General features: G+C 41.5%; 2 protein-coding genes and 2 pseudogenes across 2 annotated transcripts; 2 read left to right on the top strand and 2 right to left on the bottom strand.

Moving 5' to 3' along the window:
- The first annotated feature begins 14,122 nt into the window (after nucleotides 1-14,122).
- Nucleotides 14,123-78,389, top strand: KIF11 (kinesin family member 11). Its single transcript, XM_010381324.2, has 22 exons — nucleotides 14,123-14,515; nucleotides 24,460-24,592; nucleotides 24,814-24,911; nucleotides 25,352-25,430; nucleotides 27,277-27,462; nucleotides 27,598-27,722; nucleotides 31,569-31,659; nucleotides 31,905-32,147; nucleotides 35,425-35,520; nucleotides 40,992-41,080; nucleotides 48,904-48,991; nucleotides 50,586-50,774; nucleotides 52,020-52,227; nucleotides 53,212-53,384; nucleotides 56,358-56,483; nucleotides 56,561-56,719; nucleotides 59,561-59,667; nucleotides 66,263-66,542; nucleotides 69,359-69,581; nucleotides 72,827-72,978; nucleotides 73,401-73,517; nucleotides 76,645-78,389. Exons 1-22 carry the CDS (start codon nucleotides 14,439-14,441, stop codon nucleotides 76,774-76,776), a joined length of 3,171 nt encoding a protein of 1,056 aa, XP_010379626.1. The 5' UTR covers nucleotides 14,123-14,438; the 3' UTR covers nucleotides 76,777-78,389.
- LOC104676501 lies at nucleotides 71,412-71,954 on the bottom strand (annotated as a pseudogene).
- A 14,151-nt stretch (nucleotides 78,390-92,540) lies between the features above and the next one.
- Nucleotides 92,541-94,055, bottom strand: LOC104676503 (annotated as a pseudogene).
- A 17,903-nt stretch (nucleotides 94,056-111,958) lies between these two features.
- On the top strand, nucleotides 111,959-117,701 carry HHEX (hematopoietically expressed homeobox). Its single transcript, XM_030941276.1, has 4 exons — nucleotides 111,959-112,417; nucleotides 114,422-114,600; nucleotides 114,757-114,807; nucleotides 116,598-117,701. Exons 1-4 carry the CDS (start codon nucleotides 112,057-112,059, stop codon nucleotides 116,817-116,819), a joined length of 813 nt encoding a protein of 270 aa, XP_030797136.1. The 5' UTR covers nucleotides 111,959-112,056; the 3' UTR covers nucleotides 116,820-117,701.
- Nucleotides 117,702-135,725: the final 18,024 nt, after the last annotated feature.

Raw genomic sequence — 135,725 nt, 5'->3', positions numbered from 1 at the left:
GGCGGGCATGGTGGTGCATGCCTGTGGTCCCAGCTACTCTGGATGTTGAGGTGGGAGGATGGCTTGAGCCCAGGAGGTGGAGGTTGCAGTGAGCCAAAATGATGCCACTGTATTCTAGCCTGGACAAGACAGCCAGACACTGTGTCAAACAATAATTCTTACAAGACCTTAAACATTTTTCATAAACATCATTTTTATTTGTATTATTTTTTAAGGCTCTTGAGCAACACCAATTCTTTAATGAACAGCTGAGGAACACTGATTTTAGCCATCTATTTTTCTCAAAAGAAAAATGTCTTGGCCGGGCGCGGTGGCTCAAGCCTGTAATCCCAGCACTTTGGGAGGCCGAGACGGGCGGATCACGAGGTCAGGAGATCGAGACCATCCTGGCTAACACAGTGAAACCCCGTCTCTACTAAAAAATACAAAAAACTAGCCGGGCGCGGTGACGGGCGCCTGTAGTCCCAGCAACTCGGGAGGCTGAGGCAGGAGAATGGCTTAAACCCAGGAGGCGGAGCTTGCAGTGAGCTGAGATCCGGCCACAGCACTCCAGCCTGGGCGGCAGAGCGAGACTCCGTCTCAAAAAAAAAAAAAAAAAAAAAAACATTTTAAAAAATTTAAAAACAATTTAAAAAACATTTTAAAAAATTCATGTTGCTTTTAGGTATTTTATTACCATAGTATCATACTTAAAACTAATATACATTTTAAAACTTTTTATTTTTTAATTGAGACAGAGTCTGACTTTGTCACCCAGGCTGGAGTGCAATGGCGTGGTCTTGGCTCACTGCAACCTCTACCTCCTGGGTTCAAGCGATTCTCCTACCTCAGCCTCCTGAGTAGCTAGGATTATAGGCACCCGCCAAAACGCTCAGCTAATTTTTGTATTTTTAGTAGGGACGGGGTTTCACCATGTTGGCCAGGCTGGTCTCAAACTCCTGACTTCAGGTGATCCACCTACCTCAGCCTCCCAAAGTGCTGGGATTACAGGCGTGAGCCACCGTACCCAGCCTTTTTTATCTTTTTAAGATGGGGTCTCCCTCTGTTGCCCAGGCTGGAGTGCAGTGGAGTGATCTTGGCTCACTGCAACCTCCACCTCCTGGGTTCAAGCGATTCTCCTGCCTCAGCCTCCCAGGTAGCTGGAACTACAGGCATAAGCCACCATGCCCTGCTGATTTTTTTGTATTTTTTAGTTGAGATGGGGATTTCACCATGTTGGCCAAGCTGGTCTCAAACCCCTGACCTCAAGTGATCTGCCCACCTTGGCCTCCCAAAGTGCTAGGATTACAGGCATGAACCACCGCACCTGGCCTTATTTTACGTTGTCTTAATTTACTCATTTATCTCCCTCACTAACATGTAAATACCACAAGCATGGAAACCTGGTTGCTTGTTTCTCTGGTGTATCCTCAACATTGAAAGCAAGCCCTGGGCCCATAAATATTTGTTGAATGGATAAATCAAGAGTTGTCTTCACTGTGTGTAGAAAATATGAATTATAGATACTGCTCATAAAGTAACTCAAATTTACCTTTAAGTGCTAGCAAAGATGAGTCATTTAGGAAAACTTTTAACAAACAAATTTATAATTAATCACTTATCTATAAAACATTTTAAAAAATTCATGTTGCTTTTAGGTATTTTATTACCATAGTATCATACTTAAAACTAATATACATTTTAAAACTTTTTATTGGGAGGGGCACGGTGGCTCACGCCTATAATCCCAGCACTTGGGGAGGCTGAGGTGGGTGGCTCATCTAAGGTCAGGAGTTCGAGACCAGCCTGGCCAATGTGATGAAACCCTGACTCTACTTAAAATACAAAAAATTAGCCGGGTACAGTGGCAGGCATCTGTAGTCCCAGCTACCCGGGAGGCTGAGGCAAGAGTATTGCTTGAACCCTGGAGGCAGAGGTTGCAGTGAACCAAGATCACGCCATTGTACTCCAGCCTGGGCAACAAGAGCAAAACTCCGTCTCATTAAAAAGAAAAAAAAGAAAGCTGGGCACAGTGGCTCATACCTGTAATCCCAACACTTTGGGAGGCCGAGGTAGGTGGATCACCTGAAGTTGAGAGTTGGAGACCAGCCTGACCAACATGGAGAAACCCCGTCTCTACTAATACAAAATTAGCCACGCGTGGTGGTGCATGCCTGTAATCCCAGCTACTCAGGAGGCTGAGGCAGGAGAATTGCTTAAACCTGGGAAGTGCAGATCGCAGTGAGCTGAGATCGCACCATTGCACTCCAGCCTGGGCAACAAAAGCAAAACTGTGTCTCAAAAAAAAAAAAGAAAAAAGAGAAAACTTTGTATTATGGAACAAGTAATCAAACATATACAAAAGAAAAGAAAATCATATTACTCTTCCAGGGAAAATATGATTTTAGAATTCTATAGCCCAACAATGTCAACATAGATTCTGTGATTTAGGATAAAAACATTTTGAAAAATACAGTTTTAGAATTCCACAGCCAAACAATGTCAATAATAAATACCGTAGGCATCCATTCATTATTCAGCTTTCATAATTACCAGTTCAGGGCCAATATTGTTCTATCTTTTCCTCCACCTCCCTCAACCTCCACTAAATTATTCTGAACCAAATACCGGGCATTATATTATTAATATTTCATCTCAGTATTTCAGTATATGTCTCAAAGGACTTAAAGAAAATCCACAGGCACGAACATACCTAAAACATTAACAATTATTTAATATCATCAAATATCTAGTCAGTGTTCCTACTTTCCTGAGTGTTCCCACTTTCCTGATTGCCTCAAATGTTTCTTTTTCACAATGGGTTTGTTCAAATCAGGATCCAAACAAGAACAAAGCACTTCATTCGATTAATATGTTTCTTTTTTTTGTTTTGTATCTTTTGAAGATTATCTTTTTTTGAAGAGTTTATTGAAGTATTGCAAACAGAAAAGTAAACAAGTGATAAGTATACAGCTCAGTGAATTTTCAGAAACTGAACACATCCCTGTAAACACCCAGAAACTCTGCCTTATTCTCCCTTTCAGTCACTGTCACCCCAAGGGTAACCACTAACCTAACTTCCAACACAATAAATTAGTTTTGCCTGGTTTACAGTTTAATGTAAATGCACTCATACAGTATATACTCTTTTGGGTCTGGCTTTCTTTCACTATCTGGTGAGATTTAGCCACACTTTTTAGAATAATTTTTGTTTGTTGACTTTCTTTTCTTTTCTTTTTTTTGTTTTTTTTGAGACAGAGTCTTGTTCTGTTGCCCAGGCTGAAGTGCAGTATCATGATCTCAGCTCACTGCAACCTCTGCCTTTCAGGTTCAAGTGATTCTCCTGCCTCAGCCTCCCAAGTAGCTGGGATTACAGGGGCCCACCACCACGCCCTGCTAATTTTTTTTTTTTTTTTTTAGTAGAAACCAGGTTTCACAATGTTGGTCAGGCTGGTCTTGGATTCCTGACCTCAGATGATCCTCCTGCCTCGGCCTCCCAAAGTGCTGGGATTACAGACATGAGCCACCATGCCGGCCTGTTTGATCTTTTTGTTTGTTTTTGAGATGAAGTCTCACTCTGTCACCAGGCTGGAGTGCAGTGGTGCAATCTTGGCTCACTGCAACCTCCAATTCCTTGGTTCAAGCAATTCTCCTGTCTCAGCCTCCTGAGTAACTGGGATTACAGGCATGCGCCACCATGCCCAGCTAATTTTTTGTGTTTTTAGTAGAGACGGGGTTTTCACTGTGTTAGCCAGGATGGTCTCGATCTACTGACCTCAGGTGATCCACCTGCGTTGGCTTCCCAAAGTGCTGGGATTATAGGCGTAAGCCACCGCGCCCGGCCCATAGCTTATCAGTTCTAAATCTTTTTTAATCCACAGGTTTATCCCTCTTATTTTTTATTTATTTATTTAATTTATTTATTTTTGTTTGTTTGTTTTTTTGAGATGGAGTCCTGCTCTGTCATCCAGGCTAGAGTGCAGTGGCAGGATGTCAGCTCACTGCAACCTCCGCCTCCCGGGTTCAAGAGATTCTCCTGCCTCAGCCTCTTGAGTAACTGGGATTGCAGGTGCATGCCACCATGCCTGGCTAATTTTCGTATTTTTAGTAGAGATGGGGTTTCACCATATTGGTCAGGCTGGTCTCGATCTCCTGACCTCAAGTGATCCACCTGCCTCAGCCTCCCAAAGTACTGGGCTTACAGGCGTGAGCCACCGCACCTGGCCAATTTTTGTATTTTTTTACTAGAGATGGGGTTTCGCCATATTGGTCAAGCTAGTCTTAAACTCCTGACAGGTGATCCACTCACCTTGGCCTGCCAAAGTGCTAGAATTACAGGCGTGAGCCACTGTGCCTGGCCTCCTCTCCCTCCTCTTTTTTATTTTGCAATTTATTTCTCAAAGGAGTTGAGTCATTTGTCCTGCAGTGTTCCCAACATTCTAAATTTTGCTGACTGTATTTTTATTTTTATTTTTTTTGAGACGGAGTTTCGCTCTTGTTGCCCAGGCTGGAGTGCAATGGAGTGACCTCGGCTCACTATAACCTCCGCCTCCTGGGTTCAAGCGATTCTCCTGCCTCAGTCTCCTGAGTAGATGGGATTACAGGCGTGCACCACCATGCTTGGCTAATTTTTTTGTATTTTTTAGTAGAGATGGGGTTTCACCACGTTGCCCAGGCTGGTCTCAAACTCCTGACCTCAAGGGATTCACCCACCTCAGCCTCCCAAAGTGCTGGGATTCCAGGCATAAGCCAGCGCGCCTGGCCTGCTGACTGTATTCTTACAATGTGACTTAACATGTTTCTTTCCTATATTTCCTGTAAATGGTAGTTACATTCACAAGATTTGATCAGATTCAGCAAATATGCATTTGACAAGCGTTTACTAAACACTGTATTTGCTACTAGGTGGGATACAAAATGACTAAGATATCACTCCTAATCTATTGTTTATTATTAATATGAAAGGTTAAGGCTGGGCGTGATGGCTCATGCCTATAATCCCAGCACTTTGGGAGGCCCAGGCAGGTGGATCACTTAAGGTCAGGAGTTGGAGACCAGACTGGCCAACGTGGAGAAACCCCGTCTCTACTAAAAATACAAAATTAGCCAGGTGTGGTGGTGCATGCCTGTAATCCCAGCTACTTGGAAGGCTGAGGCAGGAGAATCGCTTGAACCTAGGAGGTGGAGGTTGCAGTGAGCTGAGATTGCACCATTGCACTCCAGCCTGGGCAACAAGAGCAAAACTCTGTCTCAAAAAAAAAAAAAAAAACAACTAAAAATACAAAAAGTAGCCGGGTTTGGTGGTGCGCACCTGTAGTCCTAACTACTTGGGACACTGAGGCAGGAGACTCCTTCGAATCTGGGAGGCAGAGGTTACAGTGAGCTGAGATGGTGCCACTGAACCCCAGCCTGGGTGACACAGTGAGAACCTGTCTGCCTGTTTTGTTTGTTTGTTTGTTTTGTTTTTGTTTTTTTCTTCTAAGATGGAGTTTTGCTCTTGTTGCCCAGGCTGGAGTGATATGCCATGATCTTGGCTCATCGCAACTTCCGCCTCCTGGGTTCAAGCCGCTCTCCTGCCTCAGCCTTCCAAGTAACTGGGATTACAGGCATGTGCCACCATGCCCAGTTAATTTTGTATTTTTAGTAGAGACAGGGTTTCTCCATGTTGGTCAGGCTGGTCTTGAACTCCCAACCTCAGGTGATCTGCCCACCTCGGCCTCACAAAGTGCTGGGATTACAGGTGTGAGCCACTGTGCCTGGCAGGGCAGGACTTTTTAAATTCATTTTTGTGACTATCACAGGGTATGCACCTAAGCTCAGTAAACATTTGTTGAGCAATTAAAACTAACTAAAGGTGTGGTTTTTTTGTTTGTTTTTGTTTTTTTTTTTTTGAGACGAGTCTCGCTCTTTACCCCAGGCTGGAGTGCAGTGGCACGATCTCAGCTCACTGCAAGTTCCGCCTCCCGGGTTCATGCCATTCTCCTGCCTCAGCCTCCCGAGTAGCTGGGACTACAGGCACCCGCCACCACACTCGGCTAATTTTTTTTGTACTTTTAGGAGAGACAGGGTTTCACTGTGTTAGCCAGGATGGTCTCGATCTCCTGACCTCATGATCCACCTGCCTTGGCCTCCCAAAGTGCTGGGATTACAGGCATGAGCCACTGTTCCCGGCCCCTGTTTTTTTTTTTTTTAAGAAGATCTTGCTCTGTCACCCAGGCTGGAATGCACTGGTTTGATCATGACTCACTGCAACCTCACCTCCCAGGCTCAAGTGATCCCCCCAGCTCAGCCTCCCAAGTAGCTGGGACCACAGGTAAGTGCCACCATGGCTGAGACTATTTTCATTTCTTGTAGAGATGAGGTCTGGACAGTCTTGGAAGAATTCTTATGTTAAATAGAAATTCAGGATGCAAAATTCTATATTCAGGCTGAGCATAGTGGCTAGCCCTTGTAATCCCAGCACTTAGGGAGGTAGAGGCAGAATGATTGCTTGAGTCCAGGAGTTCAAGACCTGTCTGGGCAACATAGTGAGACCCTGTTCTCCACAAAAAGGGGGGAAAAAGACAAAAAAAACCCTATATATTCAATTATGATCTCAATTATTGAAAATACATGAATAGGCAACTGGAAAGAAATACATCAAAATATTAATGGTAGTAATTGCTGGGTGGTAGAAATCTACTATATATAGGAGTTCCAGAAAGAGAGAACAGACATGACAAATGAAATATTCAGTGAATAATTCAAAAACATTTCCCAGACTGAAGATAACAACTTGCCAGACTGAAAAGCTCAGCCCAATTAAGGAAAGTAGATGCAGACATTGGCTGGGCACGCTGGTAACGCCTGTAATCCCAGCACTTTGGAAAACCGAGGTGGGCGGATCATGAGGTCAGGAGATCGAGACCATCCTGGTTAACACGGTGAAACTCTGTCTCTACTAAAAATACAAAAAATTAGCCGGGCGTGGTGGCAAGCGCCTATAGTCCCAGCTACTTGGGAAGCTCAGGCAGGAGAATAGTGTGAACCCAGGAGGCGGAGCTTGCAATGAGCTGAGATTGCGCCACTGCACTCCAGCCTGGGTGACAGTGCGAGACTCCGTGTCAAAAAAAAAAAAAAAGTAGATGCACACTAAGGCACATCATTGCAAGATCCCCTCCCCTCCCCTCCCCTCCCCTTCCCTTCCCTTCCCTTCCCTTCTTTTGGTGGAGTCTTGCTCTGTCACCCAGGCTGGAGTGCAGTGGTGCAATCTTGGCTCACTGTAACCTCCACCTTCCAGGTTCAAGCGATTGTCATGCCTCAGCCTCCCAAGTAGCTGGGATTACAGACATGTGTCACCATGCCCGGCTAATATTTATATTTTTAGTAGAGACAGGGTTTCACCATGTTGACCAGGCTGGTCTCAAACTCCCAACTTCAGGCGATCCGCCTGCCTCGGGCTCCCAAAGTGCTGGGATTACAGGCATGAGTCACCGCGCCCGGCCTCATTGCAAAATTTCTAGTCACTAGAATGAAATTCTCAGCTATGAACAGACACAATAACCTGAATATAGATTATTGATTTAACCAGAAATTGTAATATTAGGTATATGGAGAAGGAAATGCAGAGAGAATGGTAAAGTTTGAGAACTAAACCTCACCTACCATAAGATGTCAATAAATAATATCTAAAATTGATTAATCAAAAGATAATGGTATAGGTCTGGCACAGGGGTGGCTCAGGCCCATAATCCTAGCACTTTGGAAGGCTGAGGCGGAGGATTGCTTGAGTCCAGCAGCTGGAGACCAGCCTGAGTAACAAAGCAATACCCTATGTCTATGAAAAAATTTAAAAATTAGTGGGTGTGGTGGTGTGCGCCTGTAGTCCCAGCTACTAATGAGGCTGAGGCAGGAAGATCACTTCAACTGATGCAGCTGAGGCTATTCAGGAGGTGGAAGTTGATTGCTGGAACCCAGGAGGTCAAGGGCCAGGTGTGGTGGCTCATGCCTGTAATTCCAGCACTTTGGGAGGCTGAGGTGGGGGAATCACTTGAGCCCAGGAGTTCAAGACCAACCTGCACAACAAAGTGAGACCCTGTCTCTACAAAAAATAGAAAAAAATTGGCTGGGTGTAGTGGCATGTGCCTGTGGTCCCAGCTACTCAGGAGGCTGAGGCAATAGGATTGCTTCAACTGGAGCGGTTGAGGCTGCAGTGATACCTGATAGAGCCACTGCACTCTAGCCTGGGCAACAGAGTGAGACCCTGTCTCAAAAATAAAGAAATAAACCAATACAAATAACAGTATATACAAATTCCTTATGAAAATAGAAATATGTAAATGCCAGCACAAACAGCCAAAGTGGTTGGTTGTTTCTGGGGTAAAGGTCTAGAGGCATTGGGGTGGGATAAGGCAGATAAAATACCTTTTTTTTTGTTACAAGCCTTTTAGAACTATAAAACATTTCCACGTTTTCTCTTTTCTTTCTTTTTTTTTTTGAGACAAAGTCATACTCTGTCACTCAGGCTGCAGTGCAGTGGCATGCTCTCGGCTCACTGCAACCTCTGCCTCACAGGTTCAGGCAATTCTCCTGCCTGGTATTACAGGTATGAGCTGCCATGCCCAACCTCCTCTTAAAATAGTTTATTCGAGAAGTACATATACTCCTGAAAGAGAAGTGCCGGAGCAAACACATGGGCAACGATGTTGCATTGTTAGAATTCAGTTTAACTAGACTTAAATTATTATTATTATTATTATTATTATTATTGAGACAGAATCTCACTCTGTCACCAGACTGATGTGTAGTGGCATGATCTCAGCTCACTGCAACCTCTGCCTCCCAAGTTCAAGTGATTCTTCTGCCTCAGTCTCCTGAGTAGCTGGGACCACTGGCACACGCCACCATGCTATTTTTTTTTTTTTTTTTGTATCATTAGTAGAGATGGGGTTTCGCCATGTTGGCCAGGATGGTCTCGAACTCCTGACCTGGTGATCTGCCCATCTTGGCCTCCCAAAGTGCTGGAATTACAGGTGTGAGCCACCACGCCTGGCCCCAACTAATTTGTTTGTTTGTTTTGAGATGGAGCCTCGCTCTGTTGCCCAGGCGGGAGTGCAATGGCGTGATCTCGGCTCACTGCAACCTCCACCCCCAGGGTTCAAGCAATTCTCCTGTCTCAGCCTCTCAAGTAGCTGGCTATCTCTATTTGACGTAGCCCTGAGGGCAAGTACAATAATTCACCCTGTATATTCATTGCCAGGCCCACAGTAAGCACTTCAAAAACAGTATGATAAAAGTGGATACGGCCAGGCATGGTGGCTCATGCCTGTAATCTCAGCACTTTGGGAGGCCGAGGCAGGCAGATCATGAGGTCAGGAGTTCGAGTCCATCCTGGTCAACATAGCAAAACCTTGTCTCTACTAAAAATACAAAAATTAGCTGGGTGTGGTGGCACGCACCTGTAATCCCAGCTGCTCGGAGGCCGACGCATGAGAATCGCTTGAACCAGGGAGGCAGAGGGTGCAGTGAGCCAAGATTGCGCCACTGCACTCCAGCCTGGTGACAGAGTGGGGCTCCGTCTCAAAAAAAAAAAAAAAAAAAAAAAAAAAGAAGGAGACATGCACACTTAGCAAATGAAAAAAATTCAGGGGGAAAGACAGTAGTTAAGAACCTGGCAGTTGGAATGGGAAAGAATTCTAAGTTCCTTCCCCAGTAGTTAACCTTACACTATGATTGAAGTGTAAGTATAGTCATATGCTGTATGACTACAGACAAACTTATTTGGCTAGTTTACTGATAAAACAGTGGAAAGTAATAGTTCCTGCTTCAGAAGGTTGTTCTGAAGATGAGATGATGCACACAAAGCCGTTGGCATGGAATCTGACTCACAGTAAACCCTAGATAAATAGTAGCTGTATCTATTATCAAATGGAGACTCTTGAATTTCTTGCGTCAACCCATGTGACTATTAATGTATATATTGTTTGAATATTTACTAAAGAGAAAGGAAAGATGGCCCAGGGTAGCTCATGCCTATAATCCCAGCACTTTGGGAGGCTGAGGTGGGAGGATTACTTGAGACCAGGAGTGGAAGACCAGCCTGGGCAACATAGGGAGACCCCCATATCTACCAAAGGAAAAAAAAATTAGCTAGATCTAGTGGCTTGTGCCTATAGTCCCAGCTACTCAGGAGGCTGAGATAGGAGGATCCCTTGAGCCCAGGAGGTCCAGGCTTCAGTGAGCCGTGATGGTGTATTGTACTTCAGCCCTGGTGATAGAGCAAGATCCTGACTCAGAAAAACCAAAACAAAATGAAAGAAAAGGAGTTTTTTTTTTTTTTTTTTTTTTTTTGAGACAGAGTCTAGCTCTGTCACCCAGGCTGGAGTTCAGTGGTGCCATCTCGGCTCACTGCAACCTCTGCCTCCTGGGTTGAAGCGATTCTTCTGCCTCAGCCTCCCGAGGAGCTGGGACTACAGGTGCCCACCACCACGCCCAGCTAATGTTTTTTGTATTTTTAGTAGAGACAGGATTTTACCATATTTATTGGCCAAGCTGGTCTTGAATTCCTGACCTCATGATCTGCCCACCTCGGCCTCCCAGAGTGCTGGGATTAAAGGCATGAGCCACCGTGCCCAGCCAAAAGGGAGAAATTAAGATTTTTTTTTCCTATTATATCCCAGGCACTTTGTGTATGTTATTTTAATCCTCACAATAATAGTAATTATTATTATCTCCATTTTACAGATGAGGAAACCAAGGCTGATAGAGGTTAAGTAATTTCCTTCAGGTACTCAATATATATTTATTGAGTAAAGCCTTACTTTGGTGTAAGGCTTTGTTCAAGACACTGGGAAAATAATACTGAACAAAAAGACAGGGTCCCTAATGAAACTTACATTCTATCCAGGGAGACACACAATATATTGACAATGTAATATATTGTCAATACACACAATATATTGACTGTAGTGTTATGAAGAAAATAGGCAGGGTTCTGAGATAGAAAGTTATAAGAGGAAGGCCAGGTGCAGTGGCTCACATCTGTAATCCGAGCACTTTGGGAGGCCGAGGAGGGTAGATTACTTGAGGTCAGGAGTTCGAGACTAGCCTGGCCAACATGGTGAAACCCAGTCTCTACTAAAAATATTTAAAAAATTAGCCGGGCATGGTGGGGCGCCTGTAATCCCACCTGTTCAGGAGGCTGAGGCTCAAGAATTGCTTGAATCCAGGAGGCGGAGGTTGCAGTGAGCCAAGATCCTGCCACTGCACTTCAACATGAGGGACAGAGTGAGACTCCATCTCAAAAAAAAAAAAAAAAAGAAAATTATGAACAATGTGCTTTAGATAGGGTGGTCAGGATAGATGTTTTTAAAAGAGAAAGTTCAACTGAGAGCTGAAGAATGAGAATGGGTAAGCCATGCAAAGAGCCAAACACAGTTTAGGGCAGAGGGTACCTCAGGTACAAGGACCTGGCCACAGGAAAAAGCTAGGAGCTCTGAAGCATGGTAATGAGATTTTTGGAAAGTGCCTTTAGTTGATTGTATGGACAAGGGCCAGATCATGAGGACCCTACAGGGCATGGTAATGAGTTTGGATTTCATTCCAAATACAAATGAGAAGGTAGTGTAAGATTAAAAAGCAGATGAAGAGCATGGTCTTATTTTCTTATTTCTTAAAAGACACTTCCCTTGCTGAGTAAACGTAATGGAGGGTTCGAGGGGAGGAGAAAAGGGCAGAAGAGAATCTTGTTAAGGAGGTAGATGACAGTTGTTCAGGGAAAAGATAAGAGCCTTGGACAAAAAAAACAAAAAAAAAGAGCCTTGGACTACGGGGTGATCCATCGCAGGGGAGATAAAATCAACAGGACTCCACTACAAATGGAGGAATCAAAGGTTCTGGTTAGCTCCAGTATCCAGATGAGAAAGATTAAGGTGGAGATAAGATAGGGTTCCGCTGGGCATAGATCCCAGTTTGAAATGCCAGAGAGCCACCTAAGAGGAGATATCAGTAGACAGCTGGCTACTCAAAATAGAGATGACGAGCAGAAGGAGCTATAGATGCAGATATTTCCTTGGGGCGGGGGGCTGGAGGGGTGGGACGCATGTAGGGGATTAGCAAGTGGAGGAACATAAAAAGGACATCAGAGCTTTCCACTACACCGGGGTGTTACTTAATAGACTAACAAGACATTTAGGTTCTCATGGGTTGTGTGGGCCAGAAGCGCAGTTCCAGGAACCGACTACAACATAGTGTGGGATATGATGTTTCTCTTCAAATAACTCGATGAATATTTTATTCTTTAATTCATAGTACCCTCCCCTTTTTCCCCTTTTTTTCCATTTTGCCTTTGTTAAATGCCCAGGCACACCACAATACCAGCTCACATTCCTTTCCTCATTTGAAAAGAGAACTTTCTAGCTCATTAGACACCCCTTCCCCTTTCCTCTTCGCCCACCTTATCTAAAAAAAATCAAATGTTTAGCCAAACGGGATTAGTTTAGATTATACGACCCGACCCCAGCCAATGGGAAAAATATACAGGGGCAGGACTTGGGTCAAAAATAAAGACTCTCCTGCCCCTTTGCTCAGGTGTGCTCTCGTGGCGACTGGCCAAAAAAGCACCCCTTTGCGCAAAAATAAAATTGCTTTGCTAAAAATCCTTTGTTCAAGTGTTCAATTTCCTTAAGATTTTAAACGTTATTCATAACAATAGGCTCCTGTTACAGTATTTCCTGATGCGGCGTCCCACACCTACAGCGGTCAAGTCACGCCAGGCACTGCCAAGACGCCGAAAATTTCGCCTGCACCAGGCCAGAGGTGACTGAGGGCGCGCAGGCCCCAGCGAGCACTGCATGCTGGGATTCGTAGGCCGGGGCGGCGGACGTTTGCGCAGCTTCCTTGAGATGCGACCGCCCGCTGCGCCGCGCGGAAACCGGGAGCGCAGCGCGCCGGCGGCCTGCGTCAGTCGGTCAGTGCAGTCGTTCTAAAATCAAGGCGGACCCTGCTTTCTTGCCTGGAGTCGCTCTAAGATGATGACCAAAGGATAAATTCAGAGTCCTCCAAATGGCATCCAGTGTCCATTTATCACGATTTGGAACCTGTAGTAGCCTTGTCTCAACACTTCCTAATTATTATTATTATTATTATTATTTATTTATTTATTTTTGAAAAAGGGCATTGCTCTGTCGCCTAGGCTGTAGTAATCCAGCGGCATAATCCCGCCTCACTGCAGACTCGATCTCCCCTGTTCAGCGATCCTTCTGCCTCAGCCTCCTGAGTAGCTGGGACCAACAGGCACGCACCACCACGCCAGGCTATTTTTTCCCCCCATTTATTGTTGAGACGCATCGGGGAGCGGGGGCGGAGGGGGGGGTCTCCCTGTGTCGCCCAGGCTGGTCTCAAACTCCTGGCCTCAAGCTATCCTCCTACCTCGGCCCGTTAAAGTGTTGGGATTACAGGCGTGAGCCACCGGGCCCCGACATTAATTATTCTTCAAGACTATTCTGGGCCGGGCGCGGTGGCTCACGCCTGTAATCCTAGCACTTTGGGAGGCCAAGGCGGGCGGATCCTCTAAGGTCAGGAGTTCGAGACCAGCCTAGCTAATACGGTGAACCCACATCTCTACTGAAAATACAAATATTAGCCGGGCGTGGTGGAACATACCTGTAATCCCAGCAACTCGGGGGCTGAAGCAGGAGAATCGCTTGAACCGGGAGGCGCAATGAGCCGAGATCCAGCCCGGGTGACAAGAGCGAGACCCCGTCTCAAAAAAAAAAAAAAAAGACTATCCTGGTCTCTGCCTCCGGGATGGCGGCTCGCTTTGGACCTCTCTTCTGTGGTTCTATTGCCCTCTCTTACAATTCACTAATAATTATAATCATGGCGAGTGCTTACCATATATTCCGATCTATTTCCACGAGCTCATTAATTCTCACCCTAACCCTCTGAGATGGTTACTATTATTTCCTCTCTGCAGATGAGGGAATTTGGGGCTAGGGACGTTATGTAAGTTGAGCCACGCTACGCTAAAAGTTCCACGCTCAGTTCCATTCTCAGCTCTGGACTACGAAGTTCCGGAGCAAGGGGACAGCCCAGCTCTTTACGTTCCCGCAGGCCACGCTCCGAGGGCGGGGCTCCGGTGAGGACACTGCATCCCATGGTGCCTTGCGCGCCAGCGCAGTCATTGGTCCGGCTACTCGGCCCCTTTTTCAAATTGAGGCGCCGAGTCGTTGCTCGGTTTCTGGGGCTTGGGGTGGAGACGAGATTGGTGATTCGGCGGCTCCGGCTGGCGCGGGATAAACGCCACGGCCAGAGTACTGGGTAGAGAGCGGGGACGCCGAGCTGCGTGCATCGGTCCTCCAGGCCACGCCAGCGCCCGGGAGGGACCAGGGAGACTCCGGCCCCCGTCGGCCGCCAAGCCCCTCCGCGCCTCACAGCGCCCAAGTCCGCGGCCAGGCCTTGATTTTTTGGCGGGGACAGTCATGGCGTCGCAGCCAAATTCGTCTGCGAAGAAGAAAGAGGAGAAGGGGAAGAACATCCAGGTGGTGGTGAGATGCAGGTAGGGAGAGGGCTGACAGGATTCCGAGCGCCGGGGCTTCGCTGCTGGGCCCGCTAGTGCGCGGTCCAGGGAGAGGGATTTTATTTGCATTTCCTGAGGGTCCCAGTTTCTTGGTTCTCCGCGTTCTGTTCAATAAAAATGACACCCGGTTGCTGTGTGTGTCTGATTTTTAGCAGAAAATAGCATGTTTGCTTTGATCACTGTTCCATACTGAAAAGTGCGTTATTTTTAAACTATAGTCAATAAGGACTTAGGTGTCACTTATATATGCTACTTCATGTAGTTTGTCAGTCTGGAAGTAAGACTGAATACCTGTTTTGCAGATGGTTTAGCGTTGGTATTATCGCCTCTAAAAAGCAATCAATCACTGTTGTCTTTATTCTAGATGCAATATTTTCTGCATCCCTACTAAATAAGTAAACATCTGTCTTTAAACATTAAAAATTAAGTTATAAATTGAGTTTATGTTTTTTAAAAGATCAAGACAAGCTAAGCTAGTGTAAATTTCTGATTGTGCTACAGTTTTCCCTTTCATCTGCCTGTTTGTTCACAGACCAAATTAAATGGATATTTCGAGATAAGAGGATGTGGAGGGGTGTTCGGCCCTCCCCTGACTCGTTTCCAAATAACTTCCCTATTTTAAAATGAGCTAGAAACTGCTGTTTAGTTAGAATTGATGTATTCAACTTTTTAGCAGCTCTCCACAGTTTACTGAGTTTGTGTGTTGTGTGTGTCTGTTTTTGTGGCTGTTAACAGTTGCTGTTGCAACTTTTCTGTAAATCCCAAAGTATTCTAAAATTAAAAGGCTATTTTTCTGGAAGAATCTGTTTCAACAAACTTTCTTAGGCTATTGTTTACTCAGCCCTGGTAACTTGAATTGTAGATATCAAAGATGATGACTAGGTTTCTAAACGAGGTGCCAGAGAGGAAATTTTGTGGCAATCTTAAATCTAGACACTGACATTTACTAGTTGTTGCACTCTGGGGCTTCTGTTAGTAGTGGTTTTGAAAATTTTTATTTAAAAATACAGTGCATATAACAAGTGCAAATTTTAAAATTATTTTGGTTGTTTAATAAAACCAGGCAATATTACCTTTTCCGTATGCCTTTATTTGATTTCTTTTTTTAATGTTAATTGCAAAATACTTCAGACTTACAAAAGTTATTAAGAACAATGTAATAAACATTTGTATATTCATCACCCAGATTAAGAAACAAAACAATCATTGCTGGAGTCCCCCCTTTTCCCTCTCTATCCTTTTTTCTCCAGTCACAGTTAACCATTATCTTGAACTTGATGTTTATGATCCGCATACATTTCAAGCCTTGCCTTAGAGGAGATTTACTTTATCACCAATGAATATAATGGTTGTTTGCTTGTGTCTAATATTTACAATAATTTTTGTGTAAAGAGATTTTTTTTTCCATATTAGCCTTTTTCTTTCAAATAGCCTTCCTGGTGCAAGTCTGTTATTAAGCTTTAGTAAATAGGCAACTTATGAGCTGCAGGGTCCTCAGGGGTTGGTAAGCCTTTTCTGTAAAGGGCCCAGAGAAATAAATATTTATTTTATTTAAATACTTTAGACTTTGCAGGTCACATGTGGTTTGTTATTTCTTTTTGAGACATGGCCTTGCTCTCTCGCTCAGGTGGTAGTGCAGTGGTGCAATCTCTGCTCGCTGCAACCTCCACTCCCAGATTCAAGCGGTTTTCCCACTTCAGCCTCTCAGGTAGCTGGGATTACAGGCACACACCGCCATTCCTTGCTAATTTTTGTATTTTTAGTAGAGATGGGGTTTCACCATGTTGGCCAGGCTGGTCTCAAACTCCTGACCTCAGGGAATCCACCTGCCTCAGCCTCCTAAAGTGCTGGGATTATAGGCGTGAGCTACTGCACCCCTCCACATGTGGTTTCTGTCACATTATTTTCTGATCCCTTTTTTTTTTTTTAAAGAACACTTTAAAACTGTAAAAATCATTCTTACATCTGGCAGGGCAAGGGCCAGGTTTGACCCACAGGTTAAAGTTTACAGATCCCTACATAATGCACTACTAGCTATCTTTCTTATGCCCCTGCTATTCTCTCCCCCATTTTTTTCCCAATTTAAAGTCATTTTCAAATACACATATATAAAATTTAACATCTTAACCACTTTTAAGTGTACCGTTCAGTGATATTAAATACATAACATTCTGCAACCATTACTACCATTCATCTCCATAACTCTTTTCATCATGAAAAACTGAAACTCTATACACATTAAATAATAACTCCCCATTTCCCTCTCCCATCAACCCGACACCTACCATTCTACTGTCTATGATTTTGACTACTCTAAATACTTCATAAAATGGAGTCATAATACAGTGTTTATCCTTTTGTGACTTGCTTATTCCACTTAGCATAATGTCCTCCAGGTTGGATCATGTTGTAGCAAACGTCAGGGGTTTCTTCATTTTTAAGGCTGAATAGTATTTATTATATGTATGTGTCACATTTTGCTTGTACCTTCATATGTCAGTGGACACTTGAGTTACTTCTTAATTTTAGCTATTATGAATAAAGTTGCTATGAATATGGGTTTTCAATTCTTTTGGGTATTTACCCGGAATTGTAATTGCTGGATCATATGATAATTCTATTTTAAATTTTTTGAGGAACTGACAAACTATTTTCCACAGTGGCTGGACCATTTACATTCCCACCAACAGTGCATAAGGGTTCCCATTTCTCCACATCCTCACCAACATTTATTTTCTGTTCTTTTTTTTTCAAGTAGCCATCCCATTAGGTGTGAGGTGGTATCTCATTGTAGTTTTGATTTGTAATGATGTTGAGCATCTTTTCATGTGTTTACTGGCCATTTTGTATATCTTTGGAGAAATGTCTGTTTACGTCCTTTGCCCATTTTTAAATTGGTTTGCTTTTTTGTTGTTGAGTTTTAGGAGTTTTCTATATATTTTGGGTATTTTCAGATATATGATGTGCAAAAAATTTTTCTCCGTTACGGTGGGTTGCCTTTTTACTCATTAATACTGTGGTCTTTTCCTTTCTTTTTCTTTTTGGAACCAGCACATGGGCTCTTTGCTGATTCTGTTTGGCCCCAGTGCAGCCCGTTCTGTGCTATGTGTCTGCAGTGCTGAAACCAGGCCTACCTTGCACCATATAGAAGTCCAGGCTGTAGATACCAATGCATGGGTCACATTTGATACCCAAATCTATGTGTTCCTGCGTCTCCAAACCAGTTTCCAGTATCCGAGAAGTTGTTCTTTCTTGATTCACACTCCTGCATCTTTAGACCTTTCTCCAGGGTTTCTTCTGCTTTGGCCCTTTGTGCAGTAGGTAGCAATCTTTTCATTTCTCCTGATGCCAAAGGATCTGACAATGTATTTGGCTTTGGAGAACACAGGGATCTGGCTTATGAGCTGCTTCAACACCTTGGCTGCCGGGGTCAGTCATCTCCAGTCTCCTCCATACAGATGTTGAGACAGAAAAGCGCTCTGTCACTCAGGCTGGAGTGCAGTGGCACAGTCTCGGCTCACTGTAACCTCTGCCTGCCAGGTTCAAGCAATTCTTATTCTTCAGCCTCCCAAGTAGCTGAGATTACAGGTGTGCACCATGCCTGGCTAATTTTTTGTATTTTTAGTAGAGATGGGGTTTCACCTTGTTGGCCAAGCTGGTCTTGAACTCCTGGCCTCAAGTGATCCACCCATTTTGGCCTCCCAAAGTAATGGGATTATGAGTGTGAGCCACTTTGCCTGGCCAGAGTTCTCTTTTTTTACCTTGATCCTGCACCGTGATGGAGAAAAGGAAGAGAAAACTTTTTTTTTTTCTCCGCTTGGGTTTTTTTTTATTTGTTTGTTTTTGTTTTTTGAGATGGAGTTTTACTCTTGTTGCCTAGGCTGGAGTGCATTGGTGCGATCTTGGCTCACTGCAACCTCTGCCTCCTGGGTTCAAGCAATTCTCCTGCCTCAGCCTCCCGAGTAGCTGGGATTACAGGCATGCGCCACCACGCCTGGCTAATTTTGTATTTTTAGTAGAGATGGGGTTTCACCATGTTGGTCAGGCTGGTCTTGAACTCCTGATCTTAGGTGATCTGCCCACCCTGGCCTCCCAAAGTGCTGGGATTACAGGTGTCAGCCACTGTGTCCGGGCTTTTTTTTTTTTTTTTTTTTAAATTCTCCCTTTAAATACAGTATCTTGCTTTATTGCCCAGACTGGTTGTGAACTCCTGGGCTCAACTAGTCCTCCTACCTCAGCCTTCCAGGTAGCTGGGATCATGGGGATACTGTCTTTTGATACACAAACATTTAAAATTTTTATGAAGTCCAGTTTGTCTTTTTGTTTTTGTTCCCTGTATCTTTGGTGTTATATCCAAGAAATCAGTGCCAAATCCATTGTTGTGAAGCTTCTGCCTTATGTTTTCTTCTAAGAGCTTTATATAGCTTTAGGTCTTACATACATTTTTGATCCATTTGGAGTTAATTTTTGTATATTGTGTTAGATAAGGGTCCAACCGCATTCTTTTGCATATGGATATTTAGTTTCCCAGCACCATTTGATGAAAAGATTGTCTTTTTCTGATTGAATGGTCTTGACAACCTTATTAAAAATCATTTGCCCTTATATAAGAGGGCTTATCTGTAAGTGCTATTCTGTTCCATTGGTCTATAAGTCTGTCTTTATGTCAGGACCACATGGTTTTGATTATTGCAGCTTTGTAGTAAGTTTTGAAATCAGTAAGTGTGAGTCCTCCAGCTTTGTTCTTTTTCAAGACTGTTTTGGCTATCTGGACTCCCTTGGGATTCCATATGAATTTGAGGATGGATTTTTCTATTTTTGTAAAACACGTCGTTGGGATTTTAATAGGGATTACATTGAATCTGTAGATCACTTTGGGTAGTATCTTAACAATATTAAGTCTTTCAGTTCATGAACAAGGGATGTGTTTCCATTTATTTATGCCCCTTAATATCTGTCAGCAGTTTTTTTTTTTTTTGAGACGGAGTTTCGCTCTTGTTGCCCAGGCTGGAGTGCAGTGGTGCAATCTCGGCTCATTGCAACCTCCACCTTCCTAGTTAAAGTGATTCTCCTGCCTCAGCCTCCTGAGTAGCTGGGATTACAGGTATGCGCCACCACGCCCAGCTAATTTTTGTATTTTTACTAGAGACGAGGTTTCACCATGTTGGTCAGGCAAGTCACGAACTCTTGACCTCAGGTGAACCATCGGCCTTGGCCTCGCAAAGTGCTGGGGGTGTGAGCCACTGCACCTGGCTGGCCTCAGCAGTGTTTTATAGTTTTCATTTTATAAGTCTTCTACTTGCTTGGTTAAATTAATTATTAATATTTTATTCTTTTTGATGCTATTTTAAATTGACCTGTTTTTGTAATTTCCTTTTTAGATTGTTCATTCTTAGTGTATAAAAGTGTAACTGGAGGCTGGGTGTGGTGGCTCTCACCTGTAATCCCAGCACTTTGGGAGGCCAAGGTGGGCGGATCATGAGATCAGGAGTTGAAGACCAGCCTGGCCAACATAGTGAAACCCTTTCTCTACTAAAAATGTAAAAATTAGCCAGGCATGGTGGCGCACGCCTGTAGTCCCAGCTACTTGGGAGGCTGAGGCAGGAGAATCGCTTGAACCTGGAAGGTGGAGGTTGTGGTGAGCCAAGATCCTGTCACTGTACTCCAGTCTGGGCAACAGATTGAGACTCTGTCTCAAAAAAAAAAAAAAAAAAGAAAGAAAGAAATGTTGCTGGATCTTGCATGTTGACTTTGTATCCAGCTACTTTGCTGAATTCACTTATTAGTTCTAACAGTTTTTGTGCATGTGTGTGTAATTTTAGGGTTTTCTTTTTTCTTTTCTTTTTTTTTTTTTTTGAGATGGAGTCTCGCTCTGTTGCCAGGCTGGAGTACAGTGGTGTGATCTCGGCTTACTGCAACCTCCACCTCCCGGGTTCAAGCGATTCTCCTGCCTCAGCCTCCCAAGTAGCTGGGACTACAGGCGCACGCTACGACGCTCAGCTAATTTTTGTATTTTTAGTAGAGACAGGGTTCCACCATGTTGACCAGGATGGTCTCGATCTCTTGACCCCGTGATCTACCTGCCTCGGCTTCCCAAAGTTCTCGGATTACAGGCGTGAGCCACCGTGCCTGGCTTTTTTTTTTTTTTTTTAAATTAACTATTGGACTTCTGTTTATTATTACTATTATTTTTTGAGACGAAATCTCGCTCTATCGCCCAGGCTGGAGTGCAGTGGTGTGATCTCGGCTCACTGCAACCTCGGCCTCCCGCGTTCAAGCAGTTCTCTGCCTCAACCTCTGGAGTAGCTGGGATAGTAGGTAGGCGCCCACCACCCTGCCCAGCTACTTTTTGTATTTTTAGTAGAGATGGGGTTTCATCATGTTGGCCAGGCTGGTCTTCAACTCCTGACCTCGTGATCCGCCCGCTTCAGCCTCCCAAAGTGTGGGGATTACAGGCATGAACCACTGCACTCGGCCTTATTTTTATTATTGTTTTAGTCAACTTTTAAGTTCTGGGGTACATGTGCAGGATGTGCAGGTTTGTTACATAGGTAAACCTGTGCCCTGGTAGTTTGCTGCACAGATCAACCCATCACCTACCTATTAATTAAGCCCAGCATCCACTAGCTATTCTTCTTGATGCTCTAGCTCCTTGTGCCCCGCTGAATTTTAGAGTTTTCTTTCTTTACTTTTTTTTTTTCTTTCGAGATGGAGTCTTGCTCTGCTGCCCAGGCTGGAGTGCAGTGGCACGATCTTGGCTCATTGCAACCTCTGCCTCCTGGGTTCAAGCAATTCTCCTACCTCAGCCTCCCAAGTAGTTGGGACTGCAGGCATGCACCCATGCCTAGCTAAGTTTTGTAGTTTTTTTAGAGACAGGGTTTCACCATGTTGGCAAGGCTGATCTCAAACTCCTGACCTCAAGTCCCCTTGGGTTCCCGAAGTACTGGGATTATAGGCCTGAGCCACCACACCCGGCTAGGTTTTCTATATAAAAGATCATATAATCTGCAGACAGATAATTTTACTTTTTCCTTTCCTTTTTTTTTTTTTTTTTTTTTTTTGAGATGGAGTCTTGTTCTGTCGCTCAGGCTGGAGTGCAGTGGTGCCATCTCGGCTCCCTGCAACCTCTGCCTCCTGGGTTCAAGCAGTTCTCTGCCTCAGCCTCCCGAGTAGCTGGGATTACATGCACATGCTACCACGCCCAGCTAATTTTTGTATTTTTAGTAGAGATGGGAGTTCATCTTCTTGACCAGGCTGGTCTTGAACTCCTGACCTCGTGATCCATCCGCCTTGGCCTCCCAAAGTTTTAGGATTATAGGCGTGCTCTTGGCTGTCAACCTTTTCCTTTTCAATTTGGAGATACCTTTTCTTTTTCTTTTTTTCTTTTTTTTTGAGATGGAGTCTCACTCTGTTGCCCAGGCTGGAGTGCAGTGGCGTGATCTCTGCTCACTGCAGCCTCCGCCTCCTGGGTTCAAGCGATTCTCCTGCCTCAGCCTCCTGAGTAGCTGGTGATACAGGTATGTGCCACCACACCTGGCTAATTATTTTTTTGTATTTTTAGTAGAGACGGGGTTTCTCATTTTAGCCAGGCTGGTCTCGATCTCCTGACCTCGTGATCCGCCTGCCTCAGCCTCCCAAAATGCTGGGATTACAGGCATAAGCCACCATGCCTGGCCCTTATTTTTCTTTCTTGCCTAATTGCTCTAGCTAGAACTTCCAGTATTATGTCGAATGGAAGTAGTGAAAGTGGGCATTGGGCATCCTTGTCTTGCTCCTGTTCTTTTATTAGTTTGTTTGAGATCCTCCTGCCTCAATTTCCTGAGTAGCTGGGACTATGGACACACTACTACACCCAGCTAATTAAAAAAAAGAATTTTTTTTTTTTTAGAGATGTGATCTCGCTATGTTTCCCATGCTGATCTTGAACTCCTGGCTTCAAGTGATCTTCTCAGCTTCCCACAGTGCTGTGATTACAGGTGTGAGCCACTGTGCTGGCCTTGTTCTTGTTTTTAGAGGAACATTCTTCAGTCTTAGACCATCATTATGTTTGGTGTGGGTTTTTCATACATTGCTTTTATTTTGTTGAGGTAGTTTCACTCTATTCCTAGTTTGTTGAGCGTTTTTATGACTAATGGGTTTTGAATTTTGTCAAATGTTTTTCCTGCATCGATTGCCATGATCCTGTGGTTTCCTTCATTCTATTAATGTGGTATATTACATTGATCAATTTTTACATGTTGAACCATCCCTGTATTCCAGGAATAAATCCCACTTGGTCATGGTGTATAATCCTTGTGCTGCTCAGTTCAATGTGTTGGTATTTTGTTGAGGATTTTTTAATCAGTGTTCATAAGGGATAGTGATCTATAGTTTTCTTATAGTTGCCTTTGTCTGACTTTGGTATCAGAATAATGCTGGCCTCACAAAATGGGTTGGGAAGTGTTTTCTCCTTTACCAGATTTTTTCTAGGAAAAGATTGAGAAGAACTGATATTAGACCTTGAAATGTTTTGTAGAATTCACCTATGAAACTGAGATCTAGGGCTTTTTTTTTTTTTTTTTTTTGATACGGAGTCTCGCGCTGTCGTCCAGGCTGGAGTGCAGTGGCCGGATCTCAGCTCACTGCAAGCTCTGCCTCCCGGGTTCAGGCCATTCTCCTGCCTCAGCCTCCCGAGCAGCTGGGACTACAGGCGCCTGCCACCTCGCCCGGCTAGTTTTTTGTATTTTTTAGTAGAGACGGGGTTTCACCGTGTTAGCCAGGATGGTCTCGATCTCCTGACCTCGTGATCCGCCCGTCTCGGCCTCCCAAAGTGCTGGGATTACAGGCTTGAGCCACCGTGCCCGGCCTAGGGTTTTTCTTTGTCAGGAGATTTTTGGTGAGTGAGTCCATCTCTTTACTGGTTATACCTCCATGTGTCTTCTCTCTTATTTTCTTAGTCCATTTAGCTAGAAGCTTGTCAATTTTATCCTCTTGAAGAACCAACTTTTGATTTCATTGGTTTTTCTCTTCTCTTTTTTTATCTCTGCTCTAGTCTTTATTATTTCTTTCCTTCTGCTGCCTTTGTATTTAGTTAGTTCTTCTGTTTCCAGTTCCTTAAGTTGTAAAGTTAGGGTGTTGATGTGAGATCTTTCTTGCTTTTTTTTTTTTTTTTTTTTTTTTTTTTTTGAGACGGAGTCTCGCTCTGTCGCCCAGGCTGGAGTGCAGTGGCCGGATCACAGCTCACTGCAAGCTCCGCCTCCGAGGTTTACGCCATTCTCCTGCCTCAGCCTTCCGAGTAGCTGGGACTACAGGAGCCCGCCACCTCGCCCGGCTAGTTTTTTGTACTTATTAGTTGAGACGGGGTTTCACCGTGTTAGCCAGGATAGTCTCAACCTCCTGACCTAGTGATCCGCCCTCTCGGCCTCCCAAAGTGCTGGGATTACAGGCGTGAGCCACCGCGCCCAGCCAAGCAGATTTTAAGAATAGGAGAAATGGAATTCTGAAAAACAAGTTTGGCATTTTTACAAGTTAAAACCTGTTAGTGGCTTGGCACAGTGTCTCACATCTGTAATACTAGCACCTTGGGAAGCTGAGGTGGGATGATCACTTGAGCCCAGAAGTTTGAGACCAGCCTGTGCAACACAGTGAGACCCCAATCTCTACCGTCAAAACAAAACAATTCTATTAGTATCTACTCTAAGAAGCTGCCGGAATTGTAATGTCTTACATATCTTTGAACATTTACAAAATTATATTTGTGAAACTTGAGACACTTAAAATTTTACTGTCTGCTTTAGCCGTATCATTTAGTCCTGATTTAATCCCCATCACCAACAATGTGGTCAGAACTTCGCGTTTTTCTTGACAAATGTAGTTAGTGAAAATGTCGTTGATAACCTGAGAACTAAGAGCTCTTGAATGACTTTGTGTATTTCTTTTTATAGACCATTTAATTTGGCAGAGCGGAAAGCTAGCGCCCATTCAATAGTAGAATGTGATCCTGTACGAAAAGAAGTTAGTGTACGAACTGGAGGATTGGCTGACAAGAGCTCAAGGAAAACATATACTTTTGATATGGTAACATATGGTGCAATTTATTGATTATCCACTAATGTAAAATAATTTTAATATACATATTTTACCTGGAAAATGGTGTATACTTAGGAATTTCACTTGTCTCTTTGAATTGTCAGATGGCTTCTAGTGGGCTGAATTATGAATTAATTAACATACGAAAAACAAAATTATTAAAATGAGTAATTTTGAGTTTTTTTTTTTTAATTCTTTTTTTTTGATAGGTGTTTGGAGCATCTACTAAACAGATTGATGTTTACCGAAGTGTTGTTTGTCCAATTCTGGATGAAGTTATTATGGGCTATAATTGCACTATCTTTGCGTAAGTAAAACAGTGTTTTTTCAGATTTATGAAAAAGCTTAAATGCGTGTGTTTTTTTTTGTTTGTTGTTTGCTTTTTGAGACGGAGTTTCACTCTTGTTGCCCTGGCTGGAGTGCAATGGCGCAATCTTGGCTCACTGCAACCTCTGCCTCCTGGGTTCAAGAAATTCTCCTGTCTCAGCCTCCCAAGTAGCTGGGATTACAGGCGCCTGCCACCACGCCTGGCTAATTTTTGTATTTTTAGTAGAGACATGGTTTCACCTTGTTGGCCAGGCTGGTCTCGAACTCCTGACCTCAGGTGATCTGCCTACCTTGGCCTCCCAAAGTGTTGGGATTATAGGCGTTAGCCACTGCGCCTGGCCTGTTTTTTGTTTTTTAGTCTATCACTAAGAGTCATATGGGTGTGTTTCCTTTTGATTTAACACTTGTTAATCTTTACAGGTATGGCCAAACTGGCACTGGAAAAACTTTTACAATGGAAGGTGAAAGGTCACCTAATGAAGAGTATACCTGGGAAGAGGTATTTATTGTTTATAATATACTTTTATCTCTAATGTGGCTGAAATTTAACTGTATAAAACTTGTTTGAGGGCCTCTGTCTTGAAATAGAGAAGATCAAAATACCTATGTCAAAATGAACTTAGGATAAACCACTACTACAGTAAAATTAAAGTGCATGGTATGACTCCTGTTTAAGAAACAGCCTCAATGGAAGAGGAAGGACCAATATATATGGCACAGTTATGTCATAAAAGAGGGGTCTATTTACGACAGAATGGTTGGAGCAGAATATTGTAGAAAAGTTGGAATATGAATGAGGCTCGAAGGCAGGGAGGTCTTTGTCCTGAAGGAATGGGTCTCAGAAAGTTAGCATGGCCAGGGGAAGTATAGTACTTTATTCATGATGATCTTAAGTGTTCAATAAATTAAGATGAATGTATTGTTTAATATTGCAGGAAGCATATACTACATTTTACAAAGATTTCCATGAATTTAAGTGAGTTTAATAACTATGGGAGAGAACCAATACTGGAAGAAAGTTGAAAGAAGAACAAGACAAGTTGAACTAGAGCTGAAGTGTTACAACTTTTTATAAAAAGTTTAGTTTTAAACTTAGTAATGTGTTTAAATTTAAATGAGTTTAATAACTAGTTAATTGGCCTGGTGCAGTGGCTCATGTCTGTAATCCAAGCACTTTGGGAGGCCAAGGCGGGCGGATCACCTGAGGTCAGTAGTTCGAGACCAGCCTGGCCAACATGGTGAAACCCCATCTCTACTAAAAATACAAAAATTAACTGTGTGTGGTGGTGCATGCTTGTAATCCCAGCTACCCGAGGGGCTAAGGCAGGAGATTCACTGGAACCCAGGAGGTAGATGCTGCAGTGAGCTGAGGTGGTGCCACTGCACTCCAGCCTGGGCAACAGAATGAGACTCTGTCTCAAAAAACAACCAAAAAGCTAGTTAATTTTGCAAAAAAAAATTTATCTTATATATTTTTTTAAATTTTAAATTGATGGGGTCCTACTGTGTTCCCCAGGCCAGTCTTGAACTCTTGGGCTTCAGGAGTCCTCCCACCTCAGCCTCCTGAGTAGCTGGGATTAGAGACACATACTACCTTGCCCAGCCAGTTTTCCAAATTATTGAAAGTTGGGTAGAACCTTTTTTCTAGTGGTTACATAATTGAGTCATTAACTTACTTTACATATATGGATAATAAAGTTATGAATTGTAACCGTAGGAGATATGGAATAGGCTTAAGGCATAGTTTCGTTGGGCAGAATTATTGAACTTGGCTTTTTTTTTTTTTTTGAGAAGGAGTCTCGCTCTGTCGCCCAGGCTGAAGTACAGTGGCTCAATCTCGGTTCACTGCAACCTCCACCTCCCGGGTTCAAGTGATTCTCCTGCCTCAGCCCCGAGTAGCTGGGACTACAGGTGCATGCCACCAAGCCCGGCAAATTTTTGTATTTTTATTACAGATGGGGTTTCACCATATTGGCCAGGATGGTCTTGATCTCCTGACCTCGTGATCCACCTGCCTTGGCCTCCCAAAGTGCTGGGATTACAGGCGTGAGCCATCACGCCTGGCTGAACTTGGCTTTTTAAGTAGATAGGTTCCATTGGTTTCTATGTAATGCTCAGGCATGAAGATGGCTAAGAAGTGTGACAGGTTTATGGAGCGTGTGAAGACTACTATTGAACAGATTGTGGTAAATGACTTCTCTAACATTAGCTTAGTTGTTTCTTTTTTTTATTTTAACCTGCTTTGCCATACTTATGTTTAAATATATTATAAAGGAGGCCCATGTATTTTAACTGCCACCGTAAATGGCATTCTTCCTTTATATTAGTCCTTATTATAATTTCAGGATCCCTTGGCTGGTATAATTCCACGTACCCTTCATCAAATTTTTGAGAAACTTACTGATAATGGTACTGAATTTTCAGTCAAAGTGTCTCTGTTGGAGATCTATAATGAAGAGCTTTTTGATCTTCTTAATCCATCATCTGATGTTTCTGAGAGACTACAGATGTTTGATGATCCCCGTAACAAGGTAATTCAGTCTTTGAGAATGAAATGTCTCTGAATTTTAATGTGTGAGGCTTTGAGAAGTCAGAGAGAGAGAGAAAATGTGTGTGTGTGTGTGTTTTAACCAATCTAATGGATGTTCTTTTGGTATTTTGGTCAGAGAGGAGTGATAATTAAAGGTTTGGAAGAAATTACAGTACACAACAAGGATGAAGTCTATCAAATTTTAGAAAAGGGGGCAGCAAAAAGGACAACTGCAGCTACTCTGATGAATGCATACTCTAGGTAAGAAAGCCATAGTCTCTTTCCTAGCCCCATTTTCTTTTAAGAAGAATTAGAAACTTGGAGAAAATCAAATTGGGGTGGGTCAGGGTATGTGAGTCACGTACCTAGATTTTGTGTTATAAGGAGGGGTCGTTGGTAATTGGCTTGAGATTTACAGGGAAGGAACCAATATTGGAAGAATGTTGAAAGGAGAACAAAGATAAGTTGAACCATAGCTGAAGTATTAAACTTTTTTTTTTTTCTTTTTTGAGACCAAGTTTTGCTCTTGTTACCCAGGCTGGAGTGCAGTGGCACAATCTCGACTCACTGCAACCTCTGCCCACCAGGTTCAAGCAATTCTCCTGCCTCAGCCTCCTGAGTAGCTGGGATTACAGGTGCCCACCACTAGCCTAGCTAATTTTTGTATTTTTGGTAGAGATGTGGTTTCACCATGTTGGCCAGGCTGGTCTCGAACTCCTGACCTTAGGTGAACCACCTGCCTTGGCCTCCCAAAGTGCTGAGATTACAGGTGTGAGCCACCGCACCCAGCCTAAACTTTTTTGAAGTAGAAGAATCCTTTTATTCTAGTGACATCATATATGGAAGCCCAGGATAAAATGTGGCTGCTATAGTTGATTTTGGAATGGGACGCTCTGAGGCTTACCTCCTTAGCCTTATGAAGGGGTCCCTAAGGCACTTTTGTGGAGCCCCCTAGTGATGTTAGAATATAGTTTGAAAACCCTTGCATTGGATAAGGATTAGAAGAAGTCAGGTCTTTTAAAATGTAGAAGAAGTCAGGTCTTTTAAAATGGCTTCATTTTAATGTGGGAGACAGATGGTCACTAACACTGGCTTTCATGGGGTGAAAGGGATGATTTTTTTCTCTCTAAATATCTTTTACTGAAATATAAAAATTCCTTTTTAAAAATTGTTTATTTTCCTCTCTCTATTCATTGAAATATAAAATCCCTGTCATAAATTTACGTAAGTTAGGAACTCCTTTTTTCTTGTGAAGACCCCTACAGGACAAATTCCAAATTCTACAAATATAGTTTACTAAAACGTGTGTGTGTGTGTGTGTGTGTGGTCTTTGAAGGAAACATCAGAATGTGATAGAAAAAGCAGCAGATTGGGAATTAGATATTTGTGTGTAGTCTCAGTTTCGCAGTTAATTCAGTATGTGACTTTGGGTAAATAAGTGAATTTATCTGCATATCAGTTTCTCTGAGCTACAAAATTATTGTTAGGATTCAAGTCTTATTTCTTTGCTGGCTTGTAGTTGAAAATTTCTATAAAATGCCATAGCAATTATAGTTGCAACTCTAAAAAAAGTTTGCATTTAAAGAAAAAAGAAAAATATAACATAAAAGTGATTAAGATCATGGAATTTTGGGTGATTTCAAAATTTTAATTAAATTTTCACTTAATGGCTTTCCAATAAAATGGAAATTTTATTCTGTGGTTGATTTATGACTTAATTTCATGTAGAATTTTGAGAACTGAACTGAAGACTAGGTAAAATTTCTTTAGGTACATTTCACTAAAGTATAAAATTTCAATTTTTCCTTTTTTCTTATATGTAGACTTGTATAAAGGTCACTTTTTATGAATGTATGTGACAAAGAGGAGAAGCTAATTCAGTTTTCCCAAATTAGAGCTAGCGTCGATGCTTATTTATATTAATTGCCTGATCTGGATTAGGAATGGTAGAAAAACATGAGATGAATATTATTATTATTATTATTTATTTATTTATTTTTTGAGACGCAGTCTTGCTCTGTCCCCCAGGCTGGAGTGCAGTGGCCGGATCTCAGCTCACTGCAAGCTCCGCCTCCCGGGTTTACGCCATTCTCCTGCCTCAGCCTCCCGAGTAGCTGGGACTATAGGCGCCCGCCACCTTGCCTGGCTAGTTTTTTGTGTATTTTTTAGTAGAGACGGGGTTTCACCGTGTTAGCCAGGATGGTCTCGATCTCCTGACCTCGTGATCCGCCCGTCTCGGCCTCCCAAAGTGCTAGGATTACAGGCTTGAGCCACCGCGCCCGGCCTAGTATTATTATTATTATTTTTTGAGACAAAGTCTCTCTCTGTCCCCCAGGCTAGAGTGAAGTGATGCGATCTCCGCTCACTGCAAGCTCCGCCTCCCGGGTTCATGCCATTCTCCTGCCTCAACCTCCCGAGTAGCTGGGACAACAGGCGCCCACCACCACGCCCAGCTAATTTTTTGTATTTTTTAGTAGAGACGGGGTTTCACTGTGTTAGCCAGGATGGTCTTGATCTCCTGACCTCGTGATCTGCCCACCTTGGCCTCCCAAAATGATTACAGGCGTGAGGCACCACGCCCGGTGGAGATGAATATTATAATTCAGATTTATAGTTTGCATTTATGTTTTTCCTTGTATCTTCCTCCTTTTCTGTAATTTTAAATAATTTAAATAATTTTTATAAAAATGCTACTTGGCTGGGCACGATGGCTCACACCTGTAATCCCAGCACTCTGGGAGGCCAAGGTGGGCGGATCACTTGAGGTCCGGAGTTCGAGACCAGCCTGGCCAGTGTGGTGAAACCCAGTCTCTACTAAAAATACAAAAACTAGCTGGGCGTGGTGGCGTGTGCCTGTAATCCCAGATACTTGGTAGGTTGAGTCAGGAGAACTGCTTGAACCCAGGAGGCAGAAGTTGCAGTGAGCTGAGATCGAGCCATTGCACTCTAGCCTGGGCAATAAGTCTCAAAAAAAAAAAAAAGATACTTAATTTTTTGTTTAAGTAACATGAAAGTACAAAGAAGAAAATTGAAACTTACCAGATTCTCTGTCAACTGTCAATGATATTAACAAACATGATAATGTTCACTAAATGCCATTGGATACAGATAGAATGTCTTTGGTCATCTGTATAATTTTTTTCCCCCTAAGATAAAAGCAGAGTATTTGGTTTTTTTGGTTTGTTTTTTTGCTTGTTTGTTTTTTTTTCCAAGACAATGTCTTACTTTGTCACCCAGGCAAGAGTGCAGTGACTCAGTCATGGCTTACTGCAGCCTTGACCTCCTGGGCTAAAGTGATCCTCCCACCTGAGCCTCTAGGGTAGCTGTAACTGTAGGAGCATACCACCACGCCCAGCTAATTTTGAAATTTTTTTGTAGAGATGGCAGTCCCACTATGTTGCCCAGGCTGGTTTCGAACTCCTGGGTTGAAGTGACCCTCCTACCTTGGCCTCCCGAAGTGTTGGGATTACAGGCATGAGCTACCACCCCTGGCCTGAATATCAGTATTTAGCATAAGGTAGACTTTTGAACATTTTATAATCTAGCAGTGATGATCTTGTAGTGTTTTAGTAATCAGGCTGTTTACTATTTCTGCTGTTAGGGGATAGGAGTCACCTATTTCTGATGACAGTCTCAAAACAGAGAAGTGTACTTGTGCATGTACACAACAGCTGACATGGATGGGGAGGTGGAAGAGTGAACTAATGCCTTGCTTGGTACCATTTGAATTTACGGTAATGACATACTTCAAATGGTTCTTATGAATAGCAGATTGCAAGCCATCTCTTCTTGACATACCAGGCAAATGTTTCGACTCCACCCACATCCAGCTTTCAGAGGTGCCTCAGGATTCTAAGTCTTTTAGAGTTTTTTTTCAGATAGCTTCTTATTGATGCCGCATTTGCAGGCAATAGATAGGAGAAAACAAAATCCTAATCACTGTTCTATCCATCTCCTATCTTCCAGAATATTCTTGATACCTCCTGTCTGATGTTATCTTTCTCTACCCATGTGGATTTAGATCTTCCTTTCCTATTTTCAGTATTTCAGAAGCAGGAAATGCTGTTTTACATTATAATGACTGGGCAACTTGATATTGTTTTCTAGTCGTTCCCACTCAGTTTTCTCTGTTACAATACATATGAAAGAAACTACGATTGATGGAGAAGAGCTTGTTAAAATTGGAAAGTTGAACTTGGTAAGCATCCACCTTAATACTACTGTTTCACTCTTAAACACCTTATCGAGCAGCTTGAAATTTTGCGCTTGAGACAAAGTTTTTGTGGTCACTGGGTGATTAGCTTTGTAGTGGGAGAACAAATTTGTTAATTACAGAAAAATTATTTTGCTGACTATTTAATACATTATGTATACTATAAGAATGAAAGTCTTTGAATCCAAATCCAATAGACTCACTTTTTATTTTTATTTTTGAAATTAAAGGTTGATCTTGCAGGAAGTGAAAACATTGGTCGTTCTGGAGCTGTTGATAAGAGAGCTCGGGAAGCTGGAAACATAAATCAATCCCTGTTGACTTTGGGAAGGGTTATTACTGCCCTTGTAGAAAGAACACCTCATGTTCCTTATCGAGAATCTAAACTAACTAGAATCCTCCAGGATTCTCTTGGAGGGCGTACAAGAACATCTATAATTGCGACAATTTCTCCTGCATCTCTCAATCTTGAGGTAAGCCCTTTGAAAGCAAGCTGCAAGTGTAGAAGCTGTAATTCTTATTTAGCTATTATATATTTTAAAAGTTCATTTACTAGGCTGGGCATAGTGACTCACACCTGTAAACCCAGCACTTTGGAAGTCCGAGGTGGGTGGATCATTGAGCTGAGGAGTTTGAGACCAGCCTGGGCAACCTGCCGAAACCCTGTCTCTACCAAAAATACAAAAAATTAGGTGGGTTTGGTGGTGCACACCTGTGGTCCCACCTACTTATGGGGCTGAGGTGGGAGAATCATTTAAGCCTGGGAGGCGGAAGTTGTACTGAACTGAGATCATGCCACTATACTCCAGCCTAGGTGGCAGAGGGAGGACCCCATCTCAAAAAAAAAAAAAAAAACAACATATATATATATATATATATATATATATATATATATATATATATATATTTTGCAACCTCCACCTCCCGGGTTCAAGTGATTTTCCTGCCTCAGCCTCCCAAGTAGCTGGGATTACAGGCACCTGCCACCACACCCAGCTGATTTTTGTATTTTTAGTAGAGACGTGGTTTCACCTTTTTGACCAGGCTGGTCTCAAACTCCTGACCTCAGGTGATCCACCCGCCTTTGTCTCGCAAAGTTCTGGGATTACAGGCGTATGCCACCGCGCCCGGCCTAGCTTCATTCATTCTATGCTATAATGTAAAACAATCTAGACATTGCATATGAACATATACAGGAAGACACTCCTGAAGAAGTTATCTTTTTCCTTCCTGGCAAGAGTTTTTAACCTTAAAAAGCCAGTTTCTTTTTTTTTTTTTTTTGAGATGGAGTCTTGCTCTGTCGCCCGAGCTGGAGTGCAGTGGCCGGATCTCAGCTCACTGCAAGCTCCGCCTCCCGGGTTTACGCCATTCTCCTGCCTCAGCCTCCGGAGTAGCTGGGACTACAGGCGCCCGCCACCTCGCCCGGCTAGTTTTTTGTATTTTTAGTAGAGACGGGGTTTCACCGTGTTAGCCAGGATGGTCTTGATCTCCTGACCTCGTGATCCGCCCGTCTCGGCCTCCCAAAGTGCTGGGATTACAGGCTTGAGCCACCGCGCCCGGCCAAAACAAAGCCAGTTTCTTAATGGCTTTTTCCACACAGTCTTCAAGGAAAATTGCTGTGGTCATTAGCAGTGGGTGGTGTATGGAGATTTAATTGAGGATTTAGGAGCAGGTAAAGTGAGTGCTCGCTAGTGTGATAAGGCTGCTTAGAGAACACTGAAGATGACGTTGGATGTGTGAGAACAGAGAGAAAAACCAAGAGAAATAACAAAGATGGTAAAATGTAGTCTTATTTTATTGCTATCATCTGCCTTAAGTGGAAATTTTATTTATTTGTTTGTTTATTTATTTATTTTTAGAAGTAGAGTCTCATACTGTTGCCAAAGTTGCAGTACAGTAGCATGATCATGGCTCACTGCAACTTAAATTCCTGGACTCAAGCAATTCCCCCAGCCACAGCCTCCTGAGTAGCTAGTACTACAAGTGTGAGCCACCAGGCCTGGCTAAGTTTTGTTTTGTTTTGTTTTGTTTTAAATAAGAGACGGAGGTCTCACTATGTTTCCTAGGCTGGTCTTGAACTCCTGGGCTCAAGGGATCCTCCTACCTCAGCCTCCCGAAGTGCTGCGATTATAGGCATGAGCCACTTCGCTTGACCTAAATGGATTTTTAAAAGCTTTTTTAGGCCGGGCACGGTGGCTTACACCTGTAATCCCAGCACTTTGGGAGGCTGAGGTGAGTGGATCATCTTAGCTCAGGAGTTCAAGACCAGCCTGAGCAACATGGTGAAACCCCATCTCTACTAAAAAATACAAAAAATTAGCTGGGCGTGGTGGTGCACGCCTGTAATCCCAGCTACTCAGGAGGCTGAGGCAGGAGAGTTGCTTGAACCCAGGAAGTGGGGGTTGCAGCGAGCTGAGATTGCGCCACTGCACTCAAGCCTGGGTGACAGAGCGAGACTTTGTCTCAAAAAAACAAAAAAGCTTTTTTAAGGTCTCCAACTTCCCCTTCATTAAAAAAAAATCTTTATTGAGATTTAATTCACATATCATAAAATTCACCGATTTAAAGTATATTAATTTAATAATTTTAGTATATTAGCAGAGCTGTCCAGCTGTCACCAAAATCTAAGTTTTGAACATTTTCGTAACCCCAGAAAGAAGGCCTGTACCCATTGAAATTACTTTTCCATTTGCCCCACTCCCAGCTCTAGGACACTACTGCTTTTTGCATCTATGGATTTGCCTATTCTGGATATTTCATACAAATGGAATTATGTAATATGTAGTTTTTTTGTGACTGGCTTCTTTCACTTAGCATAATGTTTTCAAGGTTCATCTGTGTTGTAGCAGCAATACTTTATTCATTTTAATGGGTGAATAATATTCTATAGTATGGAGTGCAGTAGTATGGTCTTGGCTCACTGCAACCTTTGCCTCACTGCAACCTTTGCCTCCCGGGTTCAAGTGATTCTCCTGCCTCACCCTCCCGAGTAGCTGGGATTACAGGCGCCTGCCACCACGCCTGGCTACTTTTTGTATTTTTAGTAGAGACAGGGTTTCACCATGTTGGCCAGGCTGGTCTCGAACTCTTGACTTCATGATCCACCTGCCTTGGCCTTTCAAAGTGCTGGGATTACAGGCGTGAACCACTGTGCCCGGCTGATATAGGACATTTTGTTTATTCATCAGTTGGTAGATTCATTGAGGTTTGCGTTTTTTTTTGTTTTTGTTTTTTTGTTTGAGACAAACAAACCTGTTGCCTAGGCTGGAGTGCAATGGCACAGTTACTGCAATCTCAACCTCCTGGGCTTAAGTGATCCTCCCACCTCAGACTCCCAAGTAGGTGGGACTATAGGCACATGCTACCATGCCCAACTAATATTTATCTATTTATTGTAGAAACAGGGTCTCCCTATGTTGCTAAGGCTTGTCTCGAACTCCTGGACTCAAGTGACCCTCATGCCTTGGCCTCCAAAGTGCTGGGATTACAAATGTGAGCCATCATTGAGTTTAAGAATAGTCTAAAGGAAATTATCCTAAGGGTCAAGACTATGAAAATTGAAGAGAAGGGAAAAAAGGATTGAACAACTTCCTTTTTAAAGGTTGGGCATAGTAGTCTTAATGACTAGATTTTAAAATTAGATACAACTATAAAATATTACTTGTAAGTTATTATATAACATATTTTAGATAACAGAACTACATTATTCTCACAATATCTTCACTAATTGACCTTTCCTTTCTGTGACAGGAAACGCTAAGTACATTGGAATATGCTCATAGAGCAAAGAACATATTGAATAAGCCTGAAGTGAATCAGAAACTCACCAAAAAAGCTCTTATTAAGGTAACTGTGAATTTTTGTAGCGTAATGTAATCTTGCTTGACAAATGTGAAAATAAGAAACTTAAGTGGGAGATAATTGTTAAACAACATTTGTAAATTGCCCATGGAAGGCTTTTTATATAGTGATTTAAACTAAATATCTTACATGTTAACATATTTTTTTTCTAATGCTAATATGTTGACTTTACCAACTTTATCAACTGAGTTGGTACTCTTAACAAAATTTTCATTTATTTACATTTACAAAATTTATTTATTTGCATTTTTGAGGTATAATTTACATGCCATAACATCCACCCCTAATGTAAGCATACGATTCAATGATTTATAGTGCATTTACAGAGTTGTGGAATATAACCACGATCTAGTTTTAGAAAATTTGTATCACTATCCAGTTTCCTTTGCTCCTTTACAATCATGTGGCCACTGAACTGCTTTCTGTCTATAGATTTGCCTTTTCTGGACATTTCCTATAAATGGAATCAAGTAATATTTGGTCTTTTGCATCCAGTTTCTTTTGCCTAGCATAACATTTGGGGTTCCATTTATAACATGTATCAGTAGTTTATTTCTTTTTATTGCTGAATAGTATTCAATTATATGCTGATAATATGATATTTGGAGCATTTCCAATAATGCCATTGTGAACATTTCTGTACAAGTCTTTTGTGTTGATGTGTTTTCATTTCTCTTGGGTAGATATCTAGGGATTTAATTTCTGGGTTGTATAGTAAGTTTATGCTCTAAGAAACTTTTCCAAGTAGCTCTACCACTTTGTATTTCCTACAGCAGTTTATGAGGTCTGCAATTTCTCCACCTCCTTTTCAACACTTGTTTTGTTTTTGTTTTCTTTTTTTTTTTGAGATGAAGTCTCGCTCTTTCGCCCAGGCTAGAGTGCAGTGGCACAATCTTGACTCACTGCAACCTCTGCCTCCCAGATTCAAGCGATTCTTCGACCTCAGTCTCCGGAGTAGCTGGGACTACAGGTGTGCACCACCACGCCCAGCTCATTTTTGTACTTTTAGTAGAGATGGGGTTTCACCATGTTGCCCAGGCTGGTCTTGAACTCTTGACCTTGTGATCCGCCTGCCTCAGCCTCCCAAAGTGCTGGGATCACAGGCGTGAGCCAATACACCTGGCTCCAGTATGGTTTTAATTAGCATTTCCCTAATGACTAATGATGTTGAACGTCTTTTCTTGTGCTTATTATCTATTTGTTTATCTTTTTTGGTGAAATGTCTATTCAAGTGCTTTCCCCAATTTTAATTTGTTTGTCTTCTTATTAAGTTGTAAGGAGTTCATGTAGTCTAAATGCAAGCCCTTAATGAGATATGATTTGCAAATATTTCCTCCCAGTCTGGCTTTACTTTTTCCTTTCCTTGGTGGGTTTTTTTTTTAAATAAAGTTTTTATTATTGAGATAATTATAGATTCACATGCAGTTATAAGAAATAATACAGAGAAAACAGGCCAGGCACAATGGCTCATGTCTGTAATCCCAGCACTTTGGGAGACCGAGGTAGGCGGATTGTTTTAGATCAGGAGTTCGAGACCAGCCTGGCCAACAGAGTGAAACCCTTATCTCTACTAAAAATACAAATATTAGCTGGGTGTAGTGGCACGTGCCTGTAATCCCAGTTACTCAGGAGGCTAAGACAGGAGAATTGCTTGAACCCAGGAGACAGAGGTTGCAGTAAGCTGAGATCGCGCCACTGCACTCCAGCCTGGAAGACAGAGTGAGGCTCTGTCTCAAAAAAAAAAAAAGAAGTAATAATACAGAGAAATCCTTTGTACATTTTCTTGAACTATAGAATATTACCACGGGGATATTGATATTAATAACAATCCACGGATCTTTCCCAATTTTCCTTACGTGTGTGTGTATGTGTATTTAAGTCTAGAAAGTTTTGTCACATGTATAGGTTCGTGTATTCACTACCACAATCAAGATACTGAACAGTTCCATCACTACAAGGACCTCTCATATTGCCCTTTTGTTACCACTTTTCTTCCCACCATCTCCCTCCTTTCCTGGTACCCAATAATCTGTCCTCTATCATTTCAAGACTGTTATTGATTGGAATCATATATTATGTAAAGGTCTGAGATTGCCTTATTTATTTATGTATTTATTTATTTAGAGAGTGAGTCTCACTCTGTTGCCCAGGCTGGAGTGCAGTGGTGCGATCTCAGCTCACAGCAACCTCTGCCTCCCGGGTTCAAGCGATTCTCCTGCCTCACTCTCCCAAGTAGCTGGGATTACAGGTGTTTGCCACCGTGTCCAGATAATTTTCTGTACTTTTAGTAGAGACGGGGTTTCACCATGTTCGCCAGGCTGGTCTCAAACTCTTGACCTTGTGATCCACCCACCTGGGCCTCCCAAAGTGCTGGGATTATAGGCGTGAGCCACCGCACCCAGCACATCTTTCTTTTTTAGTACTAAGTAGTAGTCCATGGTGAGTATGTACCATACATACAGTTTTTGTAACTATTCACTTATTGAATGACATATGAGCTGATTTCAGTTTTTTTGCTATTACAAACAAAACTGCTATTGACATTCATTTATAGGTATTTATGTAAACATAAATTTTTATTTCTCTTGGATAATTGCCCAAGAGTGCAATTGCTGGGTTGTATAATAATTGAATGTTTATTATTTTAGGGAACTGCCTGTTTTTCAAATTGACTATATCATTTTACAGTGTATGAGTGATCTAGTTTCTTCACATCCTCACCAGCATTTGGTGTTGTAACTTTTTAATTTTAGTCATTCTGATAGGTGTGGTAGGTGATAGATATCTCATCGTGGTTTTTAACTTGAATTTTTCTAAAGGCTAATGATGTTGAGCATCTTTTTAATGTGCTTATTTGATGTTTATATATTTATATATATAGCATATACATATATTGCATATTTATATGTATATAACATACACATGTATATGTAACATATACATGTGTGTATATATTTATTTCCTCTTATAATTTATTTGTGGAAATACCTGTATGTTTGTCCTGTAGAGTTTTACCATAGTATCTTTTGACGTGTTCCTCTGTTCTTCGTATTTTCTGTAAATTGGTAGCTGAATCTTGAGGCTTAATTAAATTCAAATTTTGTCTTATTTATTTTTGGCAAAACTAATTCAAAAGCAGTAGTGTCTTCTTCCATTTAGAAGTATACAGTGTCTGGTTTTCTTTTTTTTTTTTTTTTTTTTTGAGATGGAGTCTCACTCTGTTGCCCAGGCTGGAGTGCAGTAGCACCATCTCGGCTCACTGCAAGCTCTGCCTCCCAGGTTCACGCCATTCTCCTGCCTCAGCCTCCCCAGTAGCTGGGACTACAGGCGCCTGCCACCACGCCCGGCTAAATTTTTGTATTTTAGTAGAGACGGGGTTTCACCGTGTTAGCCGGGATGGTCTGGATCTCCTGACCTTGTGATCCGCCCGCCTCGGCCTCCCAAAGTGCTGGGATTACAGGCGTGAGCCACTGCGCCTGGCCGGTTCTTTGTCTTTTTTATGGGCAATGACAATATTCAGTGACTTGGTCAATAGTTTTCTAAGGTTGCAAGATGGTAATATTTGAATTAAATTATTCTTTCTTAATTGATTGCTGAACCTCAGGTTGAATATCCCTTATCTGAAATGCATGGGACCAGAAGTGTTTTGGATTTCAGATATTTTGGATTTTGGAATATTTGTGTATACATAATAAGGTATATTGGGGATGGGACCCAAGTCTAAATATGAAATTCATTTTTGTTTCATATAACCATATATACATAGCCTGCAAGTAATTTTATGCAATATTTTGAATAATTTTGTGTATGAGACAGTGTTTTAACTGTGACCTGTCACATGAGATCAGGTGCAAAATTTTCCATTTCTGGTGTCATGTTGGTGCTCAAAAAGTTTGGGGACTCGGGAGGCTGAGGCAGGAGAATGGCGTAAACCCGGGAGGCGGAGCTTGCAGTGAGCTGAGATCCGGCCACTGCACTCCAGCCTGGGCAACAGAGCGAGACTCCGTCTCAAAAAAAAAAAAAAAAAAAAAGTTTGGGGACTTTTGGACCCAAACTTTTGGGTTTCAGGTTTTCAGATTAGGGATGTTCAACCTGTGCTTCTATTAAGAGGTTCTTTCTCTCATCTACTTAGAGGTATAGTTCTTATAGGAAAGGCAGGACACGTGCTTGATTAATTTCCTTTATTTGCCAATTTTGAGAATAATGAGTTGGTTTCCTAGGTTTCTTAGTGTCATTATAATCTCATAGATTTAAATTGTTAGTGTTAACCGACTGTAGTTTTTCTCCTCACTGATGCTCAGATTGGCTCATCTTTGGCCAGGGGTATGTTAGTCTGTTTTCATGCTGCTGATAAAGACATACCCAAGATTGGGCAATTTACAAAAGAAAGAGGTTTATTGGACTTATAGTTCCACGTGGCCGGGGAGGCCTCATAATCATAGTGGAAGGCAAGGAGGAGCAAGTCACATCTTACGTGGGTGGCAGCAGGCAAAGAGAGAGCACTTGTGCGGAGAAACTCCCATTTTTAAAACCATCAGGGCCGGGCACGGTGGCTCAAGCCTGTAATCCCAGCACTTTGGGAGGCCAAGACGGGTGGATCACAAGGTCAGGAGTTCGAGACCAGCCTGGCCAATATGGTCAAACCCCGTCTCTACGAAAAATACAAAAAGTAGCCGGGAGTGGTGGCGGACGCCTGTAGTCCCAGCTACTCGGGAGGCTGAGCAGGATAATTGCTTGAACCCGGGAGGCAGAGGTTGTAGTGAGCCGAGATCGGGCCACTGCATTCCAGCCTGGGAGACAGAGCAAGACTCCATCTCAAAAAAAAAAAAAAAAAAAAATAAATAAATAAAACCATCAGATCTCGTGAGACCCATTTACTGTCATGAGAACGGCATGGGAAAGATCCGCCCCTACGATTCAATCATCTCCCACCGGGTCCCTCCCACAACAAGTGGGAATTATGGGAGCTACAAGATGAAATTTGGGTGGGGACACAGAGCCAAACTTTATTAAGGGGTTACCTCTTCAGGTGGCTTCTTGAGTCCTTTTGATTAGCCTAGTAGTCTTTGTTCAGCTTCTTTCCTCGTGTTATTTGACAAGATGTTCCGTGTTCATCTTGAGTATTTCCTACCTCAGTCCTGGGATCAGATGCTTTTCTAAGGAATCCTGGTTCATTTTAGTGTGAAATACTGCTACCAACCTGGGTACTGGAGGTTGTGGTTTTTCTTGGGAAGTCCATATTTCTAGAATGAGTGCATTTAAAAAGGAGCTTTGAAAGACTTTATTTCTACACAAATTAATATTGATTAACAAGTATGGTTATAACTTTTTATCATACTTCTTTATGTTTTAAAAGACATAAAAAGGCTAACTTTACATTTTATTTGATGCATATCCTTCCCAAACTGAATGAATAAAAGTACTAAACTGAAACCTTCAACATTCCTCTTGTGTAGGAGTATACGGAGGAGATAGAGCGTTTAAAACGAGATCTTGCTGCAGCCCGTGAGAAAAATGGAGTGTACATTTCTGAAGAAAATTTTAGGTAAGCCCTTGGCTATGGAGTTAACTTCCAAGAAGAAGCATTTCTGATAACAGGCTATTTGAAATAAAACTTAAGTAGCAGTAAGTAAAATCTTTATATCAAGTGCTGATAAATACTTCATTTCGTGTGTGTGTGTGTGTGTGTGTGTGTTTTCTTTTGAGGCTGACCCTGCTGGAGTGCAATGGCACAATCTTGGCTCGCTACGTCCTCAATCTCCTGGGCTCAAGTGATCCTCCTGCCTCAGCCTCCCAAGTAGCTGGGGTTACAGGCATGAGCCACCACACCCAGCTAATTTTTGCATTTTTTTGTAGAGACAGGGTGTCGCCATGCTGCCTAGGCTTCTATTTTGTTTTGACATTAACAAGTAGCTATCAAACACTTTTTATAAAATCTTTACTAACTTTTAATTTTTAAATCATTAATTTCATATGAAGTTTCAAGAAGAGTACAAGAGAGGTTTCATGTATTCTTCACCCAGTCTTCCTCAGTGGTTGTCTCTTATATAATTATAGTACAAGGCTGGGTATGGTGGCTCACGCCTGTGAATTCCAGCACTTTGGGAGGCCAAGGCAGGCGGATCACCTGAGGTTCGGAGTTTGAGATCAGTCTGATCAACATGGAGAAACCCAATCTCTACTAAAAACACAAAATTAGCTGGGTGTGGTGGTACATGCCTGTAATCACAGCTACTCCAGAGGCTGAGGCAGGAGAGTTGCTTGAACCTGGGAGGCAGAGGTTGTGGTGAACCGAGATAGCGCCATTGCACTCCAGCCTGGGCAACGAGAGCAAAATTCTGTCTCAAAAAAAAAAAAAAAAAAAAAAAGATAAATAAAAAATAGGCTGGGCGCCATAGCTCACGCCTGTAATCCCAGCACTTTGGGAGGCTGAGGCGGGTGGATCACCTGAGGTCAGGAGTTCGAGACCAGCCTGGCCAACATGGTGAAACCCTGTCTCTACTAAAAATACAGAAGTTAGCTGGGCGTGGTGGCAGGCCTGTAATCCCAGCTACTTGGGAGGCTGAGGCAGGAGAATCGCTTGAACCTGGGAGGCAGTGAGCTGAGATAGCACCATTGCACTCTAGCCTGGGGAAGAAGAATGAGACTTCATCTCAAAAAAAAAAAAAAAAAAAAGAAAGAAAATAATAAAATAAATAACAAATAATTATAGTACAATATCAAAGCTGGGAAATTGACCTTGATACAATATGTATATTAATTTGTTCTTATACTACTATAAAGAACCACGGAGACTGGGTAAATGTAAAGAAAAGAGGTTTAATTGGCTCACAGTTCAACAGACTGTACAGGAGGCATGGCTGGGGAGGCCTCAGGAAACTGACAATCCTGGTAGAAGGGTTAAGGGGAAGCAAGCACATCTTCACATGGCGGCAGGAGAGAGAAAGTGAAGAGGAGAGCGCTGCACACTTTTAAACAACCAGATCTTCTGAGAACTCATTTGCTATCATGAGAATAGCAAGGGGGAAGTCCATCTTTATCATTCAGTTATCTCCCACCAGGCCTCTCCTTCAACATGGGATTATAATTCAACATGAGATTTTGGTGGGGACAGAGAGCCAGACCATATCAACATGTGTATATACTTCTGTGCCATTTTGTCACTTGTATAGATTTGTGTAACCACCACTGTAATCAAGATACAGACTATCCTATCATCACAAGGAACTCTCTTGCTAATTCACTATAGTCACACTCAGTCCATCTTCTTCATGATTCCTAACCCCTGGCAACCACTAATCTGTTCACTTTTTAAAGCCCTGGAGTAGTTGTTCAAAGGAAAGCTTTTATTGAGGCCCATTATATAAAACAACAATAATAACAGAGAAAACAAGGGGAAGAAGGCAAGAGGGATGCTAAGGACTATAACTTGAAAATTCCTGATTGTGTTTATCCTTGAAGATATTAGGAAGCAAGACTTTCACAGAGCATTTTTTAAAAGTTAATAGTGATAAAAGATATTAGACCTAATTAGTAATAACCAGAAGCATTTTAGTATAATCTTTTACTGAACTTTTTTATAGATGTTAACACTCTAATAGTATATAAATCATTTAATAAACTTACTTTTTTCTGTGTTATTTCCAGCTGTCATAATGTATTCCATGAATGTGTAAGATGCCCTAGAATCAGAACAATGTAAGATTGTGGGTTAGATAACAGTTTACCACCTCTAAAGGAGGTGTTCTTTTTTTGATGCTTTAGAAGTAAAAAGTAATTGGTGAGGTACTGAGTCCTGGTCTGTAATCTTTAGAAATGATATTGATTACTGGCTTTCATCTTTCTGATTTTATTTTTGAACTTAAGAAGTAACTTTGGTTTTCGTTTGTTTAATCCCATGATTTAAAATATGGTGTTTGCTCTTTTTTTTAACTTTTATTTTAGTTTCAGGGGTACATGTGCAGGTTTGTTCTATAGATAGATTGCATGTAACAGGAGTTGGTGTATATATTATTTTGTCACCCAGATAATAATCATAGAACCTGACGGATACCTTTTCAATCCTTACTCTCCTCTTACCCTCCACCCTCAAAGAGGCCCAGGTGACTATTGTTCCCTTCCTCGTGTCCATGTGTACTCAGGGTTTAGCTCCTACTTATAAGTGAAAACATTCAGTGTTTGGTTTTCTGTTCCTGTGTCAGTTTGTTTAGGACAATGGCATCCAGCATCCAGCTCCATCCATGTTGCTGCAAAGGACATGATCTCGTTCTTTTTTTTTTTTTTTTTGAGACAGTCTTGCTCTGTCACCCAGGCTGGAGTGCAGTGGTGTGATCTCGGCTCACTGCAACCTCTGCCTCCTAGGTTCAAGCGATTCTCCTACCCCAGCCACCCGAGTTGCTGGGATTACAGGCGCCTGCCACCATGCCCAGCGAATTTTTTTTTTAAAAGTAGAGACGGGGTTTCACCATGCACAATGTTGGCCAGGCTGGTTTTGAATTCCTGGCCTCAAGTGATCAACTCACCTCAGTCTCCTGAAGTGCTGAGATTACAGGCATGAGCCACTGCACCTGGCCATCTTGCCTTTTTTATGCCTGTGTAGTATTCCATGGTGTATATGTACCACATTTTCTTTATCCAGTCTACTGTGGATAAATAGCTAGGTTGATTGCACGTCTTTGCTGTTGTAAATAATGCTATGATGAACATGTGTGCATGTGTCTTTATGGTAGAACAATTTATATTCCTTTGGGTATATACCCAGTAATGGGATTGCTGGCTCGAATAGTATTTCTCTGTGTGTGTTTTGTTTATTTATTTATTTTGAGATGGAGTCTTGCTCTTTTGCCCAGAGTGGACTGCAGTGGCACAATCTTGGCTCACTGCAAACTCTGCCCCCCAGGTTCAAGCAATTCTCCTGCCTCAGCTTCCTAAGTAGCTGGGATTACAGGTGTTTGCCATCATGCCCGGCTAATTTTTGTATTTTTAGTAGAGATGTGGTTTCACCATGTTGGCCAGGCTGGTCTCAAACTCCTGACTTCAGGTGATCCATCCACCTCAGCCTTCTAAAGTGCTGGGATTACAGGTGTGAACCACCATGCCCTGTGATAGTTTCTTTTGTTATGCAGAAGCTCTTTTTTTTTTTTTTTTTTTTTTTTTTTTTTTGAGACGGAGTCTCGCTCTGTCACCCGGGCTGGAGTGCAGTGGCCGGATCTCAGCTCACTGCAAGCTCTGCCTCCCGGGTTTACGCCTTTCTCCTGCTTCAGCCTCCCAGTAGCTGGGACTACAGGCGCCCGCCACCTCGCCCGGCTAGTTTTTTGTATTTTTTAGTAGAGACGGGGTTTCACAGTGTTAGCCAGGATGGTCTCGATCTCCTGACCTCGTGATCCGCCCGTCTCGGCCTCCCAAAGTGCTGGGATTACAGGCTTGAGCCACCGCGCCCGGCCAAAGCTCTTTAGTTTAATTACCTCCCATTTGTTAATTTCGGGTTTGTTGCAATTGCTGTTAGCATCTTCATCATGAAAATCTTTGTCAGGGCCTATACCACCTTTTTCTTTTTTGAGATGAAGTCTTGCTCTCTTGTCCAGGCTGGAGTGCAGTGGCATGATCTTGGCTCACTGCATCCTCTGCCTCCCACATTCAAGCAATTCTCCTGCCTCAGCCTCCTAAGTAGCTGGGATTACAGGTGCCCGCCACTACGCGTGGCTAATTTTTGTATTTTTAGTAGAGATGGGATTTCACCATGTCGACCAGGCTGGTCTTGAACTCCTGATCTCAAGTGATCTGTCCACCTCCACTTCCCAAACTGCTGGGATTACAGGTGTTAGCCACCGTGCCCAGCCGGGCCTATATGATTTTGTACCTAGAAAACTTCATAGTCTCTGTCCATAAGCTCCTAGATCTGATAAACAATTTAAGCAGAGTTTCTGGATACACAATCGTTGTACAAAAATCAGTAGCATTCCTATATACTAATAATGTCCAAGCTGAGTGCCAAATAGGAACGCAATCCCATTCACAATAGCCACAAAAACAGTAAAATACCTAGGAATACAACTAACCAGAGAGGTGAAAGATCTCTACGGTAAGAATTATAAAACACTGCTGAAAGAAATCAGAGTTGACACAAACAAATGGAAAAACATTCCATGCTCATGGATAAGAAGATTCAATATTGTTAAAATGGCCGTACCACCAAAAGCAATTTACAGACTGAATGCTGTTCCTCTCAAACTACCAATTACATTCTTCACAGAATTGGAAGAAACTATTGCAAAATTCACATGGAAGTGGAAAAGAGCCCAAATAGCCAAAACAATCCTAGGCAAAAAGAACAAAGCTGGAGGGATCGCATTACCTGACTACTACAGGGCTACAGTAACCACAACATCACGGTACTGGCACAAAAACAGACACATAGACCAGTGGAACCGAATAGAGAGCCCAGAAATAAAGCCACACACCTACAGCCATCTGATCTTCGACAGAACATGCAATGGTGATAAAACTACCTGTTCAATAAATGGTGCTGGGCTAACTGGCTAGCCATATGCAGAAGATTGAAACTGGACCCCTTCCTTAATGCCCGTATACAGAAATCAACTCAAGATGGATTAAAAACTTAAATGTAAAACCTAAAACTAAAAACCTCTGTAAAAATCCTAGGTGTTTGTTCTCTAATAGACATGAGGCATAATCTGAGATAGTTTTGTCTGAAAAAGCTTTTGGAGTTAGTACAGTGTCAGTCAGAGAAGAATCACAAAAACTATAGCCAACATTTAAAACAGGATAATGTTTTATTTAAGCCAAGCTTAATAGACGTTTTAAAACCATGTCAAAATCATCTCTTCCATACAATAACAATATTGTCTTACCCTTTGGCATTCACTCTAAGAAAAGCACTTCAAATAATCCCGTTTTGCATAAAAGATCCATTTCTATTTATTTTATTTTATTTTATTTTTTATTTTTGAGACAGAGTCTCGCTCTGTCACCCAGGCTGGAGTGCAGTGGCACGATCTTGGCTCACTGCAAGCTTCACCTCCCGGGTTCACGCCATTCTCTTGCCTCAGCCTCCTGAGTAGCTGGGACTACAGGCACCCGCCACCATGCCCTGCTAATTTTGTTTTTGTATTTTTGGTAGCGATGGGGTTTCACCATGTTAGCCAGGATGGTCTTGATTTGCTGACCTCATGATCCTCTCGCCTCAGCCTCCCAAAGTGCTGGGATTATAGGTGTGAGCCACGGCGCCCAGCCGTAGAAGATCCATTTCTAATAAAAAGCTAATATATTTGACCAAAAGACTATTAGAATTAACTCTTCTCTTACAGCTCTTTTCTAGCTTTTCCTTTAATTAACAATATCTTTAGCTAATATGTTAAGGGAATTTGTATTCACGGAAGAATCTTTGTCATTTAAGCATAATGTGAAATATAAAATTGTTGGTTGTTATCAAAGAATTAGATGAGCAAATACAGGCATTCACTTCTGAAACTTACTAATACTCAAGAAATCAGAGACCCATTAAAGTGGATTTGGAAGACCTGTGAGCTTTGTGCTTGAGAAAAGCATTGTTCTATTTTACTTTTTATGACTTCTTTTGACTTTGACTTCATCTTCTAATATTTTTGTTGAATTTCATTTTTGCTGTCAAATTGTTTCTGAAAACTCTTTTCTGCCATCTTTGTCCCTCCTTTTGAAAACTATAGCATCCTCTTATTTTACAGATCTGTTCCTTATCTCAGGAACATTATTAGTGTTATTAACGTTTTCTTTTCTGTTTTTCTTTCCTTTGGGATCTTTTTTTCCCTGTTGTGATATCTGTCATTTGTATTTATTTTCTTCAAATGTCTAATGACTTTTGGCTGGCAATTAAGATGGACTAGAAGCTTTGTACATGGGTGAGGATTATGGACCTGTGAGTTCACTACAGATGAAAAAGTGATGATATCAGTCTTAAGTCTGGGCTTCCATCAGATATCATTCTTTGTTGGATTTTTTTTCTTTTGGACAAGGCCTCAGTCTTTCCTGAGAAGACTTATCCAGTTTGCTTGGAGATTTTTCTAGCTGCTGATATTTTTTGATTAGAATGGGTATAGGAGGCTGAGGATCCCATCATTTTAGTATGTAGATTTACACCTAAATGCTCATTTCTAGTTCCTAAACCTTCTACAATCCATGGTGTCTACTGAAAGTGAACCTGGAAATTCTGCTGCAATTCCTGTAGACTAGTGGCTCTCAACGGAAGTGGTGTTTGGGGAGTGGTGGTGGTGGGTGATTTTGTCCCCCAGAGGACATTTGGCAGGGTCCACAGACATTTTTTATTGTCATGACTTGGATGGTACTGAACATCCTAAAATGTACAGGACATCCCCACAATGAAGAATTATTTGATCCACTAGTGCTGAGGCTGAGAAACTCTGCTCTAGAGAGTAATCCTTTGTTCTCATGAGGGTTATGTGGTGGTGTGAGGGTGGTGTTTGTGCTGGTATGTGTGCATGTTGCAGCAGCAGGGGGTATAATTGCTCTGTATACATACTTTAAGTCTCAGTTTTTAACCCCTAATCTTACCCCTTCCTTCTGAGATACCTGATGCCTTCAAGTCCCACATTTTTCTTTTTCTTTTCTTACCTTTTTTTTTTTTTTTTTTTTGAGACGGAGTCTCACTGTTGCCGAGGCTGGAGTGCAGTGGCATGATCTCAGCTCACTGTAAGCTCCGCCTCCCAGGTTCATGCCATTCTCCTGCCTCAGCCTCCCGAGTAGCTTGGACTACAGCGCCTGCCACCACGCCTGGCTAATTTTTTGTATTTTTAGTAGAGACAGGGTTTCACCGTGTTAGCCAGGATGGTTTCGATCTCCCGACCTCATGATCCGCCCGCCTCGGCCTCCCAAAGTGCTGGGATTACAGGCGTGAGCCACTGCGCCCGGCCTAGTCCCACATTTTTCCAACATTCTGTGGGGCATATTTATATTCTGTATGCCTGATTATAGACACTTAGGTTGTATTACCTTTTCTCTCTACTTTGTGTTAGAGTCAGTCCTCTGTTAGCTTTCTAGCTTCTCAAATTTGGTACACACATACTTTTCCCTTCATAGGTAGGGATTCTTAGTTTCAGAATTTAGGGCAAGGGAAAAATATTTCATTTATAAAACAAAGGCAAGGAATAGAATTTGTTCTTTGTAATTTGTATTTATTGCTTATTGACACTTAGGTATCAGGTGACACTTGAGTATCGGGTGACACTTGGGTATCAAGTGATGGTGATAAATGTTGGAAATGAGTTTGTGTAGCTGTCACAATTGTGTTGGAATACATTTCATAGGAGTTAGAAAAAATATTAACTGTTAAACTCATATTAAACTTTATTTTAGAGTCATGAGTGGAAAATTAACTGTTCAAGAAGAGCAGATTGTAGAATTGATTGAAAAAATTGGTGCTGTTGAGGAGGAGCTGAATAGGGTAAGCATTTAAAATGATATTTACTGTTATGTGAAAAGCAAATATTGAAAGAAAATGTTAGAATGTGAAAGACCTAATATTTTTTCCTTGTGTCTCTCTCTCTATATATATTTTAGATGGAGTCTTGCTCTGTCACCCAGGCTGGAGTACAGTGGTGTGATCTCGGCTCACTGTAACCTTCTCCACCTGGGGTCAAGCGATTCTCCTGCCTCAGCCTCCCAAGTAGCTGGGATTGCAGGCGTGTGCCACCATGCCCGGCTAATTTTTTTGTATTTTTAATAGGGACAGGGTTTCACCATGCTGGCCAGGCTGGTCTTGAACTCCTGACCTCATGATCGACCCGTCTTGGCCTCCCAAAATGCTCAGATTACAGGCATGAGCCACCGCACCCAGCTCCTTAAGATTTTATAAAAAAAAAAAAAAAAAAAAAAAAAAAAGAAAGATTTTATTTTGCTGACCCTTATACTGAAAGTAAGTTATATCATGATTTTTTACTATCATCAATCAAATCAAAAAAGCTGACAGCTTATATTAATGAAACATTACAAAAAATTAACTGAATTGTTTGATAGTGAATGCTGAAGCATTTTTGTTAACATGTTTATTAGATGAAGGAATACAGATATTGGGAGAGACTGGATATTAAAGAAAAGTAATATAACTAGGGTAGGCAAGAGGCCTGACCTTTCAGGGCCACTCTCATATTAATACCTTTATTTATTAATAATAATAATAATTATTATTATTATTTTTGAGACAGAGTCTCACTGTGTCACCCCAGGCTGGAGTGTGGCGTGATCTCAGCTCACTGCAAGCTCCGCCTTCCGGGTTCACACCATTCTCCTGCCTCAGCCTCCTGACTAGCCGGGACTACAGGCACCCACCACTGCGACCGGCTAATTTTTTGTATTTTTAGTAGAGACGGGGTTTCACGGTGTTAACCAGGATGGTCTCAATCTCCTGACCTCGTGATCCACCCGCCTTGGCCTTCCAAAGTGCCGGGATTACAGGCGTGAGCCACCATGCCTGGCCATTTTTAATTATTTTTAGAGACAGGGTCTTGCTCTGATGCCCAGGCTACAATGCAGTGGCGTAATTATATCTTACTGCAGCCTTAAACTTTTGGTCTCAAGCAACTCTCTTGCCTCAGCCTCCTGAGTAGCTGGACTTCAGGCATGCACCACCATACCTGGCTAATTATTTTATTTTTTTGTAGAGATGGAGTCTTGCTATGTTGCCCAGGCTGGTCTCAAACTCTGGGGCTCAAGTGATCCTCCTGCCTTGGCTTCCCAAAGTGCTGGAATTACAGGCGTGAATCACCTTGCCAGGCCACATTAACACTGTTATATTCAAATCCATTGGCAATGTTGAAGGAACCTGAAGAATTAATAGTACTACCCCAAACCTATTGTTTAATCTCAAAGTGTTGAGTAAGATTGCAGAAAGAAACCAGATGACATATTTGTGTTAATCTACTGGGTAATTTGTTACAGCTTTTGCATGGAAATAATTTGTTTCATTTTTCTCATCTTATGAACTAGCCAGATACCCTACCAACCAGATCAGCATTTTTTAAATTCTACGTTATATTTAGGTTACAGAGTTGTTTATGGATAATAAAAATGAACTTGACCAGTGTAAATCTGACCTGCAAAATAAAACACAAGAACTTGAAACCACTCAGAAACATTTGCAAGAAACTAAATTACAACTTGTTAAAGAAGAATATATCACATCAGCTTTGGAAAGTACTGAGGAGAAACTTCATGATGCTGCCAGCAAGGTTTGTCCCTTGTATTGATTTATACTCATATTAAATAGAGAATGGATAGAAATAATGTCTGTGCTTAAGCATTAATTATGATATTCTGTTTATTCACCCAAAATGGTATTTCTGTCCATTTAAAAAATATTATTTTACTATTTCATCCATATTTTTCTTAGTGGAGATGTTGAGTTATGAAAAAACTACTCCTGCTCCTGGAGTTTGGAAAATAGAACATAACTTAGCCAGGCGTGGTGGCTCACGCCTGTAATCCCAGCACTTTGGGAGGCCGAGGTGGGCGGATGACCTGAGGTCAGGTGTTCGAGACCAGCCTGACCAACATGGAGAAACTCATCTCTACTAAAGATATAAAATTAGCTGGGCGTGATCGCACCATTGCACTCCAGCTTGGGCAACAAGAGCAAAACTCTGTCTCAAAAAAAAAAAAAAGAAAAAAGAAAATAGAACATAACTTTATAATATATTTTGTAGACATTTAGAATGTGATGTTGTGATGCTTTTTCTTTGTGGGGATGATTGAACCTAATTAGTCATTAAGAATTGAGTATGTTCTGGCCGGGCACAGTGTCTCACCTCACACCTGTAATCCCAGCACTTTGGGAGGCTGAGGTGGGTGGATTACTTGAGGTTAGGAGTTCAAGACCAGCCTGACCAACATGGTAAAACCCCATCTCTACTAAAAAAAATACAAAAATTAGCCAGGCATGGTGGCACATGCTTATGATCCCATCTACTCGGGAGGCTGAGGCAAGAGAATTGCTTGAACCCAGGAGTCAGAGGTTGCAGTGAGCTGAGATCATGCCATTGCACTCCAGCCTGGGTAACAGAGCAAGACTCTGTCTCAAAAAAAAAGAAAGAAATTTAGTATGTTCTAATGATGAAAGATGTTGAAGGTATTCAATTTTTTATTAGTTGTACTTTTTTTTTTGAGACAGACTCTTGCTTTGTCTCTCTGTCTGTCTCCTGGCCTGGAGTGACAGTGGCACAATCTTGGCTCACTGCAACCTCCACCTCACACGTTCAAGCAATTCTTCTTGCCTCAGCCTCCTGAGTAGCTGGAACTACAAGTGTGTACCACCACGCCCGGCTAATTTTTGTATTTTTAGTAGAGACGGGATTTCACCATGTTGGTCAGGCTGGAAAATTTACTAGTTCTTATCAAGATAAATCCTTATGTAGATACTTTCATTAGATTTTTTTCATCATATCCATTTTGTCTAACACTTATTTTTAAAAATACAGCTGCTTAACACAGTTGAAGAAACTACAAAAGATGTATCTGATCTCCATTCCAAACTGGATCGTAAGAAGGCAGTTGACCAACACAATGCAGAAGCTCAGGATATTTTTGGCAAAAACCTGAATAGTCTGTTTAATAATATGGAAGAATTAATTAAGGATGGTAGCTCAAAACAAAAGGCCATGCTAGAAGTACATAAGACCTTATTTGGTAAGTTCAGGCTGTTCTGTTCTAGTCTTGATGTGTTAAGTGTGATGTTGATTTCAAAACTGATAATTCAATTTTGTGAAACATAGATGACAGTGTCACCAATACTCTCTGCCATGCACAAACTATTTGTTCAGGCTGAAGATTAATGCTTTACTGTCTCTGAATTAAAACAAATCTTTTTCCCTCCCCACCCTCCCTTCTGTTTTCTATAAAATGTTACATTTATTAAGTAACTAAGTATATAAACGTTAGAAGTAGAAGTCCTCTTTTTCCCTGACTCTGGCTCCTGTCCCTGGGTCATTCACCATAGGTGTTATTGTTAAATTTCTTGGGCCTTTTTCTAGAAATTTTCTGTGCATAAACATTCTGCAGCTTTTTATTTGGGGTGGAGGCATGTATAACTTGATGGTTTGCTATATTGTCAGAATATGTTTGTGTCTCATTGTTTTTAACTATTCTGTTATGTCCCTTTAGAAAAAAGCATGTTTATTTAGTGTGAAATACTATCTTCATTATGGAAAATTTGGACATCCAGAAATATAAAAATTTAAAAAATCATCTAGACTCTAGTCTCATTAAGCCAAGCACAATCAATACATTTTGGTATTGATTTCCAGTTTTTCTTTTCTTCTGTAAACTTACCATAATTCTGTATATTATTTTTAGTCAGAGATTAATTGTAGAATATTCTAATTCTTTGTGCACTATGAATTACAGTTATGGGTCTGATACACTTACAAATATGTTAAGGGCTTACAGAGCACTATGGAAAATATGTAATGTATATTTAAATATTTCCTTGCTTATGTAGTGAGCCAGTTCTTTTAAGCTCGTTATTACAAATTCTACAAGGGTATACTTTTGACAACTTCTTTGAAATGGTTTGAACTGTATTTAATATATATGTATATATATATGTTTATATCAAATATATTTATGTCAAAGTTTACATCTTTCTGTTTTTTTTCTGTTTGTTTGTTATAGGTAATCTGCTGTCTTCCAGTGTCTCTGCATTAGATACCATTACTACAGTAGCACTTGGATCTCTCACATCTATTCCAGAAAATGTGTCTACTCATGTTTCTCAGATTTTTAATATGATACTAAAAGAACAATCATTAGCAGCAGAAAGTAAAACTGTACTACAGGAACTGATTGTTAGTACCTCCTTTAAAATATTTTTGAAGGGTCACATTTGATAAGTATTTGATAAAATATTTTGAAGGGTTACATTTGATAAATCTTCATAAACAATGTTAACTGCTATTCTTTCATCTTAAGCTTTGCTAGACACAGACGCGTCACTGTGAGAGTACATATATATATATATTTTTTTCTTTTTTTTTTTTTGAGATGGAGTCTCGCTCTGTCGCCCAGGAGTGCAGTGGCACCATCTTGGCTCACTGCAAGCTCCGCCTTCCAGGTTCATGCCATTCTCCTTCCTCAGCCTCGCGAGTAGCTGGGACTACAGGCGCCCGCCACCACGCCTGGCTAATTTTTTGTATTTTTAGTGGAGACGGGGTTTCACTGTGTTAGCCAGGATGATCTTGATCTCCTGACCTCGTGATCCGCCCGCCTCAGCCTCCCAAAGTGCTGGGATTACAGGCGTGAGCCACCGTGCCCAGCCAGCGTCTCCTTTTCTTTATTTTTATGTATTTTTTTTTTTTTAGCCTCTCCTTTTCTCGGTTCACTGCAACCTCTGCCTCTTGGGTTCAAGCGATTCTCTTGCCTCAGCCTCCCGAGTAGATGGGATTATAGGCATGTGCCACCATGCCTGGCTACTTTTTGCATTTTTTTTTAGTAGAGATGGGGTTTTACCATGTTGGTCAGGCTGGTCTCGAACTCCTAACCTCAAGCAATCCACCCACCTCAGCCTCTCAAAGTGCTGGGATTATAGGCGTGAGTCACCGTGCCTGGCCGAGAGTATGTCTATATTTTTAAAGACAGATCTCTCCACTGTTTATTCTCTCCCAGAAAGATTATTTTCAAATGTATGGAACTAACTTTTGAAACCTTTTTCACTCATGTCTTGTAACATTAGGAGTAGGAGTTATTAGTGAGGCTTCTAATGACTAAAGGGCAAGTTTAGCACCACATGATAGCAAGGGACTTGTTAGTTGGCCCAGAAATTGGTAAGTCACTCTTTCCTCAGGGGTCCTGGACCCAACCAGAAGGGGATATTGGGTAGTTAATTTTAAAGCTACAGTAATATATGATAGTAATAATAGTGCAAGAAAAGTATCTTTTAGAATTCTGGGAACACATAACAATTCTTAGGGTTAGATCTGTGTGGCTATGCTCTTCTGGGCCATAACTGTATATCTTTTTCTCCACAGTTCTATGGAAGTCACTCATCTAATTGCACTTCATATCACCTCCTTCATACTTGATTTATATATAGTCTTTATTTTAAAATTGTATGGTTGGTCTAGGAAGTTCTTAGCCATATAATTTGTTTTCTTTGTGCAGGGTCTTTGCCTCCCTTTTTCAGTTTAACAATATTTATTAAACATTTTCCAAGTAAATACTACAAATGTTAGCTGACCCTCTGCCTCAATTCATTGCTTAGATGACATTATTTGATAGGTTTTCTCAACCACCCAAATTTGACAGTGTTAAAAGATACCCTGTCAGTACTAACTTTTCAAATATTGATTCATTCATTAAATGGTGGTCTCTATATATACAGGCATACTTCAGAGATGTTGCAGGTTTGCTTCCAGACTACTGCAATAAAGTGAATATTACAGTAAAGCAAGTCATGAATTTTTTGGTTTCCCAGGGCATATAAAGGTTATGTTGACCAGGCACAGTGGCTCACGCCTGTAATTCCAGCAGACCCCTGGTGGGACAATCAAAACACAAACAACGTTTATCAATTACGTTTGCTGTCTTATAGGGGTACAGTTTACGGTACCCCAAGACAATTATTATAGTAACATCAAAGATCATTGATCACAATGTGTAATGAAAAAGTTTGAAGTACTACAGTAGTTACCAAAATGTGATGCAGAGACAGAAAGTGAGCACATGATATTTGAAAAAAGTCACTGATAGACTTGCTCAAGGTAGGGTTGCCACAAACCTTCAATTTGTAAAAATTTGGTATCTGTGATGCATAGTAGGGTGAAGCACAATAAAATAAGCTATGCCTGAACTGATAGATTTCTACTTACCAAGTTACGATTTTTGCTTGAATTAAAAGAAGAGAGGAATGTTGCTCTCACAAAATTAGTTGAAATTGATATGCTAGCTCTTCTTTCCAAAAGAATGCCAGTAGGCCTGTAAGTATTTACTAATGTATTTGTTATACTTCCTCAGCCCTATCCTACCAAAAGGAGCTTAGATCAGGATTTTTTTTCTTTTTATAAATATTTCCAATCTATACTACATTCTTAATTTTTCCCATTTCTTGACAAGAACAACATGTTTCACAAGTTCTTCTGATACAATAGGATATAAGTCATCTCAGATCTTCAGAGTTAAATACTTCCAGCCCAAGGGCTAATCTTGGTGACTACTTGGTCTCAGCCTTTTTGACTGGTAACCTAAACTTGTTTGAAATTTATTTTCTTAAAGTATACCTGTAGGTTTTTAAAAATTTATTTTCTTTGGAGTGCTGAAATCTTACTAATTGACTGTCATTTTCCTCTCTTTTGAATTCTTCTGACTTCAATTTCATTAAACTATTAAGAAATTGTTCTGGCTCGTGCGGTAGCTCATCCCAGCACTTTGGGAGGCCGAGGTGGGTGGATCACCTGAGGTCAGGAGTTCGAGATCAGCCTGGCCAACACAGTGAAACCCTGTCTTTACTGAAATACAAAAATTAGCTAGGCATGGTAGCAGGTGCCTGTAATCCCAGCTACTCGGGAGGCTGAGGCAGGATAATCGCTTGAACCCAGGAGGCAGAGGTTGCAGTGAGCTGAGATCTTGCCATGGTACTCCAACCTGGGCAACAGAATGAGACTCTGTCTCAAAAAAAAAAAAAAAGAAAAAGAAAAATGGAGAATGGAAATTGAGAGTTTTAATGTGAATATTTAGTTACCAAAGTATTTAAGATATCATTTAGAAAGGTTTATAGAAGTGGAAATATTCTTTTTGAAGACCTATTTGTTTATTTTTAAAACCAGAATGTACTCAAGACTGATCTTCTAACTTCACTGGAAACGATTTTATCCCCAACTGTGGTGTCTATACTGAAAATCAATAGTCAACTGAAGCATATTTTCAAGACTTCATTGACAGTGGCTGATAAGGTAACAAATGCTATGTTCTTAATATCTCAAAATTGATATGTTGTTTAAGAAGGAAACTCATTTTTGTTTCTTCAAAGATAGAAGATCAAAAAAAGGAACTAGATGGCTTTCTCAGTATACTGTGTAACAATCTACACGAACTACAAGAAAATACCATTTCTTCCTTGGTTGAGTCACAGAAGCAATGTGGAAACCTAACTGAAGACCTGAAGACCATAAAGCAGACCCATTCCCAGGTATGTTGTTTAGCTGACTTGGGGAGTATAGAAAGAGAGTTTTAGGATGATTTGATATAACTTGATAATTAATCTATGTTATACAATCTGAATACTGTAAAACCTGAAACCTGAAAATACCATAGCCACTGTTGCTTATAACAGTAATTATTGTAAAGCAATTGAGAATACTTCTCTTAATATTTGAAGTTTTGCTACATCTAGAACCCCATGCAGAACCACAATATGACAAAACAGTCCTTTTCTCACATCGAGATGAAAGATGAATCTGGAGAAACATACCTTTAGAGAAGAATGGTTATAACATTTAAAGTGAACATGTATCTACATTAAAACCTGCTAAGTTGCTTCTTTCTAGGATGGCATGGATAGTTGTCTTTCATAAACCAAGTCCTACTTTTCTCTTATTTCTATCTCATTGATAGACATTTAAAACATAGTAAATTGATACAATTTATAATTCTTATTGATTATAAATGTGATTCATGATTTATCTTCCCTGTAAACTGTTCCTCATTATATGAGGCTTTAAACCAAAACCAAGCCTTCAAACCATAATCTATAAATATCAGATATATGAAAAACAGCTTCTGGTATTCTTAAGACTTTAATAATGACTGTCTAAAGTTTTATTAAATAAGCTTATTATGATATGACTGAACTCTTATAATAGTTAACATTTATTGAGCAATTAACTGTGTATTTATTCCTCCCATCAATATAGATATAAATTCTATTACTAGTCAGATTTAATGAGGAAACTGAGACCTTGTGAGCATCTAATAGTATGTAGATCATCTTACAGAAGGTGGGAGTGATTGTATTACCTGAAAAGCATCCATGTTTGAGGGTCTCTTCTGTGTGTTTCTGGCAACTTAAAATTGCAGCATTTTCTCATACATCTGCATAGGTTATTTCCCTTAAACCTGTTGAGAACGTTTTAGGTGTATATTCTAAGGCTGATCTAAGGCTTTTTATAAATTTACTGTCTTGAAATGCTTAAAATTGTTAGGCAGTTGTTTAAAAAAACAAAACAAAAAAAATCTGATCTGAAAAGTATCTTAGCATGAATAGTTTGGCTTCCCTGGCTTTAAGGAAGCAAGTTCAGAACTTGAAATGAGCACTATTAAAATAATTGTGTAAAACTTTGAACACATTTACATATGGATAAATATGATAATACCTGCATTAACATTCAAATTATTAATCTGATAATACCTTTGAGACTAGTAAAAATACTGACAGACTTTATTCATAATCAGAATGTTAGATATGTATTGTCAACTGATGTGTTATTCAGAGATACTGGCCAACCAGCAGACTGAACAGTGAATAAGAATGTTAGATGTATTTTCAGCTCTTCCTTTGTCATTAGGATGGCTTCTTCATTTTGCAATGTAGCATGTTATATGCCTACAAGAGCTTGTTTTCAAAAATGTAAAATATGAGCAAAGATAAGACTATTTACATTTTGTTAATATGATCCAACTAGGTTCTGTAAAATTTTTTAGCTCCAGTAATTGATAATATTTTTGGATTGCTTGACCCATTAGTATATCACATTAATTTTCCCTTCTAGTAGTGTTATCAGTTAAAAAGCTACTATATATATCTGTCAAAGTTGGTCTTAAACATAATGTGATATATGGGGTTGTTTGAGTAGTTTTGAGGTACACTGAAAGTAATTTGTTACTTAGAGCTAAAATAGTAAAGTTTGCTAATTATTTACTTTTTTAAAAATCCTGGCTGGATGTGATGGCTCACATCTGTAATCTCAGCACTTTGAGAGACTGAGGCAGGGTGATCACTTGAGGCTAGGAGTTTAAGACCAGTCTGGTCAACATAGTGAGACCACGTCTCTACAAAAAAAAAAAAAAAAAAATTGTTTAAATTAGCCAGGCATGGTGACTCATGCCTGTAGCCCCAACTACTTGGGGGCTGAGGACGGAGGATCCCTTGAGCCCAGGAGGTTGAAGCTGCAGTGAGCCATGATTGTGCCACTGCACTACAGCTTGGACAAGAGTGAGACCCTGTCTCTTAAAAACAAAAAATCCTGGCCAGGCGCGGTGGCTCAAGCCTGTAATCCCAGCACTTTGGGAGGCCGAGGCGGGCGGATCACAAGGTCAGGAGATCGAGACCATCCTGGCTAACATGGTGAAACCCCGTCTCTACTAAAAAGTACAAAAAACTAGCAGGGCGAGGTGGCGGGCGCCTGTAGTCCCAGCTCCTCGGGAGGCTGTGGCAGGAGAATGGCGTGAACCCGGGAGGCGGAGCTTGCAGTGAGCTGAGATCCGGTCACTGTACTCCAGCTTGGGCAACAGAGCGAGACTCCGTCTCAAAAAAAAAAAAAAAAAAAAGGCCAGGCGCGGCAGCTCAAGCCTGTAATCCCAGCACTTTGGGAGGCCGAGACGGGCGGATCACTAGGTCAGGAGATCGAGACCATCCTGGCTAATACGGTGAAACCCTGTCTCTACTTAAAAATACAAAAAACTAGCCGGGCGACGAGGCGGGCGCCTGTAGTCCCAGCTACTCGAGAGGCCGAGGCAGGAGAATGGCGTAAACCCGGGCGGCGGAGCTTGCAGTGAGCTGAGATCCAGCCACTGCACTCCAGCCTGGGTGGCAGAGCAAGACTCCGTCTCAAACAAACAAACAAAAAAATCCTACATTTTAATATCACTTCCACTGCTTTCCTCTGTGGAAGAAAGGTAGAGTTAAAGCTCTCTTGTCAAGAATTTATATAATTAACACCTATGGACAATATTTCTTGTTTTGTTATCAGTCATAAAAAATGTTCAAGTGTCATAATTTTAAGTCTCCTCACTTCCCATACTTTTCTTACAGGAACTTTGCCAGTTAATCAATCTTTGGACAGAGAGATTCTGTGCTTTGGAGGAAAAGTGTGAAAATATACAGAAACCACTTAGTAGTGTCCAGGAAAATATACAGCAGTAAGCTATTTTTAAATTCTCTTAAACTTTTCTGTAAGTCTGAAATTATTTCAGAAGAAAAAGCTTTAAATAGTACAAATAATTCCTCTGTGTACTTTCAAATTTTGTTGATATTTTATTATGTATGTGTATATATACATGCATATAAATGTCTTTTCATTGCGTATTTGTGCTCTCTTTTAAGACAGTGAAAAACTTGGCTGTTATCCACAATATATTTTCGAATTTCCTCAATCTTAGAAAACACACTAAGTAATTTCACAATTTCTAACCTATATTACTGATGAAAAATACACTAAGTAGAGCAGGGTTTGGCAAACTATGGCTAGCAGGCTGAATGCCTGTTACTGCAAATAATTTCATTGGACACTGTCATACCCATCTATTTACATGTTGTCTTTGGTTGTCTTTGGCTACCTTTGCACTGCAGTGGCAAAGTTGAGTCATTGCATCCAAGTCATTGAACAATAGCCTAAAATATTTGCTATCTGGCTTTTCTTTTTTTCTTTCTTTTTTTTTTTTTTTTTGAGACAGAGTCTCGCTTTGTCGCCCAGGCTGGAGTGCAGTGGCCGGATCTCAGCTCACTGCAAGCTCCGCCTCCCAGGCTCACGCCATTCTCCTGCCTCAGCCTCCCGAGTAGCTGTGACTACAGGCGCCCGCCACCTCGCCTGGCTAATTTTTTTGTATTTTTAGTAGAGACTGGGTTTCACCATGTTAGCCAGGATGGTCTCTATCTCCTGACCTCGTGATCCGCCTGCCTCGACCTCCCAAAGTGCGGTGATTACAGTCGTGAGCCACCGCGCCCGGCCCTGTTTTGTTTTTTGAGACAAAAATAAACAGCCTGCTCTGTAGCCCAGGCTGGAGTACAGTGGCCTGAGTGCAGTGGCGTGATCTCGGCTCACTGCAACCTCCGCCTCCCAAGTTCAGGCGATTCTCCTGCCTCAGCCTCCCGAGTAGCTGGGATTATAGGCACATACCACCATGCCTGGCTAATTTTTTGTATTTTTAGTAGAGATGGGGCTTCGCCATTTTGGCCAGGCTGGTCTTGAACTCCTGGTCTCAACTGATCTCCCACCTCGACCTCCCAAAGTGCTAAGATTGCAGGTGTGAATCACTGCCTCCCGCCTATATTAGAATTTAATGTTGCTTTGTAGCCTCATTGCTTGCCAGTTCCGGCCTGCATTAGAGTTTAAGGTTGCTTTGTAGCCTCATTGCTTGCCAGTTCCCCATACTTACCATACACTACAGTCAGACCTATGTTTTCTTTTTTAGGAATTTTATAACTTTATGGTTTAACATTTATATTCATAATCCATTTAAAAATTTTTATATAACATAGGAGATTTGTCGAGTTTCAGTTTTTTTTGCCTATATTCTATTCTCATGAGGAGAAAGATACTATATTTACCCTATTTTTCCCCGTTTAATTCCTATTAAACTTCCTAAAGTTTCAAGCTTTCTTTAGCGTGAAGAACTTCTTGTAGTCTTTAAGGGTGGGTCTGCTGGACACAAATTCTGTTTTCCTTTGTCCAAGAATGTCTTGATTTCCCCTGCATTCCTGAAAGGTATTTTCGCTGGCTATGGAATTCAGGGTTGACAATTATTTTTTTCCAGCATTTGAAATATGCTATTCATTTTCTTCTTCTGGCCTCTATGAAATGAGAAATCCACTGCCATTCAAGTAATTGTTCCCTTATAGGCAATCTCAGTACAGCTGCTTTCAAAACTTTTTTGTCTTTAGAAACTTGATTATATTTTGTCTACTCATATTTCTTTGAGTTTATTCTATTTGGGTTTTGTTTAGCTGCTTCAATCTGTAGGCTTATGCCTTTCACCAAAACTTGGGAATTTTTCATCTATTAATTCTTTGAATAGTTTTCAGCCCTATACTCTTTTTTTCTCTGCCCCTATGACTTTGATGACACAAATGCTAGATCTTTTATTTTGGTCCCTCAGGAGATACGTATAATATATTTCTTATAGATAATATATCTATTCTCTTTGCTGTTCACATTGGGGAAATTCTATTGATCTGTCTTCATATTCACTGAGTCTCCTTCTGTCATCTCTAACCTACTGTTAAATCCATTCAGTGAGGTGTTTTATTTCAGTTATTGCTTTTTTATTTTTATTTTTATAATTTTCGTTTGGTTTTTTTTATACCTTGTTTCTTAGCTAAGATTTTTTTTTCTCCCAGGAGTATTTTAATTTCTTTTTAGAGCATTTTTATGATGGCTGCTTTAAACTCCTTTCCAGACAATTCTAACATCTGAGTTTTCTTGTTGTTGGCGTCTACTGATTGTCTTTTCTCATTCAGCTTGTGATTTTGTGGTTCTTGATAAGTGATTCCATATTGTACGTTGAAGATTTTGGATATTATGTTAGGAGATTCAGGATCCTATTTAAGTATTTTTTAGCTGGCATTTACCCTGTTTAGGCTTAGCATACAGATCCAGGCTCACTTTTATGGGCTGTGGTTCCACTGACAATTTAGTTTTTAGAGCCCTTGCAGTGTTACTCTGATAATGCTTTGTTTGTGTGCTACCCACATGAGAAAAATCTGTATTCTGCTTTTGTTGGATGAAGTGTTCTGTATGTGTCACTCTGATCAAGTTGACTGATAGTGCTATTCAGGTCATCCATGGCCTGAGTTTCTGCCTATTTGTTCTCTCAATGACTAAGAGGGGAGTACTGAAATCTCTAATTGTAGATTTATTTATTTATTTTTATTAGTTCTATCAGTTTTTGCCTCACGTATCTGAAACTCTGTTGTTGGGTGCATATACATTTAGGATTATTATACCTCCTTGGAGAATTGACCTCTTTATCATTATGTAATCTCCACTTTTATTTCTGATAATCTCTCTTGTTCTGAAGTCTGTTTTGTCTGAAATGAATACAGGTTCTCCAGCTTTCCTTTGATTGCTATTTGTATGATGTATCCTTCTCCATCTCTTTATTTTCGGTCTAAGTCTTTTTTTTTTTTTTTTCAGACAGAGTCTCGCTCTGTCGCCCAGGCTGGAGTGCAGTGGCGCTGTCTCCCTTGCTGCGAGCTCCACCTCCTGAGTTCATGCCATTCTCCTGCCTCAGCCTCCTGAGTAGTTGGGACTACAGGCGCCTGCCACCACGCCTGGCTAATTTTTTTGTATTTTTAGTAGAGACGGGGTTTCACTGTGTTAGTCAGGATGGTCTTGATCTCCTGACCTCGTGACCCGCCCGCCTCGGCCTCGCAAAGTGCTGGGATTACAGGCATGAGCCACCGTGCCCGGCCCTTTTGGTCTAAGTCTTTATATTTAAAGTGGGTTTCTTATAGATAGCATATAGTTGGGTCTTGCTTTTTCATCAAATTTATAATCTATGATGTTTAATTTATTTATTTGAGACAGAGTCTTGCTGTATGGCCCAGGCTGGAGTACAGTGGTGCAATCTTAGCTCACTGCAACCTCTGCCTCCTGGGTTCAAGCAATTCTCCTGCCTCAGCCTCCTGAGTAGCTGGGGCTATAGGCACACACCACCATGCCCAGCTAATTTTTGTTTTTTTACTAGAGATGGGGTTTCACCATGTTGGCCAGGCTGGTTTCAAACTCCTGACCTCAAGTGATTTACCTGCCCTGGCCTCCCAAAGTGCTGGGATTATAGGTGTGAGCCACTGCACCCAGCTGCCTTTCCTCATTTAAATTGAGCACTTTTTATGTTTTTATTTTTTCTCTTCCATTGTCTTATTTATACTTTAAAAATTTTCCCTTTTTAGTATTATTTCTAGGATTTGAAATATACTTTTTTTTTGAGATGGAGTCTTGCTCTGTCACCCAGGCTGGAGTGCAGTGGCGCGATCTCCACTCACTGCAAGCTCCGCCTTCCGGGTTCACACCATTCTCCTGCCTCAGCCTCCCGTGTAGCTGGGATTACAGGCACCTGCCACTGCGCCCGGCTAATTTTTGTATTTTTAGTAGAGATGGGGTTTCACCGTGTTAGCCAGGATGGTCTCAATCTCCTGACCTCGTGATCCACCCGTCTCGGCCTCCCAAAGTGCTGGGATTACAGGCGTGAGCCACCGCGCCCGGCTGAAGTATACATTTTAAGATAATTTGAATCCATTATCAAATAATTTGCCATTTCATGTGTAGTGAAAAGACATTATAATAGTATATTCCTGTTTCCTCTTTCCTATTTGTCATTATTTTCATATATTTTACCTAGGTGTTTATATATGCAATAAACACCTAATAGATTGTTACTTGGATTGCTTTATCTATTTTCTTTTTTAATGTATCTATTAGATTTATTTTTTTTTTTGAGAGGGAGTCTTTGGTATTTGTCATTATTTTCATATATTTTACTTAGGTGTTTGTATATGCAATAAACACCTAATACATTGTTACTTGGATTGCTTTATCTATTTTCTTTTTTAATGTATCTACTAGGTTTTTTTTTTTTTTTTTTTTTTGGTCTGTCGCCCAGGCTGGAGTACAGTGATGCAATCTTGGCTCACTGCAACCTCTGCCTCCCAGGTTCAAGCAATTCTCCTGCCTCAGCCTTCCGAATGGCTGAGATTACAGGCACTAATCACCACGCCAGGCTAATTTTTGTATTTTTAGTAGAGATGGGGTTTCACCATGTTGGCCAGGCTGGTCTCAAACTCTGGACCTTGTGATTGCCTGCCTCGGCCTCCCAGAGTGCTGGGATTACAGGTGTGAGCCACTGTGTCTGGCCAAAAATTTTTAATTGCATATGTGGCTCCTATTATACTTCTGTTGAGCAGTGCTGTTCTAAAACTCTAGCTATCATTTATATATCCCTACCTAACTTCTATCATTTGTTTTTCAACCCTGTTTTTGATCCTGTTAAGTATAGCGTGTTCCATTGTGAACTCTTCCTATATGCTGAATCAAAAAAGTATTTCCTGCTTTTTATTCCTGGTATCTAGACTGATGGATTTCTAGGCCATTCCATAGCTTTGGAGGAAATACTAGAGTAGGGTTGAAGTAGGAAGAGAAATGTGATACAGTTTCTTAAGGCCCATGCAAATCATTTTTCCTGCTTTCCTGACATTTATTGTCTACACCAGTGTTTCCTAGTATGGTCTAGGGACTTTGTATTCATCACTCAGGAATCTAGGTGATGTTTATATACACACAGAACATAACTGCACTTGGCATTTATTGTCATGGCTTGTAATACTTTTAACTCAATCTCATCTTCCCATTAAGTTGTGAGGTTTTGTTTTGTTTTGAGACAGAGTCTCGCTCTGTTGCCCAGGCTGAAGTACAATGACACAATCTCGGCTCACTGCAACCTCTGCCTCCCAGGGTCAAGCAATTCTCCTGCCTCACTCTCTCCCAAGTAGCTGAGATTACAGGCACCCACCACCACGCCTGGCTAATTTATTGTATTTTTAGTAGAGATAGGGCTTCACCATATTGGCCAGACTGGTCTCTAACTCCTGACCTCAGGTGATCCGCCTGCCTTGGCCTCCCAAAGTGCTGGGATTACAGGTGTGAGCCACTGTGCCTTGCCCTTTTTTCAATCATTATGACTTTCATTTGTAGGTTTGGTTTTCAACATCTTTGCTGACTCACTTGGTTTACCCACGTGGTGTACCATCTAGTGGTAATAGAGAGTCACTTCATTCCACAAGGTTTAAATCTTGTCCTGTAAGATAACTTGGAATGCTATTATAGAGAAACTTACAAAGAGGGAAATTATCAATGAATTTTAAATGTATGTCTAACTAACATTAATTTTATATCGTTTATGTTATATTGTTCTATATGTATAATTTGTCACACCCCAATATAATTTTCTTTTAATTATTAGAAAGCTTTATAGCTAATTTAAACACAACATTTGTAATGTTCATGATTTGTTTTATATACTAGGCAAGGGAAACTGCTTAATAACAGAATAAATGACTGATTGTCCAATTTAGGGACTAGACAAGAGGCTGTAGTAGATGCCCTGAAGTAACATTTCTTTTTTTTTTTTTTTTTTTTTTTTTTTTGAGGCAGAGTCTCACTCTGTCGCCGGGGCTGGAGTGCAGTGGCCGGATCTCAGCTCACTGCAAGCTCCGCCTCCCGGGTTTACGCCATTCTCCTGCCTCAGCCTCCCAAGTAGCTGGGACTACAGGCGCCCGCCACCTCGCCTGGCTAGTTTTTTTTTTGTATTTTTAGTAGAGACGGGGTTTCACCGTGTTAGCCAGGATGGTCTCGATCTCCTGACCTCGTGATCCGCCCGTCTCGGCCTCCCAAAGTGCTGGGATTACAGGCTTGAGCCACCGCGCCCGGCCCCTGAAGTAACATTTCTTAGTAAGAGGAATAAAACAAGCAGACAGATTTTGAAAGCATTGTAACTGGAGGAGGGCTGTGAAAGGTTTCATGAGCAAAGATGATCCTTTCAAAGGTCATTTAGTGGCAATGCTGTGAAAAGACAGTGGCCAAGGCATCCATTCTCAATGTAGATTTATTAAGATCACGGGCCCTTGAGCCAGACTGCCCACGTTCAGATCTGCCACTTAAGAGGTGAGTGATCTTGGGAAGTTACATATCCTTTGAGTCTTAATTCCCCATTTCAACAGTGTCATTCTCTTTTCCTATAGGAAATCTAAGGATATAGTCAACAAAATGACTTTTCACAGTCAAAAATTTTGTGCTGATTCTGATGGCTTGTCACAGGAACTCAGAAATTTTAACCAAGAAGGTACAAAATTGGTTGAAGAGTCTGTAAAACACTCTGATAAACTCAATGGCAACCTGGAAAAAATATCTCAGGAGACTGAACAGCGATGTGAGTCTCTGAACACAAGAACAGTTTATTTTTCTGAACACTGGGTATCTTCCTTAAATGAAAGGCAACAGGAACTTCAGAACTTATTGGAGGTAATAACTTTGTAACTAGAACTTACTTTGGGGAGAATAATAATCAGAAAATTAAATATTCTTGGCTGAGAATAGATTTTTAAAAAATGATATTTCAAGCTATAATGACTTAAACTTTTAAGTATAATATTTGGTATGCTTATACATGATCTTGTTTTGTGCTTTGGTATATGTCTTCTCGATCTTGGAATTAATTTAACATTTGTACAGTTTCTTTCCTGTATTTATCCTTGGTTTCTGACTTAGTAGTTTCTTCGAAGAAGGGCAGCCTGTCTTTTGATATGTAATACCTTCCACTTACATATGCTTTTTTTTTTTTTTTTTTTTTTTTGAGATGGAGTCTCGCTCCATTGTCCAGGCTGGTATGCAATGGCATGATCTCAGCTCACTGCAACATCCGCCTCCCAGGTTCAAGCAATTATCCTGCCTCAGCCTCCCAAGTAGTTGGGATTGCAGGCACCCGCCACCACACCCGGCTACTTTTCTTGTATTTTTAGTAGAGATGGGGTTTCACTATGTTGGCCAGGCTGGTCTCGAACTCCTGACCTTTTGATCTACCCGCCTCGGCCTCCCAAAGTGCTGGGATTACAGGCATGAGCCACTGCACCTGGCCTATCTATGCTTTTTACTTTTCTCCAAGTACATTCAAACCTATTATTAAGTATTTAGGTTATTGTTCTGGTAACCAAAGGATACTTGATAGGTTTATGGATTTGCTTAAACTTAATACTTGCATGAGCCCTTTGTAACTTGGTTTTTTCTTTCTTTGCATTAGAAGGATTTTACTAACAGGAAGTAGGTACAAAGAATTACAAATTTTAATCTATATAAGCTGTTTTCACTAAAGGGAACTAGAGTTTGTATACAAATAGCTAATTTCAGATTTGCGATAGGAAATGTACAATATATGACCCTAGAGATCTTGTCATACCAGAAAGTAAGAAAGCTGTTAAAGATTTCTGAGGGGCTGGGCGCAGTGGCTCAAGCCTGTAATCCTAGCACTTTGGGAGGCCGAGACGGGCAGATCACGAGGTCAGGAGATCTAGACCATCCTGGCTAACACGGTGAAACCCTGTCTCTACTAAAAAATACAAAAATCTAGCTGGGCGAGGTGGCGGGCGCCTGTAGCCCTAGCTACTTGGGAGGCTGAGGCAGGAGAATGGCGTAAACCCAGGAGGCGGAGCTTGCAGTGAGCTGAGATCCGGCCACTGCAACTCCAGCCTGGGCAGCAGAGAGAGACTCCGTCTCAAGGTTGTCAACCTCCCCATGTTCAAAGGTGGTATAATTTGAGCATCAAAAAGAATAATGGCCATAAAGGATTAAAACACATCAAATATATTAAAACTTAGGAACTCATAAAAATTTCATAGGTCTTCTTTGGATCATGCCAGGGAAGCAAAACATTGTCCTGAAAATGGGTAAATAAGAAGAAACAATATAGCATCCTAAAAAACAATATAGCATCCATCTGTCTTTCCATGTATTGGTTTAGCAGGGTAATGAAGAAAAGTTTTTCATTAGACTCTAAGCTAATAAAATGGAGAAGAAATGATAGAATATATCACCAGTATGCAACTCTTAATAAAATAACCCCTGTGGATATTAATGATGGCTTAAACCATTTGATCAAAAGCTGATGGGCAACTTTATAATTAATAGGCTAACCATACCTGAACTCACTGATAAATCTTAACATGAGAGACTCAGCAAAGCATTTTGTGTTTGCAGTACTACCTATGAAATATTCTTGCTAGAAAATTAAATCTGAATTAAATCAAGCCTTTAGGTCTAGCCAGTTTGTAGAAAATAAAGCATAGAAATGCAGTTGACCAAATCCAGAATTTGAGATGTTCAATAGGGTAAAGACCTCATGTCTTAAGCAACAGGTTTTTTTCCAAGGGAAAAAAGTAGGAGAAAAGATAACCTGTAGACCAAAAGAGACTTAAGACTAGAGGTCCTTAAGTCTTAGTTTGCCTGAGGCAATCCTTGTTGAAGTTGTATTCGAATGATTATTAAGAATGGGCCCTTTCACTCTAAAAGGTTTCCAATTTGGATGATAAATTATTTGGTCACCGACTTAAGACCTATAAAACAAATCTAGTGGTGAATTCTGGTTCAAACAAAGCAATTGTAACAGACATTTGAGACAACTGGTGAAGTCTGAACATGGACTAGACATTTGATAGGAAGGAATCAGTGTTAACATTTTCAGATGTGATAGTGGTCTTAAAGTGCTCTTACCTCTTAGAGATACATGCTGAAGTAAATGGATGAAATGATACAGGTTGTTTCAAAATAATCCTGGGTTTGTGGAGGAGTTAAGTGGCCAGTCCTGTTGGTAAATGTTTGTACTCTACTTGTTGGTAAATGTTGAAGCTGGGTAATGAATACAAGGGGATTAATTATACTGTTCTCTCTACTTTTGTATGTGTTTTAAAATCTTATTACTGAAGGCCAGGCGTGGTGGCTCATGCCTGTAATCTTTGGAGGCCAAGGTGGGCAGATTGCTTGACCCCAGGAGTTTGAGACCAGCTTGGGCAACATGGTGAAACCCCATCTCTTCAAAAAAATACATAAATTAGCCAGGCATGCCTGTAGTCCCAGCTACCTGGGAGGCTACCTGGCTTGAGCCTGGGAGGTCAAGGCTGTAGTGAGCCCTAGTCATGCCACTGCACTCCAGCCTGGGCAACAGAGTAAGACTTGTCTCAAAAAAAAAAAAAAAAAAATTTATGGAAAAGGTAAGGGAAAATATGATATTGAATAAAACCCTGGCAACTTTAATTTTAGTAATAAACACTTGTTTGCATCATTTACAGGTTGTAAACCAATGTTGTGAGGCTTCAAGTTCAGACATCACTGAGAAATCAAATGGACATAAGGCAGCTCATGAGAGGCAGCATAACCTTTTTCTTGATCAGATGACTATTGATGAAGAAAAATTGGTAGCACAAAATCTAGAACTTAATGAAACCATAAAAATTGGTTTGACTAAGCTCAATTGCTTTCTGAAACAGGATCTGAAACTGGATATCCCAACAGGTACTTTAAAAGAGAAATAGAATTGTTAAATTTTTTGAAGTTGAATTCAACTCTATGTAGTGTCAGATGTTCAGAAAAATTAGATCCTGCCATTGCCTGACAGGAATTTACCATCTCACTGTAATCAACTCAAAATGGGAAAACTGGAACCTTAAAATAGTTTTAATCAAGTATCATGATACAGGTGGTATCACAATTCAGTAAAATTTCACATACATTCAGGGAACTGACTTTGTTAATAGGGGATATTTTTAAAACAAATACAAACCAAGCACTGTTTGTAAAAGGACATTTTAATACCACAAATATTGGAGAGACATAACTAACTAAATCTAGTTTAATGCAAAGTTTACTACATTGTGCATTTTGTTCTGTGTTCCTCTCATTTTGTCATAGACTATTGCCATTTAGGAATCCCTGTTTTAAGAGATCAGGGATCACTGTGGACCACTGGCATTTAGGAATCAACATTTTGAGAGATCAGATAGGTCAAAGATCATTGTAGGCTGTAATGATTCAGGGAGGTCTTCATGGAAGAGATGTAACAAGCTTTTTTTTTTTTTTATTAGCAGCAAAACATTTAAATTTTATTGACAACAGAAATAATTTATAGCCCCACCCAGTACGCAAAAATGGTGGCTATGTCCCAGGGAGTTGATTTCATGACTCACTAATGAACTGTGACCTACAGATGGACGAATACATTGCAGGGTATTAAATGGCCTGGAGAATCATCAGAAAAGAACAGTCTTGCCTGTGCTTTCACAAACTGGGTGGCCAAGCAAACTGATAGTTCCAGAAGCACTCCATGTATATATCCCAAATCCTCAAAACAATGCCTGGTGTCTCATAGAATCTGATGGACAAAACCTAAGTGACACCAAAAATCCTGACACAAAGGAATTTGAGAAACATAGTAAAGAAAGGAAAGCACACTAGCAGAAACTTCCAAAAGATGTTAATCAAGCTAAGCCACAGAATCAGTCCCGTATCTGCAATGAAGTGCTGCTTATGTATGAGAGACAGAAAAAGCTGGTGGCCAAAGTATATATTATTTCATTTATCTTATCCCTATAAATGGCATATTTTCTCGATTATAGCCTATTGCTACTTCACTTAGGGAAACTCATAGCTACAACTAGTACAATTTGCCTGATGAGATGAAATTCAGGGGAACAAACCAAAGGTAACAAATCCCCAAGTTACATGTCTTTCACAAACATACCTCTACCCAGTCAATAGAGGATTTATCAAAAGAAAGATTAATAGTGGAAAAATAAACTGAGGATTCTTTTCTCACCCTCATCACAAAGAATCTTAAGATTAAAAAGTTTTTAAACTAGTGAAGAGAAGGAAGAACAAGGAATACCTTTAATCTCTCCTTTTCATTTTAATTTTTGTTCAGCTTATGCAAGATTTTGTACCTTGTGAAAGAATTTAAGTTTACTGAATACAAAATATTGCTTAAGATTTAAAACAAAGCAAAATAAGTTGCTGAAGAGGGATCATTTGAGTTAAATACAGGTTTTTTTTTTTTTAAATCTGTAGTTGATGTACATTTGATTTTAAGAAGACACTTTACATCAGGTCACCACAAAGCAGATTTACATACAACCATCAATTGCAGAAAAACAAAGTTTCTTTTTGATCCAAACACAAAGAAAAACTTTGTGTTTTATTTTTTTATGATCTTTTCCTTGACCATAAAAAAAAAAAAATTAAAAATGCAGTACTTTTCGAAGGTGAAGCTAGTAAGTTTATAGAAGTGCAAAACACCAAAACACTTTATGCAAAAACTTTTTTTTTTCTTTTTAAGAAAAAGGCATGACTTCTCGTTTTCTGTTCTTGGTATAAATTTTAATCCTTTCCAGTGGAACCAAAACCTCCTGAACCCCTTTCGGTATCATCCAAAGCTTGAACTTCTTCTATTTCTGGATAAAAAAATCCGTTTGCAAATGAGCTGTGCAGTTCAATCACCCTTTTTGACTTCAAACTTTTCTTTGCCAAAGTTAAACAGTACAATACCAACATTTCCTCTATAATCTTCACCTATGACACCAGCTCCTACATCAATAAAGTGTTTTGCAGCCAAGCCTGACCGTGGAGCTACTCTTCCATAACACCCAGAAGGCAGCGCTATCTGAATGTCCATTTTCACAAGAGCTTTCTCCATAGTGGTATTGTGTAATCATAGGCACTGTACAGGTCGTAGCCCGCGGCCCGCGCGGAGCCCCGGGTGGGGGCCGTGGCGTGCTCGGAGAGCCGGGCAAAGCAGAGCTGCATGCCGCCCTCCTCTGCAGGTCGGGGCCGCTTACTGGGTGAAATGGTGGGTGTCTTTCCAGAGCAGGGCATGGCAAAGCCAGAAGGCGAGCAAGGAGAGCCACAAGCTGTTTTACACAGCACAAATAATTGGGTTCTTCATTGGATTGTGGTGATGGTTGCATACCTTGTAAACTCACTAAAATCCACTGAATTGTCCACATAAAATGAGTGTTTTATGGTATGTCAATTATATCACAAAACTTTTTTTTTTAATTTAAAAACCAATTGTTAAAAGGGGATGGTGCTACATAGAATGTTGGTTTATTTTTTCCCCAAGAGACCTGTAAGATTTACTGTCTACTTTTCAATGAAGTTAGGAATGTAAATGTTGAGTGAAAAGGCAAGTACTTTTGTAAATTACGAGAGTATGAGCTCATTACAGATAAATCTAACTGGGGGCCTGATGTGGTGGCTCACGCCTGTAATCCCAGCACTTTGGGAGGCCAAGGCAGGAGGATCGTTTGAACCCACGAGTTCAAGACCAGCCTGGGCAATATAGTATATATATAACTGGTTAATATTTAACCACCACACCACATTTATAGTGAAATGATTACTCCTATCAAAGTAACCATGTTGGGAAATCTGCTCATTCCAATAATGCTGCCATTTTTTTCAGAACACTACAACTCCTTTTAGAGCTTATAACACATCTTTTATATATCCTCAGAGATGGTAAACTTCATGTTTTAGAGAGTAGGATGAATCTTGAAAATAGTAAAATCTGTTGTCAAATTAGAAAATATTGTTAGTTGCAAACAATGTCTGCCTGACAGGTAGCAAGACTGATCCTCTCATATGGCAATTATACTTTTATATTTTATATTTTTAGAAGACAAGATTGATTAGGAAGTTTTAGTACTTTTTAAAAATATTTACATCTCATACTTTAATTGTTACCTCTTATCTAATGTCCATTAAAGGTACGACACCACAGAGGAAAAATTATTTATACCCATCAACACTGGTAAGAACCGAACCACGTGAACATCTCCTTGATCAGTTGAAAAGGAAACAGCCTGAGCTGTTAATGATGCTAAACTCTTCAGAAAACAACAAAGAAGAGACAATTCCGGTAAATTTAAAGGATCATAATTTTATAATAGAACTCTCTTGTGAACTCTTGATGTGGTTGACTTCATGTGAGGAATTTTACTTTTCACTCCTTAATCTTACCCTGCCTCTCATTAATGATAGGCCTAGCCCTTAGGCTTGTTTCTTTTAATCTTACTAGTTTTTAAATTATGCTAGTAGGTAGTAATTGCCAGTACTGAATATTGTGCTTAGTAACATTGTTATATAGGAACCTCTACTCTCTATAAAAATATATTAGGAATTATTTTCATTAATTTGTAGACTTTCTAATAATTTTGTTGGGGTTTCACTTTCATATTATACCATGGGCATTGTGTTATATTCAAAGAAGAAAACTACCGTTACTCTTGCGATGACTTTTAAGCCCTCGGACTTAGTCACTCATCCAGTTTCTTCTTTTAGGATGTGGATATAGAAAAGGCAGTTCTGGGGCAGTATACTGAAGAACCTCTAAGTCAAGAGCCATCTGTAGATGCCGGTGTGGATTGTTCATCAATTGGCGGGGTTCCATTTTTCCAGGTATATCATAATCAGATAACCCTTCCGTATCTGATGACTTCCGTATCTGATGTAAGTCATTCATTTACTATTCAGTATAAAGGCATTATTTGTGGTGAGTAGAACAACAAAAACCTTTCAGTTATTCCTTAGGATGGCTTGTTAAGGCTTATGATTTGAATTATTTACAAAAATCTGATATTGATAAGGGGTTTTCTGTAGAATAAATGAAGGCAGAATTTGACTTAATCTACATCCTTAGCTGATAGTCTTTAGCTATTGTATTTATTCCTTTTCTGCTTCCTATATACTCGGACACTGAGAGTAGTCATTTCTCTTCCTTCTACCTTTGACATGTAAGTCTTGGAACCTATCTCTGCCCATAATCAGACTTTGAAGGCAAAGTGATTGAAAAGATTGAGAGACTGGAGACTGCTTAGGTTATATTAGTGATTTCCCCTGCCTGAGGCTCTTCTCTTGTAAACTGTTACCCCATGTTTCCTGAGCACCTTGCCTGCTCTAATCCAATGTAATTAAATCTTGTGACCTCTCCTACCCACTTTTTTTTTTTTTTTTTGAGACTGAGTTACCCAGGCTGAAGTGGAGTGGCACAATCTCGACTCACTCAGCCTCCACCTCCCGAGTTCAAGTGATTCTCCTGACTCAGCCTCCTGGGTAGCTAGGATCACAGGCGTACACCACCACACCTGGCTAATTTTTTTGTATTTTTAGTAGAGATACGGTTTCACTATGTGGGCCAGGCTGGTCTCAAACTCCTGACCTCAAGTGATCCACCCTCCTCGGCCTCCCATAGTGCTGGGATTATAGGCGTGAGCCACTGTGCCCAACCCTCTACCCATTTTTTTTCTTTTCTTTTTTTTTTTTTTGAGATGGGGTTTCGCTCTTGTTGCCCAGGCTGGAGTGCAATAGCACAATCTTGGCTCACCGCAACCTCTGCCTCCTGGGTTCAAGCAATTCTCCTGCCTCAGCCTCCCGAGTAGCCAGGATTACAGGCATGCGCCACCATGCCTGGCTAATTTTGTGTTTTTTTTTTTTTTTTCAGTAGAGATGGGGTTTCTCCATGTTGGTCAGGCTGGTCTTGAACTCCCAGCCTAAGGTGGTCTACCTGCCTCGGCCTCCCATAGTGCTGGGATTACAGGTGTGAGCCACTGCACCTGGCCTCTCCTACCCACTTTTTAACGCTGTTGAGAACATAGTTGGTTTATGATTCATCTCAACATTGATGACTGAGTACACAATAAATGTCACCAGCCCTTAATGTTCTCTATGGTTAAGTAATTAGGAGGATTCCAGTGAAATACAACTTCCAAGTGAGGCTCTGTAAAGTGCTGGTATCTTTTCCTCGAAGTGCTTTTTCCTTGAAGGTACAAGCCTAGACAGGGTGTGTGAAGGAAAAATTTCCTTACGTAGGACATTGGTATCTATATTTATAGTTGAAGTACTACCTCTGAGATGCATATGCTTGTACCTTTCTTTTTTTAATATATGGAGAGGGTCTTGCTATGTTGGCCAGATTGGTCTCGAACTCTTGGCCTCAAGCAGCCGTCCCACCTCAGCCTCCCAAAGTGCCAGGATTACAGGCATGAACCACTGCGCCTGACTGCTTGTACCTGCTTTTGTTTTTGTTTTTGAGACGGAGTTTCCCTCTTGTTGCCCAGGCTGGAGTGCAATTGCATGATCTTGGCTCACTGCAAACTCCGCCTTCCGGGTTCAAGCGATTCTCCTGCCTCAGCCTCCCGAGTAGCTGGGATTACAGGCATGCACCACCATACCCGGCTAATTTTGTATTTTTAGTAGAGAAGGGGTTTCTCCATGTTGGTCAGGCTAGTCTCAAACTCTTGCCCTCAGGTGAACCGCCCGCCTTGGCCTCCCAAAGTGCTGGGATTACAAGCGTGAGCCACTGCGCTTGGCCTGTAACTGTTTTTAGTAGATCTACAGGTTCTTCCCTTAAGGTCTAAAGATTCTCCATCACTGCTTTCAACTGTTAACAAAGTTCTAACTCAGGTTCTCATAAATTCCTCCCCCTGTCTTCCTCTGGGCAATTTTATCCCTAAATTCTTGCCACCTTTTGCTTTATTCTTTACTATTAGAGAACTATATATGTGTTTCTTTCAGTTTTTATCCTTTTTTTCTATCTTATAAAGTTAGGAAAGGGGGAAGGATAAGAGAACCTGGTGACTACTTAATCCCTGGTCAGAAATTCTTTTATTATTATTACCTGTGGCATTTTGAATTAGGCTTAGTGATTCACCTATGGCAAGGAAGTCCCTACAATACCAGAAAGGGTTTGGGATGGGGTTTTAGACCTTCAGCTGAAGTCCAGAAATGATCTTTTCCCTAGTAGCAGTGTGATATGGGGATTTTCTCTGGGTTTAAAACTTTAAAAGTTGGTTTATAATTTGTCTCAGCATTGATGACTGAGTGTACAATGAATGTCACCAGTCCATTAATGTTCTGTATGGGTAAGTAGGATTCCAATGAAATAGAATTTCCAAATGAGGAATATGAAATAGGTTTTACAAATAAAATAAAATATAATTTTTAAGAACTAAGCAAAACTGTTTTTAAGGTGTCCCATATACCAGTTTCTCTGCTTAAAACAGAATTGGCTTTTCTGCATGACAGCAAATCTTTGTTTCCTTAGAGCAGGGTTTCTTGACAGCAGTGCTATTGGCATTTTAAACTGGGTAATTCTTTGTTGTAATGGGCTTTCCTGTGGACTGTACTATGTCGGTACACAAGAAAAACAGTGTACTATGTAAATACTCAAAGTCAGTAGCACTCCCTGGTTGTAACATCAAAAAGTCTCTAAACATTGCCAAACGTCCCTTGTGGGAGCAAAATTGCTCCCTGATGAGAACCACTACCCTGGAGTAAAATCTGTAACTATGTCTTAGAAAATAACACAGAAAATTAATATTTCTTTCACTCTACTCCTTCCATTAGTGATCAAATAAAGAAGGTTCTACTTGCCAAATTGTTGGCTCAAACTTGTGCTAAACCTTTTCTGGTTTTCTACACTTAAGTTTTCTTGCTTATAACCCAGAGAACTTTGAAAATAGAGTGTAGTTAATGTGTATCAAATGTTACTTTATATTGACTTAATTTCCCCCCCTTAAATCCACAGCATAAAAAATCACATGGAAAAGACAAAGAAAACAGAGGCATTAACACACTGGAGAGGTCTAAAGTAGAAGAAACTACAGAGCACTTGGTGACAAAGAGCAGATTACCTCTGCGAGCCCAGATCAACCTTTAATTCACTTGGGGGTTAGCAATTTTATTTTTAAAGAAAACTTAAAAATAAAACCTGAAACCCCCAGAACTTGAGCCTTGTGTATAGATTTTAAAAGAATATATATATCAGCCGGGTGCGGTGGCTCATGCCTGTAATCCCAGCACTTTGGGAGGCTGAGGCAGGTGGATTGCTTGAGCCCAGGAGTTTGAGACCAGCCTGGCCAACATGGCAAAACCTCGTCTGTATTAAAAATTAGCCGGGTGTGGTGGCACACTCCTGTAATCCCAGCTACTGGGGAGGCTGAGGCACGAGAATCACTTGAACCCAGGAAGCAGGGGTTGCGTTGAGCCGAGATCACACCACTACACTTCAGCCTGGGCAACAGAGCAAGACTCGGTCTCAAAAACAAAATTTAAAAAAGATATAAGGCAGTACTGTAAATTTAGTTGAATTTTGATATCTACCCATTTTTCTGTCATCCCTATAGTTCACTTTGTATTAAATTGGGTTTCATCTGGGATTTGCAATGTAAATACATATTTCTAGTTTTCATATAAAGTAGTTCTTTCATAACAAATGAAAAGTATTTTTTCTTGTATAGTATTAAGTAATGAATATATAAGAACTGTACTCTTCTAGGCTTGAGCTTACATAGGTAAATATCACCAACACCTGGCCTTAGAAAGGACCGTCTCATGTTTTTTTCTTGCTATGACTTGTGTATTTTCTTGCCTCCTTCCTAGACTTCCCTATTTCGCTTTCTCCTCGGCTCACTTTTTCCCTTTTTATTTTTCACCAAACCATTTGTAAAGCCACAAAAGGTATCCTTTCTTATTTTCGGTAGCCAGAATTTTATCTAGAAATCTTTTAGCACCTTTTTAGTGATTTATTTCTAAAATCACTGTCAACAATAAATCTAATCCTAGTTGTATCCCTTCTTTCAATATTTTTCACTTGTTGCCCCAAATGTGAAAGCATTTCATTCCTTTAAGAGTCCTAACTCATTCACCCTGACAGAGTTCACAAAAAGCCCACTTCTCTAGAATATAAATTGCTATTATGGGAGACCACCTAGACGTCTGACTGATGGCTCTGTGCCCACACTCCAAGACCTGTGTCTTTTGGAGAAGATCACAATGATTTAAGGACTTTCTGAAACTTCCAATTATGTCTATAATTTATATTCTTTTGTTTACATGATGAAACTTTTTGTTGTTCCTTGTTTGTATATAATAAAATATGTATATGTATCTTTTTCTTGATTCAAATCTTAACCCTTAGAAGGATTCTGGTATTTTTGATCTGGCAACCATATTTCTGGAAGTTGAGATGTTTCAGCTTGAAGAACTAAAGCACTTAGAAGGAATATGTACAAAGAATAAATTTTGTGCCCACAATGAGTTTAGTGTGTAAAGTTTAGAGACATTTGACTTTGATAGCTAAATTAAACCAAACCCTATTGAAGAATTAGAATATATGCCCCTTCAAGAAACTAAATTGATCTTGTAGAATTATCTTAATAACATAATGGCTATAATTTCTCTGCAAAATCAGATGTCAGCATAAGCTGTGGATAATATCTAATAAACTGCCCTCAGTGAATCCGTGGTTAATAAATGTGGTTTCTACATTAACCTGCTTGCTCCATTATTTCTTCTCTGGCAATGGGTATGTTTAGAGAGCTAGGCAAGCTGCATTCACATTCCCAAAATAAACTATGCTGGTACCACCAAAGAAGAAGGAGCCTAGTAAACATGCAGGGTTTTAGTTGCACTCCAAGGGACTATCCTACGTGCAAGGTTAGTGAGAAATAGGCCCTCACCCAGCCTGAAGTCCAGTTTTAAGTCATCTCATTCCATGACTGTTTAAAAGTTATCTGAGAATGCTGATGCAACTAATTTCACTGCCTCACAGAAGCAAAAATCTCCAGAGAATTTTAACATCCAGAGCCATAAATTAGCTCTACCAATTTTCATACACAATGTCGGGCCCTCAGAATGTAACCAAGAGTAGCATCAGCAAAAATGGCCAAGTAGGTAGCTTCAAGGACCTTTTCCTCCACAGAAACATTGAAAAATCAAGCAAAAACATTCAGAAACAACTTTGTCAGAACCCAGGAAAATAGTTTACAGCACTAAGCATTTGCTGAATCAAGAAAAAGGCAACCTAAAAAGAGAAGGGAAGCTTGGCAGTGTTTTTTACTTGCCCTTTCCCCATTCTCAGCTCTGCAAGAGTCTTGAAGACACACAGACCACATTCTCAGCGTGGGGTCCTGGTCCTGGTTTCTAGGGAGAAGAGAGTTTTTTTTTTTTTTTTTTTTTGGAGACAGTCTCACTCTCACCGAGGCCAGAGTGGAAACTGGCATGATCTTGGCTCACTGCAGCCTCCCAGGTTCAAGCAATTCGTGCCTCAGCCTCCCAAGTAGCTGGGACCACAAGCACACACCACGACACCCAGCTAATTTTTGTACTTTTAGTAGAGACGGAGTTTCACCATGTTGACCAGGCTGGTCTCACACTCCTGATCTCAGGTGATCCACCCTTTTCCGCCTCCCAAAGTGCTTGGATTATAGGCGTGAGCCACTGCACCCAGCCCCAGAGATCTTATTCTTGAAAGATTATGTTTCTTCTGACCAGTCTGGCAGCTTCAAGGACTGACACAAGGCATCTGCATTTGTTTCATCTAACTCAGAACTCAATCAGGGTTGGAAAGAAAGTGGCAGGTTTGTCTCTAAATATTGTAAGACGAACAACCCGCTGCCACCTGAGGCAAAAAATTACAGTTTAGGTAAACAAAGGAATGCCTAAAGCCTGAGAGGAAAGCAGCAGAGAGAATTTCTTAGAGAAATGAGGTTATTCAAAAGCACCCATGTATATTGGGGGATTTAGAAAGCCATGCACATTCCCAGGTCAGTCTGCACATTCAAACCTGAGACGACCCCAAGATTTCATGTCTGGCTGATGTGTAGGCTCAGTGCAAGCAGGAAGTAAAGGCTAAGGCCAATTTAAAATGGCCCAGATAGGCACTGAAGGTGTGTCCCAACACAGCCAATCAGCAAAAACGGTTTTTTTCTTTGTTAATTTTTGGGGCAACCAGTTTTCAAAGAAATCTCAACACACTGGCTGAACACAAGCAAAAGGAAGACACCTTACAGACCATGTAAGTCAAAGAACAGAAACTTAACAAAAACAGGTCAGAAAAGTCACTAGGACTGGGTGCTGTGGCTCACGCCTGTAGTCTCAGTACTTTGGGAGGCCAAGGTGGGAGGATCACTTGAGTCCAGGAGTTCGAGACCTGCCTGAGCAACATAGAGTTCGTCTCTATAAAACAAATTTCTCTTTTTAATTAGTTGGGCATGGTGGCATATGCCTATAGTCCCAACCACTTGGGAGGCTGAGGTGGAAGGATCAGTCGAGCCCAGGGATTTGAGGCTGCAGTAAGCTATGATTGTGCCACTGCATTCCAGCCTCGGGAACAGAGTGAGACCTTGTCTCTAAATATATATAAGTCACTAAACAAACCACTACAACCCACAGCAAGTAACAAAAAACCTGAGGAGTGAAGAATCTGGTTTCCAGAGTTACCACATGATAGTAAAGTAATATTCAGCTTCCAACAAAAAACTGTGAAGCATGCAAAGAAAGTATAGCCCACTTACAGAAAAAATTAGAATAAACTGAGGAAGCATAGACATTGGACTTGAAGACAAAATTTGTAAATCAACTGTCTCAAAAGTGCTCAAAGAGCTAAGGGAATACAGGGAAACAATGTCCCATAGAGATGATCAAAGGAATTATAAAAAGGAACCATAAAAATTAGCTGAAAGGTACAATAAAAAAGGGGGGGATAATCACTGAATGGTTCTAATAGCAGATATGGCCAGACAGTAGAAAGAATCAGTGAAGCTGAAGGTAGATCAGTTGAAATTACCCATCTGAGGAGCAGAAGAACAAAGGAAAGAAGCAATTTAAGAGGCCTGTGGGTTACCACCAAGCATACCAACCTTTGCAAAATAGGAGTTTGAGAAGGAGAGAAGAGAGAAAGGGGCAGAAAGAATATTTGAAGAAATAACAGCCCCAAACACCTCACATTTGCAAAAACACTTGAATGTACCCATCCAAGAAGTTTGCAGAACTCCAAATAGGATAAGCCAGGAGAGATCCATGTCAAGACATACATAAACTGTCCAAAACTGAAAAGAGGATCTTGGAAGCAGTAAGACAGTGGCCATCAGAGAAAAGCAAATCCAAATCACAGTGAGATACCTCTTCACATCCAGAAGGATGGCTATAACAAAAAATACAGAAAAAATAAAGTGTTGTTGGGGATGCTGGAAAATGGGAACCTTTTTATTTTCTGAGATGCAGTTCGTTCTGTCGGCCAGGCTGGAGTGCAGTGGCTCTGTCTCAGCTCACTACCACCCCTGCCCTCTGGGTTCCAGTGATTCTCCTGCCTCAGCCTCTGGAGTAGCTGGGATTATAGGTGCCCATCATCACACCCAGCTAATTTTTTTTCTGGCTAATTTTTATATTTTTAGTAGAGATGGGGTTTCACCATGTTGCCCAGGTTAGTCTTGAACTCCTGATCTCAAGTGATGCACCTGTCTTGGCCTCCCAAAGTACTAAGATTTCAGGCATGAGAGACCCTACCCAGCCTGAAAATGGGAACCTTGTACATTGTTCATGGGAATGTAAAATGTTTCAGTCACTGTAGAGAAAGAGTTTGGTGGTTCCTGAAAAAGACAAACAGAATTACCATATAGCCCAGCAATTCCATTCCTAGCTGTCTGCCCAAGAGAAAACATGCATCCACAAAAATTTATACACAGATGCTATAGTAGCACTACTCACAGTGACCCAGTGGTGTAAACAACCCATCAATATATGAATGTTTAAACAAAATGTATTATATACATATGATAGATTACTCAGCCATAAAAATGAAGTACAGATACATGCTACCATATGGATAAACATCGAAAACATTATGCTAAGTGAAAGAAGTAAGACACAAAAATTCACATATTCTATGATTCTAGTTTTATGAAATATCCAGAATAGGTAAATTCATAGAATCAGCAGACTGGTGGTGGTTAAATCTGGTGTGAGAAGGGGAATGAAGAGTGACTGCTTAATGGGTATGGGATTTTCTTCTGGGGTGTTGGAAATATGTTGGAACTAGCCTGTAATCCCAGCACTTTGGGAGGCCGAGGCGGGCAGATCACGAAGTCAGGAGATTGAGACCATCCTGGCTAACACGGTGAAACCCCGTCTCTACTAAAAGAACAAAAAATTAGCCGGGCGTGGTGGCGGGCGCCTGTAGTCCCAGCTACTCCAGAGGCTGAGGCAGGAGAATGGCGTGAACCTGGGGGGCGGGGAGCTTGCAGTGAGCCAAGATCAGGCCACTGCACTCCAGCCTGGGGCACAGAGCAAGACTCCGGCTCAAAAAAAAAAAAAAAAGAAAGAAAGTAGACCATGATTAATTCATGATGTATCTTATAAGCCTTTGGGCAATAACTAGGCAACATTTTTAATGGATATAAAACAGATTCATAAAAGTACTCAGTTAACTTTAGAATTACAGAAAATGAGGAAAAGGGGACAAGGAACAAAGAAAACAAACAGAAAAGAAGTAGCAAATGGATATATTTAAGCCCAATAACCACATTAAATGAAGTGGTTTAAATAAACGAATTAAAAGTTCATCAGATTGGATAAAAAGTAATTATAATCTATCTATAAGAAGCCCACTTCAAATAGAAAAGCTATATACAGATTAACAAGAAAAGGACGGGAAAAGATATACAAACCCTCATCAAAAGAAAGCTGGAGTGTCTATATTACTACCAAAGTTGACTTTAGAATAAGGAATGTTGGCCGGGCGCGGTGGCTCAAGCCTGTAATCCCAGCACTTTGGGAGGCCGAGACGGGCGGATCACGAGGTCAGGAGATCGAGACCATCCTGGCTAACATGGTGAAACCCCGTCTCTACTAAAAAATACAAAAAAATTAGCCGGGCATGGTGGCGGGCGCCTGTAGTCCCAGCTGCTCGGGAGGCTGAGGCAGGAGAATGGCGTGAACCTGGGAGGTGGAGCTTGCAGTGAGCCGAGATCCGGCCACTGCACTCCAGCCTGGGCGACAGAGCAAGACTCCGTCTCAAAAAAAGAAAGAATAAGGAATGTCACCAAGGATAATCAGGAACATTACATAATGATATTTTAATGAACATCTTAAATAACAGAACTAGAGAGAAAATCAATAAAGATATTGAAAACCTGACAACTCTGTCAACCAACTTGACCTAATGAATATTTATAGAACAATACACCCAACAATAGGAGAATATATTATTTGTGAAGTGCTTGAAACATTCAAACAATATGAACTATATTCTGAGTCATTAAAAAACAACTCCACAAGTTTAAAAAATTGAAATCATACAAGTATGAAGTCAATACATACAACTTGAAGTCAATAATACATACAACTTGAAGTCAATCAAGTCATACAATTTGAAGTCAATAATACACAGCTGGAAAATCCCCAACTATGTATTATTGACTTCAAGTTTAACTCAATTTTAAGTCAAGTTTAATTCCCCAAATATTTCCAAATATTTGGAAATTAAACAATACAATTCTAAACCCATTGATCAAAGAGGAAGTCACATGTAAAATTAGAAAATGTTAAATGGTGGCTTGTGCCTATAATACCAGCTACTCTGGAGGCTGAGGCAGGAGAATCTCTTCAGGTCAGGAGTGTGAGAGCAGCCTGGGCAACATAGCAAGACCCCATCTCTACAAAACAAAAAAAATAAAAAATTTGGCCAGGTGCAGTGGCTCACGCCTTTCATCCAACACTTTGGGAGTCAAATGCAGGCAGATCACTTGAGCTCAGGAGTTCAAAACCAGCCTAAGCAACCTGGTGGGGCCCCCATCTCTACTAAAAATAGAAAAAATTAGCTGGGTGTGGTGGAGCATGCCTTTATTCCCAGCTACTTGGGGAGGCTGAGGTGGGCTTGAGCCCAGGAGGCAGAGGTGGCAGTGAGCCGAGATTGGCATTCTGGCCTGAGTGATGGAGTGAGATCCCATCTCAAAAAAAAAAAAAAAAAAAAAATTAGCTGAGTGTGGTGACACACACCTGTAGTCCCAGCTGAGGCTAAGACAGGAGGATCACTTGAGCTCAGAGTTTGAAGCTGTGGTGAGCTATGCTTGTGTCACTGGACTCCAGCCTGGAAGACAGAGCAGGACTCTAGGAAAAAAGAAAAAATTACATAAAATATATGTATATTATACAATATATAATATGTGTGTTATATATATGTAGGTATGTACATACATGTAAGTTTGCATATGTACATATATGTATACATAATATATACATACATACATATACATACATATATGTATGTAGGTATAATTATATGATATATGTAGGTATGTACAACTATAAATTTCTTTCTAAGCACTGCTTTAGTTACATCCCATAAATTTTAGTATGTTGTATATTTGTTTCTTTCCTCTCATAGTATTATGTAATATCTTTCGTGACTTTTTCTTTAACCAACAGGTTATTTAGGAGTGTGTTGTCTAATTTCCTCATATGTGTGAACTTCTCAAATGTCCTTCTGTTGTTTATTTCTAATTTTGTTCCATTATAGTGGGAGAAAAATACTTTGTATTACTGCAATCAATTTAAAAGTACTGAGATTTGTTTTATGGCCTAACATACGGTCTATCCTGGAAATGTTCCATCCCCACTTGAGAAAAATGTATCTTATACTGTTGTTCGGTGGAATGTTCTACAAAAATCTGTTAGGTCTAATTGGATTACAGTATTGTTCAAGTCTTTTATTACTCTCGATCTTCTGCCTATTTGTTTTATTAGTAAAAGTGGCATATTTGGCCGGGCACAGTGGCTCACACCTGTAATCCCAGCACTTTGCGAAGCCGAGGTGTGCGAATCAAGAGGTCAGGAGATCCAGACCATCCTAGCTAATACAGTGAAACCCTGTCTCTACTGAAAATATAAAAAAATTAGCCGAGCTTGGTGGCGGGCGCCTGTAGTCCCAGCTACTCAGGAGGCTGAGGCAGGAGAATGGCATGAACCTGGGAGGCAGAGCTTACAGTGAGCCGAGATGGCACCATTGCACTCCAGCCTGGGGACACAGTGAGACTCTGTCTCAAAAAAAAAAAAAAAAAAAAAAAAAGTGGCATATTTAAGTCCCCAACTGTTATTTTTTAATTGTCTCTTTCTCTCTTCAATTCTGTTATTTTTTGTTTCATGTATTTTGGGGTTCTGTTGTTAATTACATATGTTTGTAGTTAAGCCTTGCTAATAAACTGATACTTTTATCATTAAAATATGTCCCTTTTTATAATTGGTAACACTTTTTGCCTTAAAATCCATTTTGTGGGATATTAGAATAGCCATCTCAGGTCTCTTCGAGTTCCTGTATGCATGGTGTAGCTTTTGCCATCTTTTTTTTTTTTTCTTGAGACGGAGTCTCACTTGTCACCCAGGCTGGAGTGCAATGGCATGGTCTCTGCTCACTGCAACCTCTGCCTCTCGGGTTCAAGCAATTCTCCTGCCTCATCCGCCTGAGTAGCTGCGACTACAGGCTCATGCCACCACACCCGGCTAATTTTTGTATTTTTAGTAGAGATGGGGTTTCACTATGTTGGCCAGGCTGGTCTCGAACTCCTGACCTCGTGATCTACCCGCCTTAGCCTCCCAATGTGCTGGGATTACAGGCTTGAGCCACTGCACCCAGCCGCCAACCTTTTACTTTCAACATATTCACGTCTTTGAATCTAGTGTGTTACTTGTAAGACAACATATAGTTGAATCATTTTTTAAATCCATTTTGCCATTCTCTTACTTTTGACTGGAGTGTTTAATCAATTTCACGTCATTACTATTAAGGAAGGAATTACGTCTGCCATTTTGCTATGTTCTCTATATGTCTTATGTCATTTTTCCTTTCTGTGTTCCATTATTCTCCTCTTTTGTATTAAACAGATATTTTCTAATATACTATTTTAATTCCTTTGTCATTTCATTTTTTTACCGTGTATATTTTTGATTCATTTCCTTTGTTGTTTTGAAGATTACAATTAACAACTTAATTTAACGATCTAGTTTACGTTACTACCAACTTAATAGCAATAGTATACAAAATCTAGCTCCTACGTAGCTCTGTTCCCTTTCCCCTTCTTTGCAATGTTGTCATAATTACATCTTCATACATTGTGTGCCCATCAGCACAGGTTTATAATTATAACTTTATGCAGTAGTCTTTAAAATCATTTTAAAAAAAGAATTATAAGCAAAAATATATTAATATGGTCTTTTATGTTTATCTATTTAGTTTCCTTTACCAGTGCTCTTTATTTCTTCATGTGGTCTCAAATTACTGTCTAGTGTTCCTTCATTTCAACTTGATGGACCCCCTTTAGTATTTCTTGTGTGACAGGTTTGCTAATGACAAATTGTCTCAGTTTTGTTTATCTGGGAATGACTTAATTTTTGCTTCATCTTTGAAGGTTGGTTTTGCTGGATATAAAATTCTTGGTTGACAGTCTTTTTCAGCACTTTGAATGTCATCCCATGGCTTTCTGGCCTCCATGGTTACTGATAAGAAGTCAGCTGTTAATCATGTGAAGGAGCTCTTCTAAATGATTAATTGCATTTCTCTTTCTTCAAGACTCTTCTTTGGATTTTGACAGTTTGATTATGATGATGTATATAAGTGTGGATCTTTTTAAGCTTGTCTTAGTTGGAGTTCACTGAGCTTCTTGGATATGGAGATAAATGTTTTTCAACAAATTTGTTTTTCAGCAAAAAATACTTTTCAGCAAATTGTTTCTTCAAATATTATTTCTGTCCTTTTCTATTCTCTTCTACTAGGATTCTCATTATGTGTATGTTGATAGACTTGATAATGTCCCACAGGTCTCTGATGTTGTATTCATTTTTATTTATCCTTCTTCCTGTCTGTTCCTCAGACTAGACAATCACAACTGACTTTTCTTCAATTTTTCTTCAATTGACTTTTTTAAGAACTTCAAGATATCTCTTGCATGAACTTGTAGGTTTTGTTTGTGAGTTATCGTTGACTCTAAAGGAACACTTCATTGCAGAAACAGGAATCAGGTCTAGGAGTTTTACTGTCAAGCCATAGAAATAGGCCTGACAGTAGGCCTTGAGCCATTTAATATATTCTTCACTGATAATTCTGGTGTTTCCTAGAGATCCAATGGATCCAAAAGGACTTTTGCTGAGTCTTGGTTTTTGCTTAATCACATTTGCTTGTGAGTCCCTCTAGTGAATTTTTAATTTCAGTTATTGCATTTTTTAACTTTTTTTTTTCTTGAGATGGAGTCTCGCTCTGTCACCCAGGCTGAAGTGCAGTGGCGACATCTCAGCTCACTGCAAGCTCCGCCTTCCGGGTTCATGCCATTCTCCTCCCTCAGCCTCCCGAGTAGCTGGGACTATAGGCACCTGCCACCAATCCCGGCTAATTTTTTGTATTTATTTATTTATGTTTTAGTAGAGATGGGTTTCATCATTGTTAGCCAGAATTGTCTCCATCCCCTGACCTCGTGAAGCCTGCCTCGGCCTCCCAAAGTGCTGGGATTACAGGCATGAGCCACTACGCCTGGCCACTTTTTAACATTTTTAAAAACATGATTTCCTTTAACACTTTGAACACATTTAAAATATCCTCAAGGATAGTTTCTATAGATTGCTATTTTCCTGTGTAAGAACAATACTTTATTTCTTTGCTTGTCTCATAATTTTATACAGAAAGCTGACATTTCTTTTTTGTTGTTGTTTGAGACAGAGTGTCACTATTGCCTAGGCTGGAGTGCACTGTTGCGATCTCAGCTCACTGCAACCTCTACCTCCCAGACTTAAGTAGTTCTCATGCCTCAGTTTCCCAAGTAGCTGGTACTAAAGGCGTGTGCCACTACGCCTGGCTAATTTTTGTATTTTTAGTAGAGATGAGGTTTCACCATGTTGGCCAGGCTGGTCTCAACCTCCTGACCTCAAATGACCCGCTTGCCTCGGCCTCTCAAAGTGCTGGGATTACAGGCTTGAACTATCATGCTGGGCCAAAAACTGACATTTCTAATAATACAATGCGACTACTCTGGAAATCAAACTATTTCCACTTCTAATGACTTGTTGATGTTGGGATTTTTTTAGTGGCTCTTCCAGATGAATCTGCGAAATATGTCTTCTTTCTCACTAAATTCTCTGCTCACTTAGCTTAGTGGTCAGCTAGTGATTAAATAGTTACTTAAATGACTGAATCTGTTTACCCTCCCAGCCATTTCCAAGAGGCTCTGTGTATGTTTGTGTTGGGGCACCCTTCACACTCAGGCAGGCATTTAAAAATGCTGACAGCTTTTGCTATTTTTTTTTGCAGTGCTTCAAGGTCAGCCAGATGGTGTGTTAGAACTTCAGACCTTCTTAGGTCTTTCCTGGGCATGTAGACAGATTTGAGCACGCACATAGCCCATGCATGTGCGTGGCCTTCTAGAGTCCCATGAATATGTCAGCAGTTTGTTTTGTTTTGTTTTGTTTTGTTTCGTTTTTTGAGATGGAGCTTAGCTCTTGTTGCCCAGGCTGGAGTGCAGTGGCGCAATCTCAGCTCACTGCAACCTCCGCCTCCTGGGTTCGAGTGATTCTCCTGCCTCAGCCTCCCGAGTAGCTGGGATTACAGGCGCCCGCTACCATGCCTGGCTAATTTTTGTATTTTTAGTAGAGATAGGGTTTCACCATGTAGGTCAGGCTAGTCTCCAACTCCTGACCTCAGGTGATCCGTCTGCCCCGGCCTCCCAAAGTGCTGGATTACAGGCATGAGCCACTGCGCCCAGCCCCTAATTTTTCTATTTTTCGTAGAGACGGGCTTTCATCATGTTGGCCAGGATGGTTTCAAACTCCTTACCTCAGGTGATCTGCCTGTCTCAGCCTCCCAAAGTGCTGGGATTACAGTTGTGCAGTATGTCAGCAGTTTTGAAAGCCTCCTATGGACACCTCATTCCTCAGCTATTCTTTTGATTTTTTTTTGGCTGGGGGTGGGGGCAGCTTGTTTGCCTCAACTGTTATCACTACCTTAGTTAGCTGCATGTTACCATGCTACTGATTATTTTCAACAAATGTCCCAGGTGAAAAGCTATTCTCACTGAGCATGGTCTGAGTTGGGTCAAATAAAGGCAAACATTTGTTTTTTAATTTTATTTATTTATATTTTATTATACTTTAAGTTCTAGGGTACATGTGCACAACGTGCAGGTTTTTACATATGTACACATGTGCCATGTTGGTGTGCTGCACCCATTAACTAGTCATTTACATTTATTTTATTTTCTTTAGAGACAGGGTCTTGCTCTATCACCCAGGTTGGAGTGCAGTGGTGTGACCATAGCTCATTGAAGCCTCGAACTCCTGGGCTCAAGCAATTCCCCTACTTCAGCCTCCCAAGTCGCTGAGACTATAGGTGTGTGCCACCATGCCTAATTTTTTTTATTTGTTGTAGGGGCTGTGTCACTCTGTTGCCCAGGCTGGTCTTGAACGCCTAGCCTCACACAATCCTTCCACCTCAGCCTCCCAAAGTAATGGGATTATAGGCATGAGCGACTGTGGCTGGCCAAGGCAAGTCTTGTGAATGAGGATTTCCAGGGAATTGTCAGACAGGCCAAATAAGGACAGGTCTCAAATAATGCTATTTTGGGGATCTCCAAACCCATTTTGTCCTAACAAGTGGCTGCTAGGCTACTGGTCTTCACTATGATTGTAGAACTGTTGGTTTTGAAGACTAATGAGGAGTTGAGGAGAGTGTTGAGAATAAGGCAAGTTAAAACACCACAAAGCTCATCATTCTTACTGAGATACAGCCTTTAAAAAAAAGAAAAAAGTTCCTTGGGTTACTGCAAAGCTTTGGTTAATTTCAGAATTCTGAAAATTTTTATTTTACAAGTTATCTCAATATTCTCACTGCTTTTATGGAGGAATAGGTTTTTAGAGGCCCTTACTCCACCATTTTACTGACCTCACCTCATTCAGTAATTTGAAGGCATCATGCCATTGTCTGCTTCATTTTTTCTGTTGCAAAATCATAGTCAGTTTAATTATTGTTCCTATTAAAATAATCTTTTTCTCCTTGGTTACTTTTTTTATTCCTTGAGACAGGGTCTGGCTCTGTCACTCAGGCTGGAATGCAATGGCACGATTTCAGCTCACTCCAACCTCCATCTCCCAGGCTCAAGCCATCCTCCCACCTCAGCCTCCTGAGTAGCTAAGAATATAGTCATGCATGACCATGCTCAGTTAGTTTTTGTATTTTTAGTAGAGACAGGGTTTTGCCATGTTGCCCAGGCTGGTCTTGATCTCCTGAGCTCAAAGCAATCCACCTGCCTCTGCTCTTTGGTTACTTTTAAGATATTTTTTTACCTTTGGTTTTTAGCAGTTTTGCTATGATATACCTCAGTGTGACTTTGTATGTATCCTGTTTAGGGTTTATACAGTGCTATAGACCTAATTGTGTCTCCCCACCCCCCAGTCCACATATTGAAGCCCTAACTCTCAATGTGAATGTATTTGGAAATAGGACCTATAAGGAGTGAATTAAGGTTTAATGCAGTCTTGAGGGTGGGGTTCTGATACTACAGAATATATCCTTGTAGAGAAACACCAGAGAGGGCCCTTCCTCCCCTGCATCCCACTCTGCCATGTGAGAACACAGCAAAAAAGCACCATCTGCAACCCAGGAAGTGAGCTCCCACCAGAACCCAACTGTGCTGGCACCCTGATCCGAGACTTCCAGCCTCCACAATTTGAAAACATTTCTGTTCAAGCCACCCATTCTGGCTAGGTGTGGTGGCTCACACCTGTAATCCCAGAACTTTGGGAGGCCAAGCCAGGAGGATCACCTGAGGTCAGGACTTCGAGACCAGTCTGGCTAACATGGTGAAACTACATCTCTACTAAAAATACAAAAATTAGCCAGGCGTGATAGCACACACCTGTAGTCTCAGCTACTTGGGAGGCTGAGGCATGAGAATGGCTTGAATCTGGGAGGTGGAGGTTGCAGTGAGCCGAGATTGCGCCACTGCGCTCCAGACTGAGCAAAACTCCATCTAAAAAAGAAAAAAAAGAAGCCACCCATTCTACGGTATTTTATGGCAGCATGAGCTGACTAATACATAGCACTTTAGTCCCATTCTTTTTTTCCAAGACGCCAGTTACATGTATGTTAGACTTCTTTACCATAACCTCTTTATGTTTCTCATCCTTTTGCCTACCCATGCCTTAGTAACAGATGACCCTTAAATAATGCAGGGGTTGGGAGTGCTGTCCCACCCCATGCAGTTGAAAATTTGTGTATAACTTTTTTTTTTTTTTCTAAGACAGAGTCTTGCTTTGTCGCCAGGCTAGAGCGCAGTGGGATGATCTCAGCTCACTGCACCCTCCACCTCCTGGGTTCAGGGTTCAAGCGATTCTCCTGCCTCAGCCTCCCGAGTAGCTGGGATTACAGGCGTGAGCTACTGCGCCGGCCTTGTATAACTTTTCACTCCCCCAGAACTCAGCTATGAATAGCTTACTGTTGACTGGAAGCCTTACTGATAACGTAAACAGTCCATTAACACATATTTTGTATATGTATTATATACTGTACTCTTACAATAAGTAAGTTAGAGGGAATAAAATGTTATTTAAAAAGGCATGAGGAAAATATATTTACTACTAAGTGAAAGTGGATCATCATAAAGGTATTTGTCTTTATTGTCTTCATGCTGAGGAGGAGGAAAAGGATGAAGAGGAAGAAGAGGAGGGGGAGGAGGAGGAGGAGGAGGAAGGGTTGGTCTTGCTGTCTTAGGAGCAGCAGAAGTGGAAGAAAATCTATGTATAAGTGGATCCACACGGTTCAAGCCCATGTTGTTCAAGGGTCAACTGTAACTATTTTCTTACAGCTATCACCCAGTCTTTTTCTCTTTTTAACTGACTAGTCAGTAAGTAAACCCATCCCCTGTTCACAATTTTTTGCATTTTTCAATTCTAGAATTTCCATCCAATTACTTTTTATAGTTTTCAGCCAAAGTACTCCATCTTGTCCTTAAAGTTTTTGAAAATTCAATTTTTAAAAATTTTGTTTGGGCTGGGCATGGTGGCTCATGCCTATAATCCCTGCACTTTGGGAGGCCGAGGTGGAAGGATTGCTTGAGGCCAGGAGTTCAAGACCAGCCTGGGCAACATAGGGAGACTTTTTGTCTCTACAAAAATTTAAAAAATTATGCCAGTGTGGTGACATGCACCTGTAGTCCTAGCTACTTGGGAGGCTGAGGTGGGAGGATCACCTGAGCCCAAGAGTTGAAGCTGCAGTGAGATATAATCACACCACTGCATGCCAGCCTAGATACAGAGCAAGATCCTGTCTCAAAATCTTGTTTTACAACTCCATTAGCTGTATGGTGCTTTTTTTTTCATTGTTATAATAACTTTAACTTAACTTGCATTTTACGGAAGTCTAGGAACGGTTTTAAAAAAGCACCTCCTTACCCCATATCATGTTTCTTTGACAGGTGTTAAAGGAGACAATGAGTATGTCAACAGTTTGAGCATCAGCGTCTTGCAAGGACTTCAGATTAATCAACCACTCGCCAAAACTCTTGGCAGCTTTTTTTATCTTGTTTTTAATACAACGGTACATCCACTCTGATGGCAAACCTGTCCAGCCACATCTCCACAACACACTTTGCAAAATCAGTGATTAGCAAATTAGTTAGCTTTGGCACGGAGCTTTGCTCGCCTGCCCATGACAGCCTGGAAGCCGGTTTTGATGCTGGCAACAGAACATCTAGAATGACAAGTTTCACACTGTAGGAAATAGAGTCACGTGTCCTTCTGCAGGATTGTGTCCAGTAATTGGCACGTGTGACAAGTGACATATTCCTTGATATATCTTCTCAAGGCATTTTCTATCTGTTTCTGTTGGAATCTTCTTTTGATTACAAGTTGATTATTACCAGCTATAGAACTACTTGTACCCAATTCAGCCAACAAAAACGCAAGGAGATGTTTGGGCTGACGATGTAATAGTTTACAGATATGTGTAAAGTTGACAAAAGAACCTAGTCGGATGAACTGTGGAGGTTTCATGACAAATTTCCTTTTCTCCCCAGCAACCATATCTGGATTCTTTTCCCTCGTGATGTTGAACACTCGATTCAGTAGCTCCTCACACGTGTAGTCTCTTTCTGAGCCTGCCCAAGCAGCGCCTGTCTGATTACTGAATGAGATACCATCATCTTTTTTGCTGTCTTCATCTTCTAGAGCTTCATGTTTCTCTAGTATTTCATCCTCATCTCGGAACTTGACCTTCTTTTTCTTCTTTTTATTGCCAAGCATAATGTCAAGGTTATCCTCTGGTTCAGTTAGGTCTTGAACATCACTTTTTTTTTTTTTTTTTGAGACAGAGTCTCTCTGTGTCACTCAGGCTGGAGTGCAGTGACATGATCTCGACTCACTGTAACCTCCGCCTCCCAGGTTCAAGCAGTTCTCTGCCTCAGCCTCCCGTGTAGCTGGGACTATAGGTCACCATGCATGGCTAATTTTTGTATTTTTAGTAGAGATGGGGTTTCACCATGTTGGTCAGGCTGGTCTCGAACGCCCGACCTTACGTGATCCGCCGGCCTCAGCCTCCCAAAGTGCTGGGATTACAAGCGTGAGCCACTCCGCCCGGTTTGAACATCACTTTCAATCTTAAGATCCTTTACGCTTTATTCAGCTTCATCAGTATCAAACATCTTTTTCGTTTTTTTCTTCTTTTTCTTTTGATTAAAGAAGTTCAAGTCATCTAGATCACCAGAAGCATCTTTTTTCCTAGTGCCCTCTTCATCAGCTTCCAAATCTTTGTCCTCATTTGGCTCTGGCTCCACTTCTTTTGTTTCTGAAGGCTGGTTTTCTCTGTATGGGTATCCCCTTCCTCATCTAACATAAAAGGCTTCTTTTTCTTCTTTTTCTTTTTGCTCATAGTAGGATCAAAAATCATCTCCTCCCCAGACATGGCTGCGGCTCCAGTGTGCTTGGCACGGACAGGAAGTCAGACTGGTGAGCCCCAGGCCCCAGTGGCAGCGCTGCTCCTGCCGGTACCTCTCCCACCACCGCACTGGTGCTTTTTATTTTTATTTTTTTTATTGTCTGTCTTTTCTCTTGGTTTTGGATCAAGAGCTATCTCCTTGTATGCCAGATTCTTTCTTTTCTTTTTTTCTTTTTTTTTTCTGAGACGGAGTCTTGCTCTATTGCCCAGGCTGGAGTGCAATGGCAGGATCTCGGCTCACTGCAATCTCTGCCTCCTGATTTCAAGCGATTCTCCTGACTCAGCCTCCCGAGTAGCTGGGACTACAGGGTGCCCGCCACCACGCCCAGCTAATTTTTTGTATTTTTAGTAGAGACGGTGTTTAGCCGTATTAGCCAGGATGGTCTCGATTTCCTGACCTTGTGATCCGCCCGCCTCAGCCTCCCAAAGTGGTGGGATTATAGGCGTCAGCCACTGCACCCAGCCTGTATACCAGGTTCTTTTTTTAAGGAGTGTAAACAGCTGTATTTTATGGGTGCACAATGTTTCTAAAATTGTAACATTTAAAAACTTTGTCATATCTGCTAATTAATTCTACAAACAATATTGATGTCTCTTTGATATATGATAGGACACTATTTTCTTTTAAAAAATTTTTTAAATAATAATAAAAAGACTATTGGCTGGGCGCAGTGGCTCACGCCTGTAATCCCAGCATTTTGGGAGGCCAAGGCACGCAGTCACCTGAGGTCAGGAGTTCGAGACCAGCCTGGCCAACGTGGCGAAACCCCGTCTCTATTAAAAATTTAAAAAGTAGCCGGACATGGTGGCAGACACTTGTAATCCCAGCTACTTGGGAGGCTGAGGCAGGAGAATTGTTTGAACCTGAGTAGCGGAGATTGCAGTGAGCTGAGATCGCACTATTACACTCCAGCCTGGGCGACGAGCAAAACTTCGTCTCAAAAAAAAAAAAAAAAGAAGAAGAAGAACCTAATAACAGTACACTTTCAATTATTCTCTTTAATCTTTTCTATGATTGCTTTTATTTTATTTATAAATGTGCAATAAACTCACAATATATTTCACTATATTTCTTTTTGAAAGTCAATAATTTTTAGAGATCAAAAATAAAAGTAAAAAAATTTTTATATGTAATTTTAGTCATTTCCAGAAATCTTCATTTTTTGTGTGTAGATTTCTTTGCTTTGTGTGTAATACCAGATTCTGTGCTATCATATTCCTCTTGCTTAAAGAACTTCCTTTTTTTTCAGGCAAGTTCTTGCTTTGTCACCCAGGCTAGAGTGCAGTGGCACAATCACAGCTCGCTGCAGCCTCTACCTTTTGGGCTCAAGCAGTCCTCCCACCCCAGCCTCCCAAGGAGCTGGGACTACAGGTGTGCACCACCATGCCTGGCTAATTCTTTCCTCTTTTTTTTTTTTGTAGAGACAAGGTCTCACTATATTGCCCAGACTGGTCTCAAACTCCTGGGCTCAAGTGATCCACCTTGGCCTCCCAAAGTGCTGGGATTATAGACGGGAATGACCACGCCTGGCCTAAGAACTCCTTTTAACATTTCTTTTCTTTCTTTTTTTTTTTTTTTTTTTTTTTTGAGATGGAGTTTCACTTTCACTCTTGTTGCCCAGGCTGGAGTGCAATGGTGCGATTTCGGCTCACCACAACCTCCGCCTCCCGGATTCAAGCGATTCTCCTGCCTCAGCCTCCCGAATAGCTGGGATTACAGGCATGCACCACCACGCCTGGCTAATTTTTGTATTTTTGGTACAGACGGGCTTCTCTATGTTGGTCAGGCTGGTCTTGAACTCCCGACCACAGGTGATCCACCCGCCTCAGCCTCCCAAAGTGCTGGGATTACAGGCGGGAGCCACCATGCCTGGCCAATATTATAGTACAGGACTGTTGGTAATAAATTGTTAGGTTTGTTTTCTAAGGAAGTATTTATTTTGCCTTCGTTTTTGAAAAGTATTTTCATTGAGTATAGAACTCTGGTTAAAAGTGGGTTTTTTCAATATTTTTAAAATGTCACTTTATTATCTTCTGGTTTGCACAGTTTCTAATGAAAACCCTGGTATAATTCTTATCTTCATTCCTCTGCATTTAACGTGCCTTCTGTTTTTGGTTGTCTTCAAAGTGTTCTCTTTCTGGTTTTCAGTAGTGTGGCAGGGGGCTATGTTGCTAGAGGGTGTTTCTTTTCTTTTGAGACAAGCATCTTGCTCTGTTGCTCAGGCTGGAGTACAGTGGTGTGATTACAGCTCACTGCAGCCTCGAACTCCTGGGTGGGAGTTGACTCCTGGGCAGGAGTCAGTACAGGGCAGCAAATGTTGAGGTTTCACAGGGGCCTCTCTGGAAACCTCGCCCTCAAGGCCCCGGCTTGTCTTAAAGAGCTCTGAAATGCCTCTGCGATCATCCTTCCTTTGCCTTAATAAACGGAACCTGGTTTTCCTCTATTCCTACTAATCTCTTTAGCAAATTGTTGCTTGGCCATGGCCTTGGTTTGCTCTCCTGAAGATGCCTTTTCACTCTTTACCAGGCCAGGCTGTGAATTTTCTAAATCTTTCTTCTCTGCTTCCCTTTTAGTGATAAATTCAATCTTTAAATTATTTCTCATCAGGCCTGGCGCGGTGGCTCACGCCTGTAATCCCAGCACTTTGGGAAGCTGAGGTAGGTGGATCACTTGAAGCCAGGAGTTCGAGACCATCCTGGGCAACATGGTGAAACCCTGTCTCTACTAAAATTACAAAAACTAGCCAGGCGTGGTGCTGCACGCCAGTAATCTCAGCTACTCAGGAGGCTGAGGCAGGAGAATCGCTTGAACCCGGGAGGTTCAAGTGAGCTGAGCTGAGATGGCGCCACAGCACTCTAGCTTGAGCGACAGAGCCAGACTCCATCTCAAAAAAGAAAAAGAAAGAAATGAAATTAATTATTTCTCATCAGATCCTTGGTGGGAGTAAAAAAATTCTTTCTGTCCTCTCATATCTTACTACAGGCAGTTAAAAGTAGCCACGAAGCTCCTTCAATATTTTGCATCTTAGAGATTTTTCCACGAGATATTCTATTTATTTTTTATTGTTGTTTATTTTTTTGAGATGGAGTTTCACTCTTTTCACCCAGGTTGGAGTGCAATGGCACAATCTTGGCTCACTGCAACCTCCACCTCCTGGGTTCAAGCGATTCTCCTGCCTCAGTCTCACAATTAGCTGGGATTACAGGTGTACGTTACCACTCCTGGCTAATTTTTTTGTATTATTAGTAGAGACAGGGTTTCACCATGTTGGCCAGGCTGGTCTTGAACTCCTGACCTCAGGTGATCCACCTGCCACGGCCTCCGAAAGGGCTGGGATTACACGCATGAGCCACCGTGCCCAGCCCAGATATTCTATTAATAGTTCATCACACTCAAGTTCTGCCTTCCACAAAGCCCTAGGACATGGACGAAATTCCATCAAGTTCTTTGCAACGGTATAAGCAGGATGGTCTTCACTCCAGTTTGCAATATCTTATTCCTCATTTCTATCTGAGACCCCATCAGAATGGCCTTCATTGTCCATATTTCTTATTTTCTTTTTTTGAGACAGAGTCTCACTCTGTCTCCCAGGCTGGAGTGCAGAGGTGTGATCTGGATTTACTGCAACCTCCGCCTCCCAGGTTTAAGCGATTCTCCTGCCTCAGCCTCTCGAGTAGCTGGGATTACAGGCACACACCACCACGCCCGGCTGATTTTTGTATTTTTAGTAGAGACAGGGTTTCACCGTATTGGTAAGGCTGGTCTCGAACTTCTGACCTCAGGTGATCCACCCACCTTGGGCTCCCAAAGTGTTGGGATTACAGGCGTGAGCCACTGCGCCTGGACTACTGTCCATATTTCTATGAACATTCTAAGCAACATCACTCTAGTAATCTCTAGGAAGGTCCAAACTTTGCCGACAGCTTTTCTCTTCTTCGGAGCCTTCTTGAAAATTGCTCTTAGTGCTCCACTCATGGCAGTCTAGGTGTTTTCTAGCCTGCTCTTCCAAATTCTTCCAGCCTCTATGCATTACCCAGTTCCAAACTTGCTTCCACATTTTCAGGCATTTGTTACAGCATCAGCCCTGCTTCTTGGTACCAGTTTTCTGTCTTGGTCCATTTTGTGCTGCTATAACAGAATATCTGAAGACTAAGTAACTTATAAAGAAAAAATGTATTTAGCTCCCAAACTTCCAAGTTCTGGAGCCCGGAAAGTCCAATATGAAGACGCCAGCATCTAATGAGGGCTTTCCTGCTGCATCATCCCGTGGTGGAAGATGAGATAGTGGCAAAGGATAAGAGAGGGCTGACTCGATTTTATAAGAAACCTACTATCTTGGCCGGGCGCGGTGGCTCAAGCCTGTAATCCCAGCACTTTGGGAGGCCGAGGCGGGCGGATCACGAGGTCAGGAGATCGAGACCATCCCGGCTAACACGGTGAAACCCCGTCTCTACTAAAAAAATACAAAAAACTAGCCAGGCAAGGTGGCGGGCGCCTGTAGTCCCAGCTACTCAGGAGGCTGAGGCAGGAGAATGGCGGGAACCCGGGAGGCAGAGCTTGCAGTGAGCCGAGATCGTGCCACTGCACTCCAGCCTGGGCGACACAGCGAGACTCCGTCTCAAAAAAAAAAAAAAAAAAAGAAACCTACTATCTCGACAATGAACCCACTCCCATAATAACAACCTTAATCCATTCATAAGGGCAGATCATTCATGACCTAATCACTTTTTACACATCCCATCTCTCAACACTGTTGCATTAGGGGATTACATTTACAACACAAAACTTTGTGGGATACATTCAATTCATAGCATTTGCATAATTTATGAAGTTAAAAAATCAATCAACCAAAAAATTGTTTGCCCTTAAACATGGGAGAAGGAAAGATGGGCTGAGCTAAGGTTTTTGGGTTTTTTGTTTGTTTTTGTTTTCATAGAGATGGGGTTTCACCATGTTGCCCAGGTTAGTCTTGAACTTCTGAGCTCAAAAGATGCTCCTGCTTCAGCCTCCCAGATTGCTGGGATTACAGGCGTGAGCCACCATGCCTGGCCTGAACTAGTTTTTCCTACAGCTATTTTTCTGCCACTAGGCAAAATTTATTCGACTCTCCTCAAACAGAAGGAAGTAGAGAACTTACTGGGTCAGGCATAGCACTAAACATTTTAAAACCACATGATATGAGTGTGATTATTAGCCGGCCTTTTGTTAAAAGGCTAAACTCAAAACAAAACAATAAAAAAACACACCCTGAGAAAGAGTAAATGCCTTGCCGAACGTCACAGAGTTAGGAAGTTTGGAGAAAAGTCCATACTTTTAACTACTGGGTAACACTACCTTCTATATTCAGGAATATATATAAACACTGTACAAAAAATTCAGTTGCTAAGCAAAGGTAAGAAGATGAGACTATTGTCCATGTGATATTTGGCACATTGCCACACTAGTGACTAGAGAATCTAGAGTATTAGATTCATTGATTTTCCAGCTCTTGAATCTTCATGTTATAGATTCATTATAATTAAATCCACTACAATAACACCAACAAAAATCAGATAGTCTGGAGCTTTTCAGGACATTCATTTACCAATACCATTATAACAAAGCTCCTTGAGGGCAGGAGCCTTGTCCTATTAATATTTATATTCTCCACTAGATATTTATATCTAGTACGATAGACCCTGGGTAAATTTCTAACCGAAAACCTCCCTATAGTAACAGATTTCCAAAATCCAGACAAGGCACATTTATTTCAAGCAATATTTGCTAGAGAAATGCTCTATTTTACCATAAAAGAATTAGAAGAGCCCCTTGGGCTACTTTTCTCCATTATCATTATTGTAGTTGTCATTGGCATTATTATTATCACCATGGCAACTATCATTTATTAAGTGCTTACTCTATGCTAGTGATTTACTGCAACAACTCATTTTATCATCACAATACTATTATGAGAAAGATATTACCATCCCTATGCTACCTAAAGGACACTGGGGCTCGAGAAACTAATCAGGCTGGTCTTGGTGGCACACACTTGTAATCCCAGCACTTCAGGAGGCTGAGGCAGGCAGATCTCAAGGTCAGGAGTTCAAGACCAGCCTGACCAATACGGTGAAACCACATCTCTACTAAAACTACAAAAATTAGCTGGGCGTGGTAGGGCACACCTGTAGTCCCAGCTACTCGGGAGGCTGAGGCAGGAGAATCACTTGAACCTGGGAGGCAGAGGTTTCAGTGAACCAAGATCATGCCACTGCACTCCAGCCTAGGCAACAGAGTGAGACTGTCTCAAAAAAAAAAAAAAAAAAAAAAAAAAAAAAAAAAGACGAAACTAATCAAAGCACACAGTTAAATTGGTGGGACTTGAATTCAAAATCATGTTTGCATGTGACCCATTATTGGGTATATTCTCAAATAAATATAACTCATTCTACCATAAAGATGCATGCACTTGCATGTTCATTGCAGCACTGCTCACAATAGCAAAGACAAGGAATCAATCCAAATGTCCATCCAAAGTAGACTGGAAAAAGAAAATGTGGTACATATACACCATGGAACAGTACACAGCCATAACAAGGAATGAGATTATGTTCTCTGCAGCAACATGGATGGAGGTGGAAGCCATTAACCTAAGCAAACTAATGCAGGATCAGAAAACCAACCACCACACATTCTTGCTTATAAGTAGGAGCTGAACATTGAGATAAAGAAGGGAGCAATAGATGCCAGGGTCTAACTGAAGGTGGAGGGTGAGGACTGAAAAACTACCTAAAGGGTACTATGCTCATTACTTGGGTGACAAAATAATATGTACACCAAACCCCTGCAATATGCGATTTATCTATAGAACCAACCTGTACATGTACCCCGAAACTAAAAGTTTTAAACAATCATGTTTATATGACTCCACTCATGCAGCTTTTCAAAAATACCTATTGTGCACCTACTATATGCCAGACACTTTTTAGAAACCGGGTTCAAAATTCAAAAAGTACAAAAGTGGCAGCATAAAGCCACTTCCCATCTCATTCTCCCCTGCCTCTCTCCACCACTGTGTCTACACCACCAACCAGCTTCCTTCTTTTGAGCAACCAATGTTATCAGTTTCTGGTGAGGCCTGTAACTTCAGTCAGGGAGTTCCTTTTTGGGTCAAACCTTGGCATGGGCAATCTCTCCTACCACTCCCACACCTCTTCGAATGACCTCAGACTTCTTCAATAAGCCAATCTTTTTTTTTTTTTTTGAGATGGAGTCTTGCTCTATCACCCAGCCTGGAGTGCAGTGGCACGATCTCAGCTCACCACAACCTCTGCCTCCCGGGTTCAAACCATTCTCCTACCTCAGCCTCCCGAGTAGCTGGGATTACAGGTGTGTGTCACCACGCCCAGCTAATTTTTGTATTTTGAGTAGAGACGAGGTTTCACCATGTTGGCCAGGTTGGTCTTGAACTCCTGACCTTGTGATCCACCCACCTCGGCCTCCCAAAGTGCTGGGATTACATGCATGAGCCAACGTGCCTGGCCAGCGATAAGCCAATCTTAAATAATTCAGTGTTTCAGGCCCATTTCACGTCTGGGGGAAACGTGTCTCAGGAAGCCAGCTTATGTTTGAAATGAGATGAAGTCCTTGTGGAACGGGAGGGTGAGTTCCTGTAGGTTAATTCACAATGTCTTTACCATGAAGCCTCTGTTTTTCTAGGAGGCGGCCATCCTCAGCTCTCATAGATCCCCACACTTACAAAGTCCACACTGCTTCCCTTCCACCTCTGTCTGAACCGAGCTCTCTCTGACACTGGCAGCCCTTAGAACACGGGTCTTGCGACTTCTTTGTGGGCCTGGCATCGTGACATTTGTTGTCTTTTCCTTTTCTCAGAGTGGAATCTTTACAGTGCTCCTTAAAGTGAAGGATGGTGGAATTTTGTGGCCATAAGATCTGAGAGGACATTGTGAAAATTTTAAAATCAGGAACAGAATTTGGACTGGCTTTCAGGTTTTCCAATAGACTTTGAGATCTCTGGCAGTAAGTCCCTCTTCCCCTACTTTCTCGGTGGTGATTAGAAGGGCACCTGGTTGGTGAAAAACATGCAAATTAAAAGGCACAGGATCAAGAGGAGCAGGCTGTTCCTCTTGAATAGAGGTGTCCATGGTCCAGACAGCATGAGTCCTGGTTTATCATTGAGATTAATAGTACTGGCCAGGTGTGGTGGCTCATACCCGTAATCCCAGCACTTTGAGAGGCTGAGGCTGGCGGATCACCTGAGGTTGAGAATTTGAGACTAGCCTGACCAATATGGTGAAACCCCATCTCTACTAAAAATAAAAAATTAGCTGGGCTGTGGTGGCATGCGCCTGTAATCCCAGCTACTCAGGAGGCTGAGACAGGAGAATTGCTTGAACCTGGGAGTCAGAGGTTGCAGTGAGCCGAGATCACGCCACTGCACTCCAGCCTGGGCAACAGAGAGAGATCCTGTCTCAAGAAACAAAAAACGGCCAGGCGAGGTGACTTGCGCTTGTAATCCCAGCACTTTGGGAGGCTGAGGCTGGCGGATCACCTGAGGTCAGGAGTTTGAGACCAGCCTGGCCAACATGGTGAAACCCTGTCTCTACTAAAAATACAAAAATTAGCCAGGCATGGTGGTGGGCATCTGTAATCCCAGCTACTCTGGAGGCTGAGGCAGGAGAATCACTCGAACCCGGGAGGTGGAGGTTGCAGTGAGCTGAGATCATGCCACTGTACTCCAGCCTGAGCACTCCAACAAAACTGAAACTCTGTCCCCCCACAAAAAAAGATGTCGATAGTACTTTCTCAGGGCTTGTTGCCTAGGAGTTTGGCTGTATATCTACAGATTTAGATTATATGCAGAAATCTCACTTCTGATATTGTAACCCTCGTTTAAAATTATTATAGGGTACATTACTGGCTTTCATATGATATCCTTTCATCATCTAAAAAAAAACTACGTAGAGGCTGGGTGTGGTGGCTCACACCTGTAATCCCAGCATTTTGGGAAGTTGAGGCAGGCCAATCACTTGAGGACAGGAGTTTGAGACCAGCCTGGCCAACATGATGAAACCCCATCTCGACTAAAAATACAAAAATGAGCTGGGCATGGTGGCACAGGCCTGTAGTCCCAGCTACTCGGGAGGCTGAGGCACAAGAATCACTTGAGCCTGGGAGGCGGAGGTTGCAGTGAGCTGAGATCACGCCACTGCACTCTAGCCTGGGTGACAGAGGGAGACTCCGTCTCAAAAAAAAAAAAAAAAGAAGAAGAAGAAAAAAAGTTTTATTAAAGCTATTCACAAAGCTGTGTAACAACCACCAGAATAACTGTTAGAACATTTTCATCACTCCAGAAAGAAACCCTGTATCCACCAGCAGTCACCCTTCATTTATCCCCAACCTCCTCAGCCTTGGCAAACACTATTCCACTTTTCATTTCTACAGATTTGCCTATTCTGAACATCTCATATACAGCAGGGGTGTCCAATCTTTTGGCTTCCCTGGGCCACACTGGAAGAAGAACTATCTTGGGCCACACTAAAATGCACTAACATTAACGATTGCTGATGAGCTAAAAAAAAAAAAAAGAAAAAAAAATCACAAAAAAAATCTCATCATGTTTTAAGAAAGTTTCCGAATCTGTGATGGACTGCATTCAAAGCCATCCTGGGCCACATGCAACCCATGGGCCGTGGGCTGGACAAGCTTGAAAGATACATACAATATGTGGGCTTTTGCATCTGACTTCTTTTGAAAATAAATCTTTTCAAAGTTCATCCATGTATCAGATGTATCTTTTTATTACCAAATAATATTCCATTGTATGGATATACCACTTTGAACATATCCATTCATCATTTGAGGGACATTTGGGTTGTTTCCACTTTTTGGCTATTATAAATAATTCTGCTGTGAACATTTGTGAACAAGTTTTTGTGTGGACATATGTTTTCATTTTGTGGGAATACACCCAAGAATAGAATCATTGGGTCATGTGGTAACATTATGCTGAAACTTTTCAGGCATTGCCAGACTGCTTTTCCAAGCTGCTGCTTCATTTTACATTGCAATTAGCAAAGCATGGGGTTCCAAATCTCCACATCCTCACCAACACTTGTGTTTTTAAAATTATTATAGCTATCCTAGTGGATGCGAAGTGGCATCTCATTGTGGTTTTGATTTGCATTTCCCTGATGACTAATGATGTTAAACATCTTTTCATGTGCTTATTGGCTATTTGTATATCTTCTTTGGAGAAATATCTATTCAGACCTTTAGCCCATTTAAAGAACTGGGTGCTCTTTTTATTATTGAATTCTTCATCACTTTTTAAATTGAGCAGTTACCTAAAGCTCTACCTAAAGCTCCATGGTCAGTAAAATTCACCCACATGACAGTGGTATGTGATGCACCTTGTAGTAAAATGTGGAAAAAGGCTAGGCGTGGTGGCTCATGCGTGTAATCCCAGCACTTTGGGAGGCTGAGACTGGTGGATCACCTGAGGCCAGGTGTTCAAGACTAGCCTGGCCAACATGGCAAAACCCCATCTCTACTAAAAATACTAAAATTAGCCAGGTGTGGTGGCGGGTACCTGTAATCCCAGCTACTCGGGAGGCTGAGGCAGGAGAATTGCTTGAATGCAGGAGGTGGAGGTTGCAGTGAGCCAAGATCACGCCACTGCACTCCAGCCTGGGTGATAGAGCAAGGCTCCATCTCAAAAAAAAAAAAAAAAAAATTGGAAAAAGAACATCACTGCAGCAATGTCATGATGCCTACTGCTTATGCATTTCAGGGCTCTGATTCCATTCATGATGTGGATGAGGCATTTCTATTTGATCAGGTTAGTATTTTGTAAGTTAGTAAACCACTAAAGCACTAATTAGATTTTGTCAAATATTTGAAAAATATCTGATTTGATATGAAATTCAATAAATGCTTTAGTCATCCCAACAGTTGAAGATAAAACTTACTGTAAGTATAAACAGAACCAAGTTGTTATAATAAAATCCACTGATGCTTTCAAGCTATAGCTAACTTGAATTTTTACCTCTACATATATTTATTAAAAGTAAGTTGCAAAACATTTACCTAAATTCCTTCTAGATAAATTACAAGAACCTTCTTACAAATTTGGTCTTTTGCACAACAGCAATGGCTAAAATAAATGGGGCCAAATTTTTGGAGAAAGTCTTGTTTAATTCAGAATATAATTAAAATCTTATGTAGCTTTATTGGTTTTAGTATCCAGCAGAGAAAAAATATTGAAACTCCAAGAGATTTTGAATTAAATAGCTACAACAGTTTTGTTTTATTAGTTCTGACTGTGTGAAAAAAAATCATAAGGACAACTTTGGAAAAATCTAGTTCTTTTAGGGCCCCAAATGACTTTTAAAACAATAAAACAAACTATAAAACGTACACAAGTGATATTAAAAATTATGTAGTTCAATAAATGTGACATTCACAAATGTGGTTGTAATTTTTTTTTTTAACTTTAGCTAAGTGAACATGGATCTGACGATTAGATGTAGAAAAGGTAGTGTTATATAGCTTAACAGAATTAAGTGCTTCAGTTTGCCAGTGAGAATTATGTAGTTGAGCTGGAATGTTTTACCAATGCCTTCTCAGATCTCCATCTACTTCCCAGGATCTGTGGCTAAATCAAAGAAAGAGAGGATGCTTCCATTATTAGTGATTATTTAATAATTCTATGCTAGTGATTATTTCCCTAGCATTTTAACATATATTTTTAAAAGATCTGTAGATTTAGATCTTTTGGCTGGTGGCTGAATCATGCACAGAATAAACCAGTACCATAAACTCATACTATTTCTGAAGATGGGGAATAAAGGCTGGCTAGTGATTTACTGTGAAAGCACTAAATGAATTGGAGTCATCATCTGTTACTTGCGGAGTAGAAGGGGCAGGAAAAAGGAGAACAACAAAAACAAGGGGGAAACATTTTGTGAGAAAAATAATAAGCACAGTTTTCTGCTTAGTTTACTGAGGTCCCAATCTTTGAAGACCCAAACATAACTTGTGAAGGTAGGTTTGAACTTCAGATAATAACTGTTCTTTCTTGGTCCCCAGAGCTTGTCTCTGTCCTTGGAACACAGAAGAGCACATTGAATTCATCAGGCCATTCGTGAGAATGATGACTGGTGAAGATGGCATAACATTGGAGCTGACCCACAGAGGGATCAATGATTCCCAAATAACCCTTCACTGATAGTTTCCAGGGGCAAGGCACTACCTGAAATTGTATGCAATCTTCACAAATTATTCAAAACATTTTGCCTTTAAAAAAATGGATGGTAGGCCGGGCACGGTGGCTCACACCTGTAATCCCAGCACTTTGGGAGGCCGAGAGGGGAGGATCATGCGGTCAGGAGATCGAGACCATCCTGGCTAATACGGTGAAACCCCATCTCTACTAAAAATACAAAAGAATTAGCTGGGCGTGGTGGCAGGTGCCTGTAGTGCCAGCTATTTGGGAGGCTGAGGCAGGAGAATGGCGTGAACCCAGAAGGCAGAGCTTGCAGTGAGCCAAGATGGCGCCACTGCACTCCAGCCTGGGCCACAGAGCGAGACTCCATCACAAAAAAAAAAAAAAAAAAAAAAAGGATGGTAAAAAGGAATTTGAGATTTAAAAAAAGAAACGGTGTTTTCATTTTTTTCTCATTTTTACATTGAAAACTTTCAAATCTGTAGGAATTATGGTAATTTAATTACTATGTGTAATTATAAAAAAGCTAAAATTAGAGTACAACAAATACTTGTATACCCTGAAATTATAGTAAAACAAATGCCTGTGTACTCTTCGCCTAAATTCACCAATTAATAATTCTCGATACAGGCATACCTCATTTTATTGTGCTTCACTTTATTGTGCTTTGCAGATATTGCTGTTTTTTACAAATTGAAGGTTTGTGACGCCCCTGCATCAAGCAGGTCTATTGGCACCATTTCCCCAAGAATATGTGCCCATTGCCCATTTCATGTCTTTGTGTAACATTTGGGTAATTCTTGTAATATTTGTTATTATATCTGTAATGATGATCTGTGATCAGTGATCTTTGATGTTACTGCTGTAATCGTTTTGGGGCACCACAAACTGCACCCATATAAGATGACTAACTTAATAAATGTCGTGTGTTCTGACTGTCCTACTGACAGACTGTTCCCCAGTCTCTTTCCTTCTCTCCTTGGGCCTCCTTATTCCTTGAGAGACAACAATATTGAAATTGGGCAAATTAATAACCCTACAATAGCCCCTAAGTGTTCAAGGGAAAGCAAGAATCGCATGTCTCTTTTAATCAAAAGCAAGAAATGATTAAGCTCAGCAAGGAGGTCATGTAGAAAGTTAAGATACACTAGAAGTTAGACAAGCTGTGAACACAACGGAAGAGTTCTTGAAGGAAATTTAAGGTGGTACTCCAATGAACAAATGAATGCTAAGAAGTGAAACAGCCTTATTGCTGATCTGGAGAAAGTGCAAGTGGTCTGGATAGAAGATTAAACCAGCCACAACATTCCCTTACACGAAAGCCTAATCCAGAGCAAGGACCCAACTGTCTTCAATTCTATGAAGGCTGAGAAAGGTGAGGAAGCTGCAGAAGAAACGGTGGATACTAGATGAGGTTGGTTCACGAGGTTTAAAGAAGGAAGCCATCACCATAACATAAAAGTGCAAGGTGAAGCAGAAAATGTTGATAGAAAAGGTGCAGCAAATTACCCAGAAGATCTAGCTAAGATCATTGATGAACATGGCTACACTAAACTGATTCTACACGTAGATCAAAAAGCCTTCTATTGGAAGAAGATGCCATCTAGGACTTTCATAGCTAGTGAGAAGTCAATGCTGGCTTCAGAGTTTCAAAGGACAGTCTGACTCTCTTGTTAGGTGCTAATGCAGCTGACATTTAAGTTGAAAGCAATGCTTATTGGCCATTCTGAAAATCCTAGGGCCCTTAAGAATTATGCTACATCTACTCTGCCTGTGCCCTATAAATAAAACAACAAAGCCTGGATGGCAGCACATCATTTTACTGTGTGGTTTACTGAATATTTTAAGCCTACTGTTGAGATCTACTGCTCAGGAAAAAAAATATGCCTTTCAAATTATTACTGATCATTGACAATGCACCTGGTCACCCAAGAGCTCTGAAGATATACAAAGAGATGAATGTTGTTTTCATGCCTGCTAACACAACATCCATTCTGCAGGCCATGAATCAAACAGTGATTTTGATTTTCAAATCTTATTACTTAAGAAATACATTTTGTAAGGCTATAGCTGCCATAGATAGTGATTCCTCTGATGGATGTGGGCAAAGTCAAGTGAAACCCTTCTGGAAAGGATTCACCACTCCAGAGGCCATGATTCATGGGAGGAGGTAAAAATATCAACATTAACAGAAGTTTGGAAGAAGTTGATTCCAACTCTCACAGATGACTTTGAGGGGTTCAAGATTTCAGTGGAGAAAGTAATTGCATATGTGCTGAGAACAGCAAGAGAAATAGAAGTGGAGTGTGAAGATGTGACTGAATTGCTGCAATCTCATGATACAACTTGAATGGACGAGGAGTTACTTCTTACGGATGAGCAAAGAAAGTGTTTTTTTGAGATGGAATCTACTTCTGCTGAATATGCTGTGAACATTACTGAAATGACAACAAAGGATTTAGAATATTACATAGCTGGATGCAATGGTTCATGCCTGTAATCTATTTAGGGAGGCAGAGGCAAGAGAATAGCTTGAGCCCAGTAGTTCGAGACCTGCCTGGGCAATGTAGTGAGACTCCATTCTCTACAAAAAGGAAAAAAAAAGGACAAAAAAAGAGAGGCTATTACACCACCATACTAGATAGAGCAGCACAGGGTTTGAGAAAATGAACTTCGATTTTGAAAGTTCTACTGTGGATAAAAACGCTATCAAACATCACCACATGCTACAGAGAAATCTTTTATGAATGGAGGGGTCAACAGATGTGGCAAACCTCATTGTTGTCTTTAAGGAATTGTCACAGCCACCCCAACCTTCTGTGCCTCCCACCCTGCAGTCATCCACATCAAGGCAACAACCCTCAAAAGCAAAAAGATTATGACTTGCTGAAGGCTCAGATGATTGTTAGCAATTTTTTCTTTTTTTTTTTTTGAGATGGAGTCTCATTCTGTTGCCCAGGCTAGAGTATAGTAGCATGATCTCAGCTCACTGCAACCTCTTCCTCCCGGATTCAAGCAATTTCCGGCTAATTTTTGTATTTTTAGTAGACACGGGGTTTTACTATATTGGCCAGGCTGGTCTTGAACTCATGACCTCAACTGATCCGCCGGCCTTGGCCTCCCAAAGTGCTAGGATTACAGGTGTGAGCTAACACCCCTTGCCGATAGTTAGCAATTTTTTTAGTAACAAAGTATTTTTAAATTAAGGTATGTACATTGTTTTTTAAGACATAATGCTATTGAACATTGAATATAGTATAGCGTAAAGATAACCTCCTTTATATGCACTGGGAAACCAATGAATTCATGTGACTTGCTTTATTGCTATGTTTATTTATTGAGGTGGTTTGGAACTGAACCTGTGATATCTCCCTCTTTATATATACATATATGTGCATATATATAGATATGTGTGTGTATAAATATACATGTAGATGTGTGTGCACATATATGTATATATTGAAGCATATGAAAGTAAGCTGCAGATATGACCCATCACCCCTAAACACTTTAGCTTGCAACTCCCAAGATCGCAGACATTTTCCAAAGTAACTTACAATACCAATATCACATCTAAAAGATTAATAATGTCAACTAACATATACTTCATAGTTTGTCCCCATTATCCCCCCATAAAAAGCAATGTCTTTTATAGTTTTTTAAAACCTAGAATCCAGTTAATTGGGATATTATGAGGCCTTGTGAAAATCCTCATCCTCAACATTTCACTCGTTAGTTGATGATGACTCTTTCTTGAAAGAATTATTGAGTTTTTTGATTGTACCAATTTTTCTGCACCTGTTAGCTGGCATTCTTCCAGCTTTCACATCCACTGCACCTTTCCCTCTCTGAGTACCACTACGGACTCACGAATTGTTATATTCAAAGTGGTATAAATCCATGACGTATTTTTAAAGCTTAAATCACCCCCAACTTTTGCGGATGGAAACCACTCCAAGGTGGTCCCTATTTTCTTTTCACGGTTTCTGGCACAAGATGTCTTTGAGTTTACCTTGTACTTTTCTTGCCCTAGACCTAGAATCAGTCACTTCTTCAAGGACTTACTTATACGACAAATAGGTCATACATCCATCTAGTGCAAGTCTCCAAATATTCACAGCTATACATGCTCCCTCCAATCCACCCCTTTCTTCATAGTCAACCAATGTTCGTTATCCTTCCAGAGATAGTTTATATCATAGAACATATAAAATTATAATTTATATGTATTATATAATAGAGCAATTATATTCTTACCTACCCCCAACATGCTTTAACTCGAATGACAGTGTAGTACATTTCTGAGTTTGTCTGGGCTTGTAGCTCTTGTCTGTCCTTAGATTCTGAAAGATACCTATTAACACTACCGTAAAAAGATTAGGAGCCTTTAGGCTAAGTCTCAAATGTTTCAGGTGAGAAAAACTCAGGGACGGTGACTTGATGAAAGTTGCATTAACTAACAACGCTCACATGCTGTTCTCTGGACTTGGAATGTGAAAGCACCCTGGGCTTGCTGACACCTACTCACTTTTCAAACATCAATTCTTGGGAAGCTTTTCCCTTCCTTAATGTCCCCCAGATAGCTGATGTCCCCTTGTTACAGGTTTGAAATCATTATGTACATCTCCTTCCTAGCACATACATGTATTAAAATTTGTTTCCTGTCTCCGTGAGGAGAGGGACTACATCTGTCCTTTTCACTGCTGGCACACACTAGTTGCTCAACAAAAATGTGCGAAGTGAAACTCGAACAGGCGGTCAGGCTCACAGTCCACGCCTCTTCCTACTGTGGTCCCGCTGCGTTTGGACAAATAGTTCCAAATTATAAACTTTAAAACCTGAGAAGTCTCAATAGAAAAAGCTGGGGAAAAGCTGGGAAGTCTTTCCATTTCCACGATTAATGGAGCACCTTAGCAGAAACGGCTCACCGCGAGGTGTGACGACCGCAGGAGGGCGTCAATCAAGAAAATGCCCCCTTGCCCCAGAGGCGAGTGGAGCCGCACAGAGCCGAGGCCATACGGGCCAGCGGTACGGACTGCTTCAATAGAAAACACGTGCAAAACCAGAGAGTCAGACTGCGCGCAGCTGCGACCCTCAAGAGCCGGCAGAAAAGACACTGAGCAGCCACCACTGGATTGAAGACTGCACAGCCTCTGCCCGGCGCTGTAGAACCCGGGTCTCCCCTTGATTGCTGCTCCGTGCGGCTTCTGCCAGCATCCTCGCGGAAGTGGCTTGAGTCCGAGGCCTCCAAATGAAACCGGGTGGAGCGGCCAACAGTCCGCAGCACCTGAACGCCAGCCATCCGAACCCCGCCGGGCCGCAGCTAAGGGCCGCGGAGCAGCCCTAGGAACCCGGGGCGCTGTCCCACTCTGAGCTCGGGAGACGACCGGGGTGACAGCCAGCGCCACTGTTAATCCAGGGAGCGCACCCACTGGGAAGGCGTCTTAGGCCAGCGGCCTCTGCTCCCGCCGAGTCCCGCTGCCCCCCGCCTGGAAACGGCTGCTGCCACCCCGGGCCCGGGGCCGCACGGCGCCCCCGAATTTCGGCAGAGGTGCCTCGGGACCACGGACAGGGCCGCTGGAGCCCGCACTCCAGGTGGCCGCCTTCCTCGCGCTTCCCCCGACGCACGCGGCCCCAGACTTCCCTCGAGGGCGTCCTCGGCCGGGGTGCCTGGAGCCCCGAGGGGCGACGGCAGCGGCGGGGCACCAGGGCCAGGTCCCCGGAGCCTGGGAGCAAGCGCGTCCCGGGGGCGGGGAGCTCGGCCGGCTGGGCGGGCCGGGGTGGGGGCGGGCGGCAGCTCCTGGGGCCCCGCGCCATTGGCCGCAGGGCCCGGCGGCAGGAAGGGGCCAGCGAGCGCGGCCCCACCCCGCGGCCGGCGGAGCCTATCGCCGGGAGCGCGGAGCGCGGATAAATGTAGCGCCGTGGCGCGAGCTAGTAGCTCTGCGAGGGGCCGGAGCGCGGCGGAGCCATGCAGTACCCGCACCCCGGACCCGCAGCGGGCGCCGTGGGGGTGCCGCTGTACGCGCCCACGCCACTGCTGCAGCCCGCACACCCGACGCCCTTCTACATCGAGGACATCCTGGGCCGCGGGCCCGCCGCGCCCACGCCCGCCCCCACGCTGCCGTCCCCCAACTCCTCCTTCACCAGCCTCGTGTCCCCCTACCGGACCCCGGTGTACGAGCCCACGCCGATCCACCCAGCCTTCTCGCACCACTCCGCCGCCGCGCTGGCCGCTGCCTACGGACCCGGCGGCTTCGGGGGCCCTCTGTACCCCTTCCCGCGGACGGTGAACGACTACACGCACGCCCTGCTCCGCCACGACCCCCTGGGTAAGGCGGCCGGGCGAGGGTGGGGGTGAGGAGGCGCCACCCGGCAGGTGGCAGCGCCGGGGAGGCCAAGGGGGCGAAGGGGGCAGGCCGTAGACGGCTGTGGCAAAAGCGATGGAAAATCGGCTGTCGGGCACGCGCGGCGACAGGAGGCGCGCGGCCAGGGCTGACCGCACCGTGACTCAGATTGGTTTTCCTGCACCTTGCAGGCGTCGGGGCCCGCGGGCCGGCGATAGACCTCGCGGCGAGGGCAGCCGTGGACCGCGCGTGTCACCCGGGGTGGGGTTCCCTTAGCGGGAGGGATGGGGAAAGGGGCGTCGAGGCGCCTGAGCCGGCCCCCGTGGGGCAGCCGGGCCCGGGTGACTGCGGGGCTGGCCCTGGTTCAACAGGCTTGTGCAGTGAAAGAGCCTGACCCTTTCCGTTCATACAGGAAATCTTGAGTTCTCGATAGGAGTAAATCTGGTTTCAGAAGCTGTTAAGTGTTTTCCTGGCTGCATGAAGCAGACCCTTCCCCCGGAGTAGTGCACGCTGCTGATTATTTTATCGACATCCTCAATACAGACAAATTCAGGAAACACTCGACTTCTGATAGCCGGGATCGTTTTTCTGATATTGTTCATTTCCTCTGTGTGGGATGTGACTTTATGGCAGCTAAAATAACCAGTTGCTTCCTATTTTTTTTTTTCGAGGCTGTTTTCCACCAGTCTGAAGCCTGACGCAAGCAAAATCTCGAAAAAACAATGCTAGCTTTCAAAGAGTTGAGGTGCAGGCCCTGCACACTGACGGACATACCGACCGACACTACTTTGGGAGTAGGAAGCAGCAGCTGCTGGTCGCCAGTTAGGAAGGGAAGCAGGGACACATAGGGCATATATTCCAGAACTTCGGGGCTTGTCCCTTCACTGTGCGGCCTAAGAAATAAGCCGCCCGAGGTCCGCGCTGTGGGTGACCCTTGGCGCCTTCGAGGTCTGGAGCCCTAGGGTAAATAAGGAAACGGGGCGCCTCTAGAGTTTTAAATGAACTCTGTTATTAGAAGCTTCAGTAGGGACCCTGAAAACAATTAACGTCTTAATTAGCATTTTAATGTCGCCATTATTATGGCGCGGCCTCTAGCTCGGCCCTCTACCTTACCTTCTCGCCGTTACAGGGAGGAGGATTGTATTTTTAGTTCATCTTTTTGTGATTTTGAGTTGTTATCCTGTCTGATTCCAGCCTCGAGGGTTTGATGATGCGACCCGAGCCTGGCTGTGGTCGCCTGTCGGGGCTGGAGCGGGACCCTCAGCCGGGCCGGACCTGGGGCTAACGTTTTCACAGCGCGCCCTGAGTTTCCTTGGGTTACTGCTGGGACCGCGCAGGAGGAAGCAAAGGGTTTTTCGAGCTAGACCAACAGGAAACACATTGACGGAAATGTTGCCATAGCCCATGGGGTGGCTTTAACTGGCCGCCCCCGCGGGCTGGGTGTGAAATCAGAGGAGGCCGCGGCTCCCCCAGCCAGGATTGGAGGCTCCTTGCGCGGCCTAATGCGGGAGTCCGGGCCGGAGGGCTTCCTGCGCAGCCAGGCCTTGGCGGTGCAGCAGCCCCGCTCCTCCCCAACACCCACACACCCGGTGTTCGAAAGTGCTGCCCACCAAGGGAGATCCAACGGGCAAAAAGTTATGTATAAATCCGAGATCCACTGGTGAAAGGGTCGTGGTATTGTAAGCCCAGCAGGTAGTGCGCATTTTTTTCGGGGCTAAAGATATGTCTGGATTTAGTTCTAGGTGTGACGGCTGTGTGTCTGTGTGTGTGTGTGTACAAGGCTGTGTGCATCAGCAGTGTCGGGTGTGACTCTGGGTATGTTTGTGTGTTGATGGCAACGTGTTAGGTCCACGTGCCGGTGGGTGTATGTGAACGTGTCTGGTTGGGTGGCCTCCTGGCCTACCTTTGTCATCCCCTGGGCCCGGCAGCTCTGGGGTCTGGCCAGGCCGCTCCAGGGCCGTGGGTGAGCGTCGCTCTTTCCGCCCGCAGGCAAACCTCTACTCTGGAGCCCCTTCTTGCAGAGGCCTCTGCATAAAAGGAAAGGCGGCCAGGTGAGGTTTTCCAACGACCAGACCATCGAGCTGGAGAAGAAGTTCGAGACGCAGAAATATCTCTCTCCGCCCGAGAGGAAGCGTCTGGCCAAGATGCTGCAGCTCAGCGAGAGACAGGTGAGCTCGCTCGGGGACCTGGGGCCGCCTCTGGGGAAGGGAAGGCTTCTGGGGCAGGGATCGCCGGGTCACCGAGAGAGAGGCGAGGAGCCACCCTGCCCTCTGGCACGTCCCGACGCGGGGTCGTGGCAAGTTTTCTTTCTCTCTTTCCTGTAGGTCAAAACCTGGTTTCAGAATCGACGCGCTAAATGGAGGAGACTAAAACAGGTATGGACATGGTTCTGTTTCTATGGAAATAAATATTTTTATCACGTTATCTCAGTGCAAGGCTGTTATGGGTTGTATGCAAAAGTCATTTAAGAGACTATTTAACCTCTTCACCTTGATTAAAAAGACAAATAGTCCTGCTGAAATTCAGGATGAGTTGCTCAGGTGGCAGTAATGCTAAAAGCACCTAATGGGGTTCCTATATCAATTATGCTTGGGTTTTCACACACTGGCTAGTAAAACTCCCAGCTAATTGTTTTATAAATCCCATATGTTGTTTATCTAATTAACGCAGGAAAGATAAAGTAATTGACAGTAAATGACTTAAGCAGTTATCTTTGGGAGAAAATTGTTTCTTTTATTTACACAGCCATAATAAAACCAGGCAGAACTCAAGGGTAAATATAAAGAAACAAACACCTTTAAGTCTTGTTTGCACTGTTTTTTTAGAAGAATTAAATGTCAGGGAGTTTAAAAATTATTTTCCATCTAATGCCAGCTCTTAAAATGAAATATAAAACTTGTAAGAAAATATTCAAGCCTGTTTGGAAAGTAGCTTAAACTTTCTAACAGTCTTTCTTCCAGTGACCTTGTTTCGCAATATGCGATAAAAAGTAAAGGCTAATTTAGTTTTTTAAAAGAAGGTCTATTGACTTAAAGCTAAACATTCATTTTTGATGTCCTAATCTGGATATATCCTCCATAGTTATCTGATAATTGCTGAATTGTTCACTTGTCATTGTATATACAGTTTATAATAAATACTTTGAAACAATGAGTAGAGAAATTTAAAGGAAAGTGGATTTTAATATTTATTGATCATTACTTTTTCATTAAAAAGAAAGTGTCCCAAAGAATATTTTGAAATAGAAAATAAAATTCCTGTAATTTCATTACTGTAATGTGATTTAAATATTTGGAGATTCACTCTCAATTTGTGACCTTGTACATCTATTTGTTGAGACTATAGGCTTGCAACTATATAACAAATAGATGTTGTAATATTTCTGTGTAGTATTTATATGCATTTTAGACAAGCATAGGATTAAAAATTCACTAGCTTATATACTTAATAGTTCTTGGTCAAAGGCTTGACTCTAGTTTACCAGAGACCTTAAAAATAGTGGTTTCTATGTAATATGGGGATATTTCCCAGAAATTTGCCCCAGATTTTAAGTAAATTGTAGCTAATTGTCTGCGTTCTCAGTTGGCAGCCACCTTCCAGATACACATTTTTTTCTTTGCCATGATTTTTTAACTTGTTATACATTTACACATGTAGATGTTTATAAATTTGCTCCAGAAAATGACTGAAAAAAGATCCAATCTAATAATTTTGAAACTTTATTCTTAATTCACCATTTAGCATTCTTATTTTTAAAATGTCGGAAAGACTGTTAATTGGCAAGGTTTAAATATTTAAAGAATGAAGTTAAGGTGTCTCTGTAGTGATTGGATTTTCTTTCCCCCTTAAACTTTTGAGAATATTGAAACAATGGGTCTGGGCTGGTGTTAAGTAACCAGAATTCATGTTCAATTGGTATAATATATCACACTTATGTTCATGACTGGTTCTCATCTTTTAAGCATATAATCTTTGATATGACAGAAACTTTTCTTACAAAGTGAGAGAAAAGCACAAGTATGTATCTCCTGAATAAGATTATAAACTAAAAACAGTAAACTAAAAATTAAAAGATATAATAGGATGAAGAGACATTTTGATTTATTCCTCTCACTATCCACATTTTATGATCCTTCCAATCTCCATTTTCATTTCCTTTATTCAGGAGAACCCTCAAAGCAATAAAAAAGAAGAACTGGAAAGTTTGGACAGTTCCTGTGATCAGAGGCAAGATTTGCCCAGTGAACAGAATAAAGGTGCTTCTTTGGATAGCTCTCAATGTTCGCCCTCCCCTGCCTCCCAGGAAGACCTTGAATCAGAGATTTCAGAGGATTCTGATCAGGAAGTGGACATTGAGGGCGATAAAGGCTATTTTAATGCTGGATGATGACCACTGGCATTGGCATGTTCAGAAAACTGGATTTAGGAATAATATTTTGCTACAGAAAATCTTCATAGAAGAACTGGAAGGCTATATAAGAAAGGGAATCAATTTTCTGGTATTCTGGAAACCTAGAAAATATTTGGTGCACTGCTCAGTTAACAAACCTACATGGAGACCTTGATTTTGACTTAACAAATAGTTTATGTACCGATCTTAGGTGGTTTTGATAAAGTGACATTGTAGTGATTAAATTCATTCCCCTTTTAAAAAAATAAGTTGTTTTCACTATTTATAAAAAAGTAATTTTGAGCTTTTTGTTAAATTTAAATTTCTAAGTTACAGCTTTAAAGGTTTTAATAGGACCTTCTTGAATGGCTTTTCTGTAATCTGTGTATCTCCCACTTAATGGAAAGGCAAAGGGATACCCCAAATCCAGAGGTGCCTACATTTCAGGCAGCGTTGGAGTATTTTAAAATGAAAACATTCTTTACTTTTATATGACATTCTTATACTGCTGTCTTAAATCCAAAACCATTTCAGAGCTCTTGTCTCAGAGATGTGTGTTCTTTTTGTCAGAGATATAGCTGATAAGAATCTTAAATGCTTGTTTTGCACTATCACTTAGTACCTGTTTGACCAAGGTGTTAAAGGGATAGTACCTCCCAATTCAAGCAGAGAAACTGACCTGACTAAAATTAATCGCAGATGAACTAGAAGTCACAGGTTAATTAAATGTAAGTAGATTGTAGATACTGTTTTATATCAAACAATGTTTATAATGTGTATATAGAATTGTTCACTGTAAAAAAAAAATGGCCAAAAATTTTTTTTAATAAACTTGACTGTAAAATAAAGCCGTCTGTGGGACGACTGACCTCGTTGCAAGTCTAATGCTTTGATTTTAAAAAATCACACCTTTTCTAGACCTCCTGGGTGCCTGGCGCGGTGCTGGGCTCTGGGGACAGGAAGTGACTGGGGCTGCATCTTGTTGGGGCTCTCACTCTGAGGCCCGGGACCGCGGCTGGGTGCTTGGAATGTGGGTTGGGGTCTCTCCCGGGGCGTTTGCCTTGGGGCTCTGCTCCTGCCGGCGGATGGCGAGCCGGGCAGGTTCGAGTCCCGGGCACGCCAGGCGACGGGAAGAGCCGAGGCCCAGGCCCGCTACGCTGCGAAGCGCGGGGCTGTCCGAACCCCATCGATTCGCTTCAGCTCCCGGGCTGGCCCTCGCCGTCCTTGACCGGCTGAGTCAACACCGCGTCATCTCTCGGTGGCCGGGGCTCAGGAGCCCGCTCCGGCGCGGCTGGGCCCGCGGTTGGGAGGTTCGTGTGGGGGGATGGGGGACCCTGGCCGAGAGGAGCGGGGAGGTGGTTTGCACTGAGAGCGGTTCTCGAACCCGGGGAACTTCAGAACCTCCTGCAGGGCTTGTGGAAACTCATTGCCAGCCCTGTTCCTGGACTTCTGATCTGTTAGGACTGGGCTGGGACCGGGAATTTGTATTTCCAGCAAGCGCTGAGGTGACACCAAAGCTGCGGCCCGGGACACCACCCCTGGGGAACCACTGATGTGAGCGCTTGGGGGTGTGGAAGAAGCTGGTGGGACCGGCACTCCTCCCTCCCACCTGCTTCCCCCGGTAACTCTGGCCAGCAAGAGGCTGGGGCGGAGGGCTGAGAGGAAGGAAAGGCAAGGGGGAACAGAAGAATGTGGGGCTTATCCAGGCTAGTGGGAGTGAGGTTTGATGGCTGAGCCCAGGGCGCAGGGTGGAGGGAGAATGGGGTGCTGAGGTTAGATGGGTGTGGGGGCCCAGGTTTCTGACTCTTCAGGGTATTGCTAGTCTGTGCCAGCTGCTTGCCTAGCTGAGCCATCAGGTCTCTGACATTCCAGGTAAACCATGACAGAGACCTTTTGGGGAGAGGTCTGGAAATCTCTCTCATTAGCCTTGGCCTCCATGGAGGCCTCTAGCTGTAGAGTTGGGTACCTCCTGGCTAAGGACTTGTGAAGGAATGACCCTACCCCTAGCCTGGCTCCCAAGGCTGTGGTATCCCCAGATATGGACACTCATGAAGACAGTGAAAAAGTCATTGCTCTTAGGGACTTGTCATATCCTGCCTCCTTAGATTCTAAGAAGGCCCCTGGAATTGCAGGGGAATTAAGATTTCTGAGAAAAGCAATACTAGCCCTTAAGCAGAGAGGTGTGGTTAGACTTGGAAGTTTGAAGATTTGGGTTGGTGTTTTAGTTATTGGCCTCAAATCATTTGTAGAATGAAGATGGTCTAGTTGAACCACACGAACTCCTTCCAGCTCCCAAATTCCCAACTCAGTTCGTGCCGTCATTATTGTTCTCCCTATTCCCCATGTCTCCTCAGCCTTGGCACCCAAAGTGGCCACCCAGAGAGAGAGTTTCCCTTCCCATCAGCTGTAGGCTCCAAGCTCCAGACCCTGCCTAACAGATTACATCAGGGTTTCAAAGGTCATAATCTGTCTCGTCTGAAAATGGGATTGTCCGTATCAGATTTTTGGAGAATGGGAGGCTTATGGACGTAATGTTGAATTAAGGTAATCCTGAAACCTGTGTGTGTGTTTCACTTCTGGAGATAAACCCTGGTTAATGTTTATTCTTGAGAGTAACTGTATCATGACTATTCAGCAGAGAAATACAGACTAATGTATTGATTGACACTAGAAAACTTGAGGGGTAAAATCTAGTTTTAAAGTTGACAATTCCCTGAAATCAGGCTGCTTTCCAGTTTCAAGCTTATCCTAACTCTCTTCAAGTCGCTCCCATTCTGAATCTAAACATGTCCTTAAGAATCAAGAGCATGTTAACTGGAGGAGGTGCAGTATTCTCAGGACACAGGTAGGCATTCACTTTTCTGAAGTACCCCATTGCAGATTGCCAATGAAGATTTAGAAATTCCTCCTACAATCCGGGCATTTTTCATTTGTTTGTCTTTTGGCTATTTCATGTCGAAGCAGCACGTATGACCTTTACAGCACAACTCCTGTCTTGTTTTTAACTCTTTTTATCAGGAGATTCAACTTGAAAACGGTTATCATTTAGCAGAAAGACAAACAGAAAAGCACATTTTTGTAAGCAAAACGTTAATGATTGGAAGAATTGCCCTAATTTCACCATGACAGTGTGTGATTAATCCCCTGGGTCGTGTACTTATACTTTAAGTTATTCAGTTCATTGGTCTTTGATATTCAGAACCCTTTCTAACTTAATATGATATTGATTTTGTTGGATGATGTACTTTGACTCTTCAAACAATATCACTTTTAGAGATGACTAGCCTACTGTGTAGTATTTTATTTAGAGAACTATTGCATAACATTTCTTTTTCTTACTTTTTATGGTTTTCTCAGGGTGAAAGCTGATAAGACATCTTGTGGGAAAAGAGGAAACCATCTCTGATAGTGAAAGTACCTTTTCTCTTTCAACTTTTCTGACAAGCTTGTGTGTGTGTGTGTGTGTGTGTGTGTGTGGTTTTCATTACTGTGAATACTCATCTTAGTTAATGGGGGCAGACAGGGATTCAAGAAAACTTATTTGGACTTGGGGAAAATGCATTTTGCTAGGGACAGAACACACCAAAATTCCCACTCCAGATATATTGGCATGTGGAAGTTGATGAACTCAAAATCTACTGATTTTGATTTTTTTTCAAGATCTAATAATCAATATTCCTTTAAATCTGTGATTGGAGGTACTTATGTGACTACTTACAATATAGGACAGAATGTGAATACCAAACAATCACCCAGGATGCTTCTAAATGATTGGGAGTTCAAGCTGGGCATGGTGGCTCATGCCTGTAATCCAGCACTTTGGGAGGCCAAGGTGGGCAGATCACTTGAGGTCAGGAGTTTGGGACAAGCCTGGCCAACATGGTGAAACCCTGTCTCTACTAAAACTACAAAATTAGCTGGGCATGGTGGCACGCACCTGTAATCCCAGCTACTCGGTAGGCTGAGGCAGAAGAATGGCTTGAACCCAGGAGGCGGAGGTTGCAGCGAGCTGAGATCATGCCACGGCACTCCAGCCTGGGTGACAGCGTGAGACTCAAAAAAAGAAAAAAAAAAAGAAAAAAGAAAAAAAGAAAAAAAATAAATGATTAGTTCAGTATTTTGTCGTCAAAATAATCAGGTTGGACTGACATTTATTTTTCAGTCCATAGAGGTTTTAGGAAGTCCCAGTTGGGCTCTGTATATGTCTAATCTAATTTTGTCCCTTGATAATGTATTTTTTGGTATTGCTGATAACTCCAGATAAGAAGCACTTTGGAGACTCCTCCCACTCACCCAAAGATCTGAGACCCCAGGGCTACAGAAGAGCAGTTACCCCTTCACATGTGGCTGTAGGAAAACCAGAATCACTCCGTTGTGGATACAAGCATGGCTCGCAGCAGGGGAGATGGAACCCCCTACCCTTCTCTTGCTGGCCGGGGCCCCGGGGGACACCCGCATCCTCTGCCTACGTCCCTCAGTTCCTAGAGCGGAGAGCGTCCGTCCCTAGCCCGCCGTGGGCCGCGAGTGTCAGTCAGAACAGCTAGACAGCCCGAGTGATTTCCTTCTTCTGAGATAGCTCTTGGGTTCGCAGTTGCAGGCGGGAAACCTATTCAGTCGGATGTACACAAATCTCTCTGGAGGGCTGCGGCGAAGGGACCTTGGAGCTGGCAGAGGCATTTCCTGTCTGCGGAGGATCTTGACTTTGGAGCATCCGGCCGTCGCCGCGAGCAGCCGAACACTTTCCTGCGTCGCTACTTTAAAAAAAAAAAAAAAAGTCACTGCCAATATCAGGCGACTTTCCACATGAAAGCCAATGAGGCCACTTCCCACTTTAAAAACATTTGTTTAAAACATATTTTCTAAGCATTCCTTAGACTCCTTTTTATTTTGGAAGGTGAGTTTGGTGTCCTTGAAAAACCTTAAGTATTCAAAAATCTCATTCTCTCTGAAGACAACTTCATAGATGAACAAGTATGGGAAACAGTTAACAGTAGAGGATCCCTCCCCTGATGCTCGCAGACGCTTGCAGTAAGACATGCTCATAACCTTGTTTATGTTTTTCTTTCATGGTTCATGCCCTTCCATCCTTCTGCTCCCCACTTTTCCTTCCTCATCTTATTCATTCCCTTTCTCTTTTTTCCCCCTTCCCTTTTAGGATTCCTCATCTTCATTCAGTTTACTTCCCCATTTAGAATAGAAAATGACTAATCTCCACTCTTTAGATGTCACTATTGGGGCCAAGATTTTCTTTAAATTTCTAGAAATGTTCAGCTTTTAGCTGAGGTGAGAATCCTGTTTGAGGGAAATGTTGCTGGAGTCCTAATGCGTTGCTCCCATCCTGCCAGGCAGTTTTTTTTTTTTAAACAAAACAAAACAAGCAATAATAATAACATAGGCCGGGCACGGTAGCTCATGCCTGTGATCCCAGCACTTTGGGAGGCCGAGGTAGGCAGATGATTTGAGGTCAGGAGTTCAAGACCAGCCTGGCCAACATGGTGAAACCTTGCCTCTGTTAAATACAAAAATTGGCACGGTGTGGTGGCAGGTGCCTGTAATCCCAGCTACTCAGGAGGCTGAGGCAGGAGAATCACTTGAACCCAGGAGGCGGAGGTTGCAGTGAGCCACTGCACTCCAGCCTGGGTGACACAGCGGGACTCCATCTCAAAAAATAATTAAAAACAAAATAACATAAATAGAAGAGTAATAATCCCTGTGTCTCTAGGGTCCAGGCACTCAGTAGCACTAGAGTGTAACGGAGCTGACAGAGAGAGATGCTGCAATAAGGGGTGGACAGCAGATGCTGTGGTAGAGTCCGCCAGGGACTCCCAACCAGAGAAAAGGAAAAGGAAGGCTGTTCCATGGAGAAGAACGATCCTGTACACAGGCCTGGAGGTGAAAGAGGGCAGGGAGTATGCATGACTGGACTCCAGAGATTTTGGATTTGAGAATTTTGAATGAGGGATTGTGGACCTATGTTCTTTCTACCCACCACAAAGGTCTCTTTGTTTTTGCATTGGCACTTTCCTCTCTCTGGAACTCTCTTCTCCCCAAATATAGCCTCATGGCTTGCTCCCTCCTCTCCTTCAGACATGGCCTTCCCTTGCCACCTTTTTACAATGCCAGCCTCCTCTTGCTATCCCCAACAACAATTTAATTTTCTCTATTTCACTTAATGCAATTGGATATAATATTTTTACTGCCTTATTTATTATTTGTCTGTCCTCATTGACATATGAACATCATGAGGGTAGGGATTTTTGTCTGTTTTGTTCACTGCTATGTATCTTCAGCCTGATCTATTAGGTGTTTGTTAAACATACGTTAAATTAATGAATTACTAGTGCGTACTATGTGCTGCTAAGTATTATGTAAGTCTTTCACCTGCTTTATATCATTTAATCATCAACGACTGTATGAGGTAGAGGCTGTTATCAACTCCATTTTCTAGATAAGGAAACTGTCACTGAGAAGTTAAGCCCAAAACCTCAATTACCATACCGGTCAATGTTGTAATGAGAAATTCCTCATTGAATCTGTTGCATTCTTGAGAAGGTATCAAATCAAGTCTAATTCTAGCTGTAGGAAGAGAGTTGAGGTTTTTTTTTCTCATCTTATTTAATCTTTTGCCTTAATTCAAGTCTAGCATTACATCTGGAGGGGATTATGATACAGTATAGGGGATAAGCAATTTCTGTGTATGTAACATATTATTCTATTACATTAGGAAACTAATAAGCTGAGTGAAGTACCATTTCCCCCTCAGTTTTCTGGGGAAATGAGCATTATAAGATATACTTTATATCTTTCAAAGTGTTAAAAACAAAGTTGGCCAGGCGTGGTGGCTCACGCCTGTAATCCCAGCACTTTGGGAGGCCGAGTCGGGCAGATCATGAAATCAAGAGATCAAGACCATCCTGACCAACATGGTGAAATCTCATCTCCACTAAAAATACAAAAATTAGCCAGGCATGGTGGTGCACTCCTGTAATCCCAGCTACTCGGAAGGCTGAGGCAGGAGAATCACTTGAACCCGGGAGGCAGAGGTTTCAGTGAGCTGAGATAGGGTCACTGCACTCCAGCCTGGAGACAAAGTGAGACTTCGCCTCAAAAAAAAAAAAAAAAAAAAAAAAAAAAAAATATATATATATATATATATATATATACACACACACACATATATATTTAAATATCCATATATATAAAATATCCATATATATAAAAGTTTGCCTCTCATCTGGCCCATTGAGGCACGTTCCACAAGGGACTCTGAACATGGCAGTGTGATGGCTTACTATTTGTGTCCCCAGCATCCAGCACTATGTTTGGCCTACAGTAAACTTTTAATAAATATCGTACTACAGAATGAAAGTGAAAGCCATGTGCCCTCCCTGAAGGAAAGGAGAGCCGTTTCTCTCCCTCCCCAAGCCCTGCGCTCTCACTATACTTCCTATTCTTTGGCCACCAGAAACACAGCTTGCCTGAATGGCTTTGGGAGCACAGCAGAAAGCATAGTGGGTAGGGGCTGTAAGTGCTACAGAGACACTTGCCAGGTGCCAACTTGGGCCACCGGTGAGGGGAGGACATATTTAGGTCTATTTAAGCCCAAACAAGCTCTAAAAGAAAATGTTCTCTCCCATCTTTTTACCAGCATAAATTTGAAGAGGAAATGCTTCTCTGGTTTTATTAGCTATTTTTCCCTTTCAGACTTGGCAATTTCATTCAATTTCCAGTTCACACTTCTCAATTTCAATCAAGAGTTTTATTTAAAATATACCCAGTTTCCTGGGAAAAAAAAAATGACACTATTTGGGATGGGCTGTGATCACTACTATTTTTATCAGCATCATCTATTCAGAAAATGGAAGCAGGAAATCCGAATATTTTAAAATGATTTCTGAAAGTATTTTATGAATTGCAAAGAAACAAGCGTAGAAGGAACAGAAAGTGTTTGCTTCACATGTTCTTTCAAAGTTTTAACTTTCCTTAGCTGCTTATGGAATCTGCATTACTACAGACTTTCCATTAATTGTAGATTAGACCAGACTAATTCAATAAATGTTTAAAAAATGGACCCTGAGTGCAGGTTCAGACGTCTGGAGGAAATGATTTGACAGTACTGAGCTGGAAGGGAGTGAGAACTTATGATGATATATGGTGCTGTTGATCAGTTAATTGAAGGTAAAATTTTTAGCTTCACCAAGCAATTACCTGATCTCATTAAGGTCTTTAAAATCTCCTAAGTACCATTTTGCCTGAGGCAGCTGCCCCTTGTTTAGATGTTATTTCAGGCATTAAGAAAAACACAATGTTAATGGTGACCAGGGAATTTATGTATGCAGTTTCTGGTATATATTGTTCTGAATCTTAGCCATTATTCAGTATTATTCATCCTGTATCAACATGGAGCACTAAAATATATTTACATTTTGCATATATTTACATTTTGTATTTGTTTGACTTTTCAAATGTATTTTAAAGCATGTTTACAAGATAGTTTTTTTTTTACAAATAAAATTTGTCAAGAGATATGGATTGTCAATTTGTTTCAAGAAACTACTTATTAAAATATAACATATATTTTAAAAGCTCACAAATCATAGGTGTACGGCTTACAACATGACTACACTATGTAACTGGAATCCATATCTTGAAATAGAACATTACCAGATCCCAAGGAGCTCTCTTTATGCCCCCTCTAGGTCACTATCCCCAACCCTACTCCAAGGGACTCCACTAACCTGATTCCAAATGGCATAGATTCATTTGCCAGTTTTTGAACTTTTTGCAAGTAAAATCCCACAGTATTTTCTCTTTTATCTCCCATTCCTTTAGTTTTTAGGTTTTTTTTTTTTTTTTGGAGACAGAGTCTTGCTCTGTCACCCAGGCTGGAGTGCAGTGGCATGATCTTGGCTCACTGCAACCTCGCCTCCCAGGTTCAAGCAATTCTCCTGTCTCAGCCTCCCGAGTAGCTGGGATTACAGGTGTCTGCCACCACACCTGGCAAATTTTTGTATTTTTAGTAGAGATGGGGTTTCACCATGTTGGGCAGACTGGTCTCGAAGTCCTGACCTCAAGTGGTCTACCCGCCTCAGCCTCCTGAAGTGCTGGGATTACAGGAGTGAGCCACCATGCCCGGCTGCCCATTCCTTTAGTGTTTTGCTGGTCAAATTCATCCACGTTATGGTGTGATGTTGTTTGTTCATCCTCACTGCTGCATAGTGGTCCATTGTATGAATTTTCATGTTAGTTTAAATAATGCATCTAAATATAAAAACTGTACCATAAAATTTACATTTGAAAATGACACTGCTCACATTTTACTGGACTCCAGGACTCCTAGGTGTAGAGAAAGAAAGACCAGGAACATTATGCTGTCAAGAAACAAATTACTGCAACCTTTCACATATCAGAAGGGCTAGGAATATCAGTAACCAAAATATCACTTATTTTTCCCACTCAGGTGGGTTAAATGAAAAAAAATCACCTAGGTTGGGTGCGGTTGCTCACGCCTATGATCCCAGCACTTTGGGAGGCTGAAGCGGTTGGATCGCTTGTGGTCAGGAGTTCGAGACCAGCCTGGGCAGCATGGTGACACCCATCTCTACTAAAAGTACCAAAAAACAACAACAACGACAACAAAAACTCTAAAAAATTAGCCAGGCGTGGTGGCGGGTACCTATAATCCCAGCTACTCGGGAGGCTGAGGCAGGAGAATTGCTTGAACCTGGGAGGAAGAGGTTGCAGTGAACTGAGATCATGCCCACTCCAGCCTGGGCAACAAAGCAAGAATTCATCTCCAAAAAGAAAAAAAAAATTTCTAAAGACAACTTTATTTTAATTCTGGACGTAGGTCTCCCTGTAGTTACAGTATTTTATTTCAGTAGTTTTAGGAATTTAGTTTGCACTCTATTCCACTTTCGTTTTCTGTTGCTTTGACGTTTATGATTATAAAGCTGCTATGGGATGGTGTGCTGGATTTTATGCCTAGATTTGCTGTTAAGTAGCATTGTGACTTTGGACATGTCACTTACCTCTCTGTTTCCTCATCATAAAATGAGGCGCTTGGACCAGGTCATCTTTTTTTTTTTTATTTTTTATTTTTTATTTGAGATGGAGTCTCACTCTGTCACCCAGGCTGGAGTGTAATGGCACAATCTCTGCTCACTGCAACCTCAGCCTCCCGGGTTCAAGAGATTCTCCTGCCTCAGCCTCCGGAGTAGCTGGGATTACAGGCACACACCACCATACCTGTCTAATATTTGTATTTTTTAGTAGAGATGAGGTTTCACCATGTTGGCCAGGCTGGTCTCAAATTCCTGACCTCAGGTGATCCACCCGCCTTGGCCTCCCAAAGTGCTAGGATTATAGGCGTGAGCCATTGCACCCAGCCTAGGTCATGTTTAATGTTGCACTTAACACTAAGACGCTATGTTTTTCTGTTCTATATCTTTCTAAGCAACATATTCATCCCCTAAACTTTCAGTGGCTATGTGTTTTAGGTGTTGAGGGGAGTGAAGAATCTTTTATTTCACCGGCCTTCTGGTGTTCACTCCCTGAGCAGGACTTGTCTTATACTTAAGGTCAGTTCTAAGGTTGAATCAAGGCTCAGTCTCTATCAAAGCCTATAAAAGCTCACCCTAGGGAAGTGTTTCCCAGCTGTCCATATATTTTCAAACAAATAATAGGGCATTGAAGTAAACTCGAATGTTGATTATAATTTTTCTATCAAATTATTCAAGTATTCATTCAGAAAATATTTATTGAGCACCTACTATGTGGCAGGTGGCATGAGAAGCACTGGGGATATAAATTTGCATAAGGCACAGTAGGATGACTTTGAAGACCAGAAAAAACATCCTTTTAATTTCCAATATTCAAGGATGAACCTATTTTTATCCTAAGCATAATTATAATTTTGCTTGCTATATAATAATTTCATGCTGTTTAAGTTCTTGAGTTTGTCTTACAAAACTTTTGCCAAACAACCCATAGCAAAATATTTAATAACACATGGGCATTCCAAAGTCATAAATAAGAAACTAAGTGGACCTCCTTTTAGAGCACGTCCCCACAAATGCCCTCTTCTCTCCTCATTTCCATTCTGGGGTCAATGCCCACTTCACCTCCCACACAGTGTGGTTGAAATAACGATAAAAGTGTCTCCAACAGATGGCATTATCTGGCATCCCACACCCAGGACTGTCATCTCTCCCTTGACATTTCCTTCCTCTGGCATTGAGGCTGCGAATCTGCCCATCTCCCCTGGTTTCCTCCAGGTAACTCCACCTTGGGCAAGGTTTGCATTATGTATATATATATATCTATATTTACATGTATAAAAGTATATGTATACATATTTTTAGAGGCAAGGTCTCGCTCTGTCACCCAGGTTGGAGTGGCATAATCATAGCTCACTGCAGCCTCCAACTCTTGGGCGCAAGGGATCCTTCCACCTCAGGCCTGCAAGTAGCTGGGACTATAGGTGCATACTACCACACTTGGCTAATTTAAAATAATTTTTTATAGAGGTAAGATCTCTATGTTGTCCAGGCTGGTCTTGAACTCCCAGCCTTAAGCACTCCTCCTGCCTCAGCCTCCAAAAGTGCTTGGGATTACAAGCATGAGCAACCCTTTGGGCACATAATATATTATTAGGTAGAGATGACATGGTTTCTTCATTCTCTTGTTGGGTTAATGTTGTTTTGTTATTATAAAATTTTCTAAAATGAGAATGTTTTCCCTCCATTTCAGTTTAATTCCTTCTAGAGTATATTCGTAGAAAATGAATCATTAAGCCAAAGGGATGAATATTTGATAAATATTGTGAAATTACTTCCTGGGAAAGTTCTATCAATTTATATCAGTGGAGAACAAGGATTATTTCTCCATATCTTCACCAATGGAAGTGCTGTTTTTCTAATCTTTCTTAATTATTTAGGAGAAGAATAGTATGCTGTATTTTAGTTTTATGTTTCATTTATTTCATCATTCCCAAAGGTGAATTTTAAAAATATTCTGGCCGGGCGCAGTGGCTAACGCCTATAATCCCAGCACTTTGGGAGGCCGAGGCGGGAGGATCATGAGGTCAGGAGATTGAGACCATCCTGGCTAACACAGTGAAACCCTATCTCTACTAAAAATACAAAAAATTAGCCGGGTGTGGTGGCACGTGGCTGTAATCCCAACTACTTCGGAGGCTGAGGGAGGAGACTCACTTGAACCTGGGAGGTGGCGGTTGCAGTGAGCCAATATCACGTCACTGCACTCCAGCCTGGGTGACAGAGAGACTCTGTCTCAAAAATTTAAAAAATATATATATGGTAACCTTTTATTTCTTTATCTTCTTTAGTATGGTGTTTTTCATGTCTTAGTCCTTTTTGTGGATTTATTTGAATTTATTTATTTATTTTTTTTTTGAGACAGTTCACTCTGTGGCCCAGGCTGGAGTGCAGTGGTGCCATCTCGGCTCATTGCAACCTCCGCCTCCCGGGTTCAACCAATTCTCCTGCCTCAGTCTCCCGAGTAGCTGGAACTACAGGTGCACGCCCCCATGCCCGGCTAAGTTTTTGCATTTTTAGTAGAGACGGGGTTTCACCATTTAGGTCAGGCTGGTCTCAAACTCCTGACCTCAGGTGATCCGCCCGCCTCTGCTTCCCAAAGTGCTGACATTCCAGGTGGGAGCCACCATGTCCAGCTGATTTATTTGAATTCTTTATGTTGGAAGATGTAAACTTTTTGCCTTATGTATTGCAAAAATGTTTCTCAGTTATTTAAGAAGATGTTTAGGAAAACGGAAAAGTTTTGTGTAGTCAAATTTAACAATATCTCTTTTATTATTTCTTTCTTTTCTTGTAAGCTTAGAAAGATTCCCTCATTCAGAAAGCAAATGAACATCCACATACATTAAACAAAAACCCTCCCCCTAAAACTCTTCCTTCTCTCCCCAACCCCTCATTATTTTACATTTAATGCTTAATCTACCTGAAATTCATTTTGCTCAACAATATCAAGTGAGGAACTAAAATTAAAAATTACCCCCAAATACCTAACTAAGTGTTCCATTCATGCAATAATCATTCCTCTTTGCCCTTTTCCTGGATTAAATGTGTAAAAACACCTTGGTTTCTGGACTAATTGCTATGTTCTTTCAATTTTGTTTTTGTATTTTGTATATCTGTGGCTGGGCTAAGGACTAGAATTTGCTTTCTGTAGCAGAAGGATGAGAGCTTCTGTTCATTCTTACATATAATCAGCTTTCTCCTTCTTCAAATGTGTGAGCTGGCTTTTAAAACAAACAACAGCTAGCCTTCTCATCAGATTCTCTTCAGAGTCTACCATATCTGGGTTTTCCTGTTTATGACTTTTTTTTTTTTTTTTTTTTTTTTTTTTTTTTTTGTGAGACTGAGCCTGTCTCTGTTGCCCAGGCTGGAGTTCAGTGGCACGATCTCGGCTCACTGCAAACTCCGTCTCCCAGGTTCAAGTGATTCTCCTGTCTCAGCCTCCTGAGTAGCTGGGATTACAGGCGCCTGCCACCATGCCCGGCTAATTTTTGTATTTTTAGTAGAGATGCAGTTTCACCATATTGGTCAGGCTGGTCTCAAACTCTTGACCTCAAGTGATCCACCCACCTCAGCCTCCTAGAGTGCTGGGATTACAGGTGTGAGCTATCGTGCCTGGCCTTCTGTTCATGACTCTTGCACTGCAGATGAAAGTGCTATCAGAACCTACAGAGCACTGAACTCAAGAAACAGAACATAGGACGCTTTATGTGTATCATTGGCTGAATCCTCTGACATGGAGGAGTGCCCTGCCTGCTAGTCCATTTCTATTTTAAATTATGGTGTACTACTCCAGTGGTGTATTAGAAAAAGTCTTTGGATGAAAAAAATAGCTAACACTTACTGGAGACTTATATTTTTTGCATTTTTTTTTCAAATCTTTATGAATGTCCTCAGTAAAGTTAAATATTTTCTTTAATACATACTCATTAAACATTTTCAAGTTTACTGAGGTGAAATATTACATAAAATTAGCCATTTTAAAGTGAACAATTCAGTGGCATTTAGTACATTCAAAATGTTGTGCAAACACCACCTTTATTTGTTCCAAAACATTTTCTTTTCTTTCCCTTTTTTTTTTTTGATTTAGCTTTTGGTGCCCAGGCTGGAGGGCAGTGGCATGATCTCGGCTGACTGCAACCTCCACCCACTGGGTTCAAGTGATTCTCCTGCTTTAGCCTCCTGAGTAGCTGGGATTACAGGCGCGTGCCACCACACCTGGCTAAGGTTTTGTATTTTTGGTAGAGATGGGGTTTCACCATGTTGGCCAGGATGGTCTCGAACTCCTGACCTCAGGTGATCCACCCGCCTCGGCCTCCCAAAGTTCAGGGATTATAGGCAGGAGCCATCATGCCCGACCTGTTCCAAAACATTATCATCTTTCCAAAATAAAACTCTGTATCCATTAAGCAGTCACTCCCCATTCTCTCTTCTCCCCATTTTCTGGCAACCACCAATCTGCTTTCTGGATGGGTTTACTTATTCTAAATATTTCACACAAATGGAATAATATAATATGTGATCTTTCATGTCTTATTTATAAAACATTAGCATAATGTGTTTGAGGCTCATCCGCGTTGTAGCATGTATCAGTACTTCATTCTTTCTTATGGCTGGACAATATTTCATTGTATAAATAAAACACAGTTTGTTTATCCATTTGTTAGTTGATGGACGTTTGGGTTATTCCCACATTTTGGCAATTGTGAGTAGTGCTGCTATGAACCTGTGTGTCCAAGTACTTATTTGAGTATCTGTTTTCAATTACTTGGGGTATATGCCTAGGAGTGAAATTATTGGGCCATATGGCAATTGTATATTTAACTTTTTGAGGAAATTCTAAATCATTTTCCATCATCACTGCGCCATTTTACATTCCCACCAGCAATGTTTGAGGATTCCAGTTTCTCTGTCCTTACCAATACTTGTTTTCCTTTTATAGAAAAATTATAGCCAACCTCATGGGTATGAAGTGGTATATCTTTGTGGTTTTGATTTGCATTTCTCTAATGACTAATGATGTTGGGCACCTTTTATATGCCTATTTGCATTTGTATACCTTCTTTGCTTTTTTATTTTTTATTTTTGAGTAACCAAGTGCAGTAGTGAGAAGGGGGAAAGAGTAGAACAAGGAGTTCGATCTATAACTGACTCTGAACAATCAACTGAGATAACTCACTATCTTCAGACCAGCCTGTACACCTTCTTTGGAGAAATATCTTTTCAAATTCTTTACTCATTTAAAAATTGTGTTGTTTGTCTTTTTTGTTGTTGAGTTGTAGGAGTTTGTTACATATTCTGGATACTGAACCATTATCAGATATATGATTTGCAAATATTTTTTTCCCATTCTGTAGGTTGTCTTTTCACTTTTTAAAAATTGATACATAACAATTGTACTTATTTAGAGGGTACATGTGATATTTTGATGCATGCATACAATGTGTAGTGATCAAATCAGGGTAACTGGAACATCCATCACCTCAAACATTTATCATTTCCTTTTGTTGAGAACATTCCACATCTTCTAGCTACTTTGAAATATACAATAAATTATTGATAACCATTCTTTCACTTTTTTGATAATGTCCTTTTTTGTACAGAAGTTTTTAATTTTGATGAAGTTCCATTTCTCAATTTTTCTTTTGTTGCTCAAGCTTTTGATGTCATAGTTAAGAATCAGTTGTCAAATCCAAGATCATAAAGATTTACTCCTATGGTTTCTTCAAACAGATTTATTATTTTAGCTCTTATATTTGAGTTGTTGATTCATTTTGAGTTACTTTTTGGATATGGTATGAGGCAGCTTCATTCTTTTTTTTTTTAATTTTTTTTTTTTTTTTTTGAGACAGAGTCTCACTCTATTGCCCAGGCTGGAGTACAGTAGTGTGATCTCGGCTCAGCCTTCTGGGTTCAAGCGATTCTCCTGCCTCAGCCTCCCAAGTAGCTGGGATTATAGGCATCTGCCATCAGGCCTGGCAAATTTTTGTATTTTTAGTAGATACAGGTTTCATCATGTTGGCCAGGCTGGTCTTGAACGCCTGACCTCAAGTGATCCACCCACCTCGGCCTCCCAAAGTGCTGGGATTACAGGTGTGAGCCATCATGCCCGGCCAAAGCTTCATTGTTTTGCAAGCTGATATCCAGTTGTCCTAGTACCACTTATAGAGATTATGCTTTTCCCACTGAATGGTTTTAGCACCCTGTTGAAGATCAATTAACTATAGACATATGAATTTATTTCTGTACTTTCTTTTTTTTATTTTAATTTTTTTTTTAATGGAGTCTCACTCTGTTGCCTAGGCTGGAGTGCAGTGGCGTGATCTCAGCTCACTGCAACCTCCGCCTCCTGGCTTCAAGGGATTTTCATGCCTAGCTTCCCAAGTAGTTGAGACCACAGGTACACGCCACCATGCCTGGATAATTTGTGTGTGTGTGTGTGTGTGTGTGTGTGTGTGTTTTTTTTTGAGACGGGGTCTTGCTCTGTCACCCAGGCTAGAGTGCAGTGTTATGATCTTGGCTCACTACAAGTTCCGCCTCCCGGGTTCATGCCATTCTCCTACCTCGGCCTCCTGAGTAGCTGGGACTACAGGTGCCTGCCACCACACCCCGCTAATTTTTTTGTATTTTTTAGTAGAGACACGGTTTCACCATGTTAGCCAGGATGGTCTCGATCTCCTGACCTCAGGTCATCTGCCTGGCACAGCCTCCCAATGTTCTGGGATTGCAGGCGTGTGGCATTGCGCCCGATCCTGAGCTTATTTTCTTAAGAATTACATACCGTCTCTGTTGAAGAGGAGAGACCATTGGCACTTAATACGTTGTTTACTTTAGGTTTACAAAAGGTTAGATAAACAAAAAGACTAAAAATCTGTTTGTACTCGTGAATGTTTTTTAATTGGTAACCCATAGTTAGGTTGATAGATATACTGAGCAATTTTTCTTGTTCACATGTAGTACTTAATTTTTGTCAAGTTTGTGACTGCTCAGTTTTGCATCCTCCTTTGTCTTCCTCTTTTCATGACCTTATTTCTTCAGATGAATGTTTTGAGGTTATTTTCTATTTTGAGAAAACTATACAAATCTGATTTATTATCACAATAGCTCAAAAGTAGTTCCTGTTGAAGCTGTCCACATTGTCAATACTGTGACCTCCTGTCAGTCTCCTACACTGGATGGGAAACTCAAGCTGAGATTTCTCCAAAGTGCTTCCCACAGTGGCTGAACTAATTTCAATTCCCACCAATGGTATACAGGCATTCCCTTTTCTCCACAGCCTCGCCAGCATCTGATGTTTTTTGACTTTTTAATAATAGCTGTTCTGACTGGTGTGAGATATCTCGCTGTGGTTTTGATTTGCATTTCTCTGATGACTAGTGATGTTGAGCATTTTTCATACATTTGTTGCCTGCTTGTGTGTCTTCTTTTAAGAAGTGTCTGTTCATGTCTTTTGTCCACTTTTTAATGTGGTTATTTGTTTTTTACTTGTTGGATTATTTAAGTTTCTTATAATTTTGGATATCAGACCTTTGTCTGATGCAGTTTGTGAACATTTTCTCTCCCATTCTGTAGGTTGTCTATTTACTCTGTTGATAGTTTCTTTTGTTGTGCAGAAGCTCTTCAGTTTAATGAGGTTCCATTTGTCAATTTTTGTTTTTGTTGCAATTGCTTTTGAGGACTTAGTCATAAATTCTTTCCCAAGGCTGATATTCAGAATGATGTTTCCTAGATTTTCTTCGAGGATTCTTATAATTTGAGGTCTAACATTTAAATCTTTAATCCATCTTGAGTTGATTTTTGTGTATTGTAAGAGGGAAGGATCCAGTTTCATTCTTCTGCATATGGAGAGCCAGCTATCCCAGCATCACTTATTGAATAGGGGAGTCCTTTCCCCATTGCTTATTTTTGTTGACTTTGCTGAAGATAAGATGGCTGTAGGTTTATGGTGTCATGCCTTTTGAATGCGTTTTCTTTTTCTTTTTTACTTAGCACAATGCATTTGAAGTTTATCTGTGTTCTTATGCTTATTAATAGTTCCTTTGTTTCTGAGTAGTATTCCATAGTATGCATGTACCTCAGTTTGTTTATTTATTTGCTACTTGAAGAACATTCGAATTGTTTCCAGTTGTTGGTGATTACAAATAAAGCAGCTATAAACAGTTAACATAAAGGCATTTGTGTAAACATATATGTTCTCATTTCTCTTGGGTAGGTATCTAGGAATGGGATTCCTGAATTATAGGCTAAATGAAGGTTTAATAAGAAACTGCCAAACATTTTCAGTTTTGTAGAGCCACCACAACGAATTACCATGGTCTTGGTGGCTTAAAACAACAGAATTTTATTGCCTCATAGTTCTGTGAGGCTAGAAGCTCAAATTCAAAATGTTGGCAGGCCCATACACCCTCTGAAAGTTCTAGGGGAGAATTCTTCCTTCCTTTTTTTTTTTTTTTTTTTTTTTTTTCTGAGACAGACTCTCACTGTGTCACCTAGGCTGGAGCACAGTGGGGCAATCTCAGCTCACTGCAGCCTCTGCCTCCCGAGTTCCAGCAATATTCCTGCCTCAGGCTGCCACGTAGCTGGGATTACAGGTGCCCACCACCTTGCCCGGCTAATTTTTGTCTTTTTAGTAGAGACAGTGTTTCACCATGTTGGCCAGGTTGGTCTCAAATTCCTGACCTTAAGTGATCTGCCCGCCTTGGCCTCCCAAAGTGCTGGGATCTTTGGGGTATCGATTTTCTTCCTGGAAACCTTTGTGGCAGGTGGCACCTTTGCCTGAGTTCTTGTGTCCAGGAAGAATGAGGTACGCAGACAAAGTGAAAGGTGAAGACGTCAAAGGGGAGCT

This window comes from Rhinopithecus roxellana, chromosome 11 (assembly GCF_007565055.1).
Source record: "Rhinopithecus roxellana isolate Shanxi Qingling chromosome 11, ASM756505v1, whole genome shotgun sequence".
Classification (NCBI taxonomy): domain Eukaryota; kingdom Metazoa; phylum Chordata; class Mammalia; order Primates; family Cercopithecidae; genus Rhinopithecus; species Rhinopithecus roxellana.
The sequence above is the reverse complement of the archived record's forward strand: the minus strand, read 5'-3'. Positions and strand labels throughout refer to the sequence as shown.

Excerpts from the sequence above, each read along its gene's own strand:
- KIF11 (XM_010381324.2), top strand. The coding sequence starts at position 14,439 with ATGGCGTCGCAGCCAAATTCGTCTGCGAAGAAGAAAGAGGAGAAGGGG. Across the intron at positions 24,912-25,351 it reads TATAATTGCACTATCTTTGC|GTATGGCCAAACTGGCACTG; the intron begins GTAAGTAAAACA and ends TAATCTTTACAG. Across the intron at positions 31,660-31,904 it reads AAATTGGAAAGTTGAACTTG|GTTGATCTTGCAGGAAGTGA; the intron begins GTAAGCATCCAC and ends TTGAAATTAAAG.
- HHEX (XM_030941276.1), top strand. The coding sequence starts at position 112,057 with ATGCAGTACCCGCACCCCGGACCCGCAGCGGGCGCCGTGGGGGTGCCG. Across the intron at positions 114,601-114,756 it reads TGCAGCTCAGCGAGAGACAG|GTCAAAACCTGGTTTCAGAA; the intron begins GTGAGCTCGCTC and ends TCTTTCCTGTAG. Across the intron at positions 114,808-116,597 it reads AATGGAGGAGACTAAAACAG|GAGAACCCTCAAAGCAATAA; the intron begins GTATGGACATGG and ends TCCTTTATTCAG.